The sequence below is a fragment of the Haemaphysalis longicornis genome, unplaced genomic scaffold (assembly GCF_048455015.1).
Source record: "Haemaphysalis longicornis isolate Haplotype H1 unplaced genomic scaffold, Haemaphysalis longicornis Haplotype H1 scaffold_8, whole genome shotgun sequence".
NCBI lineage: Eukaryota > Metazoa > Arthropoda > Arachnida > Ixodida > Ixodidae > Haemaphysalis > Haemaphysalis longicornis.
In genome coordinates, this window is record NW_027526445.1 from 186,945,200 (window position 1) to 187,088,787 (window position 143,588).

Sequence of the window (143,588 nt, forward strand, 5' to 3'; positions counted from 1 at the left end):
TTTAAAAGGTTGGATGGGGTAATTAAATGTCCCGCTGCGTCAACGGGTGAAGCCACTGCTTGCGAGGCACGGGGCGGGGAGGCACTCTGCCTTTTTGGCTTAAGCGGTATAGCGTCACTGCGCGCCATATAGTAGTATACGCCCTCCATTCTTGAGGCCGTTGGACAGTCTCTCTTCCCGGGCAGATGGACATTTATTTGCAAGTCTGGGAGTGGAACATATTGACGCGTACACCGAATACGCATTTGGGGTAGCTTTTGTGTTTAATCACGGTGCGAAAAAAAACTGTGGTTGATTCCCCTGTCATAGAAATCGGTAAAACACGAAAGTGAGCATGATTTGCGGGTCGGTGGCCGTCTTGTGGGTGTGCTTGGCGAGCGACGTCCTACTGGCGGGCCGCTTCAGCAAAGGTGTACTGGCATAATTTCCGTGACGGATATGACGTCAGCGAAATCTTGGTGTATCCCGGCATAATACACATTCGCGTTGAAATAGACAACCCGAAAGCGAACAGCCCTAAATATAGCATACTCTTTAGTGCTAAAGGTTGCTTTCCCGCAAGAAGACTCTGTGTGCGGGGGTGCACCCTTTACAGGCAGACTGCAATTTCGTGTTAAAAAAAAAAAGCAATGGCGCAGCTTGCAGTATTTATTTTATTTATTTATTCAAGATACCTTACAGGCCCACGGGGTGGGGCATAGAGTAAGGGGGAGCACATAACATCAACAGAGTAAGTTTACAAATTATATAACACCGGTGGGCAAGACTAACAACCAATATGAAGTCAACTGTATCAAGCAAATACACACGCCAACACACACACACACTCACAAAATCGAATCTGCGCGCGAGCCTCGAAACTTGAAGTCGCGGTAACAGAAATTTTGTTACATTTAGTGAAAAGTTAGTCAAAAATACACAGTATTTAGTCAAACAGCATTTAGTCAAAAATGAACAGGATCATACAGGACACGATAAGCCCATCAATGCCCTTTGAAATATCGGACACTTGCCGAAGGCGAGAAAAAATAACTAGTAAAAAATACAAACAGTCTAATTGTCAGCGAAAAGTTCAGAAGCAAAATAGTCAGACGCAAGGCGCCTAAAGGTTACACGGCATGACACAGATGCGATATGATCGGGAAGATCGTTCCAAAGGCGTATAGCACTTGGGAGGGCAGATGAGTTAAAAGCATGTGTGGTACCGTAAATGCGTGAAAAGCTGTAGTGGTTGAACAGTCGATGTGACGTGATCGATGGTCGTTGAAGATTAAACGGTGGCGTTGTCGACGCATAAATGTACTTATGGAAAAGGCATATAATTGCAATATAGCGACGGGTTTGCAATGGCTGGAGACAGCATTGGCGTTTAATTTGTGTGATGCTAGAATGCCGGTTATAATTTCGAGTTATGAAGCGAGCAGCTCGATTTTGGATGGATTCAATCATGTCAATTAAATATTTTTGAAATGGTGACCAAATGGACGAAGCGAATTCCAGTTGTGGAAGAACGAAAGTTTGATACGCTAGTTGGCGAACATATGATGGGGCATGCCGTAAATTTCGTCGTAAGTATCCAAGTGATCGAGATGCTTTTGCACAAATGGTTGAAATGTGGTCAGACCAAGACAAATCGGGAGTTAGAATGACACCTAGATATTTGTATGTCGACGTTCGCATTAGTGAGCTACCTTTTAACATGTAGGGGAAGTCGGAGTTATTATGTTTACGACTAAACTTCATTACTTTACATTTGTTTAAGTTTAGTGTCATTAGCCATGTTTCACACCAGCTGGACAGGAGATTAAGATCATTTTGAAGGGCAAAATGGTCATCACTGGAGGTTATTTCGCGATAGATAATGCAGTCATCAGCAAAGAGCCGCACACTACATGTGAAATTTTTTCTCAAGTCATTGATGGATATTAAAAAAAGTAACGGTCCTAGGACGCTGCCTTGCGGCACACCAGAAGTCACGTCAGAAAAGGGAGAAGAAAAGTTGTTGACAAATGTAAACTGTTGTCGAAGGGTGATGAAGTTGCGAAGCCAGATGGACATTGCAAGGACAGTGCAAGGCTGGAGGAACAGCATGGCGGCCCCTCTCCCTTCGTCGAAGACCCGGCTGTTGCACCTCACATGGATTTCCGAACGTGCCGCTGAAAGTTTTACTGGCAGGCCCGGATCGTTTAGTCCGCAGCCTTTGACATCCCTCCCAAAGTGGACCGCGTTAGCACGCGCTAAAATTTAGAACCCGCGGCACCCGGTTTCGCGAACTCGGCGTCTGTGGTCCCCACTTCAGGCGCGAACGCACGTGAACTGGCGAGGAGAAGAGCAGGCGAGAGATGGCGCCGTGAACGCTGGACAGTGTGTTCTCGAAGGTCGAGCTGAACGGCGCCGGACGCTCCTCGCGAGGCGTGCGCTATTTTTGTAGCGTGAGCTACACTGGCCGAGATTGAGCAGTTTCGCGTGGCTCCTGGAGAGCCACGCTGCGCATACGCGAGGAGCAGTGACGTCACACGGCGCACAGAACGTTGCTCGCTGCCCAACGTCTCTGACACACTCCACGCGCCCAGCGTCTTCGTCGACCTACGTTCCGGACGTGGCGGCCCGGTCCACTTGATGATCATGCGAGGGATGGCCGGGTGTGGAACCGATGGCTCGTGCGTCGCAGCAACACCGGCGTGCGCCTGTGGAACCAGCTTAGCTCTGGGGCGATTGGTGACACTACGCCGGAGCCGCTTGATAAATATACATCATGTCACATAATGCGTATACCGTGTGTGTGTCATTGAAGCATCAGTAAGCATGAAATCAAGCTAATCCTAGACAACCAGGAAAGCTAAGAATAACGAGCTGAACCTCAGCTCGCGCTACGTATATCCTGGCATAGCCGAGCTAAGCCACTGCTAATTTTTTTTCTTGGTATTTTTTAGATCACTTCACGAAGCGCACGCTCACGTGCGCGCGGTCTTTCGTCTTTTTATTTTCTTCTGGTAACGTGATACGGCGGAACTAAAAGCTTAAAAAGCTCTGCTGTTGAAACGAAGAGCGGCGGTGAAGGGGATCTTCGCCAAGAAGCGAGTTGGAGCCAGCAGCGCGCGCTGTAACCACGATGATTCGTTGCGCGACAAGCACTCCTTTTCATCGCCGTCTTGGCTGTGTATACCCCAACAGTGATCATTCACCGGTCGCCACCGGCACTGCGCGTTTTTCGTCGTCGCCACTTCGGACTTTGGCGTCACAGAGCACGTGAAAAGGTTGCTTAACTGCTCAGCATGAGTCAATGACGTTTTTCGACGCGTGGACGACAGACTTGCGGAGCAGCATTTGAGCGGGCGCAGTTGCATGGAAGCGCGGCGGACACACGGACACACGTGCGTCCGAGCGACCGGGTTTGCGACGCGGTGCGGCAAAATGTCTTTGCCGAAGCGGCGGACTCGTTTAGAACGAGATTGCGCTTAACGGGTAAAATATCATCTTCTTTTCCACACCTAGTCTTTTTGCAGTCGCTGCACGAATTTAAAAGCAGATTAAGTGCGAGAGACCACGGAAACGACTTGTGTCACGTTCATAATACTCTCAGTAAGGCACTTTTGCGCCGCGCGGAGTAACAGCCGGCTGCGGTGATGGGGCGCAGTGGAAGGGGGTCGTCTGGCAGCCGGACCCATTTTGAGCCGGAGACGCACGTGCAGACGCGTATGTGTTTAGGTACCATTTATTCGAGTGAGCTGAGGGCCCCGGGCGTCGGCCGCGCAGGTGCTGATCGTGTGGGGCGGCGAGTCCCCCGCGCCCTCGGCGTCCCGGCTCCTGCAGGGCGCGGGCCTGTCGTCGTCGGCCAGCGGCCGCGCGCCCGTGCACGTGGTGGTTCCGGCCCAGCGGGCCATCAGCGCCCGCTTCGCCCCGCATCCGCTGATCACCACGCACGCCGTGCTGGCCTTGGATGAGGACGTGGCGCTCACCGCCGAGGAGGTAAGGCTTTCCCTCCTAGCTCCGCTGTACTGCGGCAGAGCCAACATAATGGCCCTACTGCGAGGCCGGAAATGGGTTCGGTCTGGCATGCTACAAAAGCGCCACGAGGAAGTCGTTTGATTGTCTTGCCTCTAAAAAACGGTTCCCTGATATGGGTATTTAGGTTCGTGTTCATCCCCAGCTTTCTCGCCTCAAATGCTGGCGGTTCAGGAACCTTGTGAAAAAAAAAAAAAAAAGAATTGCACATAAGTGCTATTTTTTACAGAGCAAGGACTTGACTAGTGAGTGCTGTATAGAAGTGACGAGTTTTTGCGTAATTAATCGTCAAAAGTTACTGCCTATTTATTTGAAGGTGATAGTTTCTATGGCCCTGCAACCTGGTGGAGCTGTGCGCTAGACTTTAAAACTGCGCACAGTGCAAGCTTTTGCCTCTGGTATTAGCTGCGCAAAAATACTTTGCATTACGCTGGATAACTCCAGGGTAACCGGTTCCGCGTTGAGCCAGAAGATAAAGAGGCTGCCACCGCAGGGCCCAGAAAGTTCTCTTTTCAGGACGAGAGGACATCGAGTGGAGGAAAGTCAGACTTGCAGAATATTCTGTTGGATATTGTTGGAAGTTAATGGGAATCAGCCCGAAAAGCACGTGCGTATGATATGATGATGGTGCACTTGTGAAATATTTCGCGTCTTTCTGTTGTTATTCTGGTGAACATGGTTGGGTAATGTTTTTGGTCAAGTGGGCACCTCTGCGACTGGTATTTCCTGTTGCTCTTTTAGCTGTGTGTGGCTGTTGGCGCTGGGAGTGCAGTTGGAGCGAGGCCCATTTCTTAATCACCCTCTCCCTACGTGCGCAGATGGACTTTGGCTTCCGGGTGTGGCAGTCGTTTCCGGAGCGCATAGTGGGCTACCCGGCGCGCTCCCACTACTGGGACGACGCCAAGGCCGGCTGGGGCTACAGCTCCAAGTGGACCAACGAGTACTCCATGGTGCTCACGGGCGCGGCCTTCTACCACAGGTGGGGGTCGCCCACAGGCCGTGTGACGGCGGTGGCTGCCGTATTGTATTGTATTTATTTATTTATTTATTTATTTATTTATTTATTTATTTATTTATTTATGTATTTATTTATTTATATTTTTATTTATTTATTTATTTATTTATTTATTATACCTTACAAGCTCAATTAGAGCATTGAGTAAGGGGGGATACAATTTTCAAAGAGTAATAGGGTGGTCATCAATAACATGGAATACACAGAAAGTAACACACATCGTGGCAATGCATGTCTAGTCACTGACACTCAAACAAATGTTATAACGCGAAGGTTTGCCGATATGCAGAAAGCTTGAATAACAAGAAATTCAGGGTACTAGAAAGAAACACAGTAAAAACATTCGGAAGGCCAAGGTATAGAATTCAAGTGAGCAGCAACGGCAGTGCGACTGAGCGACAAAAACTGGGAGAACAATAACTTAGATACATCGGAGGTAAGCACAGTAAAAAAAAAAAAAATCGTAAGGGCCAGGTGTACAACATACACACGCATTTTCCAAACACACATATCACGACTGGGATTGCGCGCCCGAATGGACAAGTTTCTGTTGTACCGGGCTCTTTAATCATTAGGGAGGTGAGAAGGAGTGCATGCTAAGAGTAAGAAGGTCAGAGTGCTTGAAGGAGGCGGCATCGTCGTTTTGTCGCCGGGTCAGCTTGATAGATAAATCTGGATCTGGAATCGGCATCGTGTGAAGTCAGTGTTATCCTGTCTGAAGAAGTGTTTTCAGTCCAATGTTCCCTTCGCAGATACAGAGGTACTTCACCTGGATGGGACGTTTCCCCTGAAATGGTTGATTAACGCGGTGGGCTTTCTTTCACAACTTCGACGTCGCGCGAGAAAGCCAACCGAAAGGGGCATGCCCTGCGGTGGAGTGGAGCTTGGACGTTGCCTGTCGTGTGGCAGAGTCAACTTTTAGTGTTCTATTCGTAAATTTTGAATATTCAGAATCTTTTAATACTTCAGATGGCAAAACTGTGCAGCAAATCAAATTGAATAGCAAATACTCTTCACGCTGTATCCCGAGTTTTGAATGTTCCCGTATGTGAACAAATTATAATAAATAACTCGGGGAGCACAGTTGAGGGCAAAAGCAAAAAACAAGTTTTCATCAGTGGGCTGGAAATCGTTTTGGAGACAAGTCCAAAGAGATGGGCATAGTCTCACTGGCAGCGCGGGGCAGGAGGGGGTGGAAGTCTGCATGGGGGACGCCTTTGTCTTGCAGTGAACCTAAATAGGCTGGTGATGATGATGATTATTATTATTGTGGAAGCGTTCTCTGCAAGCGCTGTGCAAAACATACATCAGACTGCGGTGGAATTTCACGCATCGGGAACAGGGTTGGTTGCGAAGTTTCATGAGCCAGCTGCGAATGCACCAACTGCGGTGGAGCCGGTGTAGTCCACCGACAGAATGGCTCCTAGGGAAGGTAAAGTTCCCCGTTTTAAATTAGAGGGTGTTCTGTGGCAGGTACTACCACGACCTGTACAGCCAGTGGGTTCCCGAGAGCCTGCGGCAGACGGTGGACGCGGCGCACAACTGCGAGGACATCCTGATGAACTTCCTGGTGAGCCACGTGACGCGGCTTCCCCCGGTCAAGGTGACGCAGCGCAAGCAGTACCGCGACGCCTCAGCGGGCCAGTACCCGTCCCCGTGGAACGACCCCGACCACTTTGTGCAGCGCCAGGCCTGCATCAACGCCTTCGCCACCCACTGGGGGCACATGCCGCTCGTGCGCTCCTCCCTCCGCCTCGACCCCGTGCTCTTCCGGGACCCCGTGTCCAACCTGCGCAAGCGCTACCGCCGCATCGACCGCGTCGTCGGCGCCGGCCGCAGCTGAGAAGAGGGGAGAACCAAGCCGTCCCGCTGCCCATCTCCTCGGACTCGGATGTCGTCGTCGGGTGTGTGCGCTTGTGGGTGATCATCCGGGGCACGTGTCCCGTGTTGGGTGCTCTCATCCGCTGGGCATCTCCGCCTCTTCCTCCCTGCGAACCACCCGAGTAGTCACAGCCACTGGTCCCGGAAGTGTGCGTTCTAGTCCACACGAGCCCAAACGGGCCGCTCTGCATTACCCGCCTGTGTCGCAGGCAGACTCGCTGGGGACGAGGACAGTGCCGGCCATTCGGGGGTGTCCATCTGTTTGGGGGCCCTGTGGGCAAACATTGTCGGTGTGGGGGGTGTGGGGACTGTGCAATTCGTGCTTCGTGAGAGAAAGCCTCGTTACGCTTCGCCCTTTCAAAAAGGGGGCGAGTTGTGTTCGGTTCCGGTTGCTAAACACTCAAGTTCATATTGCATACACTCAGGTCTGGGCCATGCGCGCTTTTTCCTTGTCTGCCATCTATGTAAACCTTGTGTTGTTACCGATTTGTAGAGTTAGCGTGGCTGGGCACGACGATGTAAGCTCATGGGGAAACAGTTCATTGTATGCGAGTTGCTGCTTCTCATCCAAACAGTAAGTGTTTCTTGCACAATTTCTACAAAAAAGGCTGTTTACGTACGCAGAAAGCACTTCCATGAAGATATTGTAAAGCACTTCTCGGTCTCCTCCTTTCCTCTTTGGTTTCCGCCATGCTGTGACGAGGAGCATTGTCTGCGTGATACGTTCTGTGTCAAAACATGTTACTGTAGAAGAATAGGGTTGCTTAGATATTTTTCATGCATAGCCACAGGCTTTTGATTTTTTACTCATTTACTCATTTGTGCCCTGCATTTCTGTCTGCACAGGGTTAGACTACGTGAAGCCCTTACATGAGTGTATGCAATATCGGGAAATGGGGTGCCATGTTTTTTATTACGTGTGGTTTATTATATTTCTTTTGATATACCACACATTGGAGGACACTGAAATGGCGGGGGATAGTTTCTCCACGCCCAACACCATTGCCCTTGTTGCATTTAGTTGCTCTTTTGTTGAGTGTGCCGTTTTGTTCGTTCCAGTACTCGGAGATCCCAGCGGGGGTTATTTTAGTTGAGCTTTTACATTATAAGTAAGCAGAGGGTGATGTTTAAGTTTTTTCTTTCGTAGGCCTTTCGTAGCCTTTTGCTATTGGACCAACGCCGCTGGTGCTTGTTCTTGTTAACGTGGCCGGCACTCATTTGCTCAGCGCTTGGACCGTGAAACGGCTGTACAGAGTTTGTTTATATGCGGCCTTCTGATGGTTCGAGCTGTGCCCGCAGAGGTGGTGTGACTCTTTTGAGTGATCTGTTTAGCTTTTTGGAAGCTTCGGTTATTGCCATGTTTGCTTATGCCCTTACTTAATATTTTTGTTTGCTTGAAATGTTGCTTCCTTCCTGAGATGGGTAACGGAGCCTGCAGAGCCTCTCTCTCACTATGCTTCCACGGGCTGTTTTGTTTTGTGGCCTGCCGGAGCGATAGTAGGCGAGGGGGTGTGGCGACCTCGGAGCAGCCCACTTGTGATCCTCTAGATTGCTCAGATTGCTTGGAAAATGCTCTCGGAGGGCCGTTCCTGTCACTGCCAAAGACAACGAAGTTACTGACAGAAGATGCCTGAGGTTCCTGCGTTGGCCCCCGCTCTACATTGCGAGACAAGTGCGCTAGAGCGTTTTTTTTTTTTTGTTTGTTTGTTTGTTTCTGTTTAAACTTAAATGCTCATTCTGCCAGGAACTGGGCTCTCCCTTTTCACATGCCAACGCTTTGCCGAGCCAAGTTGAGCCATGTTTGGCTGATGGCAGGGCTCATCTTTCACATTGGAAATAAAAGGCCTCCAAAGCCAAGAGCAAGTCAAATTACAAAAAGGAGCTAGTTTTGGTGTAAATTACAATTCCCGAGTTTGTGGTGTTTTGAGCGCTTCGGCCGATTACTTGGTTAGAGAAGGAAAGAAATAGCACGTTCATGCTGATATTTAGTTACTCTTGCGGTAGTTGTTGGAACACATAAGAGACCTGGCTAACAGGCTGAGGGACTCGTAATTGGACGAAAAAGCACAGTTTGATCGAAGATATTTGCTGAACTTGCTAAACAGTTTTCCTCATTTTTGTGAGCAAAGAACCCCCGGGCCCAATTAATAACGCATTACTCCTACGGCGTCCTTGCCAACCCAAAAGTTGCATTAAGGAATGTTTTCAGAATTTTGTTCAGAGAGCTTAGGAGACGTGTTTGTAGTATGTTACAATACTTTAAGTGTGAATTCAGATACTATTGTATGCCTACGCTTGCATAGTCATAGTTGATTATTTTGTGCCAACATGAGTAGATAGCATTCGTAATTCTTGTTTGTTATATATGCGTTTAGTAGAGCTTATCCTTAAAGTTGTTGATGTTTTCTTTTTTTCTTTTTTTCTGTTCGTGTACATGTTTATGCTAGCTACAACTTCACAAGCAGCTTGCTTTGCACTTACTCTTAATATAAGTATGCAACCCTTAAGCAACTCTTACTTTTGCTTTAAGAAACACTAGCTTTGCTTTGTTTCAGCTTTAGCCTCCCCCTACCCGCCCTTTCGAGTCGTCATCTCTGCTGATTCACCTACTTAACATTCATGTCAGTGGTGTCTGCGGCTGAAACGAGTTTGGAAAAAGTGTGGCACGCAGCCATCGGGAATGTAGTGGCACGGTCCTTCTTCAATCTCTTCAGGAGCCATTCAAACCAGAAAGAAAGGAGGGTGGCATCTCTGTAAGCAATATGTGCTCTGCCATTATTTGATGCCCTAGTTCGTTGCACTATCTTGGGTTGGTGGTTTTCTGTTCTCTCGTGCACCAAACTCCCTGCACTGCCTTCATCACTCCAAGGGCTGACGAGAGGAAGAGAAAACCGAGAATTGGCCCCACAAGTGAAGGGATATTGAGCAGTAACAAATTATTAACATTCCTAAATTATAGGCACAAGGGCTGCACTGCTGGGCAGGAGAGAATGGTATCAGACGAATTCAACCGAGCGCGCCAGTGGTGCATTCACCATGTACAGTAGCGCCACCTTGTGGCACGAAACTAAACCGTGACCCAACCATAAAAGACTGCTTTTCAACCCTAATCACTGTCCAGAAACATTCCAGCATGGAAAATGCTGTTCCATAGCTGGAGCAAGTGACGGAGCTTGCCACGACACTGTGTGTCCAATGGACCTGGAGTACATGAAAGCACGTTAGGTTCGCTACCCCCCCCCCCACTTTCCCACCGCTGAAATGGTGCCTTAAACATCCTCAGGCAGCCTGCTTCATCAAAAGTCTGGGCATGACACATCCTCCTTTTGCATTGCAATCAGTGGACACCGAGTTGTTGTTCTGGGGCTCAGTGTGACAGGCTCCCTAAATTGATTACGAGAGACCGATAGAATCGACACATCGCTTCATACGTGAGTGGTCAGCTAAGTGCAACTCGTCTGCTCAGAGGACGCAGTAAATGGTTGGTTCTTGTCATACACCCCGGAGTGTGGTTGGATTAGATGGGTGCCTACTGACAAGCTAGCCGGGCACAGATGTTCGACGGTAGCGCAATAACTTGGCCACGTAAGGCTCAATAGTCATGTTTGAAAAACCTGTTCATGAGTTGCCGTGCATGCAGTTCTCAGTTGAGAACTGTTGTTGTATTGTCATCCTGCGATATTGCACATGACGGCTTCGTTGTCTATTATTGGCAGAATGCTCTCGGGCTTGCGTGTTGGCGTTCAGGTTGTGTTTGTTTGCACAGAAACCGAGGGTGGACGGCTTTTGTACATATGTGTGTGCGCTTATTGCAGGCTGTGCGTAGGGGCGTTCCCTTCGTCAGCACTGCGTAGGGACCTTTTTGTAGTTTCCTGCAGGCTGCAGACCTGTGGTGCTTGTCACCAGACGAAAACGAGAGCCCTCACGTTTGTCTTCCTGCGAAAGAAATGTGAAGGCTTTCTTGGGCAGCTCTCCTGTTACTCTTCTTCAGCTGCCTTTCCTGAGCGACTGACAAAAAAGGGGAAACCCTCCCGTCCACACCAGGCCAATGTCGTGACAATCTGTTGTCCCCCCTACAAGAACGGAATGCTCTCGTCTCTGATCTCTAGCTAGCTTTTACCCCGGGTTGTTTGTTTCCTTCATTGTCCTGCAGAGCACACTCCGGCCACCATGCTTGCACCGTTCTTTCACGACTTAAAGGTGCCAAGCGCGTTCCAATTGGCAGTCCACGGTGTGGAATGCAGCAGTTGTGGTGCGGCAGGGAACGTGTGAGGTCACTGTTCTCTTAATTGCAATAACTCACACCACGAGACCACGTCACCACCTGTCCCAACAGCAAGTTCCCCTACAGATGCTGCACTGATGGCTGTCACCAAAAAAGCGTGGGCAGTGATTTCTTTTTGAGCGGCTTGAGCCCTGTTGGACACTCCCCGTTCATCTTCCACTTCAGAAGGAAACTTTTATAATGCTGCAGCAAACACTTTTCCAAGCCTGGCTGTCTTGTTTCACCACCTTCTTTTGTCAGTTCAGTGTGGCCGCCACGATGAGACACTTGCTCTGACGAAGCGTTAGCTCCTCATGGGGGCAGTGAACGACTTTTGAGGGGGCTCTCGAACCTCGTGTGTCGTTTAATTCATGCACACTGAGTATCTGCTAGATTCTACTGTCTAGAGACAATCTAAAGAAACACGTTGGGCTTTCAGCACCCCGTCTTTCGCTTGTGCGGTAGCGGGGTGTCCCTGCATGTATTTACACGTGCAAAATGTTTAGCTTGTAGCTCCAGTGCACTCTACAGTAGTCTCACCAACAATGTGCTTTTCTTTTCCCTCACTCATTTTGTTTGGTCTCGGATGTCGCCGCCCTGAGTTCTTCAGCGACACATAATCACCGCCTTGGCGTTCAGCAATAATACCACCGATACATGCCAGATTGGGTATAACATTACACTCTACCTGAACACGTGCACCAAACTTTCTGCCCTTTTCGTTTGTTTTAAACAGCTAGTATAAGAGCAGTTTTCTTCCTTCATCTCGTTTCTCTACTGGAATTTCACTACCCTGCCAGTTTTTACATCTAACAGGTTCGCATCCGAGGACCTCCGAATTGAGGGCGTTGCAAATGTTGAATGTCATTCTTTTAACATTGTTCTGTGTTTCCTGGTTCCTTTTTGCTATGAACAAACGTTTCTTGCTCTCGTTCTTGCTTTTGTTGAAGAGTTGTTCAGACTTGCTGGTGCGGGGCACTTGGCGCCTGGTTTGAGAGTACTATCAGGTTCGCGGCCTAAGTCGAGTTTGTGTGACTGCTGCAACGCTTGCAGTGAGACAGAGTGCTTGAGTAGGAGTTAGGTAAAGTAATTTATCTCCCCAGAGTTTGTAGACCATGTGCGACACATACGTAGCAGCGCCATCTGCCACACGCATGAACAAATGCAGTGATGCTGCTCCATGCTTATATCTCTGCTTTTTTTTACAAATAAAGTTTATTACGAGCAACGCTTGAGCCCCGTGTGTCAATACTGTTACGTCCTCCCCATGTCCTCTTTGTCCTCTTGTAACAATTTTATGAGACAAGCGGACTTGCAACACGTGTGTTGATTTCTGTGCAAATAGCAACTTTTTCTTTCAAAGCACATAGTGGTTTTGTTCGAGTACTTTTGAAGCCAAGTGAGTGGTACTTTGTGACTACCAGTACGAAAACTGAAATTCAGAATTTATTGGATGAGCTGTGGACACCCATACTTAGGAAATTAAAGGAGCGCTGACACCAATTTTCGTCGTTAATATTATTGCACAGTTCGCTTCCTTCACTCAACAGAATACCCTGGCTGAAATATGAGCGGCCTGCGATGCGAAGAACATAGTTCAATTGGATCTCATTTATCGCGCCGACGGAGCAGCGCGCGGAGCGGCACTCAGCAAATGGACATCAGCGTGACATCACTCCAGGAGAGGAAAAAGTAGTGACGCGACAGCGCGTGTCAAAAACTCGTGACGTCACTTCATGCGTGCGGCCCCACGAGCAGCGAGTGGGCGCAACCCCTCTCAAGCGGGCGCCGGTGACGTCCGCACAAAGCGGTGAGGGCGCGCTGAAGTATTTGAAGTGCTGTTTCAGGTTGGCCAGACCATTAAGCATCGATAAAAGCAATAAAAGTGTAACATAAAATTTTCGTGTCAGTGCTCCTTTAAAACTAAGCCACACAAAGACTTTCAAGAGTTTTTTGTGACAAACCAAGTAGAGTGAGTGTAAATAGAATTCCTACTTAGCTGATCATTTCATGGCAGCTTCTATTTCTCAAGTTCAAGGATTGAGTTTAAGGGTAGCACAAAGTTCCAAAAAAAACATCCACCCAAAGTACCGTGATCTCAAGTGAAAAATACAGGATGGGGAAACTGTCGGGGCAGGAGAGAAAAACTACAAAAATGTGGCCGCACCGCCAACCAAAACTGCTGAGATATCAAGAAAAAATCCGGGATGGGCAAACTTTCATCTCAGTCGCGAAAAGGACAAATGAGTGACCACATCAACACATGAGTAGATGATTCGCGTTTATTTTGTTCACTCATCGAGGCTAAAGTCATCAATTTTAGGGGGTGGTTGATCTTTGGAGTCTTTTAGTAAATTGAATATTTCACCCCTAAAGGGGGCTGGGCGATGTTTTGGGGTAGGGCGTTCTCTTAGAACTTTACGGTAGTTACTGTTACTATTCTTATTACACATAATATGCCACTGATTGACATTTTTTTATTGGCTTGTTAATTCTATTATTCTTACAAACCATAATTACAACACTTCCCTTGAGCAAGAAAGGTTTAGCATGTGAATTATGAACTTCCATTTATTTGCTCGGGAGGAACCTTTGGGCACAGGAAACGGGCGTACAATGCACAAAAAATTTGGTCATGCCTCTAAAACCTCCAGGAAACATCTGCACCAAATCTGATGGTGAAACTAACTGAGTGCAATATTGAATGCCCGTTATTTTATCAGTAACATCTCGCATCTTGTGTTTCAGAGCTGAAAATGAGAGGATAAGTTCCGTCAAGTGCACTTTATGCCTAAATTTTGTGCGAGGTTCCAAGGTGAGTGTGCAATATGCCGCACAATAAATGTCCACAATGTTTGCCCTGTCATAGTCCAGAGTGTTGTTCACGCTAGTGCCATCCTGGCACAGAAAAGAGTTCGTGTTGGCACTCACTGAGTGCCAGGAAACCCATTGGCCATAGAGAAGTTTACCTTGCTACGATGTCGCAATCAGTAAGGCAGGTGCAAGGAGATGGCTCTACTAATGATTACTCCCAAACCCAGGATTTCAGCACGAAGTAGATCTGAAAGAGACCAAGAAGATTGCTAATTAAGAGACAAGCCATCGCCGTCCGCACATCTTCCTCGGCCTGATGACATCACAGGGGGCAAGCTAGTCTCGTTCGTCGGCGTCAAACAAACACGCTGCTGTCACCCTAAATGTGTATACTCGTGCATATTCTTGTCGTACATCTGCCCTCTATTCAGGGTTCCAGATGACTCCAATCACTGGCTCTTTGAACGCATACTTCGCGGGCTAGGGCAGTGACAGGACCTGGGTCTCTTGTACCACCCTCTCAACTGTGGAAACTGGACTTTTGAACAATGGGTCTGGCCCCTAATTAAACATTTTCCATCAAGTGTCCCTTACCATGGTATCCTGGTTATATCTAATAAGCATCTCTAAAAACGTTTCAGGACCTGGGCTCCTAGTGTTTCGCAGCTATATTTCATCCCCATCCCATTCCCCTGTGCCTCTGAAGGTCTGATGTAGGAACAAGAAGTAGTTGTCCTGCACAAGGGAAGTACTGTGCAAATATTTCAGAGCGTATTTATGAGCAACTTTACTTCAAAATTGTCACAAAGTCAGGGAAGACGCAAGGTTCTTGTATTTAGAAAAGTTTAGTGGAGTGAACTTGCACTTCAAAATAAACTGTCGGGAAAAGAAAATGTCGAGAAAGCAGTCGAACTGATTTACATACCCTGTTCTTGAAGCTGTTTGAGAATTTGTTTTTGCTCAAGTACAACAATGTCACTTCGTTTGCCAGATGAAATTTTGTGTATTTGTCTTAATAATTCGCTTGCATTGGTGGTTCAATTTTGGGCCATGTATTTGGTTTAAAACAATGAACAGTACATTGTATTTTCAGAACATGAAGTTGAAGGGATACTTTTTTTCTGTGTCTCCATAAGCACCCCAAAATGTCCCGTTACACCAAAATAAATGCGTCTTAGTATCTGCATTTTAGGCACCCAGCACATGCAGCCCAGTATATGTACTCCAGGATACCTTTTCAAGTATCTCTGCCCAGCCCTAAATCTGAGCATGAATGACTTGGAAAAAATGATGCGTGTTGCTTTGCTCAATACCAACTATGTGGGAATACTGGATTAATAATCAGGTCTCCTATTGTATACGTGGTATTCATTGAAAAGTTTAGCTGTCAATTTCTTTGCTTGACAACACTGAAATGGCCACGGACATGACCGAAGCGCCACGGCTTATGCCACTGCGGCTGCACGCCGAAGAATAAAAATAACACCGGCGTGCGTCGTCTGCTCCATTTCAACGCGATTCTCAACGGTGGTGTCAACAGAGTTGTCATTAATCGCACTCACATTGGAGTCGAGGCATTACTTTGCGTTCGGCGGGCTAGAGCTTGGAATGTCCAACCACGGCCCCTGCGATCAGCAGAGGCCGTGGTCCAACTCGTACCATGCGCTTAGCACAGACAAGTACCGCCATCCCGCGGAGTCCGACGTAACCAGTGACGGCGCATTTACGTGGTTGCCTGCATGCGTGGATCGCTATTGAATACAGGCTATAGATGATATTCACTGATAATTTTAGCTGTCAATTTATTTGCTTGGCAACCCTGGAAACGGCCACGGTCATAGCGCGGCTTGTGCCACTGCAGCCGCATGCCGCAGAAAAAAGAACACCGGTGTGCGTCGTCTGCTCCATTTCAACCCGATTCTCAACGGTGGTGTCAACAGAGTTGTCATTAATCGCACTCACATTGGAGTCGAGGCATTACTTTGCGTTCGGCGGGCTAGAGCCTGGAATGTCCAACACACATCATGTGCTTAGCACGGAGAAGTACCACCATCACACAGAGCCCGACATAACCAGTGACGGCGCACTCACATGGTTGCCTGCATGCGTGACTTGCCTGCGAATACAACCTATAGAAACAATGGGACAAGTTGGGAGTATGTACATGCTCTCTCCTTATGCAGTCACAGAGATTATTTACCAGCGTCATCCTGGCAGCAAATTTAAAAGCGCAGCCGCTATATTCCGTTTTTGCGTGTATATCAGTGCCGACTGCTGGGGACATGCACTGTTTTCAACTTCTTTGTGGCACTCCCGGAACAGGAAGGTTGATGCTGGTTCTCTCAGCACCAGGTATTGAGGAACTTTTGGGAGGCTTCCAGCAGCCTGACGTCCATTAACAAAAGAGTCTTAGTACTGGGCACTTGATACGCTATCATCACACTTGATGTGCGGTGGCTGATTTTATTGTTGCTACAAGGTGAGATTTTGTTCCTGTGTGGGTACAAGCGTGGCACTTCCCGTGTGCACCCAGCGCCATCTATTGTATCGCTTAGAACATTCCTCCCAATCTTTTAAAACAGCAACTCTGTTGTTCGGCTTCATTAGCCCAAGGGTAGAAATGTGGGTTTGGGAGCAAAATGTCTTGGGTTCTAGCCCCAGCAGTGTCACATTTTGTCGCAAGACTCGTGATTTCTTTTTTTACGGTAAAATGTTCTCATAGCGCAATTCTGCGCACTTCTTTCATCTATAAGGGTGGCTTTGTATTTTTCAGGTCAATTTAGAGGTGGAGCGCTGCATATCAATGCGTTAAATTGACCTTTTTCATCGCACGGGAGTGCCGAGTTTGTACATAATCATTCCCCCCCTCTTCCCTATGTGTGCCACCTCATACCCGTCACAGACTCACAGGCACCCGAAATTTGCGAAATCCAATCGGCTACGCCGCTATGCCAAGGAAATGAAAGTGCATGCATTGTGGCTGTGTCAAATATATGGCCTTGTTTTATTAAAGCGAAGCTTTCTATGCTTCACTGATGTCGTACGATGCCGCGCCCAAATGAACTGCAGGAAAGCCAACTTTACACGGTGAGTTTCACAAAACGATGATGATGATAAGCGACGGCACATCAACCGCCTCACACACACAAAAAAGAGCCCCGTGACCCCCATCCTGTGGTCGGAATTTGCCTTGGGTCCCTCACGTTCTGAAGCCGACGTCTATCTGTCTGCGCCATTCTGAAAATGTCGAAGTAGTTGGATTTTGGACTTGTCCCTCGCGTTCTGAAGCCGACGTCTATCTGTCTGCGCCATTCTGAAAATGTCGAAGTAGTTGGATTTTGGACTTTGACTCAGGTTGCATGGGCGCGAGAGAAAGATTCGCGTTTTAACCATCTAGTGCTGTCATGAAATGTGATCAAAGCTCAGGCTCAGATAACTATGTCATAGAACCCGTACTCTGTACGCTTCCTTTGTATATGGATAATCCTTCAGAAGTTTCAACCGCAACCCTTCAGTATTAAATCAATTTTAATCTTTGCGCGCATGCTTATAAAGCTCATTTACGCCATCGAGAAAGCTCATGACATCATCTGTGCCTCGCCCCAGACGGCCGTCAGGCTCCTGTGACGTATCCAGGCGGTTTGGCGCTGGTTCGCGCTTTTCCACCTTGTGCATCACGTCAGAGTTTTTGGGGCTGACGTCACGTGCGATTGCGGCCGGTCGGGCCGGTCTGGCGCATGCGCACCCGGACCGGTTGGGATGCGACGAGGACAGTGACGTCAAGTAGGCCTTCCTGTCATGGCGGTTGCCTCGGTGTTTGGTTCACCGAAACCGAAACTGGCACAAATAAATGAAGCTGTAAGCATTTATTTACGTTGCTTTGGACAATCTACCGTGACATTCTATGATTAATGGGCTCGCAGGCACACATAGCCGCGAAAAAAAAAAAACAGATTTTAAATGCAGAGCATTTCAGTAACTCACGATGTCACCCGCGTTGACGTCCGTCGTAGTGCGCACCGTCGTTGTCCGCACCCCTCCCCCTACACTATATAAAAAAAATACTATCCGGCGCCTGGTTTCGATCCCTCGACCCTGCGGGCGGAACGCAATGTACATGGTGCTCTACCCACTGCGCCACAAAGCCGACACAGAATGGGAGGCTACGAACGCGCCTTATATCCTCGACTCATTCAAACTACGTCAAGAAGCTGCTGATACAACGCATTCACTACCACCAACTCCCCAAACACTAAACGTTAACGCAACACACCCACCCCCTATGCGACGCATTTACTCGAGTCCCCCTCGCGGGGAGATGGGACCGCCAAAAACAACGCGTTGTGGACTGCGCAGTAAGGTGCCGGCACGTGCCTCTTCTCATTTTAAATTCCTTTCAGCAAAGGGCTTTGATTATTCTGTATATGTAATGCTTAGCGCATGCAATTAAAGTTTGGCAGCGTCTCCTGCCACGCGCGTGGCAGCAGCCACGCCCCCCTGGCAACGGCTGCTGCCACGCGTGACGTCATAATGACGTCATAACATTAATAATTGTCATTATTTTGTGTAGTGTAGTCCGAAATACACATTTTTTTTTATTTGCAGTACAAAATAACGCACCATTGAACTGCTAAAACTTTTCTAAACAAACAATTTTTGTTCTTGCGGGAGCAGCCGGCGATGCTGCTGCTGCTGCCAGCTGCCGTATCGCGCACATGGAGTCGCGTATCCGAAAGCGTGACGAAGCTCCGATTTTCTCGGGCCGACAACGTAGATAAACCGGAGTTCATATTGTTAGAAGCACTATCTGAAAACGTGAGAAAGTTGCTTGTGATTATGTATTGCGTGGGGACCCAGCCAGCCTTTCCAGACCGCAGCAAAATAGCCGCTCTCGAGTAATGTTGACCTGTGGCCGCTTGGTTATGCTTGGTGTACGCCGATGGTACCTGCGTACAGTTTCAGCGTACGTGAGACGACATCGCACAGCCGACTGGCCTCGTTCGAACAAGCTACGTTCCACACAAGAAAAGACACCGTCCGAGCGTAATTCTGTGAACCTTCCGACGCATGTCGGCGCGGCGGCATCTGCTATCAACAGTTTGCACCACGGCAAGTCCAGAATGCTTAAATGGGCGACCTGAAATCGCGGTGTGTGTTCTCGAAATGAAGACAACTTAGCAGCGCCAAAAGATAATCAGAATGTACAGTGCCGAGGACGAAGGGTAGTGGCGGCAACCGTTTTTTACTAGGCACATGTGCGCATTACAATTACAGACAATTGCGCCGAGAATAGGAAAGGCAATCTTTGGTGTCCCCACACATGTACCACGTACGTACCACTACAGTAGATCTCCTCTTCTGAAATATTAGCAAGGAAAACTCGAAAATCGGGAAGTTCTTATTTTCTAGTGGGCGAAATTGTAGCTTAAAATTTGTTTTACACCCACGATACGTTTTATGAGCAGAAAAGTCTTGTGAGCATGCGCCACAAGGATCATAATTGCGTGATATTCAGCGCTTAAAAAGATTTCCTAGTAGAAACCAAATATTTCGTAGTAGGATACATGATTCTACAACAGTTTAGGACCTGCGACCTTCAAAAGGTAGACTAGCTAGACGCTTCATCTCATAGCCACTGCACTGGTATAACTTTCACGTCTCACTGTACCGTGGTGTACGCTATGTTGGCCAGACTTGACTGAGTCCCTCATGCAAAGGAAGTTAATTCAGGACACACACCCAGACGATAGGGTCAGAGAAGAGGCTGTAGAGACGGCAATAGGAAGGGTATACGCTTGGCCGGCCATCATGTCTAATACACCTACATGCACTCCAGCATATGAAAACCTATGCACAGGCTCAATAAGCAACGTCAAAGAGAATCTTAAGATGTGCCTGGAACGTGAAAGCATCTACGGATTGTTTGTGTAAACAGGTATAAGCAGCGAGCATGCTGCAAATGTAATTGATAGGCAAACGTCAAGGCTATCATGGGGCGAATTTAACAAAAAGAAATGGTGCAAAAGATCCCAATTTCAAACTACATTGATGTTATATGTGCATGCACTATAAACACAGTCATCAGTATGTTAACTGTACGTAAACACTCAAGTGATATGATCAAACGGAACTAGAGGCCCCACTGCAATCGCCCAGTTATGTTTCTTTGCAGTGGAATAGGTCGGTATCTGTTAATCGCACAAACAAGATTCTCTGATGGCATGGAGAAATAGCTGGAAAGTGGCTATGGAGCTCCAGCTGCTTTACACATTTTCTGTAATACCAGTTATTTGTTTGAAGTTTGCAATAAAATTGATCTCATTTGTTAGTCTTTTTAATTAATGAACAAAACTTTTCATGGCCACAAAACAGTGGTCGATAAACAAATGCTCACTTTCTTTGGTGGCTTGTAACAATTCACTAGAATTTCACATGGCCAACCCAAGGAATCCATGGCTCGTACACTGCAGGGTAGTGCTAGTCTCCAAAAACATTTGCCAGGACGACTGGAAACTAGTGCGGCCCACAGGCTCCATAGGTGGAAACCAGTAGCCCACCCACAGTGCCATAAAACAGCTAATGAATGGAGTGAGTCTCTGCTAAATATTAAGCAGGTTCAAAGGGTAGGTTCGCATTGATAGATTTTGTGCCATCGTTCACTGTGCGTAGATTAACTATTTAACGGGCACAATAGTCATTTTTGTTATTTCGGACAGTTGAAGGGTTGCCTAAATGTTCTTTAACAAAACAAAAAGTGAAAGCTCTCAGGGATTTTACAAACATTGTTTAGCCTCTCCAGCAATTGTCCCAGCCTGAAGGAACTCAGCTGATAGTTGGTGCCGACTGTCGTCCTCGCTTGCTAGCTCCCTGACCAAGCACATGAATGCAGTGACTATGAAAGATGGTGACCAAAGTGAGAAGAGAAGGTGGATCCCGTACAACAGCCCTTGATCATCTAAACACCAGAAAAAAGCGCCGATGACTCACAGGCCACGACTAGGGCGTTAAAATACCTTTTGACATACATTTACAGGGCATTTACAACCTTTTATCAAAAAAATCTTGATTACACACAGTCCCTCCATGGAAGGGGTTTGTTTTTGACAAGGTCGTTGAAATTTGTTATTAGTGACAACATAAACTCATCATTGGTCCCTTTCATTCAGCACACTTACGGGCTTAGTTTTAAAAACCCTGCTGTTTCTATTTCACGTATAAATGAACTGCTTATGCAATATTCTCTTATTTACCTATGTTCGAAGTAAACTGTGTTATACCGTAAAATGTGATGTGCCGAGTGCATGCAGGTGTAACATTCTTCAATGGGACATGCAGAACATGAAGCTCAGTGCTGATAAACTTAAATCAGGGAAAATAAAGCTTCCCATGTTGCTTCTTTATTTTTGTAACTATTCTCTCTACCAAATACCTTGGTGGTAAACTCAACTAAGCTCACCTTTTCCCTAGGCCTTTATAATTGTTTTGCTCTGCAATTATACATTCTCAGCTGGCGCATGCCTGCTGAATTCAGGCCCCAACCACGCTTTACTATTTCTCAATTGCAGCTGTATGAAATGTTGCTCTTTAGGTTTTGCCAATGATTTCCAACAGGCCATTTAATTGGTGTCAGAACCATTTTATACCTTTAATTGCTATTTATAGCAAACAGTATTATATCATTTTTCATAACACATTTTGTTGTAACCTCATTCAATGATTTTGTTACCCCGCCAGCCTGGTTCATAAATCTTTGCGTGAACATGCCCGTCTTGCAGCTAATCTGCATTAACAGACACCACACATTTTGGCTTTCCAGCGTAGCTTTGGTGTCCGCAAAAAGGAATCTTTTTCTTGGCTCCTCTGCAGCGCTTTGTAGAAAAAGATCACTTGCTGGTTTGGCTTTCTCGCAGGGCTCTAGTGTAGTGCAAGAGAGTATCGCTTGCTTATTCCTTTTTTGTTGAGGTTTTAATGCTGTGCATCTTCCAGAAGAACCCTGGCATTTTGTTTAGAAATGGAACTTCACAGCACAAACAGTGCAGAGAAAGTAGAGCTACTCACTTTTTGCATAGACACGGAAGTTTGGCAGATCACTTGTCATTGACAAGCAAGTGTTTGATTTCTGGCTTAAGGTGCAACGCTGGGATAGTTTACTAGCTGGGGGGAAAAAACACAGCACTGATAAACGGTACTGAAGTACTAGGAAAGGTGCCGTGATCAACATGGTTTCCATGTGTTGGCAGCTTTTTGGTCCAGTGTTTTTCATGAATATTTGCCAGGGGGCCTTAACATGGCCTGCTTTGGTGTAACAAAAATGTCAACAGTGAAGCACTTATCAATGCTCACATGCTGCTCATTGATACCAGAGCAAAAGTACGTTCAGCAGTCATTTTATTGTTAAAGCCACCCGTGATCCATACACCTTCCAGCTGTACTGCAACTTTCACAAACACCGACAGACATTCACATCTACGCACGTGGCCTTGGCTCCAGTTCTTGCACAAGGAATTAAGTACTCTTGGGAGTGGGCAATGTCACGCTCGACACCAACCATTACCCCGAAGTTGTACTTGATGAACTATTTTTTACGCCTGTTGGCTTAAAGGATTGTTTAGGTGCCCGTTTTGTGGAAGAAAAAGAAACAGCTAATGGGCACACAACACACAACCCGTGAATGTGTTTTCTAGCAGCTGGCTTCTGACGAGACTTGCATCATTGTTGGGACATTTTATAAAACCCCTTACCACTAAGTAAATTCACTTGAGCAATTTTCCAAAACAGTTTACACAGTGCGGAGTTAAAAAGCAATAGAATGTGAAACGTCCCCTCACAATTGGAAACTCTTCCTGTTCACTACCCCAAAGGCTTTGACAGTAGACGCTTAAGCACGCTTCACCAGTTGCGAATACAAACATTAGTGTCAAGCTGAACTCCGCAGAGTGCTTGGGATGGGCATATAGATGTCACAGCCACTTGGAATTTGTGCAAAGACTGCAAGCCTCCGAGATAAGCTCTCATCATCATTAGCCCATCCTGCTGAGAGTGAATGAAAGTATTGTGCCTGGTTATGTTCAATTCCAACCAAGCCAAACACAAGAGTAAAGAAGGAACGAGCCTATCAAAATACATACTCAAAGCAGATGCAGGAGGAAGTTCTGTTGCCTAACCAGGTTAGAGGAGGCGAAAGGTACTGGAGCGAAGGAAAGGGAAATAAGAGCCAAGCAGTAATTTTAAGCCTTGCCTATCATTTCATTAAGACTTCCTAAGTTGAAAGCACAATGGTACTAAGCAACAAATCTGAGCATAGATGAACAATAATTGAATTGTCACTTGTTAAACCTTATGCACACCAGACTTTTAAAGGACTATTAGCAGAAGTTCCAAACTTGGCTCACACGGCGATCTTATCGGCTGCACTTCTCCCATGCTTGCACAGTTGGAGCTTGAGCCTCCTTGCACAAGAAGCCAGCCAGTCAGCGAATGGTTTCAGTGGTATCTTGAATAGATATATCTTTGGACGGGCAGTTGGGCTCCACCCACGGAAGTGCAACTGCGCTCCCTGCACGGATTCTGCAGCGCTACGTGCACAGATCGTTTCTGTGGAATAGTCAGGATACATTTCTCGGCGACAGTACTACTGCCCCGGGGGAAAAATTGCAGAAGCTACATGCGAGATCGGATTGCGTTCGATGATGCCGTGCGCTACCTGACGACACTCGATTCGTGCACACGCTGACACTACGTCGCTCGCTACGGCGCGACGCGATGGAAAATACTGATCCCTACGTTTTATAATTGAGCCACCACTCCAGAATCAGAACACAAGGCTTGGCATGGAAGAAGCGAGGCACAAGTAGACAACAAATGCAGGCGCGTAAAGCAAATAGCACGCGAACTGCAAAACAACGTGAAGCTTACAAAATATTAAACGACCACAGTACAGTTCTAGGAGCATGTAAAAAGCGGGGCGAAGCAGCGTGCAGAAAACAATGCGTTAGGCTTACCAAGACGTGCAACAGCAAGTTCACAAAAAATACCCAATCTAAATAATTACAAGCACACCTCCCAACAAGAAAAAAGCGCCGCGAGGCAGCCGCTGTACAGGGAGATAAGGACGTAACGATGCGTCAGGCCTGCCATTCGAACCACGGGCGGAGAACATCGGGACACAAGACGCGAACACCCGGCTGCCGTCGTCAACACAAAAAAGTGGCATGATTTAATGACGTTTGTTTTGTGACGTCACAGGAAGTCACGTGATTACTTTAGCTTGACGTCACTTCTGCGTGGCAGCAGCTGTTGCCAGGGGGGCGCAGCTCGTGCCACGCGCGTGGCAGGAGACTTAACCTAAGTCTCCTGCCACGCGCGTGGCACGAGCTACGCCCCCCTGGCAACAGCTGCTGCCACGCAGAAGTGACGTCAAGCTAAAATAATCACGTGACTTCCTGTGACGTCACAAAACGTCATGTTTACGTTATTTGTTCATGCCGCTTTCTTGCGACGACGGCAGCCGGGTGTTTACGTCTTGTGTCCCGATGTTCTCCGCCCGTGGTTCGAATGGCAGGCCTGACGCATCGTTACTTCCCTATCTCCCTGTACAGCGGCTGCTTCGCGGCGCGTTTTTCTTGTTGGGAGATGTGCTTGTAATTATTTAGATTGGGTATTTTTTGAACTTGCTGTTGCACGTCTTGGTAAGCCTAACGAATTGTTTTCTGCACGCTGCTTCGCCCCGCTTTTTACATGCTGCTAGAACTGTCGTGTTGTCGTTTAATATTTTGTAAGCTTCACGTTGTCTTGCAGTTCGTGTGCTATCGGCTTTACGCGCCTGCATTCGTTGTCTACTTGTGCCTCGCTTCTTCCATGCCAAGCCTTGTGTGCTATTCTCACTATTTTCCATCGCGTCGCGCTGTGGCTAACGAGGTAGCTGTCTTTGATGACATGCCAACGCTAGCGACGTAGTGTCAGCGTGTGCACGAATCGAGTGTCGTCAGGTAGCGCACGGAACCATCGAACGCAATCCGACCTCGCATGTAGCTTCTGCAATTTTTCCCCCGGGGCAGTAGTACTATCGCCGAGAAATGTATCCAGCTGACTATTCTGCAGAAACGATCTGTGCACGCGGCGGTGCAGAATCCGTGCAGGGAGCGCAGCTTCACTTCCGTGGGGGGAGCCCAACTGCCCGTCCAAAGATATCTACTCAAGATACCACTGAAACCATTCGCTGACTGGCTGGCTTCTTGTGCAAGGAGGCTCAAGCTCCAACTGTGAAAGCATGGGAGAAGTGCAGCCGATAAGATCGCCGTGTGAGCCAAGTTTGGAACTTCTGCTAATAGTCCTTTAAAAGTATGGTGTGCATAAGGTTAACAAGTGACAGTTCAGTTATTGTTCATCTATGCTCAGATTTGTTGCTTAGAGTACCATTGTGCTTTCAACTTAGGAAGTCTTAATGAAATGATAGGCAAGGCTTAAAATTACTGCTTGGCTTTTATTTTCCTTCCCTTCGCTCCAGTACCTTTCGCCTACTCTAACCTGGTTAGGCAACAGAACTTCCTCCTGCATCTGCTTTGAGTATGTATTTTGATAGGCTCGTTCCTTCTTTACTCTTGTGTTTGGCTTGGTTGGAATTGAACATAACCAGCCACAATACTTTCATTCACTCTCAGCAGGATGGGCTAATGATGATGAGAGCTTATCTCGGAGGCTTGCAGTCTATGCACAAATTCCAAGTGGCTGTGACATCTATATGCCCATCCCAAGCACTCTGCGGAGTTCATCTTGACACTAATGCTTGTATTCACAACTGGTGAAGCGTGCTTAAGCGTCTACTGTCCAAGCCTTTGGGGTAGTGGACAGGAAGAGTTTCCAATTGTGAGGGGACGTTTCACATTCTATTGCTTTTTAACTCCGCACTGTGTAAACTGTTTTGGAAAATTGCTCAAGTGAATTTACTTAGTGCTAAGGGGCATTATAAAATGGCCCACATTTCGTTCACAACGATGCAAGTCTCGTCAGAAGCCAGCTGCTAGAAAACACATTCACAGGTTGTGTGTTGTGTGCCCATTAGCTGTTTCTTTTTCTTCCATAAAACGGGCACTTAAACAACCCTTTAAGCCAACAGGCTTAAAAAATAGTTTATCAAGTACAACTTCGGGGTAAAGGTTGGTGTCGAGCGTGGCATTTCCCACTCCCGAGAGTACTTCTTAAAGGCCAACTGCACTCAAAATTTTGACCTCTTGAAAACCCTATTTTCTCATAGTCTGCTTAAAAAGGAACCAACAGGCCAAACACAACAGCTGAAATACGCGCGTGGGCGCCGCACACGGCCAGCAAAAATCGGCGATTTTGAAACCGAAACCGAGGAGAGCGTGGCCACTGCAGTGACGTTGCAGCCGTCCAGCGAGCGGCCGGACGGTCACCAGCTCGGGCGAATGTCTGCGCGCAAGCTCCACGCGCGCATGGAGCAGCGAATGGGTGAAGCGGGCGCAGCAGAGCTCGACCGGTTCTCCAGCTTCGTGGCTGGCCGGAGGAAGAATCCCCTGTCGGCTGGAACGTCACAGGCGCGTCGTGGCTGTTTACCCGATCCGCCGGCAGGTGCAGCGTGCTCTGCGGCGGAGCTTTTTTAAACGCTTCTAACTGATTAACGAGGCGTTTCACGGGGCTACCACTTGTTTCCCAGCTGATTTGGGGGTACTTAGTACGCATTAAAAATAAAATTGGTCGAGGTGAAATTTGAGTGCAGTTGGCCTTTAATACCTTGTGCAAGAACTGGAGCCAAGGCCACGTGCGTAGGTGTGAATGTCTGTCGGTGTTTGTGAAAGTTGCAGTACAGCTGGAAGGTGTATGGATCATGGGTGGCTTTAACAATAAAATGACTGCTGAACGTACTTTTGCTCTGGTATCAATGAGCAGCATGTGAGCATTGATAAGTGCTTCACTGTTGACATTTTTGTTACACAAAAGCAGGCCATGTTAAGGCCCCCTGGCAAATATTCATGAAAAACACTGGACCAAAAAGCTGCCAACACATAGAAACCATGTTGGTCACGGCACCTTTCCAGTACTTCAGTACCGTTTATCACCGCTGTGTTTTTCCCCCCCAACTAGTAAACTATCCCAGCGTTGCACCTTAAGCCAGAAATCAAACGCTTGTCAATGACAAGTGATCAGCCAAACTTCCATGTCTATGCAAAAAGTGAGTAGCTCTACTTTCTGTGCACTGTTTGTGCTGTGAAGCGCCATTTCTAAACAAAATGCCAGGGTTCTTCTGGAAGATGCAGCATTAAAACCTCAACAAAAAAGGAATAAGCAAGCGATACTCTCTTGCACTACACTAGAGTCCTGCGGGAAAGCCAAACCAGCAAGTGATCTTTTTCTACAAAGCGGTGCAGACGAGCCAAGAAAAAGATTCCTTTTTGCGGACACCAAAGCTACGCTGGAAAGCCAAAATGTGTGGTGTCTGTTACTGCAGATTAGCTGCAAGATGGGCATGTTCATGCAAAGATTTATGAACCAGGCTGGCGGGGTAACAAAATCATTGAATGAGGTTACAACAAAATGTGTTATGAAAAATGATATAATACTGTTTGCTATAAATAGCAATTAAAGGTATAAAATAGTTTTGACACTAGTGAAGTGGCCTGTTGGAAATCATTGGCAAAACCTAAAGAGCAACATTTCATACAGCTGCAAATGTGAAATAGTAAAGCGTGGTTGGGGCCTGAATTCAGCAGGCATGCACCAGCTGAGAATGTATAATTGCAGAGCAAAACAATGATAAAGGCCTAGGGAAAAGGTGAGCTTAGTTGAGTTACCACCAAGGTATTTGGTAGAGAGAATAGTTACAAAAATAAAGAAGCAACATGGGAAGCTTTATTTTCCCTGATTTAAGTTTATCAGCACTGAGCTTCATGTTCTGCATGTCCCATTGAAGAATGTCACACCTGCATGCACTCGGCACATCACATTTTATGGTATAACACAGTTTACTTCGAACATAGGTAAATACGAGAATATTGCATAAGCAGTTCATTTATATGTGAAATAGAAACAGCAGGGTTTTTAAAACGAAGCCCGTAAGTGTGCTGAATGAAAGGGACCAATGATGAGTTTATGTTGTTACTAATAACAAATTTCAACGACCTTGTCTGAAACAAACCTTTCTATGGAGGGACTGTGTGTAATCATAAGATTTTTTTTTATAAAAGGTTGTAAATGCCCTGTAAATGTATGCCAAAAGGTATTTTAACGTCCTAGTCGTGGCCTGTGAGTCATCGGCGTTTTTTCCTGGTGTTTAGATGATCAAGGGCTGTTGTACGGGATCCGCCTTCTCTTCTCACTTTGGTCACCATCTTTCTTAGTCACTGCATTCATGTGCTTGGTCAGGGAGCTAGCAAGCGAGGACGACAGTCGGCACCAACTATCAGCCGAGTTCCTTCAGGCTGGGACAATTGCTGGAGAAGCTAAACAATGTTCTTAAAATCCCTAACTGAAAGCTTTCACTTTTTGTTTTGTTAAAGAACATTTAGGCAACCCTTCAAGAACTGTCCGAAATAACAAAAATGACTATTCTGCCCGTTAAATAGTTAACCTACGCACAGTGAACGATGGCATAAAATCTATCAATGCGAACCTACCCTTTGAACCTGCCTAATATTTAGCAGAGACTCGCTCCATTCATTAGCTGTTTTATGGCACTGTGTGGGTGGGCTACTGGTTTCCACCTATGGAGCGTGTGGGCCGCGCTAGTTTCCAGTCTTCCTGTCAGTGTACGAGCCATGTATTCCTTGGGTTGGCCATGTGAAATTCTAGTGAATCGTTACAAGCCACCAAAGAAAGTGAGCATTTGTTTATCGACCACTGTTTTGTGGCCACGAAAAGTTTTGTTCATTAAAAGGACTAACAAATGACATCAATTTTATTGCAAACTTCAAACAAATAACAGTATTACAGAAAATGTGTAAAGCAGCTGGAGCTCCATAGCCACTTTCCAGCTATTTCTCCATGCCATCAGAGAATCTTGTTTGTGCGACTAACAGATACCGACCTATTCTACTGCAAAGAAACATAACTGGGCGATTGTAGTGGGGCCTCTAGTTCCGTTTGATCATATCACTTGAGTGTTAACGTACAGTTAACATACTGATGACTGTGTTTATAGTGCATGCACATATAACATCAGTGTAGTTTGAAATTGGGATCTTTTTCACCATTTATTTTTGTTAAATTCACCCCATGACAGCCTTGACGTTTGCCTATCAATTACATTTGCAGCATGCTCGCTGCTTATACCTGTCTACACAAACAATCCGTAGATGCTTTCACGTTCCAGGCACATCTTAAGATTAGATTCTCTTTGACGTTGCTCATTGAGCCTGTGCAGAACCCATAGGTTTTCATATGCTGGAGTGCATGTAGGTGTATTAGACATGATGGCCGGCCAAGCGTACACCCTTCCTATTACCGTCTGTACAGCCTCTTCTCTGACCCTATTGTCTGGGTGTCCTGAATTAACTTCCTTTGCATGAGGGACTCAGTCAAGTCTGGCCAACATAGCGTACACCACGGTACAGTGAGACGTGAAAGTTATACCAGTGCAGTGGCTATGCGATGAAGCGTCTAGCTAGTCTACCTTTTGAAGGTCGCAGGTCCTAAACTGTCGTAGAATCATGTATTCTACTACGAAATCTTTGGTTTCTACTAGGAAATCTTTTTAAGCGCTGAATATCACGCAATTATGATTCTTGTGGCGCATGCTCGCAAGACTTTTCTGCTCATAAAACGTATCGTGGGTGTAAAACAAATTTTAAGCTACAATTTCGCCCACTAGAAAATAAGAACTTCCCGACTTTCGGAAGTTTTCCTTGCGAATATATATTACCACGTATGTACCACTGTAGTGGTACATACGTGGTACATGTGTGGGGACACCAAAGATTACCTTTCCTATTCTTGGCGCAATTGTCTGTAATTGTAATGCGCACATGTGCCTAGTAAAAAACAGTTGCCGCCACTACCCTTCATCCTCGGCACTGTACATTCCGATTATCTTTTGGCGCTGCCAAGTTGTCTTCACTTCGAGAACACACACCGCGATTTCAGGTCGTGGTGCAAACTTGCCGTGGTGCAAACTGTTGATAGCAGATGCCGCCGCGCCGACATGCGTCGGAAGGTTCACAGAATTACGCTCGGACGGTGACTTTTCTTGTGTGGAACGTAGCTTGTTCGAACGGGGCCAGTCGGCTGTGCGACGTCGTCTCACGTACGCTGAAACTGTACGCAGGTACCATCGGCGTACACCAAGCATAACCAAGCGGTCACGGGTCAACATTACTCGAGAGCGGCTATTTTGCTGCGGTCTGGAAAGGCTGGCTGGGTCCCCACGCAATACATAATCGCAAGCAACTTTCTCACGTTTTCAGATAGTGCTTCTAACAATATGAACTTCGGTTTATCTACGTTGTCGGCCCGAGAAAATCGGAGCTTCGTCACGCTTTCGGATACGCGACTCCATGTACGCGATACGGCAGCTGGCAGCAGCAGCAGCATCGCCGGCTGCTCCCGCAAGAACAAAAATTGTTTGTTTAGAAAAGTTTTAGCAGTTCAATGGTGCGTTATTTTGTACCACAAATAAAAAAAATGTGTATTTCGGACTACACTACACAAAATATTAACAATTATTAATGTTATGACGTCATTATGACGTCACGCGTGGCAGCAGCCGTTGCCAGGGGGGCGTGGCTGGTGCCACGCGCGTGGCAGAAGACGCTGCCGGAGACTTAACCTTTATAAAATAAACGAACATATTTAAGTGAAGTTTAAGGGCAGATTAAACCTATGAATTTGCAAAATTTAAATAAAATACTGGATTAAGTTGAGGTTTTGAGGGTGCGTGTCACGTGCCTTGAGTTTTCTCGCTGTTTCTCGTTTTGCCGTGTCCGGCGGATTCGTTCAAATTATTTTGTAACCGATGTAACGCCTCCTTGTCATAGTGACGCTTTGCATGACTTGACGCGATTCCCTTTTGTGTGACACGGCTGTTCTGCATTGACAAACGCTACGGTCTTGAGAGAGACAGCATTAGGTAAGCACGAAGTATTCTAATCTTTGTGGTATGTCGCCGAAAAGGCAACTGCCCGGCACCCTTCTGACCAGCGCATAGCTGTGTGCCTGTTGCTCTTTTTTGAAGTTATGGCCATTTTGCCTAACGTAAACTGTATATTGCGTGTGCGCGAAAACTTCACGCACTAGAAAGCTTATTGCGTTTACGAAGCCAAATGTAACGGCGTTTAACTCTGTGGTATCGTGTTTACTTTTTCTTTCGTAGGGCGCCATGGCAGCAACGGCCTCGAAGCTCTCCTTGGTCGCCCAATTCGATGATTTCTGCCGGATGCTCACGGACGACACCACGAATGAAGGTTTGGCACGCTTCCTGATTAGTGTTTAGCTTCGATATTGTCGGAACAATTCTATTTCAAACATTTACGGGGTCGTTTTCTATTCGGGTGGGGAACGGCGAGCAGAGCCCTTGGTGAGAGAAAGCAGGGAGGGCGGCCAAGCGCACAATACAGGAAGATCAGCGAGCTTTTACCGCGTTAGCGTACGGAGCTCACACCGCCGGGTTTTGGTTCGTACGGTCGAGTCCTAAAACGAACATCATGAAGATGCAGAGTAGAACGCACCAGCAATGTGTGTCGGCCAATGGTTTACCCCTGTATTTTTTGTTTCTTGCTTGCGCCGCGTAGGGGGACGTAGGTAGGGCTGGACAGTGTCGTAATACTAGGATATCGCGAGAGTACCTTAGAGGTACTTCTGAGCTTCGGTATTTCTGCTTCGAGATACATTTGAAAAATGTGTTTGTATCTCATTAATGAAATGCTTTTGTGGTGTACTGAATATATCGGGATACTCTTGCAAGTATGGGCATCTCGTCACATTTATTTTGCATGGAACAAAGGACACACACTTTTTCTTAAGTAGGAGTCTTATTTACGCTGACATCGCTGTAGCTGCCATGTTGGACAGCTGTGGGCATGGTGAAAGGCTGTGAACAGATCTGGTGCTCTTAACTTGAGCATCAGTGCTGACGTCGTGTGCAAGCTATGTGTGCCCTCTCATTTTTGCAGAACCTGGCTCCCTTCCTTTGGCCACCAGTTTTAGGTCAACCAGGCATCGATGAGGCAGCCGCATAGGTCTATGTCACTGAAAAAGTAACGTGTAGCTTCGTACGGTCACAAAAAGAAGTGGGGTGATTTGCTTAAGGGTGCACAGATGGGGCACATGTTTCCGGACAGGTTTGGCAAAACAGTGGAAATCGATGGGTTTGCGCTCAAGCCTTCGTGTATGGTACGCCCGGGCATAGGCAAGGGTAATTGGGTTCCCTTGAACTGCGTATTTGACAGGAATTGGTGAGTTAGACGTGTACAAAAATGTTCCAACACCACTTATTACGTGTTGTTGGCTAGGTGAGGCAACTTGGAAAGAAAGTATTTCAAGTGATATCAAGTTGGCAAGGCTAACGCAATGCCCCGTGTGGGCATTGGTCCCAAGAAAGAATGAACGGTGATGCACCGGTACATTTTTCACCGGGTGTCCCCTCTTGCTTGGATTTTCCCGTTGCGGTCAAAGCCACAGCAGATGCTGCAATCTGGCACCCGAGTTTGTGGAAACCATTTCCTTGTGTCTCGTATCAGCCTGCTTGGTGACATTTTCTGCGTGCTGCTGAGCGTGGGAAGAATTTTTCTTGTTGTGTCGTCCTGCTAGCAAAACAAGAAGTGGGTGTCCAGCCCAAAGGCAAATATTTTGAGATATGCAAAAGTAACTTTACATCATCAATGTTGTTGCAAAGTCAGGAAACATTCAAGGTTTCTGTATTATAGAGAAGTTTGTCTCACAATAATGTAATTTCCCTATGTGCCAAGTTAAATTGTGCATTTCTCTTGATTCAATTGTACCAGTGATTCAGTTTCGTGACATGTATCTGAATTCAAATACGATGCTTGCGTAAAAATGTATTTTCAGAGCACGAAGTGGCTGAAACGAAAAAAAGTACTTTAGTGTTTGTAGTCATATCATTCATCTCTATTTTGAAGTTCTTTTTGGGTACGCAGAAGTGTCTGTATTTTAGGCATCAACATGAGTAATGAAACATTCATATTCCTGGATTCTTTTTGAACTGTATGCCCATCTCTGGATGTGGGTATGTGGCAGCTTGACGCTAGGCCAAACATGAATGCTTGAGGTCCGATGGTGCCAATTGGCACCTACAGCTTGAAGTGCTATGAGTTTGACATTGCTTGGCTTGTCGTTAGGCCTAGTGTTAGCCTAATTAGGGCCACAGCGCATAACCACGGTGTGTATGCTCTACGCTTACATCGGCTTTTTTGTTTCTTGCGAGCCCCAAAGCTTGCCTAATGTCACCCACAGAGCGGTTAGGGAAGTCTCATTGTTACAGCAGTACACGACGCTAACGTGTCCAACCACCTGCATAGCATAGGCTGGCTCCTTATATTTTTCTTAAGGGGGGACACTGGTCTTAAAACAATTTCTTTTAATTTTCAAGCAATCTTTGTGAAACTTGTCAGTCTTGCTGCTTTTCTCCCACCGATTTCAGATATGCCATTATTTTCTCAGTAGGTCAATTAGTTCCCAAGATAATTAGCAGTAATTAGCCATTTTTAGTCAAGCAATAGACAAAACAGTGTTGGCCATAAAACTGTAATCTTTATATTTTCCAATACTATGAACCCTGGTGAGTGCAATAACCGAAGCAGTTCTTCGATCCATCGCTTGGAACTAATTTTACAGCTCATTAAACTTTGGTGTTTGAAATGGGCACTCAAAATGGCTCCTTGCCACTGGTGCTACCAAAGTTTAATGAGCTGTAAAATTAGTTCCAAGCGATGGATCGAAGAACTGCTTCGATTATTGCACTCACCAGGGTTCATAGTATTGGAAAATATAAAGATTACAGTTTTATGGCCAACACTGTTTTGTCTATTGCTTGACTAAAAATGGCTAATTACTGCTAATTATCTTGGGAACTAATTGACCTACTGAGAAAATAATGGCATATCTGAAATCGGTGGGAGAAAAGCAGCAAGACTGACAAGTTTCACAAAGTTTACTAGAAAATTAGAAGAGGCTGTTTTAAGACCAGTGTCCCCCCTTAATGCCTTTTGACTAGCGCTGGTGGCAGAGCGGTGTCTTGCAGCTATCCTAGACTTCATTGGCCACAAGTGGATTAACAGGCATGCCTGAGATTACTTCGGAATAGGCTGGGAGGGTCTTGACAACTGACACTAGGCTACAGGGGGTTCAGCAATGCATTTTTCACAGAGCTGGCATGCTTTGCAGGCCTTATCCCACAGGAGTATGCTCCTCACTGCACTGAAGGCGCCGTTCGGCCATGTGTCCCTAGAAGGAAACCTAGGAGCAGTGGGCACAGAATGTATCGGGCTTGCTGGCAAAAGTGCTATTGTTGGCTCTCCCAAGTAATCGTGAATAATGGTGCCTAAAGTCTCTGGCAATTTTCTTTCTTTAGTGTAAACTGGGCACTGAGCTCAGTACTGGACACGTGGCTCAACCTTTCGTAGGGCCATATGGGTCAGCTGTTTGCGCTCTTTTTTGGTAGCAGACAGGACTGTCAGTAGAAGTAACATCACCAGCTGTGAAGGGATACTGGCAAACTCCACTCAAGCATCATTGCAGTCTTCATCTGTGCTGCTCAGTGCAAATTAGATTTCGTTGGGTACTGAAAAAAAAAATGGCCAGCTGTGCCTATTTCTGCTCCAGTGGGGTAGCGCTGTTTTCTCTGCTTGAAGTGTGTTCCCCGTGAGGCTGTTGATGGAAATTGTTTTTCCCTTGCAGAGCTGTTCTTGGACTTTGTGCACAACCAGGAGGATTGTCGCAAGCGCTGGCACGCTCTCGACCTTGAGAATGTGGAGCTTAGGAAGCAGGTCACGGCCCTGACTGACGCCAACCTGGAGCTGGAGAGGAAGCTGGCCTACACAAAGTTAGCATCCCCTTGGCGAGGTCACTCGCTCCTCAAGCAGTGTACAAAGCCCACAGTCTGTTCAGGACCTGCCGTATTTACTCGAATCCTAGACCCCCGAAATTCAGAAGGTCAGAAAGTGAAACTTACCTTGAATGTAAGCCGAATGAAAAAAGGCCCTGGACTGTGACTAGAACATGCACTTTATTTTTAGAGCGCCATCTATTGAAGTTTGTTTGAAGTAAACAAAATACTTCAGTGTAGCTTTACTGCGGTAGTGCGGAAGCTCTTGGTTTAGCGTGTACGAGCGTAGTTCGTCTTCAGTGGGAGCGGTACAAACCATGTAGATGAGCTCAGCTTGTCTATGGTAGGGAAAGGGTTAACGGTGAGCAAAACGTTTGGGGTTTTGCAATGACATGGGGTGATCATGGTCCTTCGATGGAAGCAGCATTGCTTCATTGTGCGGCTGTGAAGTTGAAAAAGCAGATGATTCGTTGTCTTATATTTTTTTTTTTAGGTTGACAAACACAGTTACTGTCTGATGTCTGTGTGGCAGTACACGAAAGAAAACCTTGCTGTGGTGTTCCAGGGAAATGTGTGCATAGAGATAATTTTTAGAGAAGCCACTGTACCTCTTGGGCACATGTGGTCCTCTGCTTTTGTTAGGCAATTCATTTGTCTTTGGACAGCTAGCTTGTTGCTGCTGCAGGAGTGGTTTAAGGAAAAGGTGATAAAAAAATCCAAATAAAGCACACAGATGTTAATTGTTGCTGACAGAAAAAAAGAAATTTATTACCCTCACTGAAGTGGCTGGTTTCTAGTAGCTGAAATATGGCTGCACATGTATTGGTGTTCAGCTTTGGTAAAGAAGCACCATTCAGAAATGATCCTCCTGTCTTCTCTTTTCTTTTTAGAGATGTTTTACAGAAAGAGCTCATTCGGAGGGAGAAGTGCGAACAAGAGAAGCTCTCGAAGGTGAGTTGCCAAAAAAAAAAAAAAGCAAAAAACGGACGCGCAGACACACGTGCTGTGGCAACGCTCAGTTCTCCTGCTTATCCTCTCTGACCTTTTCAGGAACGCCAGCTTGAGTTGATCCGACAGTTCATCATGAACGACACTGAGCTTCGAGAGGAGACCCTGACTTTCCTCAAGCAGGTTGACGATGGGCAGCACAGCGAGGTCAAAAAGTGAGTGAGGGAAATCCTCGGAAAAGTGCAATTGTTCGGGCTGTGTGTGTGGGGGGGCTCCTTCATTTGGCTGCAGAGCTTGGTTAACCCTTTCTACATTACACCTTCTTTAAGGGGACAACTAACCGCTTTTTGCGGAGTGCGTGTTCTTCAGCTCATATGAAAGCCAGCGTTTTATACAGGGGGGCGACAAGGAATATCTAAATAAATTAGAGGAAGTAGTTTTAATTTGGCACTAAGCTTTCTAAAGTCTTAAAGGTAGTGTCATGCAGTGTCTAAACCATTTGTATGCAAAGAGCTCGGTTGGTTTCAAAGCGTGATTCAGAAACCACCTAAAGGAATAGGAAAGACTACACTTTATTACCGTTTGAGCTGGGGACAAGTTTTTAAAGACCCTTTTTTATCTCGAGTTGCAGTCAAAAATATATTGCTGCGCGGCTCACACGTTTTGGCAGCATACTTACGGCTGGTAAATCTAAAAATTCCGCTTTCAAATGTTCTAGGTCCCCATCAGGAAAGCGGTTTTGGTTCAACCCTTTCATTTAGGATAGAGAGCATATACTTTATAAAAATTGGTTAGATGTACCCTAAAGGGACCCTGCAACACTCTGTGCAGTGCAAGTAAACCTGCGTCACGTTTAGATTACACTGCCAAGAATACCTGAGCCAAATATTACATGTGCACGTGAAGCGGTAAGCGCGCAAATCGCTGTGAAAGACGCGGAAAAACCAACCGCGCTCTCTTCAGTTCTCCTCATTATGCATGCCGGGCATGGCCTAAACGGCATCATTTGGGCCATGGCTGTCGCTAGTCAACTTTGCGGCTTATTTCTTGCATTTCCTGTGACGATCCGCCGTCGTCTGTGCTGTGTACCAACCTCATCTATGCCTGGACCTGTATGCATAGTTTTGGTGTTTCTTTTGTGTTTTGAGTGCGCGCAGATTTGAGGGACGAACTCAATACTTCCCTTTCAACGAGACCACTCGACAACAAGCGTTTATTGCTTCAAAAACGCCCTACCAGCCTGAGCGCGCGCTTGAAAGCAGGCAGCCATGCCTGATTTTTTGTGCCACCAGACCGGAAATAGACCACTCCATGTTGCGGAGAAAAGGAGAGAACTCCCCAACATGTGCTATATCTAAGACTGCCAAAGAGAATGCCGTGAGCCGTCCCCCTCTCCGGGAGAGAGCACGCAGCTCTCGTCGCGTTGTTCGCGGTCGAGTTGAGAGGGAACTGTGACACACTTGTGTCACACTTGCGGTCGAGTTGAGAGGGAACTGGGAAGTGTGTCACACTTGTGTCACACTTAAAAGTGGATCTCGTGCACCTGGGAGCACTACCACATGGAACGTGGCAAGTGTTGAAAAGTGATGTGGGTGCATTCAAAGCATGCATGGGAATGTACAGCTTGGTCTTTGCGGTGTCTCTGGGAAGCATTCGTGGTATATTTGAAATTTGTGAATACTGTTGCTGCTTTTAGCAGAGCGAGGCATTAACAGGTGGTACTAAGCTTGCTAGTTATTTATTTGGGAAAATTTGGTGGAGTTACTAGTACTGTGTATTTTAAAAATTATGGCATAGTGGTGGGTGATTCTGACCAGATTGAATGGCCCAACCAGTTTACTATTCTGTCGCAGCGGTTAAAAGTAGGGGCAAGACACACCTGCCTGCTGCCGTGCCATGCACCCAGGTTGGGCTGCCTGTTTATTGCCCCGCCTGCGTTTGGAAGCCATGATTAGCATCACTCTTGGTGCGTGCTTGTGGGAAGAAGCAAATGATGAAAGGCAAGGTGCTGCCATGTAGCAGCGTCTTCCCTTTTAGACGGAGGCTGTATAAGCAATCAATGCAGGATGTGGGGTGGGAAGAAACGGATGGTCCTGGCTACACAAGGGTGACAGATTGGGCAGTGCACAAAGGCATTGTTGAGGGACTAGGGTTCCGTGAGGAGGCAGGTGGGTTGGCTGGGATGAAAGTGAGCCTCAAGTGGTCTGTCTATTAAAACAACTGTGTCACGGCCTCAAATGCGAATGGTCAATGTCTTGTTGCACTGTGAAATAATGGCACGAAGGCTGGGGGTTGGAATGGATGCGGGCCACTGCCGACGTGAATGCAATTATTTGCTGTTTGCATTGATGGCTGTAATGCTGTCTTTTCTGTTAGGTGCCTCAAGTTCACTTTCGTCAATGCCAGTATGCTGGCACCCTTATGGGACTTTCTCCATTCCTTCTCCACCAGGCAGGCCTGTTGAACGTAATTAGAACAAAAGGTGTCTGGACTAAGCGAGATTGGGTGCGTGCCGCAGGACGTTAGGGGAAAAGGGGGGCCACGTGCAGGTCTGTTCATTGCCCGCGTGCCGAACCCTGTCCTTCCAGGCTGCACACCATTGAGGAGTCCGTGGGCTCGGTGCTGTCGCCCTCTGATGTGAGCGATGAGGACGAGTACCGTCGCCGCAGGAGCTCCCGGTCCCGTGGCAAGCGTCGCTCAAGCAGGGGACACCCGGCAGAGCCCACTTCGCCACACCGGAAGAAGTGCAAGGTGGGGGAGACGCGGCTGCTGCATTGCAGTCCATTTCTTTTTGCTAGTGTTGTCTGTGCAGTGGGGACACGCACGCGTTTGTGGCAGAGTGCTTTTTCTGTTTATTGCGAAAACCATGGAGGCAAGACAGCTGAGGTGAGGCGTCTGGCCATCCGGCACATTCTGAGAGGTGCGGCGGAAGTCTCGCTACTTATCACACCTTTAGGAGCTCTGCAGCAAAGGCGGCGAAAGGCCAGCCGTCTGAGGCTTCCTGTCACGATGTGGCCCAACTTGGTACCCAGAGGTCATAAAGTGCGTACGAGGCGAATGTGCACGAAACACCGAAATGAGAGACCTCCTAAGATGGCATTTCTGGCTTCACAGAAAGCCTGGTCAGGACAGATTGGACACACAGAAACAAAATATTTTATTCACGAGGACTGCAAGACAATGAAACAAGACAAGTAACTGAACACCAAGCCAAAATGTTCGCAAGAAGTTCGCAGAATATAGTCAGATTTAGTGCACTCCCTGTATCAGGGTGTCTAGCGACCGGGAAAACAGGGAAAGTCAGGAAATTTTGAGCCACCGGGAAAAGTCAGAAAATTAACAGGAAATTTTTCAATAAAGTAGTATCAGTCAGGGAAAATTACTTCGGGGCCTGCCCACACAGTTTTAGAATAGGGGAAACCAGTGTTGGAGGCCTCAAGAAGTTACCGAACGCAACACGCTCGCGCGCGACGAAAGCGTGAACCGCATGCACAGTTTTCTGGTTTTTCTGCAAGCGAAAACGCACCGCACGCCTGAGGCGCGCTGACACCATCGCGGAAACCACCCGCAGGGTGCGTGCCGAGTGGCAGGCGCCGGCAACATGGCGGCAGCACTGGCCACGGAGTAGTGCGGTAGCTTCAACGACTGCTTCTAACTGCTCTTTAAAATGCTATTCAAGGCATAAATGCTCTTGCTTGTGCAAAAATGGAGCCACCGCGCACGAATCGCGTGCAGAAACTCTCCGTGCGGTTCACGCAACTCGCCATAGAGTTAATACTACTGCAGCTCGCAGCTGGCTTAGGTTGCTGGGTGCACGTGCGCAGAGGGATGATGTAGGTGGTACCCAAATCGCACGCACAACGCGCTTTTTTTCCAGCGAATTTTAAAAGGCAGCGCTTTTTAGGGGCGATTCTTGAAGGAACTTCTTTCCTATGACATCAGGCGGCAGAATCACATAATCAAAAAGGAACATGACATGGTTTAGCGTGAACCGCATGGGGCGTTTTCTGCTCTCGAAAACGCGCCGCGCTTGTTCCAGGCACGCTATGGGCGCGCTGACGCTGCCGTGGAACCACCCGCACGCTGCGCGCGGGGCTGCCGGCAGCGGCTTGGACCGCGAAGTCGCAAAGTGTTGACGGGAGCTCGAGCGACCGCTTTTGAGCGCTATCTAAAATGCCGCCGAAGGCAGGCACGAAGTTGCTTGTGAGGTAAAGGAGTTTATAATGTGGGCGAAAACGGTACTATAAAACATCATCCGCGCCGCTAGTGAAAGCGCCCATGCAATACCTGCCGGGGTGGTAAGCCTAAACATCTCTGGAGACTGGCGGAGCCAGCCGGCTGTCTCGAGAGGTTCGAAACTGCCACCATGAGGCGCGCGGCTCCCTATTGCCGCAAGTTGTCAGGCTCCTCCCACTGCCGCGCGCGACGCGCATCATTTTCTGAGCGAGGCAGAAGCTGCCGCGCGCACGAATCGTCGGCGCGGGCGTCAAAAAATTGCACGCGCAACGCCTACACACCCGAATCGCGTAAAAAAACGCGCCATGCGGTTCACGTTGCGTGTTGATCCAGGACAATCAAGAAAAAAAGCAAAAGGTGCTGGCTGAAGCACAACTTCAAGCTTCTGTCCCGCAAGATAAAATGATCTCTCTGAAGCTGTAACTGAAGGCAAGCAAACCTCAAACTGAAGTTAAAGTGCATTTTGAGAATTAGGGCACTTACATACAACAAATGTGTTTTTCCTTATGATAGAATGTGTTTTGTATATGCTTTTTATGTGCTTCACGGACCATTTCCACAGAATGGCGCCTGTTGTATAGGTCAGGGAATTTCGCTTAAAATGGTCATGGAAAACATGCAGGGGTTAGACAGCTGCGCATATTGCGCATTTTTGATACAATTCCATTTTCCTGCGCCAAGCTGCTCCAAAAGCACGAAAATGGCGAAAATTGCGCCAAACTGCTCCAGAAGAGCTTCAACGGCACGGATTTTGATGCTCATGTCAGTTTCGGCGGGGACGAAAGCCTCCCGCATCCCGGTCACCGCTTTTATCGTCGGTCAATCACAAACACAGAAATGGCACAAATAGAAAGACTGAAACGAAGCAAGCGATAGCTTCTAAAACTCGATTCGCTTTCCGTCCGGGTTCGTTGAAATGGCCTTCTCGATTAGGCATCGCTGTGGCAACAAACACGGCCGCCGCCTGATCTGGCTGCTACCAACGCGCTCAGTGCGCATCGCCGATATTTTCCCTGGTTTATGTTACGCTACCAGCTGGGTTCCAGTCTATTCGTTCTATCTGTTGTGGCTCTGAACAGTGACGTTAACGCGGGGATATGGTTTGAGATTGGTGCTAGATTACGGGAAGTTGCGCGGCTCGAAAAAAAGTTCATTGAAATGTGGGCCCTACGACTTCGGCGTGGTTTGTCCATGAGTTGCGGAACGCGGTGCGCGCGTCTATAATCGGGTTCGTGAAGTGTTTTTTTTTTTTTTTTTGGCTCGTTGTGGTGTTATAAAATGCTGAGGTGTTGATGTGCTTCGAAGCGCGATCGCGAGCCTCGGGGATGGAACGGTCGACACGAAAGTTGCGGGCTGTGCTGCGGCTCCGCGACCTGTTCAGGCAGCGCCCAATAGCTGCAGGACTACACGGTTGCCATAGAACATAACACTTGATGTATGCAAAGTGAAATTTAATGCCAAAATCTAGGTGGCTAAACAGTAACGCTACTCAAATGACCATAGGGTGAACCTGCGCCCCGGGGACTGGAACGGGTAGGCTGGTTGGGCTATGCGACCGTTAGCTCGAAGTGGCTCAACTGTTGCCGTGACTACAGTCGTTCGTACAACGCAGCTTGGGATTACAAAAAATAATAATTTTAGCATTAAAACGGCAAAAAAACGCCACAATTACGGAGCCCTTAAATTTGATAAGAGTTTTAGCAGTCCGTCTGTTCCGTCGTGTACGTAGCTACCGTGCTGACCGGGACTCGACTGGGCACTTGGGCATTCGTAGCGGTAGGGGGATTAGTTCCGCGGGCCTGCCTTCGCCTTGTCCGTGCCTCCTCGCCCTTCCGCGCGCGCAGGCGCAGACTGGTCCCGGCAACCCGGTAACAAAGTAACCAACAGAACAGACGGACTGCTAAAACTTTGTAATGTTAATGGCAGTTTTGTTGTCAGTGTTGCGTGCAGCCGCAACACAATATCACGAGTTAGGAAAAAGGTACTGCAGTTAGTACTTTGTGATACTCTTAAAAACTCTTTCAGGTAAGGCTGTTTCAGTGTTCTGTGTATTCAAAACTGATTGAAATGTGCACTTGACCCTGCAAATTGCTGAAATAATGATTTTTTAAGCTCACAAGACGATGTGTTAAATGTCCCTAACTGCTCCAAATCAAGATTCTCCTGCTCCAAAATCGAAATTTTGCTGCTCCGAAAACTGCTCCCAAATCTGTTTGGGCTGTCTCACCCCTGAACATGGAAAAGTCAGGGAAATGGAATTAGGCAATTTGCTAGACACCTTGTGTATATAGGCTGTAGCTGCTATACTCGGGTACAACTTAAAATAGAAGTTGCCGGCATGCCTGGTCACTGCAGCCGGATGTTACTCTGCGCAGCGCCAGTGGTGCGTTACTGGGAATATTTTGAGCGTGGCATGAGCCATTTTCGTGATTTTTTGGACTTAATATGCTTATAAACCACTGCAGCGACGATAGACAAGCTACGTGAGGAAAGGCAGACAATATCACGCATTCAAGCAATTTCCTTTCAAAAACGCGCCCGTCAACATCCGGGTCCGTCGCTTTGGCGGAGTGATACTGTACATGAGCTGTTGCCGTTCTTAACTTGTTCCCGAGTATAGGAGCCAACGGTGCTTAGCCCTGGGTGCATGCAGGGACCATTGCCAATGCAGCAGCAGCAGCAGCTTCTTATTATACTTATCAATGCTGAGAATATCAAATGCATGAAAACAGTTGTCCCCACTGTGACCATTTTCCTGCGCTACATTTTCTGACGTAAATCTCGAGCATTGAAATGTGGGATTCTAAGTTATTCTAAAACAAACACTGAGGCAGGGGCATGTAAATGTGAAATAAAGGTATGTGCAAACTTTTGTGGATCGTGTGGTTTTTAGAAAGCGCCAACCTTAGCTACCAAATGTAAAATAGGATGCCTCAGCTTAGGTGGTGAGCTTTGTTTTACTTTTGATTTTGTTGGGATGTTTACCCTTGGGTGAGGCAATTATCTTCTCTTGTTTGAATGCACGTGTATTTTCCATGCCTGCTTTCAGGCGGCAGTGCCTTCAGAGAAAGCTTTGCGAGTGTTGGCATAGAAGGGCTGGAGGGACTTGATCACCAACTTTACCCGCGTGCCACTGTACTAACATGGTGCTAAAATGACCCTTGTCTGATTGGCTTTTGCCCTTTGTGACAAAAGTGAAGGGCAGTAAGAACAGGCTTTGAGGAAGGTGGTGGCAGTCGAACGAAATTGAACTTAGTGCCCCAGCTTACTCTGGTCACTTTGTGATGTGCAGTCAGTCACGAAAAAATGGAACGGAAATGGGAAAGAGAAGTGCCAGCTTTGAGGGGAGACACTCGTCTTGAGGACCGCAAATTTGCCAGAATATCAATTCTATGCAATCAAACCACAAAAGTATAGAATTTCTTTTTGCTGACAAGATTTTATGCAGTTGGTTTTACAAAAACATTGGTAATTAATGACCTGACATTTATGAAGTTTACAGCCTTTGCAGAAACACTGCTAAAAAACTGCTGTGGTATAGTTGCACTCCCTGGTCCTTCTAAAGCACAAAGGGATAAAAGCTATACGAGTATTTCAGAGGTAAATAATGAAAAAAATTGCCAGAAACAGAGCAGCATACCTCGAAACTTACGCCCCATAGACGAAAACTGACTGCATTTTTGTGCTCGGGGTGTAAATGTGTAAATCTCAAGCATATAGGTTGAAAAATAACAAAAATGTCTCCAAGACGAGTGTCCCCCCTTAATTATTTCTGAGCAAATAAAGCCTTGTCGGCCATCAAAACCACCGTCAGAGACGCAACTATGACTTGGGTGCTCCCAACAGCAGTCCTTTGCCATCTTTGCCAGGTTCGGAAACGTTCTCTGAATGCAGTGAGTTTTGTTGCAGATATGAGTGATCATTTGGTGTCGTACAAGCTTTGAAGCTAGAAGCTTCATGGGCCGAAAGGTGTTTGCTGCACTTAGTTGCAGTCCCCCTCCACCGTGTGAGTGCTGCTAACCCAGTGGACGGGGGTGTTGCAGGCACAGGATGACACTGATGCAAGCTGCGCAAGCGTGGTTGCCACCACCACGCTCACCGTTACCGATGGCAAGGACATCGTGGCCACCTCACGGGTGTACACTCAGCCTACTGCACCTCCAATGCCTGCCTACACACCTGTGCAGACTCCTGTGCAGACTCCCGTGCAAACTCCGGTGCAGACTCCAGTGCAAACACCTGGACGCACCGCCAAATATGGCAGCGGTAAGTTGGGCATGACACGGCAGGCAGCTCGCTAGTTGGTGCGCACTCCTTTAACTGGCACGTGAGTGGTGCAGGGTGTTGAACCGAAACAATATCAAAGCAGGTTCAGGGGGCTCCATTGCATTGAAGGCACCACAAAAGTCTGCTATTAACATTCAATCGAAACAATTTTCACCCAAAATTTCATCTGTTGTAGCCAATAGTCTGCTTTATGGGAGGAGTGGATTCCACTAAAAATGCATGGGGACCAAATTAACCAACAGAAATGGTCTGTTGCAACCGGAAATCCATTGTTGCTGGATCCGCTGTAACAAGCGTAGGCTGTATTGTGTACACATCCACAAGTTTTGAGCCCAAATTTGCAGTTCCGGATTTATTGTCGCTCACTTGTGTCATTGTCAAGACTTGAAGCTGAAGGTGTGTCATCTTGTGGTAGCATTGGTACGCTGCTTTTTTTTTTTCATTCGGCACCACTCAGCAGCAGAATCAAACACTACTGCATTCTCTATGCCTTCATTTGGGAGGCAGTGAGAATTGCTTGATTTGGGACTTTCATGAGGGGAAGCAGTGCGTAGGTGGGGTGGAATTGAGTGCATTGCTCGTGTTGGACTTTGTGGAAGGACAGGAACTGGCTGATGGTGTATTCTCGACCGCTCCTGGAGCCGGCCACAAAACATGTGCTAGCTGTTCTTTATTTCGTGCATCATTTCTGTCCGCCTGTTGTTGGTTCCCCTGTCGGCGCCCACTCATGGTTGAAAAAGCATGGGTGCCTTGTGCACTACACCAGCAAGGGCAGAACTGAATGTTCGGTGAGAAATTTCCCTAGCAGCCGAGCCAGCCATGTCCGCTGACAAGGGGGTGTGCCATTTCACGGGACTTGCTCATGTCCCAAGGCCAGTGACGCTCACTCTTCCCAGCTAGTGCAGATTGGGGTGTTACATCACGGAGCCTGAATCAGTTATAAAGAGGCCTAGCGTGCGTGCACATTTGCCCAGCGGAATAAGTCAGCCTCCAGGAATACGACTGAGCAAGCGGCCGCTTTGTCCAGTTGTGGGCCAGCCCTTTTCGCTTCGTGTCGCCTGATTGTTGTGACCGGAATGGTGCTCCCTCTGTTTGCGCCACAGGGTCGGCGCCGACCACCCCCGTGTGCCAGCGGCGCAGCGCCCCCTCGGAGGGCGAGTTCTCCCCACTGACGCCGTCGCGCAGGAGCAACTCGGCGGGCCGGCTCATGTCCAAGCAGCACGCCTTTGTCTCCAAGACCATGATGAAGACGGAGACGTGCAACCCGTGCGGCAAGCGCATCCTCTTCTACAAGTCGGCCCTCAAGTGCAACTGCTGCCGCTCCGTCTGCCACCCCGAGTGCAGGGACAAGGTGGGTGGTGGGGTGCAGTTGACAAACCCGGCCAGGGCCATCTGCCGATTTGCTTGGAACAATTTTTTGAGCCACTACTAATACTGCCCCGCTGTTTGGCCTTGGTAGCCCAGGGGTGCAGCCGTGGACTTTTCAGCTAACAACCTCCGTTCGAGCCCGAGGGGGTCGAATTTTTTTCAAAGACAGGACGTTTTTTTACATGAACGTATTCCCTTAGGCCAATTCTGTGCACTCGGAAATAAGGATCCCTAGTCAAAATCTTTCAGCTTGTTTTAACTGGGATCAACTGGTCCAATTGGGGAATTACCGTATTTACACGATTGTAAGTCGACTCCAATGTAGGTCGACCCCCAAAAAATGGCACCTCTCAAAAAAAAAAAAAAAAACAACAAAAAAAAAATGCCAGCGCCGCTTAGAAAATCGTATCACAAAGAGAAGCTTTTCCGTCGACCCACACGGCGGCTCCACAAGAGTGGTGCGCTCGCGGTATGCGCGGTATTTGTTAAAAAAGAAAAGCTTTTGTATAGGCACCCGGAATAACCATGCGCCGTGGGTTGAGCGGGAAAAAACATTCGCTGCGAGATGACAACCATCGAAGCAACCGGCAGCAGCCACTGCCGCCACTGCCGCGCGATACCAAAACAAACATGGCGGCTGACGGAAGCGGCCGCTCGCGAGTTCTTTTGAGCGACTAACCTCCCACCATCGCGTTCGGAAGTGTACTGAACAATCTGATATGATTTGGGCTACGTTAGCGCCGCGCATTGAATCAAGGGATTTGCTAATACTCATTTTGTTTATTAGAGACGAATAAAACGCTTCTTGACGCGTTTTTGCACGCGATTCGTGCGCGGCTACGCCCGCGTCAACGATTCCGCGCGCGCGCGGCAGCTTCTACTGGTTTTACCATAGAGAAATAGTATATTACGCGTGACGAGCGCGGCAGTGGGAGAAGCCTGACAAAGAGCGGGGAGGCGCCCTCTTCATGCCGGCAGTTTGAAAGCGCTCGGGAGTCGGGACAGCTGGCGGGCGCCGCCGGAGATGTTTAGGCTTACCACGGTGGCGGCGCGGATGATGCTAGTGTCGTTTTCGACCACATTTCTCCTTTCCTGCTCAAACGCCTTTGTTTGTGCCTTCAGTGATATCTTAAAGTGCGGTTAGAAGCGGTCGCTAAAGCTACGCGCACCTCTTCGCGGCTGGTGACGCCGCCATGTTGCCGCCGCCGATCGCGTAGCGCGCGCGGGTGGCATTCGCGGCAGTGTCAGCGCGGCGCATTTTCGCGAGCACAAAACGCCCCATGCGGTTCACGATTTAGACCATAACCATGGGAAAGAGGGTGCAAAGCTGTCCCCAACTCGAAGCACCCCCGATTTCTCGTTTCTCTTGCCGTTACTAGCGGTAGACGGTTCCATTTCGATTCTAAGTCGACCCCCAAACATTGGATTGTCATATTTGAAAAAAAGGGTCGACCTACAATCGTGTAAATACGGTAACCCAAAAGAATATTCTTTTGGATTGATTTCGTCTACCAACATGTTTATTATTTCTGCGATTCTTCTGGTATGCCACAAGAAAGGGGCAAAATGGGGCGAGTCTAGGTGTCCAGGTTTGTCGAATACGCACGCATCCAGGTAGGACAGCCAAGATGGAGGAGGGGCATACTCCTTAGACGTTCCGTGAGCAGAGAATGGTCGCAACAGTGTATTTTTTTCATTTCTGCAGGTTGCCGAGTTCCGTGTCACTGAGGCCTTGTTTCCTTTCCTGGTTTCACCTCCTTGTTTTGTACTGTAGTGGACAATACGTGGTTGTTCAAGATTTCTCTCGTTTCAGTCGGAACAGAAGAATGTTAGAGAGGAGCCTTCTGCCAACAGTTCTTTCTGGTTTTCGGTGGGGTCCACTTAAAATGGTGCTGGCAAAACCTGAACATTTTTTGTTGTTACTTATTACCGGTATACCTGTACTGCAAATTAACGCAGAAATGAATCGTGTATAGAAAAATGTTTGGTTGCAGGGCTGATACAAAGATAGATAAATCTCAAGTAATGCTAAATAAACGTGCTGGAAGCAGCAAGTGGATGAATCTTGCTACCTTGGGCAGTTGTCAGTGCTGGTCCCAACCATGAAAAGGCGGTCCAATGCAGAATAGGTTGGGATGCTCTTGGCAAACGCTCTCAAATAATGAATAGGTAGGCTACCTCCACCATTAACCCTTTGAGGGTCAAATTTTTTTGCCAAATGTGACCCCCAGGGTTGATTTCTTTTATTGATGATCTAACTTCTTCGGACGAATATGTTTCGAAAAAAAATTGTCATAATTTTTTTAAGGGTGGCCATAAAGTGACAAAAAAATCGTTTGTATTGTTACATACACGTGGATTATATATGATTAACCCAAGAAAAATTCCCCCAAAAATTTGCTGGCGCAAGAAGCGGGCGCGAGAAGCAGAAGTGCTTAAAGGACGAAACCGAAACTAGTTGCTGCACGCCTGCGCGTGACCGGATGCGCAAGCGATAGCCGGCGCAAAGCTGTAGAGCATAAAAAAAGAGAGCCATCAGTGCAAGAAAGAAATTTCACATACCTTCGCAGTGTGGCAGCACATTCCAAGCGAGAGAAATGATCGTAAAAGGTGCGTTTTTTAAGCATTCAAGTGATTGCATGCTTGTACGTCATTGACCCTGAAAGGCTTAGAAAAAGAGGTAAACAGTCTATGTGTTTGTCCGTTTGTGTCCAACTACAGGACGAAGTCACCTCGCACATTCCTCCAACCTTTCCCATCTTGTGATGGTGTGCAAATGGGTTTATTACACTGCGCGGATTTCCCATTAACCAGGTTGATGGCATGAGTGTGATCCGTTGTTTAGTAGCCTTTCTTAACCACACAGGTAACGCATTTGGGGCTTGGATTTAACCATTACCTTGGTAAACAATGTGAAAGCTGAGGGGTCCAATTCCTATGCTCACTGGCATTGCCTCTCTTTAGGCAGCGTAGCGATTTTGTTTCCGCGGAGGCGAAAAGCGAAAACGCCCAAGTGTTGAGATTTCGGTGCATGTGTGGAAATTAATCCGGGGGAGCCATCCACTGCGGCGGGCCTCATAGTCCAGAAGTAGCTCTGTCGTTTTAAGCTCCACAATCAATCAATTGGGTGTCCTTCTTCCTGCCAGGTGCCCCTGCCCTGTGTGGCAGTGTCGCAGACCCCTACTCCGGGAAGAGCTGCCCGGCGGGGGACCATCACCGACCACGCCCCCTCCATGCCTCCCATGGTGCCCGCCCTGGTGGTGCACTGCATTCAGGAGGTGGAGCGCCGGGGCCTGAACGACGTGGGGCTGTACCGGTGAGTGGCTGGCGAGTGTTAGGTACATCTGGGTCCTTAGTAGTGGGCAGAAGCTCAAAGAAGATCGGACAGTAGAAGTGCGACCAGCTTGGTCGCGCTCAGAAAGACTGGCAAGCACAGAATGTGTGCAGCAGTGTGGACTAAAGCGGCCAGTGCCCACTGTGGCCCACTCAAAACACACACTGTATCGGCTGGTGTGAAAACCGGTCTAACTAGAGCACCACACTGAGACGGGAGTGTAGTGAAGGGGCATTAAAAGAGAGCGAGACTGTTGTGGTGTTTCCATGGTGGTGACTGGTGGGACACTGCTGTTGGCCTCTTGTGCCCCCAAATGAGTTGGCTTCTGCGGAATCGTAAATGTGTTGTTTCTGTGTTCTGAGGGGTTACCTGATCACCTGAGTGGCCGAGTAGAGGGAGTTCAGTGTTTTCTACGCTTGCTAGCTCTGTCCCCTGTGTGAGCTGGTTGCTAAGAGTGGCTGCACCTTGTTCTGTGCCCAGGGTGCCCGGTGGAGCACGGGAGGTGCACGACATCAGGGAGCAGTTCCAGCGAGGGAAGGGTGTGCCAAACCTGGTGGGTGGCACGTGGCTGCTTCCTCCTCTTCTTCTTTCTTTTGCCGCAGTTTGTTGTTTTACTGGGCCAGGGACGATGTTAACCGCTTATTCACATTTCAGTCCCAGGTGGACATACATGCCATATGCAGCGTCCTCAAGGACTTCCTGCGCTCGCTGTGCGAGACTCTCATCACCAAGTCTCTCTGGCACGTATTCGTCAAGGCAGCGGGTGAGTGTGCTGCACGAGCAACTCTCTCTCTCTCTCTCTACAAGCTTTGCCTTGTTGTGTAGGCCAGTCTGTTGAGGAAGACAACAAAGAGGCAGCTCGCTCAGCCATAGCTCGCTCCCTGGGCTTGTGAGTTGGGCCCTGATTTGCGCGAAAAACGGGCAATTGGCTTTCTGGCTCTCTCTCTACATCGCTTTTGTGACATAGTCTTTATATCGGAGTGGGTGCTCCAAGTTTTAACTAATTTTCTGCTGTTTGTGTGTCAACATGGGAGCACTACATTTTGGGCCCAAGTAACCCTTCTCCTTAGTTACTCTTGAATGGTGCTCCAAAGCAGACCACATTTCTGGACCTTGCGAAATTGGGCTCTTGGCAGGTTCACTTTGTGAACTGTAGAAAATGTTGGCTTTGATGGCAGGAAACAGGCACCGCACAATCTGTTACTGACTAGAAAAAAACAAAACTGGTTGAGTTTCTTTTCCTAAGGAGCTGGTGAAACGTATAATATAAGCAATGGGCACATACGTACGCACAGGAGCGCACACACATTTGTCAATCCACTCGTGAAGGCACAGTCCCACTTGCAACTCAGGCAAAGAGCGCAACATGTGTCACACGATGAGGAGGGAGGTGTTCACATTTGCAACAAGTGATGATGTGATTGCATTTAGCAGAGCTTTCCCTGTACTTTCCTTGGTACACTCAAAGAAAAATATGTTACACTAGCGTGGCAAGGACAGGTATAAATCACTCTAGAACACATGCTACAGTGGAACCTCAATAATGCGACTTTCTGGGGACCCCGCGAAAGTGCCGTACGATCTGGGTAAATGCTGGCCTAGTAGACGGTCTCCTGCATGAGATAAGGCCAACATGGTCGAGCAAATTGACTGGAGAAAAGGCAAGAGTGCGGAACTGTCAAGGCCTATCGAAGCGAACGATGGCACAAGGCAACGATGCAAAAAAGTCTGCAAAGAAAGGAGTGGACTGACCGTGACTTTGAAAGACACTGATAAGCAGAGAGCAGAGGTAGAGGGGGAGAGAGGGTCATGAAAGAAACTGGGATCGAGCGGACAGAAAAAGCGGGTGTTCGGTCATCGCCATGGGGTTGCGTCGCATAGGTTTTCGCGTTCATTGGCTTGATGGGAGCTTCATATTCGCAGTCCGCATTGCCACCTGGACTGTGACTTTTAGCGGTTGGCGCATTGGCGCGGTTACAAACCGGAATGGCGTGGTCGAAGTGGACCATGGTTGTTGTCGTGCCAGGGCAGTCGTGATGACAAAGTTGAAAGAGAAAGAAGAAAACTTTGTACAAGTATTTACATTTTGATCTGAGAGAGCAGGCAGTGTGCTGCTGCGTGCGCGAGGTTAAACGGGTAGGGTCCGTTCCCTTTTTCCCTTCCTCTCTGCTGTGGTCAGGGAACGCACCAATCCCAGAATCCCTGGTGCTGGTAGTGACGCCCACACACACATGCACACTGAGAGGCACGCTTCTCTGTTGCACAGGTGAGCGTTCCACTGAGGCAATCCACCTCGTTTCGAAGCCCCCTTTGTCCTTTCGATGTTGAAGCGCCGGGAAGACGTCTGCGTCCCCTTCTTGTAATCTTTGTCGGGTGGCTCGTTGAAGACATCTCCAGCGTCGTCAGACACGCCACAAGGGGCGTGACAATGATGCGAGGCACACCACCAAAGCTTGCTGTGCGAGGCACCGAGCGATGCTTTTGTCAGCCCCTCCGCTGGCTGGTTGATGCTTGAGGGGCCGTAAGGTCGTTGAAAGGGGTGTTGCCCAACGGCTGCATAGTTCGCCGCAGTGTCACTGTGCGCAACCAGGTCGTCAAACGTAGATGAGGGAAGGCACCTGGCAGGCTTTGATGCTCGACCCGAGAACTATTGAAGACTGGTTTCACAACAGTGTTCTGCTGCCGCACAGGGCTGTCCCATGGGCCAGTGGGCCCATGGGACAGCCATGGGCCCATGGGTTAGTGCCCGCATGCTTGCTTGCGTCTGTTCAGCAAGTGGTCTTGCCCACTCGCAGACCTTTGCACGTAAAGCAGCGTCAAATAGGGGTTCAGAATAAAGGTCGGGACGAAGTGGTGAAGTGGTGTAAAAGATGGGGAAAGTGCTGGTTTATCCCCGCAAGGGTTCGTCATATGAATCGGACCGCATGCACCCCAGCGTTGTATAGTTGGGGTTTTTAATGTATTGTTTCTACAGGGAGTTTGCCGGGACCGCAGTGGTCATAAGGAATGGGTCGTCGTAAGACCAGGGGACGTATCAGTGAGGTTCCACTGTACTAACCTGGAACAGTGCCAAAAGCATTGTGCGGGTTGCGGGAGGAGCTGAAAATAATGAACTTGAGCAGACTCTTTCCAACGTATTATTGCCAGAGGAAATATACACGCTTGCTGTCACGCTACAACACTCGCATCCCGGCCCGCAAAGTTCGCTTCTTTTCACATGCGCAGAAGTTCTGACGCCTTTGAAATCCAGGGTACTACCGTATAAACCGGAATATAGGTCGAGTTTTTTTCCAAAAAAATCCGCACAAAAGTCACCCCCCGTCTTATATAGCGGTCATTGACAGAATGTAAATCGTTGTCTGGCAATAATGTGCAAGCGTAGTCCGTCGCCTCCGTCGCCAATCGCCATTCGTGTCGGACTGCTCTCTCGCTCTATCAGGCCTTTATTTGATTTCGCTTTTGTCTAGTTTTTCGTCTTTTACTCGTCTATTACGCATGCGTGCGTACATTTCTGTACGTCTCTGTTCCGAGATGAGTGGCGGCAGTCGACGCCAGTTCACCGCGGCGTTTAAGCTGACGGCGATTGAGTCACCAAGCAGAATGGGAATGTGGCGGCGCAACGCCAGTTAGGCGTTTCAGAGAAAAGTGTGCGGTACTGGCGGAGCCAGAAAGCTAAGCTGTGCGCGTGCAACCCCCGAAACCGATCGTTCTGTGGACGTCAAGCGGTGCACCCCGAGTTGGAGAACAAAGTGGCGGACTTCGTCCGGGAACTTCGCTCACGATCGCTCCGGAGGCCATGCGCGGACCGGCTCCGCGAACTGTACAATGAGTGGATAGCCGGCGACAACCAAAAGACCTATACGGGCCGGTTGCGACCGTGTCAAGCTGGGTGTCCTTCTCTGGGCAGTCGCTGCCTGACGACATGGTTACACGAGCGTTCAGAAAGTGCTCCATCAGCAACGCGCCTGATGGCATGGAAGATGACAGTGCGAAGCAGTCATCCTCGGACGACTCTGAGAGCTCGGACGAGTGACTTCGGCAGGCATAGTGAGTGGCAGTGACGGACGGGCGTCGAAAATAAATATAGACATTGTGAGTGCGCTTCTGTGCCGAATTATTTTTTTTGTCAACTTTTCCCACCTCAAGGTAGGGGGTCGACCTATATACCGGGTCGACCTATAATCCGGTTTATACGGTAACTACTTGCCAATAGAGGAATGAAAACGCTGCAAGTCAGCCTACTGTCCCACTATCCATCTAGCTATATGCGGAGATTACTTGCTTTTACAATTCAAACACACTTCTGAGCACTGATGAGTTTCGTGCTGTTTGTTTATTCGTGCATGTGTACACTGAAGCCCCTCGCCAAAGAACTAAAGTGCATGGGAAATTGTTTCCCACACCATTTGCAATGCTGAATATAAAGAAACATTTCGTTTCCGGCTGCGTCAGCGGACTCTGCGGCCATCATTGGCTGACTTGTTTGCGATGCCGTCGCGTGACGAGGGAATTCGGTTCGAGAGCTATCGACAGCCACCTCGTCACGTTGCAGTGTCGCGCAACGTGGCGAGTCTCAAAGTAGTGCCTCAAGTGAGGGGAGGGTGTGGCACGCCCTTGTGAGCCTTGAAGGGCCGGTATTGCACTACGCCACAGGGACAGTGGCGCATCATTTCTCCTCTCTGCTCGCAGCAGGATCAAACCCTCTCCTTGCCGCTGCTTCCTATGAGTAGCAACACCGTGTCCCACTCTTCCTTCTGCGTCACCCATGATGGTGAAGATGATGTACACTCATGAACTTCTTTTTTGTCTTGGTACGGAGCATGCATTGCATCCTGTGTAAGGGATGGTGTCGGAAAAAGTACCAGTTTATTTCGTGGGTGGTAGCCTCAGATCATGGCACAAACCCATGCGAAAGGTTGGCCGAGAAGCTGCCTGCCAAAACAGGCTGACCGCATGCGCAGTTGTCTGTCTCTTTTCTTCGGCTATGTTCTTATAAACACTGGCTGTTCCCTGGTGTACATGACAGGTTCTACATACTGGTGGTCTTTCCACAGCAGGCGGTGTAGTGTGAAGCAGGGTCGGAAGGGGAGGAGGGTGGTGCGAAGGGCAGGAAGGGGTTGAGCGTCCACCGTGGTGGCCGTGCAGAGCTGCCGAGGGACGACCGGACGCCCAGCCTGTGGCAGGCGGTGAACGAGCTTCCTCCGGCCAACCGGGACACCCTGGCCGCGCTGGTGCTGCACCTGCAGACGGTGGCCTCCAGCCCCCAGGTCAAGATGCCCGTCAGCAACCTGGCGCGCGTCTTTGGGCCCACCGTGGTGGGCTACTCCCTCAACGACGCTACCTTAGTCCCCAACCTGCAGGCCGAGACACGCATGCAGGCACAGGTGAGGCAGAGGCAGAGGCAGTCTGGCCGGCCACTCTTCGAGCGGCAGGCTCTTCGAAAGATCCCGTACAGTTTCATACTAATATGGACTACCAGGAAATCTGGCGCTGAAATCGTGTGCCATTGAGGGTGCCACGGTAGCTGCTGGAAGCGTTCCTTGCCTACTTGGATTGGCTAGCCACGTGGCTTCTTTTTGCTCCTGAAGCCAAAAAATCAACAACAAAGGATAACATTTCTTGTTTGTCTCGTAACAACTTTCCAAATAATTCTTGCTAAATAAATCTCTTGGAGCTTCATTTTTATAATAATTAAACAACTTTAAATGTTCATTTATGATAGCATCTTATTTTTTTGCAGCCACAGGCAACCTTTGAGCTTGTTGATGGGCCATGTTAGAAATAAATAGAACGTTCTTACCCAGTACATGAAGGCATGCTTGCTGAAGTGCGGCTCACCGAGGCACTAGTATCAGAAGGCAAAAAACGGCACGGAAGACGAGAAAAGACAAACACGGGCGCTGACAAACAGGACGATGTGTTAATGACCGTCTTCGTGAACACGCTAACAACATCAAATCCGGTACCGGTAGTAACCTTGCCACACACGTTGCTTCGTGCGTGAACATGCCCCCATGTGAGCCGTTGTTTGAGCATTCTCATGTTCTTAAGCACTACGGTGACCAAAGAACATGCGAGATCTTTGAAGCTTTTTCTATGCACGAGCGTGCGGGTGCATGCGTCAGCAAACCGTCTGTCGACTTGTTGCCAAAGGAGATTGCATATCTAAAATCTTAAAAAGCAGCGCCCGTGTTTGTCTTTTCTTGTCTTCCGTGCCATTTTTTGCGCTGTTTTTTGCCTTCAATATGAACCAACTAGCCAGTCTTCACACTTTCATACTAGTATCAGATTTACCTCAATTATAGTATATTAGTATGAAGCTCTGTTTGAGCCAATGCACCTGGTTTGAAGTTGACTTTGTGTCTGCCAGGTCTGCTTTGGCTTATCTCAAGATGGGGGGGGCTGCTGACGAACGGACCAGGCTGCTCTGTCGGGCGGTCTTCACATAGCTGGGTTGCGCAGTTCTTGGCTGATAGTGTACCCTATGGTGCACGTTGTAGATGGGCACAAAAAGCAGGAAACACGAAGTCTCCGCTTCACTATTTCGAGGCACTGACAACCGCAATGTTTTGAGCATATGCTTGCTATACTCGGTGACAACTTAAGAACGGCACCGGAAGTTGCCGCTGTGCCTTATCACCGTAGGTGGATGTTTCTCTGCGCGGCGCAAGTAAGGCGTTACTGGGAATATTTTGATTATGGCGTGAGCCGATCCCGTGATTTTTTGGACTTAATATGCGTATAAACGACTCCAGTGACGACAAACAAGCTGCGTGAGACAAGGCAGACGATATCACGCATTCATAGCAAACCCCTTTCAAAACGCACGCGCACTGACGTCACGGGTCCGGCGCTTTGGCGGAGTGATACACTACATGAGGTGGTGCCGTTCTTGAGTTGTAACCGAGTATAATGCATATAAATGCTGGCATTTTATATAGGCAAGAGCGCAACAGAAGTTTTTTAGTTCAACTAAGAGAAATCGTTTTGATTTGGCACTGAAAGCGAACATTTGAAGGTGATGGTGTTGAGCACCCAAACTTCTCTTTGGGTCATCACACCGGAGAACCTTTCAGCCAGCTCAGTTTTAGGGAAGTGTGCCGAAATATAACACCAATCCCTTCACTGCTTGCTACACTTACTTGTGGGAATAGTGATTTTCACTTTTTACATGAATACAAAGCAAATAATGATTACGTTTGTGTAGTTGCAAACCGGAGCAAACACTTATAGCATCTTCGATTAACCGCACCGGTGCACACCGGTGCGCCTTTTCATCCTCGATAAACCGCACCGGTGTGCACCGTCCGTCCTCGATAAACCGGGGCGCACCGCCGCGCACCGAGAGAGTCGACGGTGCGCCGGGGTGCCATCCCAAGATGCATCGCGGACGATGCCGGCGAAGGGGCTTCCTCTGCCGTCTGCTGCAGCGACGGCGCATCGCCGCACTTGTTTCAAGGCGGAAGGAGCTGTGTATTGTTGCTGACAAGGATGGCGTGCTTGTGAATTCATCGGGTAACGATGCGACAGGCTCCTAACGGGCGGTAACAACAGCCAGAAATTGTAAATGAGGACGCAAACTTCGTGTACTTCAGAGACGGCTGCATGCATTGCCAGACAGTTAGGGATTGACATTTGTTTCGTTCGATCGAATTATCATGAACTGTCACCGAAGTGCCTAGACGATGAAGACCTACTTGTTTTGCTGTAACGGAAGGGCGGAACAAAACGCACTCGCATTATGGCTCAAACAAAGATGAGAAGCAGCTTGTATGTAGCTGTTTAGTGGAAGCGGTGGCGGTACGTTGTTCCGCATGTGTGACGGATTTAAGTTGTGCGTACATATAATCATTGGCCTTCAATAATTACCACTTTCTAATAGCGCTGTGTCTCATTACAGTGCTGTATTGTTACTTGTGAACGTTTTTATGAGTTGATTTCTTAGATTAAGAGATGGCGCCTGGGTAGAACCGCCCCGTTTGTCCTCGATCAACGCTCCGTGCCGATGCGCACCGTCGTGGGGCACCGTGCACCGCACCGGTTTTGGGGGCAACCCCGGTGCATGTTTATCGAGGATGCTATTACTGATTCCCACGAAAAAAAACAAATTGACAATGTCTCAACTGCACTGGAGTAGATAACCTGTAGAATAATAAGACGGACCCGCCATGGTGGCCCAGTAACTTTGAATTTTGAATTTTTTAAAGAAAAATTAGTCATTGAAGAGGGTTTACAAAATTTTGTCTAGTTATAAAACAAACAGGAGCCATCCTGCTGCTTGTAGCTTTATTGATGGTATCAATTTTATATGGGAGCAACTTTCATCTTGTGAAGTGACCTCAAGCACAAATATTTCAGTATTAGAGTAATGACAGTAGAACTATGACCCTCTGAGTTAAAGAAAAAAATGCAAATGACAGTTTTATGAATGTTCATGTCAGTTCTTGGAAGAAAACTTGGCCTGTGGGGAAACGAAAGGCGCAAGAATATTGCCTGATTTATAAAACCTTGCACGCATGCCCTCATGGTGTTTTGGCATTATCCCCCACTGCTCAGACCTCTGCTCACAGGTCTCTGTACAACTAATGCACCAACTTCATGTTGAAAGACTCTCTAATGTCCCTGCACACAATAATTCTAAATACAGGTTCTGCAGAACGTATTTCATGTCTAATATAAATGTAAAAACCACTTGGGGCAAGTGTGTCATGATGAACCTTGCTTTGCGAGTGCTGCAATGTTTTGGAGCAGGGGACTGAACAAGTTTTCTGTTTTCATGTTAGATACAGTGGAATCTCGGTGATACGAATTCGGTTGATACGAATTTCGTTGTGATACGAATTTTCAAAATTCCCCGGCCAAAATGCATTGTACGCAATGTAAAAAAATTCGGATGATCCGTTCGCATTTATCACCCGGTGCGGGTGATACGAACACGCGAGCCGCGAGCAGATGACTGCGGCGTGGACGGGAGGCGGGAGTGTTTGTGCGGCCGTGTGGCCTTGGTCGCACGCAGGCACAAAATCATTAAGCGTGAACTGCATGGAGCGTTTTCTGCTCACGAAAACGCGCCGCGCACGCCACAGGCGCGCTGACGCCACCGCGAATACCACCCGCATGCGGCGCGCGGCGCGGTAAGCCGCGGCAACATGGCGGCGTCAACGGCCGCGAAGTAGGGCGGGTGGCTCGACCGACCGCTTCTGACCGCTCTTTAAAGAACAAAAGAAGTTGCTTATGAAGTAAGGGAGCTGATGAGTCCGAAAACGACACTGTAGAGCATCGTCCGCGCGGCTAGGGAAAGCGCCTACCAAATATCCGCCACCGTGGTAAGCCTAAACATCTCCGGCGGAGCCAGCGGGCTGTCCGGAGCGCTTTCAAACTGCCGCCATGAAGAGCGTGCCTCCCCATTGGCGCAAGTCGGCAGGCTCCTCCCACTGTCGCGCGTCATTTTAAAGAACGCGCGCGCAAACGCCGACGCGCCCGGATGGCATGCGGTTCAGGCTTGAGTTCGTGTGCGCGCGTCGCGTCGGCGATGAGCGCGCGTTCTTTTGACGCCCGCGCTGACGATTCAGCCCGGCACCCAGGCGCCAGCCTCTGCCTCGGTTACCGCTAACTGCATTGGGAGGAGCCTCACGACTTGCGCCAATAGGGAGACGCGCGCCTCATTGTGATTGCGGCAATTTCGGAGCGCTAGCAGCAGCTGGCTGGGCCACCTCCGCGGTGGATATTTGGCGTAGATGACATTTTATAGTGCTTCTCCCATACTGTCAGCTCCTTTCCCGCATGAGCAATTTAATTTACACATTGAGCTCCGTTTTAACAAAAGGTTCGAAGCGGTTGCTGAAGCTACCTGCACCTCTTCGCGGCAAGAGCCGACGCCATATTGCCGCCGCCTGTCGCATGCGCAGCACATTTCCATTTTTTCTCGTTTTCTGATGATACGAATTTTCGGGTGATACGAATATTTTTGCCGCCCCTTGAGATTCGTATGACCGAGATTCCACTGTATATGAAAAAAAAGGAACATTATTGTTTTAGGGAAAATCAACTTTGCACATCAGTTGATCGGAAAATCGCAAAGCATGTCAGTAGGCAACTGCGCTTTGTTGTCTAGAGAGTGTTGGCTGGGGCAGCGTAGGCACAATGTAGTTGAAGGGCTGCACAAGCACTCCACTGTTGCCCCCCCTGGGGCAGTGTAGGAAAGAAGGCCTGTCCCGCTGTTCGACGAAGCTTGATTGATTGATTGATTGATTGTAGAGTTTAACACACCGACACAACGCAGGCGATGAGGCGCGCTGTAGTGGAGGGGATCTTTAATGTGCACCGAAATCTCGGACACGGGCGTTTTTGCTTTGCGCCTCCATCAGAAAAGCGGTCGCTGCGGCCGAGAATCGAACCCCCATTCTCCTGCTCAGGAGCACGCCTTAGCCATGTTGGAGGAAGCCGTTGCATGTTCGCTGCGGTCAATCCCATGCGCTGTGCTGCTGCTGCGTTGTCTGTTCCTCGACTGGCCGTTCCACATTGCACACTGGCCAGCACTGTATTCCGATAGAGGCCCAAGGGGCATGGAGGCCGCCATAACTGGGCGCACCATTAGAGAGCACATTTGGGGGAACCCTCGGTCACTTTCTGCACCTGTATGGCTGCAATCCGCTGCATGCTATGCCTTCGAGCCCAGGTGCAGTGGCAGCCAAAGAAGTGAACACGGAGGACTGCATGCCCGCTTCCCTTTGATTTTGTGGCTGACATTGCCACAGGCTAGACCAGTGCGGTTCCCTGCACTAGCTGCAGGAGGTGAAAAGACACGGATAGGTCCCCGTGGCTTCTTTGCTGTTTATGAAATTTCAGCGGTGAAAGCATTTGTGCTGACTTTCTTATGTGTGCTCATTTGTTGTACACACTATGGGTGAAAGGAGGCATTTGTCTCAGCCATTTTCCCAGCCAACTAGGGTGCATGCTGTCATGTTATCGGTTCCCCTGATAGACACCACTCTCGTCAGTGTCCTTCATGAAGAAGAGCCCTGCTCCCAGTTTGAGCATGCAGTGCTATTAGCCTGTTTTTCGAAAAGAGACTAATAGGTATCTTGGCCCACTTTTGGCACGCCCCCTTCAAGCTACCTAACCTGGCTCGTGTGGCAAAACGAGATCTCCAAGCAGCCAGCAGGCCCGTCTCATTCAGCCACCTCTTTTGGGACTGAAAAGGCTTACAGTAACGGCACGGTTGTAAAAGGGCTATTCCTACACCCATCAGCCACATTTTTGTTAATGGTACTGTACTTCCAGTACGGACAAATGAAAAAAGTTCACAGAAATATCAATGTGCAGGTTACAAATAGGCCATACACACGCTACACACTCATATCTTCGAAACGGAGCCCCACCACCAGCCCGTGAGAAGTGCGGACAATGGCTTTCAGTTCTCCATGTGTTGGTTGAATGTTCGGCTTACCGTTATGCAAGGACACGACACTTCCCTGAACTATACCCTTACATCCATCATTGTTTTTATCCAATCAGCCTCCATCAGAAGTGACTGCCTTTTAGCCAGCCTTGCTGACATTGGATTTTTAGCTCTCATCTCATATTACGTGTGACATCAGGGCAATGCGATGCCAGTGAGGATGGCTGGGAGCAGTTTCACCACACGTTCCGGGGGCCTCACTGCCATTGCTGAAGCTAGGGGCATGCCATCAGGCCCGCAGCTCTGTTACACTGAATCACTGCCATTGCCACCTCTCGTTTAGTCATCTTCGTTTTTTAGGTTAATGGTTATTAACACCCATATATACACTATTTTTACCAAATACATCACAATCATCACCATTGTATTTAATTTACAGACATGACTAAAAAAAAAGCACATTGTCTTGGTGCTGTTTGGCCTCAGACGCGCTTGTGCCAGTAAACACACACATACTACTGATGGTACCATATACTGTATTTCGCTGCAGTCAAAGTGAACCCTGGAAAGTCGCGAATGTAGGCATGCGTTCCCCCACCCCCATTGGTGTTGTTTCGAGTGAAGTTGAGCTTCGGCTTCCTGATTAGTGTTCACACTTTGTGTTCCCCCTCTTTGTGACCCTGCCTTACCTGGATGAACCCTCCTGTTTCCAGGTGATGGAGGCTCTGCTGAACCTGCCGGCAGATTACTGGTCGCAGCTCCTGAACTGGGACAGTGATGACAGCATCCACACCCCAGAACTGAAGCCCGGTAAGTGAGTGATCCTCATCCGCGCTGGTTTTCCCCTTTCTGTATTACTTAGTGCGTAAGGCATGGGAGGCGATTTAAATACTGAAAGCCACTCTGCACTTTATGCACTCTGGCGTGCGTTACGTAAAACCCTCGTGTTTTATGCGAAACTCTTTTCTGTTCTCTCGCCTAGACAGCTTTGCATGTACTCGCACTCGTAGAAAACAGAGCTAGACCGGCGCACTGATATTATGGTTGGAGCTCAAACTTTCTTTTAAAAAAGAATATGAATTTAGAGGGGCTGTCTCAATGACAGGTTGGTCTTCACACTTCACATTGAAAAAGTATTTGGAGGTGGTTATGCCACCTTGTCAAAGTGCTGTTTTTTTTTTATTATTATTATTATTTTATATACATTATATACATTTAAAAAAAATCTCTAGTCTCTGCACATTACAGCGCAAGTTCATGTCTACCTTTTATGCTGTAAAGGCAGCATTGCCTTTACAGTAGTATTTTAAACCTAGTCAATTTCAGCAAGTGTTTTCTATTTTCCCCTGCCGAGTCGGAATTCTGGCTGCAAGCGCGAGCAGCACACAGTTGCTTTGAGTCATCACAGTGGTCCCCAATGGTTCTCGTAAATGATGCCCCATCGCAGCACACACATGCACTTTTTGTCCGTTTAACATGGCTGCTCATGGTCTGCTTTTTCAACTGGTGATTTTCTCCTTAGCACAAGTACTGTGACTGCAGAAGCAGATAGCATCGCAAGTGCCGCACAAGTGCAAACACTGGGGCTCCTACAGGGGGACTCCTTGAGGGGCTTGGTTCTGTCCTCAGGGAAGCCTCACAGTCACTCGAGTTCCGCGGAAAATTAGGCACAAAATTTTGGTTTAGAAGTATGTTTGGGGAATGAAAGCGCCGGAACACAGTCACAATAAACCGCAAACGGCGACACAGACCGCCCAATGCTGTGAGCCGAGGAGTCCGTAAGCGAGTGTAGTGCCTACAAACTGTGCAAGGTACTGGCGCCGCTTTGTCCTTCGTTCATTTCCCCTCGCGCTTGTTAAGTTTCATCGTTCAAGTTTCATCGTTCATCGTTCAGGTGAAGTATTTGTGGGTCGCTACGAGCCTTGTGCGTGCGTTTTCTCCACGCCCGTGAACGCGATTGCGCGCGGATGGCGGCTTCTGCCTCAGCTGGAAAAACGACTTGCGCCAATGGCGAGGTGCACACCGCATGGCGGAAGCTTCGAAGCGCTCGGGCACGGCCAGCTTAGGGATGCCAGAGACGATTAGGCCTAGCACCGTGGAGGATATATGATGGGCGCTTTCCTAAGCGGCACGAATGACGTTTTACAGGGCAGTTTTCACCCACATTATCAGCTTCTTTCCTGCATGAACAACTTCGCTTGCCCCATTTTATTACGTTTTAGCGAGTGGTTAGAAGTGGTCGCTGGAGCTACCCGCACCACGCGGGTAGTTGCCGCGGCTACATTAGCGCGCCTGTGGCTTGCGCGGCACATTTTTGCATGCAGAAAACGCAGCATGCAGTTTACGCTGATGTGTGCGTACACGATTGAGCTCCGACGGCACATTGCGCTTCTTTTTTTCAGCAAAGAGTTCTATTCTGGCAATCGTAAGTAGTCTGAGCTACCTGCACCAGCTTCGCTTGACGGCTGCCGCATCATGCGGGTGGTACCCGTAACGATGTCAGTGCGCCAGCCGTGTATGCGCGTCTCGTTTTCGCTTGCAGGTACCGCTTCGCGCGGTTGATCCTTCATTTTAACTGCAAATTTCAGTGTAGCAGAACTGCAATGTAACGAAGTCAATTACGAATTTTACCAACTCTGTTACATCGAGGTTTAACTGTATTTACACAGTGTAAAAGTGCACAGTGCTAGGATACACGAGGAGAACAAGAAACATTTAATAGAATGTTTAAGCACAAGGAGATTAAGCACTATACTCGGGGACAACTTTCTGTGGCAATGGCTTTGTGTTACTGCGCCAAAGTAGTTCCCGACAAACTGGTTTCGGTTTTGGTATCGCAGATACTACGCCTTTGCTACAGTTCATTTCTTCGCATGAGCTCCCTGGTTGAGTGTGCTGAACCACAATCACTGAGCATGCTGGCATATTGGCTTCTCCTTCCCCAGGCTACATTTGTTTGTAAACACAAGCCAATGCTTTGACTGGACAGCTCAGACTGACTGTGGACTACACCGCCCAACTCCGTGTCGTTCAGAAGTGAAGTGAATTTTGTCAGCGCTGCAGTTTTGACAGCATGCACTGATATGTAAACTCTTGTGGAGCTGGGAACTGGGCAGCACCATGGGCGTTGCGTAGCGTGCTTACATTGCGCGAACGCGGTATACCAAAAGAGCAGCACGCACAAACAACGGCGCCAAGTCAAATCCCATTTGGATCACGTTGACTGTGTTGAAAGGTGGAACTGTCGTACCACTGCACTCTTGTCTTTCCTGTGACTTTATGTGGTCTTAAGGTTGCCAAGCGAAGCCTTTTACGGTTTGGGGACTTAAGGGTGCCACTCAGAACCTCTGCCTTGAGCCGTGTGACAGTACACTTGTACGCTCGGTTACGCCGGCAAGCCGGCTAACCGAAAAAAATGTCGAATTGATGGAGTCCTGGTTGTGTCACTCTCAATTGGGTGTACACGTTGCAGGCAACTTGCTTTGTTTGTTTTGACAGCTTTTGCTTCTCAAGCTTCTCGAAACTATTTGCAAATGAATTGAAGCTGCTGTCAACAAGGTCGCTTTTTTTTTTTTTCCCCTTTTCCAACAGCCGACTCCGCGACCAAAAAAACCCGAAAATCTAAAAGATAGTGCTCTCGTTTCACATATTCTGACTGACAATTTGACGGCATTATCAATCCAAGGCTGAAAAATAACCACTACTTACGTTTGAATTGCCTAGGTTACAGCCAGCCAATTATTTCTCTTGAACGTACTTGCAGATGCACAGCGAAACGGCGTGGTTTGACTCCGTAGCCTCGACTGCATTGCCTCCGGAAATTGTCGCCGGGTGTAGTCTAGTATCTTTCAAGAGGGGCGATAAAATCAGTTGGATATTGCTTTAATTAGTTTTGGAGAACATTTGTGCTTATACATTAGGAACACGAAAATCTTACCATATACTTGATTTTATCGCCTTAAAACCAGTTATGGAGCATACTGGCAGCAAATTTTACCTTCGAAATTTGACATATGTCCAGTCTAGCTCTTGAGTTTATTTATGATTGTTCAATTTGTTGGTAGAATGAGCCTGTCATAAAAGAAAGTTTGATTTCACAAGGTATAGAGTTCCGTGCGCATACACCCCGAAATGTTGCAGTCATTCTCTGTAAGTGGCAGAAACTTTGGACAAAATAAAATTCTCATTGCTGAGAACCAAGTTTTATTGTAACTAGTAAAACATTTGCGGTGGGGAGAGACAAAACTTGAGTGCCAATTTAAAAGTGCCAAGGAATGGAGCGCATAATTGCGCCAAATGATTGACAAGGTCGATAAAAACAGCACCGAAAAGGCTTTTTCAACTTGACCAGTAAGGGAAGTGGAAGGTTAGTCAAAAATCAAATTGATTAATAGGCAATTGGTTAAATTTAATTAAGGCTGAAGTCTTGTATGTTAAACCTTTCAGAATATTCTACTGGGAAATGGTAAAACGCACAGAAGCTGGTAGTTGATACACTCGCAATCACGTTGACTGCACTCTTCTACCTTTGAGTGACTCAGGAAATGCACTGCTCTCACTACTGGGGAAATGTTTGAGTTGTAAGAAATGCTGTCGTGTTCAGTGCCACCCTTTTGCCGCAGGACCCCAGAGTGAGCTGCTTGGCCCCATTTACACGTCCTCTGGTGGCCCATTTGGTAGCAGCGGTGGGGGCAAGAAGACCACCCGGCCCACCCCAAAGAGGTAATGTACATTGTGCCGGTCACTGTTTGTCTGGACGTAAAATGGGGTGTGCAGAGGATGCAGGGCCTTGTAGATGCATGGCGGGAATGACCGCAATGAAATAGTGACGCCAGTGGGCAGGAGCAACAGGCGGCCAGTGGCGCTGTTCAAGTGAGCAGGCGTGACCACTGAGAGGGTTAGGGTGCGAAGCATGGCTAGCATGGTGTGTGAGGGGGTATGCAAGAAACGCTGGTCTCGTCAAGTCGGAGGAAGGCGTATTGTGCAAAATTGTATTGTGTTGTATTGTATTGGTTCATGGTGTCTGTCACAGTAGGAAAACCATGGTAAGACGAGGCGATGAGGGGGCTTGCAGAAGGCTCTTGGAAGGCACGTACAAGAAACGTGCGAGCATGATAGTCCTTTATGAAGAGGGTGAAAGGGCTCCTTATAGAGACGGGCTTCAAACAAGGGGGCATTATCGTTATTGGTGGTCCGTCTGGAGGGGCTATTTAGAAGGGCTGATTGGGGAGAAGTCAGCATACGAGGGGGTGTGGAAGATTTGAGCCATTTGATATTTTTGCAGACGACACCATCGTGTTCAGTGAGGCCAGAGAAAACCTGCAAAGAACGGTTCAGTTACAGCATTCGAAAAGCTTTGTGGTAATGTTTGAGATGAGTAGAAGTCAAAAGCGATACTATGAAACAAACATGCCTCAGCTTATCTGGAAATGAATTTTCACAAGTTGGCTATGGGAGTTGTATATAGCAGGATGTGCTTCCACCAGTGGCATCGTCGGCTTGGAATGCAGAAACCCCGCTGGATGTAGCAAACTTGGCATTTTTGCGGGCGTGTGGCTGTGGTGCGGGCTGGAACTGCATATGTGTGGTGTGTGTAACAAAATGTGCAGACGTGTAGGAGGACTACAGATGTTCGAGTTCACACAGGGAGCTGTCGCTCTCCTTGAATCAGTGCAAGGGTTGTGCTAACTTTGCACTGTTTTTTTTTTTCTTTCCTTTGGTTACAACTTACAACACATGGCAGTTACTTGTTTCACAGAATTTGGAGTCTGTTTTTTTATTATTACGTATTATTATTATTATTAATATTATTATTGTTGTTGTTGTAACTAGTAGGTACTACTTTGAACTCTGAATGTGTGCAACATCATTGTACAAATGGACACTAGTTTGGCAGTGTCTCCCAGCAGCAGCCTGTCGATGGAAAGAGAGCTTTGGCTTCAGTGGCAGCAAAGAGATGCTCCTCAGATGGCATATCAGTTGAGAAAAGAAAAACTGCCACGATTGTCCGTTATTTGCGGAAACAATTTTTGAGAGTAATTTTCTAACAACCTACGTCTGCAACTTTTCAGTGCCACACTGGGATCAAGACGCGCCAACTTCTTTTCTTCTCCCACCATGAAATGACCGGGCAGTGCTGCCAAATTCTTCAGGGATTTTTATAAACCTTTGACTATGGCTGTGCAAAGCCAGTAAAGTCCTCTTTTATTCTTTGGTACACGTCCTATCACGAGTTCCTTCCCTCATTCCAATAAAGTCCTCTTATTTTTTGCTGCTTGTCCTTTCATAATCTTCTTTCCTAGCTCAGCTGCAGCTTTTCCAAACTAATTGTTTGCGAAGCAAAAGTTGAAGTGCTAAAACCATGCTTGAGCATGACATGCAGACAAAAATGACAAAGAACTATTTTTAGTGAAATGAAGTTTCTTGTTAGAGGCACCGATTTGGCAGTACCCAGTGATGTCAGGGTGGGCCAACATACCAACGGGTGTAAAACTTATCGAGTAACTTATTACTTGTCATAAGTAGTTTGTTCACTGTAAAGTTGTAAGCAATTGGGGATTTCCTCCTCCTGTGAGTACATGGGCTCCTACTGTAGGCATGTAGTTACAGTGGAATCTCGATGATACGATTCTGGGTGATACCAATTTCTGAAAAGTCCCGGCGAAATTGCATTGCTAGCAATGGGAAAAATTTCGGCTGTTCCGAACGGACCTGCGCGGCCCGGCGGATGATACGAACGAGCAAGTGACGGCTCTCTCTCCCCTCTTTGTCGCTCTTTCTCAGAAACGGCCAGGCTGTTGTTTTCTGCTTGCTGACACCGCCGCGAAACCCTGCACGCTTCTCGCGGCGTGGCCGGCTGCAGCCGCGCAGTGGCGTGGCCGCTCGAGTGACCGCTCCTAACCGCTCTTTAAAATCCCGCTCAAAGCAGACGCTAAGTAGCTTGTGCGGTAAAGGAGCTGATTATGCATGCGAAAACGGTACTATAAAACATCATCCACGGCGCTAGTGGAAGCGCCCATGAAATATCTGCCGGGGTGCTAAGCCTAACCATCTCCGGCGGAGCCAAGCCGGCTGTCTCGAGCGCTTCGCAAGTCGTCAGGCTCCTCCATGGTGCCGTGCGCGTCGTGTGTCATTTTCTGGTTGAGGTACGAGCTACCGCGGGCGCAAAATCGTCGATACAGACGTGAAAATACAGTGCGCGCAAAGCCGAGGTGCGCGAATGGCGTGCAAAAACGCACCATGTGGTTCACGCTTGACTTGCGGCATGTAGCGAGCTTGGGCACTGCGAGTGAGGTGACGAGCGCGAAGCGTTACGCGCTCCAGAAAGGACCGCTTTGCGACGGGGGGGGGGGGGGGTAAAAAAATGCAGAAGAAAATCACGAATTTTTTCAGGCGAAAGTAAGAAAAGAAATACACGAAAACTTTTTTCAGCGCTACATTTTTTGGTCTGTATTGGTTCATACGAATTTCGGATGATACGAATATTTTTCGCGGTCCCGTGAGATTCGTATCATCGAGATTTTACTGTATATGTAGGAAACGGCTGTATTAGAACAAACCCAAATCCAGTCGTGCAATGTTGGTTAGAAAGGGAAGAGTCGGATTTTTCGATGCTATGTCTGCAATGCAATATGCATCGCATGAGGTGTGAGGATGAGTTGCTACCTACGTTGAGCTCCAGTGTGGACATTGGTTGTCACGGAGAGCTGAAACCATAGCTAGCCAGCCCCGGCTAATAACGGCACCACGAAAGTAGAGTTCACTGCAGTCGTGTGGGCATCGTGACAGGTTCAGCGCACTGACGAGGCGAACACGGGCTTTGAGCTGAGCCAAAATGAACAACAGGCTTCTGTAGTCGAGCAGTACAAGTGTTCACACAATTACAAAATCCACCCAAATGTTGTGCTTGGTGACCTGCAGCTAGTGGAGCCAGGAGACCACATGTGGTTGTCAGTGAAGTAGGCTTGCAAGACCTCTCCCCGACGTCAGATCTGAGGGTTATTGGCCCACACAGCAGGTGGCATGTCACTGCATGGGTTTAAACTGTTTCCCACAGTTCTATGCTAAGGACACCTTACCAGTGTGCAGGAGGGAGAAGCTGAATGCGGTGGCCAATAAAAGACCGTGCATTTCAGTGGCTCCAAAATGTAATTTAATCGCTGCCAGTGATGCCGTGGGCATTGGCGGATCCAGAGGAGGGGTCCTGGATGTCCTGACCCTGCCTTAATTTTTGAATCGATACCCCCAAGAAGATTTTTCTACGACCTCAGGTAGTTGATTTTTTCCTAGTTGTATTCTTGGTTTTACAAAATTTTTGGTGAATAAAAAGGCTATGTCCCTCGTCCTCGTCATCATCATCATTACTGATAGAAGCTGACCCCCCCCCCTCCTTTCATAAAAAACCTGGATCCGTCCCTGGCCACGTGTCAGAGGCGTTTAGGTAATTTATTGAAGCAGGTGGGCTGGTTTTGGCCCCTAAGCCTTCCTAGGGAATTCTCAGTGACCAGAAAATGCAAGCTGCCAGCACCTCAGCAAATTCACAACGCAAGCAGTTATCAATTCGTGAAACTGATTTTTTGAACAGCGAAAGCCTTGTGTGGCTCACTGAGCGGAAAAGCCGGTGTCCAGCGTCTGTAACACAAAAAAGTATAAAGGGCCCATCTCCCCGCGAGGGGGACTCTAGTAAATGCGTCGCATAGGGGGTGGGTGTATTGCGTTAACGTTTAGTGTTTGGGGAGTTGGTGGTAGTGAATGCGTTGTATCAGCAGCTTCTTGATGTAGTTTGTATGAGTCAAGGATATAAGGCGCGTTCGTAGCCTTTCATTCTGTGTCGGTTTTGTGGCGCAGTGGGAAGAGCATGTACCTCGCGTTCCGCCCACAGGTAGTGAATGCGTTGTATCAGCAGCTTCTTGACGTAGTTTGAATGAGTCAAGGATATAAGGTGCGTTCGTAGCCTTCCATTCTGTGTCGGCTTTGTGGCGCAGTGGGTAGAGCACCATGTACCTTGCGTTCCGCCCGCAGGGTCGTGGGATTGAAACCAGGCGCCGGTAAGTATTATTTTTTTATATAGTGTAGGGGGAGGGGTGCGGACCTGTTGTTGAGAGCGAGGAGGGTAGCGTGAGGGCGCACCTGGAACAACTGTTGCGGACGCCGAGGCACGCCGACAACGCCGGGTGACATCGTGAGTTAAAGAAATGCTCTGCATTTAAAACATCTACTTCAGAGACTTTCAACCGGGCGAACTTGAACTCTGCAGTAGCGAGAGGTGGCGGTCCACGCACCACAGATGAAGGCAGCGGACCAACAAGCAGCAAATTTCACCATCGTCATCAGCTCTCCCATTACATACCGGCAGCAGGAACGAGCAAAGCTGCAATGTTTACTGTGACGCAGATCAACGCCACTTGAACGGTGCATTCCATTCCATTTGCGGCTACCGTGGCTTGTGTTGGGGAGACCGGGGATGTGTGGTAGCTTTTCTTGGCTCAAATAAGGGAGCTTTGGTAGCATCGTTTGTAGTACTAGCATAAATGGCCTCGCCTCCAAGATCAGTGTGTAAGAAACAAGCTTTATCACTGCCCAAATTTCTCAAATGCGGCGAAAACAAACCACACCCGACAACATTCGTTGGCAACCTAGGTTAGTATATATTGAAATAGGTCATAGTTTCTTACAGAATACACTATAGAGGAATCTGGCGCTAGCGTCTATGCGGCTCACATCAAGGTCGTCTGTGAAAACAAACCACGCCCGACAACATTCGTTGGCAACCTAGGTTAGTATATATTGAAATAGGTCATAGTTTCTTACAGAATACACTAGAGAGGAATCTGGCGCTAGAGTCTATGCGGCTCACATCAAGGTCGTCTGTGTCGTCATGGACCGCCATTATACATCGCGCTCGCCTTAGTTTCATCATTGGCTTGGATTAAAACTTTAAAGGGGTCATGAAATACCTTCCGCCGATGCATGGATGTACATGTAACCAAATAAGACAATGTATTAGCAATCTCCTCCCGCAAGAATTTTGTTAAAGCGATGAGTATTAGCTGAGAAATCGTAAATCAAAAACCGCGCATTATTGTCGCGCCGCGTTTCCTCCTCTTTTCAACTGTTGACGGCGCGCGAGCACTCCCTCCCATGATGCTGCGCTAGTCAGCGGTGACGTACTTCCGCATTACGCTCCTCCGACTGCCGTCTGCTACGGGCAAGCTTTGTTGACACCATGAATTCCGCACTCCGCTCAAGGATGGATAAGCGAACGAGAAATCTGGCCGCATGTGTGCGGTGGCCTGGCCTTGCCCTTTCGCGGTGTGCGTTGCTGCAGTGCAGCACGTGACTTTTAATCGGCGGCGAACTCGCAGCCGCTGGGGAGGATCTTGCGCTCGGTCTCTTTCATGCACCGCGCACTGTTTATCAAAAAAGCGCCGTATCAGAGATGTGGCCCCGCTGGTGCCGGGTCTTATTTTGCGGTGGTGGTTAATTCCTGCCGGCGCCATGTGAAAAAGACATTTTAAACCGATAAAGAACCCGTGCACAAAACGCTTCAATCATGTGACCAGTTCAGCATGGGGCGACGCGTGGTGGAGAGCGGCAACGTTGGCAAAACATGCGCCGGCGCGGCTCTGAGCTTTCTAGCGCTGGAGCAAGCGCCTTTCTTTGACGATCTCAAACATCGGTTGCCTTGGCAACAAGGCACAAACCGCCCCAGAGGTCAGTTATGGTTGCGTGATCCCGGTTCAGCTCGGGGCCCCACCTCGCGACATGTGGGCACTGCAGACGTACCACTCACTCTCATTAGGAAGTGTGAGATGCGTTTGGCATTACAGGAGGCGATGGTGTGTGTGTGTTGTGGACGCCTTTGTTTCGCGATGAAATGCGACGTTGTGCTTCTGCGGGTGGATAGTGCTTCCCATGGTCTGGATTATCTTTCTCGAGCGACGTACGACTCAACTTCGCATGGGGTATGTGCAGTGTGCGTGGCTAAAAGCCATCTCGGCTTGCGCGCCAGAGTTAAGTGACTTGCTGTTCGTCCCCGCAAACCGCGCGCGACGTGAGTGCCGAATTTACGACGGGCAGGAGGAGGCAACCCATCGTCTGTCAATCGCGGTTCAGACTTGCAACGCATGTTGTGACGTTGTGTTCGTTTGAAACGCATCTCTGGATTGTTTTGAAGTGGAAAAAAATGTATCCGTCAAACCCGGGCATTCGCCTCAGGGTGTTCTCTGCGATTGCACGAAAGAAGTGTCACGGGGCTTCAACGCTTTCTTTATGGAACGTACTCCGGTAAGAGAATATCCATGTCGTGTTATGGCCGTGTTGCATTCAATACGAAAGGTTAAGCGTTTGTTTACACTTGTTTCGTTTGTCGTAAAATGTCCAAGCACTCCGGCACTACGCTGGCAGATCAGCCAGCTAGTCGACGCTGAGCAGACGACTCATCTCTTTGCCGGAAGTGCGTGAGAAAGCCGCCCAATAGCAGGATGTCTAGCGCATGACGAACATCGGGGAATCGATGATGTAGACATGTGAAGATGGCGGCGTCCAAAAACACGAAGGAAAGGGTGAGAAAAAAGCGACAAACTTTGCAACAAAAGTGTGAGCTTTCCGCTGCGCGTAAAAGAGTAATACTTGGCCCAGATGACCTTGGCGACCCAATCTATTGATTGTGCTACTTCATTTAGTGTGCTCAAAATGCCTTTCAGGGCCCCTTTAAGTGGCTGCAAATTTAAACGAAGTGCCACAAAAAGTGTAAAATAAAAACAGGCTGTTTTAAAACTAACGAAAAAAGAAGTAAAGCGTATTTTGCCGAAACGGTCGTGCCTGCTATTTTGCAGGCCGAGGTTGCAGTTATGAACAATGTTAATATTTGGGGAGGAAACTCATTAGAGACTAATTTTATTAATTTTACCATTATCTCTAATACGTTGTTTGAAGAGTTTCGAAAGTTTTTTGAGCATGCCTATGAAAGGCAGCGTCTAGTTCCCCTCGCAGTGGCTGCTGCCACGCATGACGTCATGAAGACGTCATAACATTAATAATTGTCATTATTTTGTGTAGTGTAGTCCAAAATACACATTTTTTTTTATTTGCAGTACAAAATAACGCACCATTGAACTGCTAAAACTTTTCTAAACAAACAATTTTTGTTCTTGCGGGAGCAGCCGGCGATGCTGCTGCCAGCTGCCGTATCGCGTACATGGAGTCTCGTATCCGAAAGCGGGACGAGGCTCCGATTTTCTCAGGCCGACAACGTAGATAAACCGGAGTTCATATTGTTTTAAGCATCACCAGTTCAAAAAGACAATGTTGATACTTCCTTCCTTTTCTTATTTTTTCACAACGGTTTGCATTTGTTCCTTCAGTTTACGCCTCTGATGTTTCGTCACTCTGTGAGTGCTCATAGCTGAACCTTAAAGGGGCACTGACACAAAAATTTGCATCTTGTTTTTTTTTTTTTTTGTTGCGATAAGTAGTTAGTGACCTACTTATCAACTGTAGAAACCTCATTTGCTTCAGCGTGCGACGGTTAGTTAATTAGAGGCATTTTAGATGCGGCCAGTCGCAGTTTCGGTTTCAGCGGGTGCCGTGAACCGATGGATTTTGTGTGAACAAAGCTGACCACTGACCATCGGAGCAATATCACAGAGCCGAGCTGCCGTAGCACTGTCGAATCCGCACCGCCGGCAGTTTCTGCGAATGCCCCCACGTACTGATCTCATGAGCCGCTTAATTAAAAAGCGACCGTGGACGTGACGCAGGCGCTGCGAGTGCAAATGCTACTGCGGCTAAAGAACGACGTGCGACGCTCGAGACATGCACGCTGGAAGCAGCTGGCCGGTCTGCCTACAGGTCCGCCTACAGATTCATTCCGCTAGCACTGCGGCGGATATTCGATTGCCGCTCTCGTAAGCGTGCAGATGACAATTTTTAATGCAACCCGCCATCGCATCATTAACTCCTTTCTCATATAAGCTGCCATGGTTGGAACTTGGGTACAATTTCGTGCAGCGGTAACAAGCTATCACTCGAGCTACCTGCGCCGGCCTGGGCCACTTCTCGGCCGTGGCCGCCGCCTGCACAGCGACCGTGCGGCTCACTGAGTGGGCCTTTAGTGTCTCCGGTGCGTTTTCTCGTCCAATGACAATAAAAAGTAATAGAAACAGAGTGCCTGGAATCGCTGTAGAACTTTGGTCGCGGCCAGCTGCCCAATGAGCTGACGAAATCACAGCGCCTCTGCCGCAAACGATCGGGTCGTTTGTTCTCGAGAGCAGAAGCTCCGCCCTCCAGCCCTCCAATTGAAGCAACGAGCCGGGCGAGCCGGCGAAAAAAGCCGGCAGTGCGGAAGCGGCAAACACAAACTCATGACGTATTTGGATGTTGTTTGTTTACAAAATATCCGTGGAATGTCAATTGCGCGTGGTCCTCTGCTGGCTGCTCGGTTGCATTTCACACACTTTAAAATTGACTTTAAATATGTTCTAGGCTGTATTCGCCGCTGATATTTTGCAGATGATGTATATGTATTCACACCAATCTATCTCCGAAGTTATCTCGCCTCCAAAATTTTGTGTCAGTACCCCTTTAAGATTGCCTGTACAAGAAGCATACAAGACAAGCCCTGGACGTCAACTGTTGTTTACCGACAGAAGGCACTACCACATAAGGAAATCACACGAGAGACGCACACACAGCGTGTTTTAAATATACATACCAATGGCAATACATTGCAACTGTCACATCGCAATTGTCACTCTCCAAGATGAGAGTGCAAGGTGGCGGTGTCTTTTCTTTATGTCAGTCTGCAAATTGGCAGCGTATCTTTAAACAGGCACTCCAGTGCAGTTGCTTTAGACCCACCCACAATCACACTAGCGCGGAGTCACTGTCCTCTCCTCCTGGTCGTGCCTGTGCGCCGTTCCGCTCGTGCATCTCCCGCTGGTAGCGGTATTTGAAGACCTCGGGGCAGAAGCGGCACCGGAAGGCCTTCTCGCCCGTGTGAGTGCGCAAGTGGGTGACCAGGTTGGTCCTCTGGGCGAAATCCCTGGGGCACAGGTGGCACTGGTAGGGACGGTCGCCTGTGTGGAGGCGAAGGTGGTCGTCCAGGTTGTTTTTCTGCGCGAATGCCTTGCTGCAGTGGCTGCACCGGTGGGGGCGTTCGCCCGTGTGTGTGCGCCGGTGCTTCTTCAGCTGGCCGTGGTACCGTGTCACGTAGCTGCACTGCTGGCAGTGCAGCAGCCGACACAGGGAGAAAGAAGAGGAACCTGCACAAGGGAAGGAGGGGAAGCACTGAGGGTCCTCACAATGGGAAACACAGTGTCAGTGCACCAACAGTGGGGCTTTAAACGCCAACTCAACTCTTTCACCTCGGCCAAATTTACTTTTCACAAACCATAAGTACCTCCGAAACAAGCGGCACATGACTAGAAACCTTGTGAAATGCATTGGTAATTAACTAGAAAAGTTTAAAATTGCTTAATCGCCGACGACGCTGCACTTGCTGGCGGATCGCGCACACCACCATGAAGTGCAAGTGACAGACAAGCCGGTCAGGTGCTGGTGCCTCCGTCCGACCAGAAGAAGCAGTCGAGCTCCACCTGGGTGCACTTCTCCTAGGGCTGCCGCAAGGGCGACAGGTTTGCTCCAGTCAGCCGAGAAAAGAGAATTAGTCTAGGTCCTATTTGTGGCTGCATTACTAACTGCCCTCCACGTGAATTATTGATAATTTAGAAACTACAGTTTCACTTTATGCATTAAGCAGACAGAAGAACAGAAAACCCTGTACATTAACTATGGCAACCCCATCAACTACCAAAATGGCACCACACTTTTTTGCTGTCTGTTTTCATGCTGTGCCAGCTATCAAAACTGGCGTTTTTCTTGTTTGTTAGAATGGGCCTGGAAGCCAAAACCGGTTTTTCTGGCTGCTACCTTTCAAGCCCAAACTTCAAATGGTCGTAACTTCTGCTACAGACCAGATAGAACGATAATGTTAGTCTTATTGCACTCTTTGATTTGTGCACAGTTCACTGGTTCCCTGTTTAACTGCATCCCTCCAGCAGTTTTTTTACAAAGGCTGTCAAAAAATTGAATATAAAAATCCAAACAAATTTGAATATAATCATTTTACTCAAAAACAAATTTTATATCTACAATCAGAATGAAAAACTGCATGTGCCCTCTAATTTTCATCATCATAACTGCAAAAATAAACTTTTTTGGTTTAAGACCAGTGAGCCCCCTTAATATGAAAGCATCAGTCATTTCGTTATGTCTAAAACCTGGTGTCGTCGTGATGAAGAGATGGCACACAGCACGGCTGACGGATGATTCAGACACACACAAAAGAAAGGCCGGCATCTCGGAGAATACCAAAAGGTGAACGAATGCCCACATTGACGGCATATTTCTCGCCAAAGCTCCCACAAACAGAGTAATGTAATTCAGTTAAAATTCTCAAACTGACGCCATATTTCTCGCCAAAGCTCCCACAAACAGAGTAATGTAATTCAGTTAAAATTCTCAAACTGACGCCATATTTCTCGGCAAAGCTTCCGCGAACAGAGTAATGCAATTCAGCTGAAAAGAAAATTGAGTAAACATAGATGTGGCTGAGAATCCATCCCGGAGCTTCTGAAACGTGAAACAAGAAGGCATTCTCAACGCCGCAGCAGCCCAATGGCTCCAGGTGTACCCACTGAATGTGTTGCGGCTTTTGACTTGCAGGGGTGAGACAGCTGCGCATATTGCGCAGATTTGATACAAATTTGTTTTCCTGCGCCTGGCTGCTCCAAAAGCTTGAAAATTGGTAAAATTGCGCCAAACTGCTCCAAAACAGTCTGAGAGCGAACGATTTTAATGCTCCCATCAGTTTCAGTGGGGAAAAATGCTTACTGGCCGCATAATTTTCTAGCACCCCCAAAGTAAAATTGACTGATTGATCATTCAATAAAAAACCCGCATAAAATAATCCCCGAAATAGTTTTTTCGGAAGTCACAATGTCGGGTTGCACATGTTATATTCTGTGCGTTTTTAAAGCTTTCCCATCTTAAATCATTGCAAAGTCCTGTATAAAAATACTTATGTTTACTGAGGCGACAAAACTTCTTCAAGTTTCTGAGCGCCGTATCTCCGGAACGACATTACGTACGTATGCCAGCGTATGCGTATGGTCCCTAGATATTTCTAGGGACCATAGTATGCGGGGCGCCGCCATAAACTTTTCTTTCCCCCATGGCCGCCATCTTGGTATTGTGAAGATGGGAAAACATGGCCAGCGGGCGAAGCAGTTGCTCGTAGTTAAGGCTAGTTCGCTCTAGGTTAGGCAGACCGCTCTTCGCAGATTTCTACCGTGCTTTTGGTTATGGGGGTGGCTAGGTTTACTTTTAGTTGTTTGATCTGTTACGGGAAGTTGCGCCACTCGAAAGGTGGAGTTCATAAAAAACAACGCGGTGCCCGATAATCGCCGCGTTTCGTGTGAGGCGCGGTGTGCGCTTGAAGTGAAATTTCGGACTCATCGCGTTGTTGTAAAACGCGGAGTTATTGCTGCCTTTGACAGCGAGCTTGCGAGCTGCGAGAATGGGACGGTCAACACTTCAAAAGGGGCGGCGCAGGCTACATCGCCGCAAAATGTTCAAGCACTGTCCGATAGCGGGACGGGCTCTTATTGCACGCTAGTAATAATGGTTCATCTATCTGAAGTGAAATTTAATGCCAATAAGAAAACTCCCACCTCCCCTCGCGGGAACCCCTGTGTAGATGCGACGCATAGGCGGAGCGGTGAAGGGACCGCGTTTTATAGCGCACATAACGTTGAGGGGACTGCGTAAGCCGGTCCCAGTCGATGACGACGTTGGCGTACTTGTAAAGCGGCGTGGACTCTAGGTGTTTGAGCCAAGCGTGGATGTTGCTTCGCCGGAGAACGGCACTCCGGTTATATGCGCAGCGCGCCCGAAGGAGAGAAAACCGCGGAAGAGAGAGTACTGCACATGCGCCAGCCCCAGCGCGTCTGCCGCGGCTATGACGCCGCACAATCCAACACAATCCACTTTAATCCAATCCAAGCCAATCGAATCGAATCGAATCCAATGCCCCTCGCGAGAGAGTGTTCGCTATCGGAGAGGAGAGGGGGTGAGCGGCGGAGAGCGCAGCTGGCGCGGCGAGGAGAATGGGGGAGGGGTGGACAACGCCGACGACGACGCCGGAGGGACAAGGCGAGTGAATGAGATGCTCTGCATCTAAAAGGGAGATGGCTAAACATATCAACGTTACTCAAATTACGATCGATCGTAGTGAACGTGCTTTAGTGTTTGAAATAGGAAAGCTGGCGGGGTGCGACGACTGTCACCGATCGCTTTGCACAACTTTTGCCGTGGCTCTACACCTGTGCATCAAGCCGAGTCTGGGATTACAAAAATAATTTCGGCATTCCCGTGGTAATAAAAATGCCTTACGATTGCTTAGTTTTTCAATTCGATATTTTCAACGGAACTCCATGCTGTCTATACATAGAGCCTAAGAATTTAAAAATGGTTTGTAAATAGGTAGTGCATTTGGTACCTCGTGATACTCTGGTAGAAAAACTTTATTAGAAGGCTGTTTCAGTGTTATATACGTTCAAAACCGATTAACGAGTGCTCTTTCCCCCCCAAGTTGCCAAAAATTTGATTTTTGGGCACCTAAGGTGACATTATAAATGTCGTTAACGGCTCCAAACCAAGGTTCTTCTGCTCCGAAATAGAGATTTCGCTGCTCCAAAAACTGCTCCCAAACTTGATTCAGGTGTCTCACCCCTGAACTTGGGAACACACATTAAAGGCACGCACAAAGGCCTACCCTTGCAGCTCAGGAATGCTAATTACAGAACTAACAATCAAGCAATAATGCATAATGCATGTTTATGCAAAATGCCTGCTGTTTTAGTGTTCGACAACAGTGTCACCATGTGGCATTACTGAAACCTGCCTTTATATGGCACTGTTCTATCAGATGGAGGCAAGCAGCGCATTTATAGGCAAAGAGAAAGACACAATGGGAAATTGATAATGAGCGGACATGTTCGGCCATGGCACATTAATGCGTTCGCATTCACTGCATCATTAGGTGTCCCTGTAGTTTTATTTTTTGCACTGCATGTTAAACACGCTAGTACTCTGAGGGCTTGCCAGAGAGTCATGGTGGACAATGTCAGCATTTCGGCAGGTAGGATGGTACGAGGAAAGAAGCACTTTAGAATGCACATAAATCACTCATAAAAGCTTAAAACCTAGCTTAAAAATTCAGAACAGATAATGCTTACAACTGACACACGTGGCCCTTTAGGCGATAACAAATTGATTGATTGATTGTAGCGTTTAACGCGCCGACGCAATGCAGGCGATAAGGCGTGCTGTAGTGGAGGGCTCCGGATTAATTTTGACCACCTGGGGATCTTTATCGTGCGCCGAAATCTCGTACACACGGGCGTTTTTGCTTTTCGCCTCCATCAGAAAAGCAGCCGCCGCGGCCGGGAATCGAACCCGCGACCTCGTGCTCAGCAGCGATAACAAATTAGAGACCAGCAGCTGGCTTATATATAGCTATGCAACAGCACATGCGGATGAAATTGCTTGACAATAAATTATATCACGGAAAAAATCTTCATTGACATTCTTCCAACACCACCCAAGTGGTACATTTATATGTGCACTTGCTAACAACAGAGCACGTCAGACAACTGGAAGACGATAGAGACAGTGGCATTGAATGACAACTGGAGGGCACTGAACAAGGATGACCAACAACGGGAAACAACACAGCAATTTGCAGCAAATGACCGACCAACTCAAGCACTGATGAATGTAGCAGCAATGACACATGCAGCCCGCTTTGGGGTAACCAAACATTGCTAAAACCGCCACTCGTAACCGAACAACAAAGTTCCCAGCACGGCCTTCTCTCTGGGTTGAACAGCTTGCACGTCCCTTCTTACCAGATGGTACAGCTAAGCTCGCGCACTTGGTAGGACTAGAGGGGACCGCGGGGAGGAGACGATCTAACTGCAAGGTCGTGCATAACCAATTTGAAGATTACAGCCATGTCAGAATTCAGACGGTGGGCCTTTTCAGCACGATTTTCATCCCAGCAGCTCAGTGGTTCGCTGGCGGGACTGATGCCTACAAATATGAAGCATGATACACCAAGATTCTTCAGTTTTGCAAAGCCACAAATCTTATTCTCGAAGCCGCCGTGCGGTCCAGGGGTGCTTTCACGACGGCTCGAACGTTCGCAACAAGCAGCTTGATACGGAATTGGCATGTGGAGTGCTTTAGTCTTCGAGCTTGACGGTCAACTGATTGTTGAGACCTGATAAGAGAGCACACTGTTCCGGAGAGCACAGTAGCTTTTTCCTGCTGCCAGCTCGGAAACGATACTGGAGCGATCGCCAGTAAGTTGACATGCCAGACAGGTCATTACGTTTGTTTCACTCTTACCAGCATCTCGCTGACGGCAGTTTCGTTTGCACTGTCGCGTTATGAAGTGCGTATGTCGCAACCAAGGCGTTAAAATGAACCCCGTAGAAGTTTACCTTGTGGAAAACGCCAGCAACGAAGAAAGCGCAAGTGAGCCACGGCGACTTGAATGATTATGAGCGCATGTAGGCCCCATTTTCCCAGAGTAATCATCAGCATACAGAAAGAGAGACATTGAACGTGCAGTAATAAGTTCTCCGAGGTTACTGACGCCTTCAGCAAAAAGTGCGCACGTGAGAGCCCTCATGCGCGCAGCTTCGAGCACACAGGACTGTCGGCACATACACAGCCGCGAGCGGAAACAACCGGTGCGCGTCCAAAATTCGGTTATACAACTGCCGCTACGTTTGTTGTTTTCGTGTTCACAGTAAGTGAAACCTGGAATGAAACAAGCGTTGCAGCAGTCGGCCGGCATTGACAGGCGGTAATCCGTTCAAACTGCACGTCCCGCCAGTGCAAAGCCGCGCAAGCGTGCGACTCGTAATGTCCTTGGTCATCCCGTCAGCGAACGCCACACCAAAGATTCCTTCAATGGTTTTGAAAGACTGGTGCACAAAAAAAGAAATTGGAATCTACTTATCAAATTGTCAAAATAAGCGGTCTGCAGTCTCGGGCTCGCTGGGCACTGCCATCATTGATGCCATCTTGGTACGACTTTGCCAGTGTGCAAAGCCAGAGGATATAAAAAGTTTTTGACGCAAAAAGCAACCTTGCTTAAAACATGTCATGCTTTCTTTTCAGTACACGCTTCCATAACAAAAAAGGAATATTTTGGCTGGGCCAGGCACTTGTTCTCCGGTTTTCCCCGCGACGTTTACATTTTCGTTTGTTTACATGATGGTGGGTGAATTCCTTCGATGAAGGGCAAGTCCATAGTATGCATGGAGGAAAAAAATGATAGTATGCCCGATAGCATCCATGATAGTATGACCCTGAGTCGAGACTCGGGCTTGTCCACCGTTCCTGAACGTCAGGTTGTTCGGAGGCGTACTGAGGCACCGAGTAGCAGGTTTCGCTTCGCAACCGGTGATGTGGATACACGTTCTAAACAGAGAGAATATCGTATTTTCAGCAAGATAGTCTTAGCATTAACGACTGCACTATTTGGCTTGTTTTTCTTTCTTTCTTTCCTCCACGCCTAGCCACTCGACCACGACTTTGGCTAGTTTCGGTTCCGTCCGCAACGCGTCTGATGATGATTGTGGCAGGATGCCCCTAGGGATTGGCCAACCGAAGAATCCATCACAAGGTAGCTTCGCGTTCAACCACCGTCGTCATCTTCCTACTGAAGAAGGAGGAGAAGAAGACAAAGCTGCGAAGAGGAGGGCGTGTACGTTGCTCTCAGCCGGTGCACCAACGTCAACAACCTTTACCTCACCAATGCTGCCGGAGACTACTGATTCTACCACAGAGACGACAACATCGACAAGAACATGATGGACGAGTTTCGGTGCCTCGAGAACCACCACCTACTCACCGTAACACAACAGTACTTGCGTGCCTTTGCCACCGGTGTGGACCCGGACGCGGAATTCCCTCTGGCGCTACTAAACACCAGATCACTCAACATAACGGCAACACGATGGAACCACACGGAACCCCCATGATGCTTCGCATCCTCATCAGGGTTCCCCATGGGAAGATGGTGTAAGTTTTTTCCCTCCTGGACTCCTTCGGCCTTGCCGAAAACCGCCTCCCGAAGTGTTCCGCGCTGCGGTCTCTCGGTTTCTGATGAGCTTAGTCTGGCTGTGTACTACAAAAGAAGTAACTGTTCTCTCGGAAGTCGCTCAGCATTTTATTGCCGCTATTGCAGTTTGCGATTTATCTGAAAGGGGCCTTGATATCTAAGAAGAAATGTATAGTAAAATGTACGCCCTGTGATTTTGAGTGGTGGCTAAAATATCTAGGACAGCGTTTTAAATGAATTTTCGCGTAGCAGTGGCTGTCAAGTGTGCCATGCCAATCACGCAAATTCAATGCAGCACGAATGATACTTCCTCAGAGCCATGCACAATAACTGCGTGCTTTCAATTATGATAGACATCCGCACGTGTATGCTTCATAATTAAAAATAATCGATCTGCAGACCAACTTTTTCCCCCGATCACTCCATGACACCGGAACCGAACCCCGAACACCGTGCTGCCGTAAGGATCGCGGATGGTCATGTCACCCTGCCACCTCTTGCAAGCTTGATGATCACAGTCTACTATGAAGATGCTGCTCCAGACATCGAAGCTACCGTAGAGAGTGACCAAAGGTTACTTCTCGATCGCGGTGTCTCCGTCACACGATGCATCGCGTGCTTTAAGCAACGCCAATCCCATGTTTTGGTCACTAATTTCACCGAGGAGTACCAGCATTTAAACAAGGAGCTGCAATTGCGTTCCTCGAAGGAACGCAAGAAGCAAGTGACGTGATGGCGGTCGCCGACTTTCAACGCACATCCGAAGATACCTTCAAGCTTCCGGATCCCTTCCCAGCGCTACCAGAAGAAAAAATCAAAACATCCCCCTCGCGAGGGGCACGATCAAATGCAGAGCATTTCCGCGGGGGGCGTGCCTGCAAGTCTTATGGATTACGTATTGGTTGTTGTTGTTGTAATTGTTGTCTTCCAGCGTAGACATTGTCGATGAAGTCGATGGTGAAACGTGCCGTGAACCCCCTGCCGCGGCTATTACGCAACGTGGAGAGGCTACGACGCAACGTGGCGCGGCTATGACGCAACACAATCCAACACAATCCACTTTAATCCAACCCAATCCAAATCCAATCCAAGCCAAGCCAATCGAATCGAATCCAATCCAATGCCCTTCGCGAGAGAGTGTTATAGCGCTGAAATTGCGCCACCACATGAACGCGAACCGAACGCGGCGAGAGAGGGTGTTGCGAGTGGAGAGAAGGCAAGGAGGACGCGGGGGAGAGGGCGCACCTGTGGCCGACGGTTGAATGAGTCAAGGATATAAGGCGCGTGCGTAACCTTCCATTCTGTGTCGGCTCCGTGGAGCAGTCGGTAAAGTGCCGTGTACCTTGCGTTCCGCCCGCAGAGTCGTGGGATCGAAACCTGGCGCCGGAAGGTATTATTTCTTTATATAGTGTAGGGTGCGGACTACGTAGTGATGCGGACTACGGACGCCAACGCGGGTGACATCGTGAGTTACTAAAATGCTCTGCATTTAAAAAAAACAATCAAATGGTTCCTCCTGTTGAAGCTAACGAAAAATACTGGATAAATTAGAAAGTTTTCTATTCAGATTTGAATTACACGTTTTATGGTTATACTGTGTTAGCATTAAGAACTTTTCGATTTTTCTTCATCACTCTGCTTGGTTTTATTAAAAGCTTTTTAGCAAGAGCTTTCCTCCTCCTCCTTACAGTTGTTCATTTTGTAAAGGACATAAGCATAAGTGGCAAGAGAGCATAAGAACGCACCTCAAAATAAATCAGCGCCGTTGCTTCTTGATCCACCATTTTCCCTAATCGTAGGACACACTCTCAAACGCTCTCGAAAAACGGCGTGTCTGCCCAGTTTACTGAATCTGCAGCCAGGCGGCGCAGCATGCGTCGGAGGCTGTGTGCTCCACTTTTCGTATTTCTTTCAATCCCCCCTGTACGTACAATAGTGTACATTCAATATCTCAATCATGGGTGTCGGCATGCAGGGTGCAAATGGGGCACTTGCCCTCCCCCTCATTTGCCCCCCTCAAAACAAAATCCTGCCAACGCCCATGACCTCGCTCTGTTGAGTGGGGAAAAGAAACTTTATGAAAATAAAAGACCTCAGCTTTGTTTATTCAAATCCTCAACTTTGCAGCTAAGCCTAGTTGTTTCCTGTTTGCGGCAAGTGTAACTGAAAATCCAAGCTCACACACCTGAATATCTCTTCTTGGTGGTAATTTCTGTCTGCACTTCGACGCTCGTGAACTTGGTCCTCAAGTTAGTCTGTGAAGGCTTGAACATAAATGGCACCACGCACTGCGTTTGGGAATCTCGTTTTCCGGCCGAAAGTGACGGCCGAGTTCTGCAGGTTCCACAGTCGGCCGAGGAGAGCGATCCCATCCGTGTACCTGGGAACAGAAACGCGACAAAGGCAGCGATTGTGGAGTATTATTTATATCACATTCGCTGTACTATTCACTGAGTGTAATCTCTTTGTCTCTGCATCCTCATTTAAGAGATGTACAGTTAGTACATTCAAGGGTGGAAGCAGGCTTAAAGGAGACATGAACATAATACAACTTTGTTCACAATATACAACAAAACCATACGTAAACAAAAATACAACAAAATACAACTAGCCTGTGGTAAATCACTCAGTTCCATCCCAGCCATGAAAGACGTTTTCCTTAACAAAAAAATGCAACAATATTAAAAAAACTTTCAAAGTTTGTACTACAGTGATATAATGTGGGCACGAATGATATAATATGGACCAGCACTAAAAACATTTACAGTGAAAGCTCGTTAATTCGAACTTCAATATTTGAAATTCTGGGTAATTTGAACTGTACTAAATTTGGCCCAGCCAAGCCCCCAAGAAGCCTCTGTATAAAATGTCTGTTACTCCGAATGCAAGTGGTTCTTGCTACAGGTAATTCGAACTATGCGCCACCACACTGCCAGCTTGGCACCTCACAAACAGCCAAAGAAATGCACTCGCTGCCTGAACATGAAGCAATGCCACCTACAGTACAGCCTGTAAAAGACTTGTCTATAACACAGCGTTCGTACTCTCAGCCCTATCCTGCCCCGCCCCGCCGGAGCGGGATTTGAATAAAACTACTGCGGAATTCTGAAGTCTTAGCCATTCGCTTTTGCCTCCGACATGTTTGGAACGAGTATGTTTCGGCAGTTTTCGGATGCAGCTGGTTGAAGTTGAAATCGCTGTTATAGACAAGCGTTTTACCGGCTGTACATGCAAAAGAACAGAAAAAGAAGGTAAAATCCATTAAAAACAAACTGAAACCCCCATGGTGCATGTTATGGAAGACGTATTCTTTGCAGACTACGTCGCTGCGGACGCGAGCGCAGTGTTGTGTGGTTCTTTGGCATATGAAGACATCTCTCAGAAGTCGGAAGCACAGAGGCTGTCTCTACAAGTGACAACACGGAGGAAGAGGACAAAGCACCGCTGCGGCCATCCACACAGCAGTGATGGCCTGACGGAATGCCGGTTGTCTTTTGTTCAGTTTTGAAGGCGGCGAAGAGGTGGGCTTCCACTACATTCGCTCGTTGAAGCAAAAAGTGCTGGCTGACTTCTTGAAAGACGAAAGGCAGACTGCAACCACAAAGCTTTTCAAGAACCAAATTGTCGACACGCCTACTGCCTCCCCATCCCAGGGTACTGTTCCTATCCATTTGTTCGAACTTTCATGAATTTGAACTGAGATGGCGTCCGCTTGCGATTTAAATTAACGAGTTTTTACTGCATCTGTGCGTTAAGGGGGGGCACTGGACTTAAAACAACCTCTTTTAATTTTCAAGTAAACTTTGTGAAACTTGTCAGTCTTGCTCCTTTTTCCCCCATGATTTCAAACATGCCCTTATTTTTCCAGTTGGTCAATTAGTTCCCAAGATAATTAGAGATAATTAGCCATTTTTGGTCAAACAACAGAAAAACAGCGTTGGCCATAAAACTGCAATCTTTATTTTCCACTACTATGAACCCTGGTGAATGCTGTAATCGAAGCAGTTTTTTTATGCATCTTTAGGGGCTAATTTTACAGCTCATTAAACTTTGGTGTTTTAAATGGGCATTCGAAATGGTTCCTTGCCACCAAAGTTTAATGAGCTGTTAAACTTAGTTTAATAGCTGTTAAAAAATTAGTGGCAATTTTTATTTATTACACTTACAGAAAAAACTACAATGTAAATTCTTTTGACAACTTTGATGCGCTGGGGAGTTGGTACGTGGGTGTTTGTATTGAATCTGTGTTCTCACAGTAATTCAGAGCACAAGGGTTATTTGATCCCCCCCCCCCAAACATCGATATAAAATTGGCACAGGTGGGTTATTGCTCCACGCCACACGCGCACGCAGAAAATACAGCACAAGTATCATAACCCATTTGTTATGAAGTGGATGCCGCACTAAGCTCTAGCATCTTGAACAGCGCCACCCTTCTAATTCACTTAGCCCTGCGTTTTCCAACCACTGGTCACTCCAGACTGGTCGGATATCATGTCTCAATTGTACCCTCATAGCCATCATTAGCTACCACCCTCATGTGGCTGACGCTGAACATCTTTATATTATCTACGGTGCAACGTAACAGCTGACAACATCCAGAAAAAAGCTGTGTCTTGCTAAATTTGGTGGCGCACACTGCAGCGCAGTTTTGGAACAGAACGGCGTAGAAAATGTGATTGGTGCTAAACGGTGCAAGTGGCACACTGCTTCCACACCAGTACACGCCTGTCTATCTTACTGTCTATCTTACTGAACAGCCATGGCCTGCCATCTGCCTGTTGTCCAGTCAGATGTAGAGTTCTTATAGATGTCCACACTATGTTTGATTTGATTGATTGTAGGGTTTAACGTTCCGATGCAACGCAGGCAATGAGGCATGCTGTACTGGAGGGCTCCGGATTAATTTTGACCACCTGAGGATCTTTAATGTGCGTCGAAATCTCAAACACACGGGCGCTTTTGCGTTTCGCCTCCATCAGAAAAGCGGCCGCCGCGGCCGGGAATCAAACCCGCGACCTCGTGCTCAGCAGCACAACGCTTTAGCCACTGAGCCACCGCGGCGGGTGCAAAACTATGTTTAATAAACGAGATGACAATGTGCCCAGGATCAGGAAAATGGCTTATAAATTTTGTGCCATCATATAAGAGGGCAGAAACAAACAAGAGCCAAATAAACAGCTCCCAACAGCTCTGGAAAACCTCTAAACCCCAAGAAAATTCAGCATATAGTAGTTCCAAGATCGTATTGACAGTACAGTGGTTAAAAATGTTTTGCAATGCTTTCATACAGCACTCTGATGACGAGAAGTATCAGATGACACCCAAGGCTTAAAAGAAGTCTGTATTGTTTGTGAAACCAACAAGTTAAGCCTACACACCTGCATTTATTTCCCTTGTAACTCGCGTCTGCACTTCGATGTTTTTGAACACAATCTTCAACGATGCCTGTGAAGATTTGAACATCAGTGGCACCACACACTGTGTTTGTGAGTCGCATTTTTGAACAGAAGCTGATGGCCAAGTTTTGCTTCTCGCACACTCTGCAGCAGAAGCAGATTTCGCTGGCAAATCTGGAACGAGAAGCACAAAAAAATGCCATGAAGCACAAAGTTGAAGGAACAGCAAGAATTACCGCAGATCGTGCAATGTTCAGCTTATTAATAAGGCTGAGTAATCTCCTGGCAGCCGTGAGAATTACCTCTGGGAAATTCTCACGGCAGTTTGTTAAAAGGTGGCTGGCCTAAAATTCACTGAATAGAATTAGCTCCCAACATAACCTAACATAACCTAACCTCACCGAACCTAACGTAACCTAACCGAACGTATCATAACCTACCCGAATCCAGCCCAACTGCAGCAAACCTAACCTAACCCAGCCCAACGACACAAAACACAACCTATATTACACCTGATCCAACCCATTCTAGAAGCCATGTGTGTCGATCTCTTGATATAGTAATAAACAGAATAAAAAAAAAAGCAAAATCATGATGAGCAAAAACTTCAAAAATTTTGAAAACTTTGGGGAAAAAAAAAAAAAAAACTTCATCAATACCAGACTCGAACTTAGGCCTTCGTGTAAAAGCAAGTACCATACCACAGCGCCACAGGAGAAGCTGTAGGAACGAGATTTTTGGGAATATTTGTACCACAGTATCTCAGTGTGGCAGGTTTAGCTAATCAGATGCGACTGCCGTGAGAAATTTGTGATGGTAATTCTCACGGTTGCCGTGATAACAAACACTACCTATTAATAATATATCACCAAGGTGTAACGAGAGGCGGTCAGAATGGTGCTAAACAGTAAGTTAAAATGCAATGCGAAAATTTGCTTTCGATTCAACAGTGCCAGAAAATTGCACAGCTTCACAGTCAATCCAACAACGCTGTGATGATAAAGGTATCCCGTGGGAATGTTTCAATGGCACTGAAACAACGATCTGAAAACTCTGTTTCCAAATCCTCTCATGTGATACTGGCCGTGACTTTGAATCCTCCCGGCAATTCTGATGGAGGCGAAAAGCAAGAACGCGCGTGTGTGCAAGATTTCGGCGCACGTTAAAGATTCCCAGGTGGTCAAAATTAATCCGTAGCCCTTCACTGCGGCGTGCCTTATCAAACCCCACAATCAATCAATCAATCCTTCCGGCAAGGAAGGACAACCCCGATCTCAGCACCGCCACAGCCAGCTGCACTTCCCGTAGTTCAGTCTAATAATATGCAATAGTGAACCTTCTCATTCTCTTTCCTGGCTTTGCAGGTGGTAACTCCGCAGCAACATTGTCCTGTATTCGCTGAAAACGAGTTGAAATTTTCATTGCTTTTTTTTTTCGGAAGAGAATGCACGATCGTGCATAGTGTAGGTTCGCACTGTCCAATAATGTTTGCGTGCTTCTTTCCCACCAGCGACAGGAGAGAGGGCTCCCCAGGTCGGCACAACGCAAACGAGCGGCACGATGAGGCGGATACATGCGTTTTTTTACAAGGTTCACCCACGTCTTGTAATGGGAGCCTAACAAGGTAGATAAAAGAAAGATAAATCATGATGGATAACAAACCAATGCTAATTGGTATCAATGAAGCCCACTGATGGCGAGGAAACATCTCAAGGACAATGCATCCCCTTACTGGAAATGCATTCTCCATGACGCATGCTCCATGATGACACAACAAGCAAAGAATGCGGGTTAAAAACCTTGCAATGAAACTGCAAGATTTCAACTGCCAGTAAATGGAGTTATATTCGGAACATGCTGCTAACCGCATAGTCTGATGACTGTGCTAGTTCTTCCGCTATGTTCATAACGTGTTTCAGGAACTCTTTAATCATTTACATATTATTTCTTAGAACTTCAGAGTTAACAGGGTCTAACTGAATAAGAAAGTGCCAGACATGCCACTGGTTTTTGTCATTCTTACCACTGAAGTCAGCAGACAGTCCAATTTTTGGTCACACCTTAGAGGCGTGCTGGCTGGGAAATTAGCGTAGCTGCAGAAGATAAGAACCCCAATTGAATCTTAGCCCAGTATCAGGTCGGCTTACCTGCACAATACTAAAGCTGCACGCACAAAATGAGAGCTAAAACAATACGCACACACATGACAACCTGAATGGACGAAAGAAACATCACTTGGAGGTTTCAAAAATTCTTATCGTCTCACTCCTAACATCACCACTCCATTCCAGCTGAAATTCTTATTTGTGCCACTTCACAAACTTGGAAAAGTTATACTCGTAGAGTGGCCCCAAAACTTTGCTTTGGTCACGGAGCAGAAACACGGCAGGAGGGGAAACAGTGCTTGCTTTGGTGGTCAGGTGGCATCACAAGCACTTGGCCAAGCCTAAGCTAGCGGCATCTGTAATGTGGGAAGAAGCTGCACAGCCTTCCAACGAATTGTGGCTGCTATAATTTCGTTCATCAGGTGCCGCTAGCCCCTCCTTCACTGTCACAGCTACGAAGCCCGGTAATCTGTGTTGGTTTTCCATTGTGACATTTTCAGGTCGCTCTCCCGCGCCAGTCGCAATGGACCGTTTCCCCTACTGTATATTCTTGCCGCATGGCTCCCTATAAATAGTAGGTGCTAAAATAGACATCCTCACCATTAAATGCTTTGGCAAATGCACTGAACATCCTGCTGCCAACACCGTGATTTGTTGGAAACGGGCGCTTGGAGTGTTCACCGGTTGAAGAGTTCACCAAGCGTGTTGACGTCAAGCCGGGGTCGCTTCGTGGCCCAGCAACTTCTCGTCTTTGATGCTCCCGGCCCACTGCCAGGAACGATCTGCGTGAATGGATGGATGTGGTCACTAAAAGGAAAAGACTGCACGAAGGGATGTTCCGTCTCTCCGATGAGAGAAGGTCTCCTCATCAAGCACTGGGAAGAGAATCGGCAGCAGTGAGCAAGAATCAGTCAAGAAAAAGTTTGCACCAAAAGAAAATAACCAGAGCAATGAGAAGATGGGTTCAGTGTGGCTGAGATAGTCGTGCACGACACAACACACACATGCATCTAGCATTCTACTGCGACATTCACGGCGGTCCCGGCCACTTCAAACTTCTTGGACCAAGCAAGATCTGGATCACTTGTCCAAGCAGTATGACACTCACCCTTTTGTGGCACGCACGCTCCTCTTTTGCTCTTTGCTTTCTACTACAGGCATCAACTGCTTTTTTGTCTTGACAATTTCAGATTCACTGGACGTCACTCTACTTCTACTTTTCTTTAGCTTGATTACAGGTTATTTGAAAGACACACTCTAATTAATCATTCCTCTTCTCCCTACTGTGGTTGTCTTTGCAATGCGTTTGGGCTAATACTGCAATTCGAGGACTGCCCTCAAATTGGAGGTCTCGGAAAATGCACGGGAATGCGCGATAAAAAAAAAATCGAGCACCGCTTCATGTCTATTAGACAGTTCGCAGTTCGTCCGGGACTAATGATTGATATCTGAAGATGAACACTTTAACAGTCAATATACCCACAACATAACACTTGTTGCTTGCAACCATCGCTGCTTCAGTTGCTTGCGACTGTTAAGCGCTAACCACATGGAGCGATTTTGCAAGCGACTTGGGGAGCGACGCGACTAGCGATGAACTACTTTTCGCCGCGGACAAAGCCGCTCATCAAAGCGCTCGGTTCTGGGTCGCCAGAAACAGTCGCTCGCCTCCCGGAAGTGGCCTCAGCGACTAGGCAATAGGAGAGCCCCTACTTCAGCACGCAACCTCCGGTTTTGGAAGAGAACAGGAGGGGAGATTTGGCGCGCGCGCAAAATCCGTGCAGACAGTGTTTGCGATGGAGTGGCAAAGAAAGCTTTGCGTGGCAAAGAAAGCTTTGCGTGGCAAAGCTTGTGTACATGCTGAAGCAGAAGCAAGTAGGCTCCCGCACACACTGGGTGAGACCCGTGTGGCAAAAACAACGTCAAGAAAGCGAATTCTTCACGGCGTTCATGTTGGAGCCGAGAGACGAGGCGCAGAAGGAAAAGCGCGCGCTATGCATACCCAAACCAGTTTTAGAGATGCAATGAAGTGCAAAAAGCTAGGTACAATGGCGAAATACTTTTTAGTCATGTTTTTATGACAAATGAACAAAAAAAAATGTTTGTAAACAACCAGCGTACAAAGCGCGTTACTATGCGCAGTGCGGCAATCGCCGTCCTCAGTCGCTCGAGCTGTGTGGTTGCTTCGGCGAGCGACTTCGAGGAGGATCTCCAACCTCTTCCTTTTCCCACCGGGCACAAAATAAAATTGTTCTCTCTCTCTTCGGATCATAGTCGAGTCGCTTGTCGCGTCGCTGGAAAAATCGTTCCATGTGGTTAGCCCTTTACAGTGCGCCACCAATGAGCCGGAACTGATTAAAAAATCTCAACTCGTAATCGAGGGAATTTGTGGCAGCACAGCAAAGACGCTGATCTTGCCCGACTCCTTAATAAGAGCCATACCAGACGTTATAATCGCACTGAACAAAGTAAAATCAGCAAGGTCCCCCTTCTTCAGAAACTTGAGGTTCAGCCTAATGTGCCGGCATAGAGTTAATACTACTGACTCTAGAGCAAAAGCTGCCCGGCCAGCCCGTGCATTGAAACCGTGCTACACCCGGGCGCTGACATGATGCCACCCTCACAGCGTTGCCCGCTGCCTTTTTGCCTACTAGAGTTGGCGGCAGTAGTCGGTATTCACCTAGTAACCAACGCATTCCATCATGGCAGCCACGCAGCCACCGTTGCTGTGAGTGCGCCGTGAAAACTTTGCTGTGCAGAAACATTGTGTGAAGTTTTTCACGTGGTAGGTAGCGAACTTTTGTGCCATGCTGCCGCGTTAGGTGCAGTTTTGTATTCTACGCAACTGAGAAGGGTAGCGCCTAGATTAGCGGGTACTTCGTACGCTCGGAGAGGTAGCTTTTGCGGGTGCGTCAGGGGAGTTCGGTCGTCGCTTCGGAGTTGAGCGGACGTGTTTTTTCGTGTTCCTGTGCTTCGGAGGGGCTTCATTTCGGCGGCCCGTTGCGCGCGCGGGCCGTTGGACGTCGCCTGGCTTTCGCTTTGCTTGTGTGGGCGGTCGAGTGCCAGCTCCGTACCCGTCTCCAAAGCGGTCGGGACCGCCGCAGACTTTGCTCTTCGTCGCACCATGCTCGCGTCCGCGCTTCACGGTTCCCTTCGAGGTTTCTCGTCTCCCGGACGCAGCATTACGCCAGCCAACAGTGTTCGTGGTGTGTTGTGTGCGACGGAATCGACCACAGTGGAACTACTCTTCTCTACTCTTTCCTCACCTTTCTAATCTTTACTTTTCTTTCTCCTATCCTATTTCACCAACTATTCCCGCTTCCGGACTGTGTTAAATGCAGGTGAGCTCCCATGAGAGCTTAACAATATCCCCAGTCCAGTTATTTTCCTGCTTCCTTTAAAAAGAAATCACTTCCCCCTGATTGCTTTTTTCCCGATTTTTTTTCCTGGTGGCTTCCCCTGTATTCGCGCATGCGCTGTTTCTGTATATATCATTTTGTGTGTGCTAAAAGAGTTCAGTTGATATGCAGCGCTAGTCCTGTGTAGTCTTTTCTTTGTTGTCCCGTCTGTACAGGGCTATTTTAACATGTTTCACACGCCTCCCCCCCCCACCCCTGTATGCGTCAGCTGATTGTTTTCGCAATCTATTGAGGTGCTCTTTACAACTACTTGCTTTTCTAGCGAATGGAAGTTCGAACTGGACAACACTTCCAAGAAATGCATGTAAATGGATATCGTATTTGTGACTGCACTTTATCCTAAACAAACATGCTTTCTGTGCCTGTTCCTGTGCCTGTCTACGAGGCCCCTGCAGCACGTGTGTCAACTTTTTTCTCCAGTTGAAATGCTTTTAGGTGGTGGCCCTTGCATTAGCTTAGATTCAATAACCTTGAAATACCCAAGCCTAATATTACTTGGTTATGTGCATCAAGAAACTCTCGAGATTTTCTGTTTTTCTAGGTACGCTTAGAGGATTTGTCATTGATTGTATGCTTGGGACGTCACACAAGGTACATGATTAATGTTGTCAGGTTACATTAGGTCGCAATAATTCTATTTAATAGCAGCTTAAACAAAAAAAAACCAGAGACTAGAAGATATCATGTAGAACGCGCATTTCCATTCTGGGTTTGTGGAACTATAGCTTTCAGTACTTCCAACTACAAAGAAAGTAGTGCAAGTGTTCATTAGTCGCTGCAGGGCTCTTTACCTTTTAAAATTTCATGCCCCCTCTTCCAGAATAAAGAAAGAGAAAAATTGTGTGAGGAACTAACTATTTCCAGCAAAGCTATGGCAGGTTTAAAGCCAATAAACACACAGGGTTAAAAGCCAAAAAACCTTTTTGAAGAAAAAACAGTTTCATGATAAAAAACCTAAGCACTGGAGAAGAGGAGAAGAACGAAATAAACAAATACAAGCAGAGGCAGCATAAAAGAGCAAAAAATTAACAATTCAAATGCAATTCTACGAGGCAGTCACGAAAGCTTCCACAAAGGAGCAGACACTTCAGGAGAAATTTTAAAAAATTAGAAATTATGTACCCTATTTACATTATGTACACAGAAAATCAGACATATTTCAGTGGTTTTAGACAAGATGGAGCTGAAGTATCCAAATCAGTTCTTGCCTTGAAGAAGCAGATTGCAGTGATTAAGAGAGAAAAACAGTCACAGGTGCTGTAGGGGTGTTACCAGCATGCAGCATCCTTCGTTTGCCCATTTTGACATTTTGCCCGCTTCTTTTATGCCTATCTTTTTTTCGCCCATGGTGCTGTCTTTGTACTGGCCATTTCCTCGCCATGTTTTTTTTTTCTCCCGAATTTTTTATCCTTTATTTTATGCCAGTCCTTTCCTTTCAAGTTTACTGTTCCCATTTCCACATGTAGCACAGCCAGCTGGACAGTTCTTCTTCTTCTTTCCTTGGTTAACCTCCCTAGCTTTCTTCTACAGTTTCTTCCTTTCTTTGAAGTCGCACATTAGGTCATCTTAGCCGTGCCCTTACTATCACAAACTTCCCTAGAGGTCTGATGGTATTACTGGTGGTGAAATAAAATTTGTTGGATAAGAATTGCTTGTACATATGACCCTCTTGCTTTTTCTGTGTTTATTTTTGCTTCTGATACATGGACTGATGGCATTAGAATGGCCCATTATTTTTGATGAAAATAAGAATGCTGATGACCACAATCTGAATGAGCATTAGCCAGAACTTTCATAATCAACTACAGCATTACTGGAACCCAGCTTCGGTAATGCAACTTCGTCATCATCCTTGTTGCTGTGAGCACGCTAAAATGGAAGCGTGGAAATTCTACAAGGTCTGGTGTGCACCTTTGTGGCCACCGGTTTGATGTTGGCATAAATGAGAAGGCTGTGCTACACATATCGAATTCCTTCGTTCTATCGCGTATCGCATTCGCATATCGCATTCCTTCCTTTTATCTAGTGTATGCAGCTGAAGAACGTCTCCAGATGGCACTGGCTGAACCGATACGTGCAGATGTAACTGTCGCAAATTGAGAGTTCAATTTATTGTCCGCTTTCTTAATGACTGCCACATGCAATGGACATTAAGTGTCTGAATACTCTATATCTCGAAACAGGCGCGGAAAGACGTAGACTAAGAAGAGAAATACACAGGACGACACAGGAAGAAGCGCGTCGTCCTGTGTATTTCTCTTCTTAGTCTACGTCTTTCCGCGCCTGTTTTCGAGATGAATCAGCACCAACTCGCCCAACTTGCCACCCTGTTGAATACTCTATATTAGCGATTGATAGTCTCATGCTAGGCAGTCTGATTCACCTGCTATAGTTATGTTTGGCAGCTGTTTCAAAATTAACCACTATGATTGAACTAATGAGCGGCAATAACAATTTATAGGTGCACTCAAATTAATTTACTTTTCAAGAGAGACGTATATCCTTCGTCGACTTCGCCTTGCACAAAATACATGACGGTCCCATCGCGACCCAAGAAAGTGCATATGTGTGTTACCTCAACATACTTCGTAGGCGGTTTCTGTTGACAGACAGATTTCCGGCCGAACCCGCAGGCATTTCAGGCAAAACCGCCTCTAGGCGGGGTGGTCCTGATAATTGGGCTTGAACAGAAGTGGCCGTTTCCGTTCATTGGCGAAGGCACCCAGGGAAGGACAGAATAATTTTTCTTAACGCCCTACCACACGGGTGCCCATCTCACATGAACGAAGTTTACTCCTCCTCCACCTCCTCTGTGCAGGTATATACATGGGCCATATGAGAGCAGAAGTGCAAGTATATGTAGTTAAACAACGTCGCTGATCCACCGAATTTAAGAAATGTGTCATGCAAAGCATCAAAAAGGTGTCCTTGAAGATAGGTGGCGGCGGCTTTATTCCGTATCGTCGGCAGTCTTCGCAAGCTTGTCTTCGCAAGCAACGAAGTGACACATCAGACACTAAGGCGTGTTAGAGTGAACCTTTGTAAATTAGCCCCACACGACTGACGCTCCTCACAATATACCGAAACTGAATTTGGCGCCTCATCCCGACGTCTTCTTTTTGTTTGTAATTTCATTTATTTTTGTTCGTCAAGCATGAATATTTCAAGAAAACTAATAAAAAGCATACAACCTCGTAACTAAACTCAGTTATCGCCATAAAAGTTGCCTAATTTTAGCTTAGGGCCCTAAATTTGTGCCTCATTTTCAAGAAAAATTGTTAGCCATATCTTCAACTACTGATCTGGCAACTACAGCGTGGCATCATGGCGGCATCCGTGTTTAGACACATTTTTGAGCCAGCTTTACCCGCCTGTGTGCCGGCCATGCTCCAGCTTGCATAGAGTTTCATACTAATGAAACTAGAGGGGACACTGGCGCTGCAATCGTTCAACCCCCATGGAGCTGATTGTGTGACGTAGACTCGTGATTTTCGAACTTGGCTTAACTTGAGGCTTGACGATTGTTATATGTACTAGGCTTCGTACTTTTCCGCTCCGTCAGTTTCGGTTTCGGCGTCGAAAGCGTCGGTGGGTCATTCCGGGGCAGAATTGCTGTTGGCGTTTGATTCCAGCGGCTGCAGTGCGCAAATACTGCACGGCTGGAATGAATGGATACGGGAAGCACTCCGCGCCGGGTAGTGCGTTCCATCCTAGCCACGTTCATGACTACGCTTGCGATTTTAACGTCACGAGCACGGTAGCGCCGAAGACAAATAAAAATCTTTTATCAGCAGTAAGTATGTGTGCACAGCCGGTGATTTTTTTTTTTTAATGTTGCGGGAGCGTCCACCAGCGGGTGGGTCGGCACCTTATCGTGGGAGAAAGCGGCGAAACAAGTGAGGGTAGGCCGCTTGCATAGGACGATTCCGCCAGTGCAACCGTCGTCTGCTAGGCTGTTCCCGCAAGCACAACACAGCCGACACCGTCCCTTTCCGTTGCTAATCAGCTGCGTGTATTCACCGGTGTAACCAAGGCTCACGCGCAATCGCTGTGACCGCCCGCAACCATGGACGCATATGGGGTGTTTGAAGCTGAAGGTAAAAACAATGTAATTAAATGAATACTCTGTATATGCAGTGCAGTATCAGACAGGGGAAGAAAACGTACCTCTGCAACGGTAGAATGGCTTTACCTATTGCAACAGAACGTGGCCAAATGATTGCCTGGGGCCTACCAGTACTTTTGGGCCATAAACTATGGCTTACATAGCTATGTGCAGTCGGTAAATCGCTTGTCTATAACAGCGATTTCAACTTCAACCAGCTACATCCGAAAACTGCCGAAACATACTCGTTCCAAACATGTCGGAGGCAAAAGTTAAGGGCTAAGACTTCAGAATTCCGCAGTAGTTTTATTGAAATCCCCCACCGGCGGGGCAGGATAGGGCTGAGTACGAAAGCTGTGTTATAGACAAGCCTTTTACCGGTTGTACTGGTGAAGCCATATGAGGCGATCACCGGCATGCATGCTTGCTATTCAATGAAGTCGCTGTGATTCTACATTGGTCACAGTGCTCCCCATCCAGTGGCAGGTGTTGCTGTAGCAACTGTTTGCGTTAGTGGAACCCTGGCTCAGCGCCTGGAGACAGGCATATTGAGCACAGAGAAAAAGTTGGCGACTGCACTAAGCGAGTACTGTGTGAATTTATTGTGCCAACAGCAAAGTGCAGAATTCCGTTTCACTCATTTATAAAAAAGCCCTCACCACAGTCATACTTTGTAACACTAATAAAAAAAGCACAGCATTGCTTAGTACATCAAAAGCAAGAGTGCAAGCTTACCTTGAGGAAGTTGTTTTGAACTTTTGAAGGCTGGTAAACAGCAAACATGCAAACTATGCAGCGAAAATGAGTGAAGACATAAGCATGTCGCATCAATGTATTTATTGTCCCATCCAAGAGCCAGCATTGCTTAATACAACAAAAGCAAGAGTGCAAGCTTACCTTGAGGAAGTTGTTTTGAAATTTTGAAGGCTGGTGAACAGCAAACATGCAAACTATGCAGTGAAAATGAGTGAAGGCATAAGCATGTCGCATCAATGTATTTATTGTCCCATCCAAGAGCCAATGTGAACATATTGGTACCAGGATTTAGTTTGTAGCTACCTACCAGCATTGCCATTTTCGCAACCAGCATACTGATGTACGCAGGCTGCTTTATGCAGGAATCAACAAAATGGTTACTGTAAGTGGTGAACAAATACGACGTTAGGTTACGGTAAAAAGATTGCTTGAAAGGAACCCTAGAAAAGCTTAGCTAGAAAAAAAAAAACCCTAGAGCAGAAGTGTTTCGATCAGCATCTGCCAGCACAGTAGAAGCAGGGCAACAATATCTGATCAACGAACAAAACAAGGGTCTTAAAACAGCGTACACTCGGCATGACAATATACAGCCACAGTGAACAGCAGTGGGTGGATACAATCTGCAACTTGATAACAGCCAGAAGTAGGTGAGGCAGCCTTCTACCCCACTGATCAGAACCTTTTGAGCCATACTGACAGTGCAAGATGGGAAAGAGCAGCTTAACATTTTTCAATCCATTGTTTGGGCAGACATCAATGGTGCATAAACAAAAAACTGCAGCCACAACGTATAATGTAAGTTTTAACTGACATTCACGTGGTGAAAGCTGATCCCCTACGTCACACCTTCATGAATATGTTGCTGGAGGAGGTGGCGGCGTCACAAAAAAGTTTGTGAAAGGTGCACAATAGAACCTGGCTTCAATAGAGGTTTACATGGGCAGTGAGGACGTGCCAGCTCTCTCACAGTCATTGGCACCACACACAGTCCTCCTCAGCAGGGTCCCTCAAGTGAATACCACTTTGGAACACAGTGGGCTAAAATACCACGCAGAATACTTCCACTTCATTCTTTCAGTTCAATAAGCACGTACACAAGTCTTCAAATGGCTGCTCATGGTAGTTAAATGAAGTTGGTTTCATGCTGTGCCAAGGCTATCGCAAATGAAGCCACTGCTATAAGTCACATTTATGCATACAATGGATGGTTTTGAACAACTAATTTTTTTGCACCCGAGAAAAATAGTTCGAATCTTGAGTGCCTAACAAGCAAGATTCAAAGAACATCTTCCATGCACTACAAGGCACTTTCCTCACCACTTGTTTTTCTCTTTATTGTGCAGCTGAATGTACAGGATTGTTTTTACTATTTACATATCGTAGGCTGCAATCAACCTCTCCCCAAGCCCTTTTGCTTTTTCAACAGTGGCCCTTGCTAGTATTTTTGTGTTTTTGGCAGCTTGGCGGCATGCCTGCCTTGTCTTGTGCTGCTGATGATCCATCCAATGACCCTGACTTGGAAACTGGTTGCATGCCTGGTGCAGCTTCTTGTGTTGCCTGCTGGTCTGCTCCTTGCACTGCTGACACAGCTGGGACCTGTATCGAAATGGATGGCATCATTGAAGGTTTTGCAAGGCTTTTGTACAGATATTTAGAGCACAAGTATGTACTCTTAAAATCCAGCACACCAGCATGCTTATTTACAAAAAGGGTTCCAGCAACATAACATATTCAATGACTCTGGCTTTCTCATAAAAACACACAGTTACGATCAGCTGCGCGCTGCCGTGTTGACACTGAAGTCATTACTTAAACCAAAGAGAAGGCACATACAATAAACTCACAGGACGCCAACAATGTTTTCAGAGGTCGTGCTTTAACAAGACATGACTTTAGCAGTTGGATTATTCAAGACTGAACAACCACACAAAATGAGTAAATGTTTTGAACTTATTGTGGAACAGCTACGGAACAACGAATGCATGAAGGCAGCTTGTGTATTATGGAAATGGTACCCCAGAGGCACTATTTAGTTGCTATTTAGGCAAGCACCGTCTGATCAGCAACATTTACGCTGTTTGACACCTTCGCACGTAATTTCAAACTGTTCCTGCGCTTCGGCACGCTTGTATAGAGGCACTGGAAAAAATAGAGAGCCTTCAATTTCACACGCGTACCTGGTTATATCTGGGCGTGAGACCTCGGTTAGACAGGTGATGATTGGTACTTGTGGGCGTGTAATGTACACACACGGTGCTTAGATATATCAGTGCGCGTTATTGGTCATCTAATAGAAACATTCTACACGGGAATTTTCACAAAATTAGGAACTCCCGTAAAATGCAGCCCACTGCTCCAGAACGCCCTGCATGCCTGCCGCTCTTAGCAAGACGAGGCCGTCTTCTGGAAGGTTAACACGAATGAAGTACGAGAATTTTTTCGCTGTGTGGCCTGATAAGATACCCTGTTTCCTACGTTTGTCGCTCTCAACATATAAAATTAACATTTGCTCACAGAAACAGCTCTACAGTGCGTCAAGACATCAAGAATACACGAATAGTACAACAAAGAAAGAACCCGATTAACCATCCGGTCAATAAAACATCGTCTGCGTGTTAGCGACGAACAGAGGTGATATGGTCGAGTTCCGTGGTCGAGTTGGCCGTTATGGCTTGTTTAAGGCACCAAAGCAAACGATCAGCTGTTACTCAGCGTCCTTTCACGATTTTGTCAGCATGCCGACCGCACGTCGGGTAAGGCGACAACAATTACACTTATGAGTGGAAATGAACAACAACCGTGTATACTTACTTGGGGTTATATGACGCGTCGCTCCGCTACTCGTAGTCTTCCAGAACGAAATTTAACGCTGTGCAGCGGCCCTTCAGCAGACACATGCCACCGATGCCACCGCTGACCATGACCGCCGACTCGCAAGCAAAAAAAAAAAAAAAACGAGAAAAAATACGCTTCGCCGCCGAATCACCGGCTCCGCTAAACTCAGCCGCGTATGCCGTTCACAAATCACTTTCCCTCTTATAAAAGAGTACTTCTAAACCTTAATTAAAACTTAACGTATAGTACAAGTTGTTTATGCGACTAATAATTTATACTGTAATAAACATTAGTTGTAGCTTTTCAATTTAAAAAAGATATTTCGAGTCAAGTCAAGATGTTGGCATAGTCAAGCCAAGTTCGAAAATCACACGTCTATCTGGCATGGCCGCCCTCATGGGGGTTGAAGCAGACGATCAACGGCTCGCATAGACACTAGCGCCAGTGTCCCCTCTAGTGTATATTAGTATGAAACTCTATGCCAGCTTGCCGCTCTATACCACTCTAACGCTCTAACCATCTCAGTGGTCACATTTTCTCGCTTTGGCTGCGATATTGGCAGTCAGTCGCTTCATGTTTTGCTCACCAGTATTGGCACTTCGTCTCCGTCATCCCCATTTGGTCACGCGCGCACTGTCTTCAATCACGATTCTACAAAGCGTTCTACCCGTGCCACACGTACGCAAAAATGACATTAACTGCTAATAAAAACCGAATGACATTATTTGGCTCATAATATTTGGCTGGTTTGTGCTGCACGCCAAAAAGCGAAGGCATTAAATGTGTTAGGCATGATGGTGATAATGACCAAAAAGAGAAATGCGCTCATATTTTAGAAATTTTTTATGGAAAGAAAAACGTCTTAAAAGGGTTCAAAATGTTTTTTTTTGTGAAAGAAAACGTTGTGAGAAATAGTTGTTTTAACGAATGGCGTTAGCCGCTTCTAGTTGCTAGTAACGACTTGAGCGGATGCCGTCGCCTGCCACCCGTAGCCAAATCCAGCGCGGTAGTTTTTAACTATCCTTCTAGTACACTCTATTTTTAACATAGTTTTTAATACTGTTTTCCACATGGTTTTCCACATGAAGTTTACCGTTCTTCGTCTTTCTCTGATAGTTGTCGTGATGTGATCTTCGTGCTAGGCAGCAAACAGAAAAAGGGAAGAAAAGATGCAGAAATGGCGCCCGTGTGTAGTCGGCCGCTGGCATCGAGAAGGTCGTCTGCTGACGTTCCCGGCGCGCAGCTTGTAGCTGCACTTCTAACCTACTTCTAACCATACCACGGCATGGGGTTGCGGGTGTTCGTTTTCCCTCTAAGAAAGAGGAAAGTAGCTCTCATGGCGAGATCGTTGAAGAGCTGAGGCATGGCGATGAGGGCACGGCACGCAAGGTCCTCGAAATGTAGAAGGTTGCAGCAAGGACGGGCGTCAAAATATTCCTCGCTCGGCGTGGTGGAGTGTCAAAGGTGCTCCTCGCGCCACCATGACGAGCGTTGAAGGTAGTTCCCGATTTGTCGAGACTGCTGGCCATACATTGGGCGTGGATCGTGGGGACGGAACACACGAAGCCCAAGCATGGCCGTAGCCAGAAATGTTTTTCGGGGGGGGGGGGGGGGGTTATGGATTTTGGGAAGGGGGTAGTTTTGCTCAAAGCAGCAGTAAGTATTGCTTACGTGCTGCCTGGAAAAGATTTCGGGAGGGGTTTGAACCCCCAAACCCCCCCTCAGGGTACGGCCCTGAGCCCAAGCATACGGTAGGGACCGGCACTACACATGATCAGCTTCACCACGCTGGCAGCAGAGCGGACGATTGTCAACCGTCCTCAACAAATCCATTGTTCAGGTTCCACAGGGCTACTGCCTGGATGGCTCGTAACTATGATTTCCAACTCGCTCACATCGCGTCGTCCTCACGTCCGCTCCAGCATGTATGCAACTAATGTTGGCTTCTAATGGTAACATAACCCGCGCAGGTGACGGTGTTGGTATTGACTGTATTGGTGACACCACGGACCGCGAGCCCCCCTACTCACGCTATTGTCTACCGTGGCTGCGAGTTTTAAGGTGAAGAGCAAAAACCTAAAAACGCTGGCAGTCGGAGCCCAGGTCAAGCACCGGCAGTTGGGCTCCCTGTCTGTTTACCAGGCAGGGAGCTCCGGAACCTCTTCAGCTATCAGGGTAAAGCTAACGAAGAAAGTACTCCCGTCGGCTGCTTTTATACTATAGCATATGGTATTTTTTAAACCCAAACCCAAACACGATCGATCCCTGAAAAAGGGCTGCACCGAATAAACATTTCCTCCACTTCCTAGTATATCTGTTTCCAAACCTGGCAACTACTCACGTTTCGTTTTCATTAAGTCTCTTGAAAAAGAAAAGCCTGTCACGTCACAATACGTGTTCGTCGTTACCAAATGTCTTAAATGTCTAATCGGACCGTCATACAAAGACAAGAAACAACGAACCGGTGAAGGTTTAGTAGAAGTCCCCACCGAGCTTCAGGCCACCAAACTTCTTAGCCAAAACTGCATTGCCACTCTGGTAACCAACGTGACGCCCCACCGCAGCCTGAACAGCTCGCAGGGCGTGATCTCCGAGCCAGATCTGGCAAACGAGACGGAAACCGATCTTCTAGAATGCCTGTGAAATCAGGGTGTGACAGCAGTAAGGCGGATTTTCATAAGACGAGATGACAAGGAAAACCTACCTAACACATCACCCTGTCATTCGAACGTCCAACTCCTCCAGATCATATTAACGCAAGATTCATCCAGGCTCCGTCCGAGCGTATATCCCGAATCAGCGGCGCTGTTACAAGTTCCAGCGGTACGGGCACGGTACCAACTCATGTCGGGGCCAACTAACATGTGCAAAGTGCGCACAAGGTCATCCCAGCGATAACTGCCCCTCCAATCAATTGCTTTGCGTGAACTGCCAAGGACCGCACGGCGCGTATTCGCGAGAAGGCGAGAGATTCAAACTCGAAAAGAAAATCGCAAACATCAAAGTCACCGAAAACATCACCTTCTGCAGATACGCGAAGAGGGGTTCGCCAACACCACCTAGACTTGGTTCGCCTCTTTCTTCCTCGGGGGGGAGGGGGGAGTACGCCGGCGCAGCTTGCCCAGGTGTGGAGCGGCGTCTGGTTTCCACAGGGACTCAGTTCAGCGAGACTGCCCTGGTCCAGCATGGTTGCCTCAGGCAGTCCAACCCGTCACCACAGCGCTTGCTGAGCCAGCAACAGCTGTGGTGGCAACAGCCACTGTTGGGACCGATGCCATTCCGGCCCCTGTTTCGTCGCCCTCCCTGCTTCCACTGGAAGCTGCGGAGGAGACGGACACGGGGGTCCCGCATCGTCTCCCAGCCGCGCGGCACCGCTCGTGCCACTAGTGGCGCACCCGACACCTTCGGCGGTAGTGGCTCAAAAAAAAAGGGCACACGAATGGGTGCCAAGTCCAGGGGGCCTGGTCCATTTGTTCAACCTCCTTTTGTTCAAAAGGGCAAAGGACCCGCCGTTCTGGCGCAGTGGCTAAGGCGTTGTGCTGCTGAGCACGAGGACGCAAGTTTGATTCCCGGCCGCGGCGGCCGCTTTTCTGATGGAGGCGAAAAGCAAAAACGCCGGTGTGTACGAGATTTAGGCACACGTTAAAGACCCCCAGGGGGTCAAAATTACTCCGTAGCCCTCCACTACGGCGCGCGTCATCGCCTGCGTTACATCGGCGCGTTAAAACCTACAGTCATTTAATCAAAAGGGCAACGGCGTTCAGAAAACGTGTGCGCCATGAAGCAAAACTAGATAATTGGCGTTCATTCATAACATCAATGAACTCTTACATAGAAGCACGAAAAGTATGGACACGAATACACCAACTCAAAGGACAACAAACACAACCTGCCCTGATAAGTACAACAGAGGACACACTGGAAGACCAGGCTAAAACACCCGCACAGCACTTCCAACACGTGTCCAGTTCAGCACACTACAGGAACACTTTCATTAAACACACAAAATCGACTGAAAATAAGTCTACTTGATAACGACAAGTCAACCGCCTCTTATAACGCCGAATTTTCACTTCATGACCTGAGGGCCGCTCTAAGCACTTGTAAACCCTCAGCTCCAGGCCGAGACACACATATATGAAACAGCACCTACACTCAGACATGTGCGTGCACCTTCTAACATTCCTCCACTTAACAAGATATGGCTTTCGGGGCACCTTAACTCTTGGAGGGAGCCTAGAGTTGTAGCTTTCCTGAGAGAGGGTAAGGACCGTTCTTTTCCCGCTAGATATCGACCCTTTGCCCGGACGAGCTGCCTGTGGAAGCTTTTCGAGAAGACGATTGTACTTTCTGGAGTGCAATGGTCTTCTCGAGAGCTGCCAGGCAGGCTTCAGGGCGAGGCGCTCCACCAACGATTTACTTGTTACACTGGAATCCTACATAAAAATGCCTTCATTCACAAACAGTTCTACATTACAATCTTCTTTGATATGCACTCTAAGAACTCGAGGAGTGCTGGGCACTCTGTCTAGGAGTAAAAACTTTTGTCCCATATTTCACTCCCTTTGGAAGCATTGGGCGACTCTTCCGAGGAGTAGCGCGTGGCGGCCGAACGAGAGGCGAAACACTCCCCGTGGGATTTATTTGCTGCTTTCGAAGCGGAGTACTTGAACCCTGTGTGGGAATTGCAATGCCATCTCCAAGGCAGCGTTCCGTCACTCCCTTTAGGCGTGAATAAGCTCTATTGGCGGCGTTCCCGGCTACTGCAGACGGGTACTACAGTCGAACACGGATATATCGAACACGGGTATATCGAATTATTGTCTATATCGAACTCATAAATTATCCCCTTGAAAATTCTGTGTAAAAATATAGGAATTCGTACTTCTATATCGAACCGCATTTTTTCCGACATTGGTTATATTGAACGCCGCGCTAGCTGGAAGGTGCTCTTCGGCGGTTGCTGCACCCCCGATTGAGGTTGAGGAGGATATAGAGGAATGCGCGGGCATGGCGAAGGCTGGCTCGCAAAACTAATCCCCCCTACCGGAACGAATTTGCGCTTGCCCAGTCGGGCCCCGCTACCGGCCGCCGTAGCGTTAGCGGACGGAGCCCGGTATGCTAAATCTCTCTAGGCACACAAGCCCGGACGCTCGGAAAATGTGACAGTGCGAGGTAGGGATGCCCCGACTGCGCACGTCCTTTTTTTTTTTTTTTTTTTTTTTTTTTTGCGGCTGCGTACGTTTTCCGGCTTGCCGAAAAAGAGTTTTGTTTTCTCTCTCTCTGGGTCTGTCTTCCCCCGATGTCGTCTCGGGAAAGGGAAGAGGGAACGAAGGCGCTGGCGGCCTCCTCCTTCTTTTGCATTTTGCTGCTGTTGCTGCTTTTGGCGAGTTGTCCCGCACCTTTCGGAGATCACTGTTTCTCTCGGAGATGACCATCGCGAGCGCTTGGAATTGTTACCTTCAAAGTTCTTGTGGTACGTGCGCGCTGTTCTTCTTTTGCGTGCGTGTTGTGCGTGGTGTGCGAAGGCGCAGCGTACTGCTGGAATTTTCTAGTTGTGCAGCCTCGAGAAGATCGAGACCAGCGTCTTTAATTTCATTTCCAGGACGAAGAAGCAGGCGATTTTTTTTTCACGGAAATAAAGCGTCCTGTTGCGTCCTGAGTGCGGAATTAGTTGTCATTCTTGAATGCGACGATCGGCAAGTGACCGTCCGCCATAGGTGAGGTCTCAGAGCCCATATTTTTTATATCAAATTTTTCATATATCGAACTATTTCGCGATCCCCTTGGAGTTCGATATATCCGTGTTCGACTGTACTACTCTCTCTTGGAAAGCATCTCGTTACGCCGCAAGAGCATTCTGCTATTCCCCGCGAGGCAGCGTGCTTTCGCTCCGCCTGCTACTAGACCCCCCCCCCCCCCCCCTTCCCCACGATGGTACTATAGGCAGTTACAAGCAAACAAAACAGGACAAGCTATTTTGAAACATGGAAAAGAAGAAAAAACAAGCTCAGACTTTATTTTTCAAAATACCACAACAATCGGTTCATTCTGCAATTTAACACAAAATGCAATTTATTGGGAATTAAAATATCACGGCATAAAAACGGTTCCTACTCGACATTCACACAGGAGACGTAACGCCTATTTAGGATACATCCAAGAAAAATTCACAAATAAAAATACAGCAAAGCAATTGAAAACACTGAAATACAAATGTAAGGGTCGGCTGATCCCGTCATTATTACCCTAATTTCATGCCCAGGCAGGCAACAGGGCAACGGCCTCGCGGGCGTAGAGTCCCCCCCCCCCACTTGTGCGCCGTGTTTCGGCCTTGCGTGCCAGATGGAGGCAATCGAGGGAGCTGCTAGGTGGATGACCGCGCTTTGTATTTCGCGCGGCGGATGCAGTGTGCGGCCGGGCCGAAGCTAGCGCTAGGTTGAGGCGTCGGATATCGTTGTGCACGTGCGTTTGGTTTGAGTGGCGCGTATGGTTGCGCGCCCTTGGACGAAGGGCCCGCAACAGTGCAGGTGCGTGGGAACGCGGTCGGAGCGAGCGCGACCTCCTCCCCCGGATGCGAGGTTTCTTGGATTGCAAGCATGCGCTCATCGGACAGACCGGATTGAGTTGTGGCTCGTCTCTGACGGGGTGCCGCGGGCACATAGCGACCAATGGCCTCAATGTATCCTCTTTGTAACCAACTGTAAAAAGTGTAAATACAAGTTTTCGTTTCGTCTCAACGGGTCGTCGCCTTCATCACAGCCGCAGCGCTGCACTAAACGCAGCGCAGGGCTGGCAGGAACTCCAAGGGTCACCAACGCCCGCCTCGCAAGGAGGCGAATTGGAGAAGAACGAGACATTACTACAAACATTAAATTATGACGATAAAAATTACATTAACATCCACAAATAAAAAGGTACTGGCATTAGCACGAAAAGCGTCAGTAGAAATACAGCAGTGGGAGAATAGTTAACAGTATTAACATAAAACAAAATGACCTTAGTACATCAGTGAGTGCTTCACATGGACTGGAAAAGCCAGCTCTTATTTAGCACACATAAAAAATATTTACAAATAAATTTTTCGAAAGAAAAATCTGGGACTAAAACAATTCAGCGTGGATTACTATTAACGCATTACAAGGTGCAATCAACACAAAGATACAAAGCCATTGACACGGCAACTTTGCAAAGGCTAAGGCAAAGGCCTACGGCACGGCCTGGCGATACGGCATCTTTAGTGACCTGAAGTCATTCGGTGTGTTGGGCAACATGCTTAACACCCTTTCTAGCTACATGTATTAATGAACTTTCCGTGTAATAACTGGGCACTTTCCAGTGTACATCTTTGTACATCTTTAGGAAAACGGCGTGCCTCAAGGCGGTGTTTTGAGCTCCACAAGATGAAATCGCTCCGTAACGCATTGCCAGCAACCATTTCCTGCTCATTTTATGCTGATGATGTTCAAATATTTTTTATATCGTGTGATATGTCAATCTATGAGCGTCAACTCAAGCTCGGCGTTAACAAACTGGCCGGCTGGGCGGACACAAACTCTTTTAAAATGCACCCTGAAAAAAGTACTTGCGATGTGTGGACCCGTGTGCGCTGTATCCATCTGGACCCTGACACTGCTATAAACGGCGCGCCGATTCCTGTTCAAAAGGAGCACAAGTTTTAAGGCCTATTCGATAACAAACTAACATTTCTTCCACATCTGAAAAAGCTTAAGCAAAAATGCCTAAAAAACTATGAACATTCCTAACGTTCTCTCACACCAATCCTACGGTGCAGACAAACAGCTCATCCTGCGTCTTTGTACTCCGTTGGTAGGACCTCACTTGGTCTACGGCAACGAAAACGACACTAAAAATGCTTAACCGCATTTGTGGCTTCAGTTTGCTTGTGGCGCCTTTCGCACGAGCCCTGTTGAAAGCCTCTATGCGGACTGTCACAAATGGTCCCTATATCAACAGAAGATATACACTGAATTGTTGTATGCCTCTAAAATCATGTCTATGACAAATCATCCTTTTAATTCGACCATTCATGATGCATCCTCCCAGCAGCTCTTTTTCAACCGTCCATCTATTTTCATGCCGTGCCCTCACAGAGTGACACCAGAAGCTTCTGAGCTAGGACTGCCATTGTCACACATCCACAATACACCCATGATTGATGTTATTGAACCATGGCAACTGCGGGCTGTTTGTTGTGACCTGTCCTTCTTGCAATTCGAGAAAAACATAGTCTTGTCCAGGTGAGGACGAATTCCGTCTTTACTCACAACATGCCTGAACACTTTGATGGATGCGCTCGCGAATCGTATTTTTTCGTATTTAGTTAAGTCCGGTGTTGGCAAGACACCATAGGACTTCATCTAAGCGCTTTGAATTAATGGTCGTCAAAAATAGAGAAAAGGCAACAACATCGTCGAGGTAACAGATCAAGGTTCTCCATTTAAGGCCACGAAGGACTGTATCAATCATTCGATCGAATGTGGCTGGGGCGTTGCACAGCCCGAATGGCCTCACGTTGAATTCGTAAAGACCATCGGTGTGGCGAAAGCTGTTTCATTTCTTGGTGCGGTTCGTGAATGCGAACCTGCCAACACTCACAGCGAAGGTCCAGGCTCGAGAAGTATTCGGAACCTTGCAAAGTGTCCAGGGCATCATCAATGCGAGGCATTGAATAGACGTCATGGCGTATTATTTTGATCAGTGCCATATACTCTACGGAGAATCGTACGGAACCGTCTTTTTTCGGCACTGAAACCACAAACGAAGACCACAGACTCGATGAAGGACGATTGATATTTATCTTGAGCATGTCATTGACGTTATCCTGTATTATTTTCTGGACAAACGAAGACACTGCATGGACGGCGGCGAACAAGACAAGATCCATCTGTGTCGATGCGGGGTGCCGCTGCAGATGTCTTCCCCAGGACAGAAGAGTACGCGTCAAAAGAACCGCGGCCAGAAGGTCGGTGGCGGTGTTTAAAGCAGAAGATTGAGCCGGCGACTGCCAAGCGTGTTCATGGACCCTATTCTCGACTGCATAAATTCCCCATGTTTTTGCCTAAGCATAACGTAAGCAATCAGTGACGTAATACACGGATATGTGTGACGACATGGAGTAAAATTTGGCGCTTAGCTTATCAAGACCACAACTAAGCTATCAAATATTGCGCATAAAAAACATAAAAACACTTGGAATGCATTACAAAAATTAGGACGGCAGCTAAGCTTAGCAAGGGAAGCACATTTCTTCAGGTTAAAATTGGCGTCAACACCATAAGGCGATCAAGCAACGCTGATCCAAAAGCGAGCAAAAGGCGGGGGATAAGCTAAAGAACATCACAAAATCTTTTTACCGTATCTATTTATTTGTTTCAATCGCTTTTAGTATCGTAGTTGAGCTCTGCTTCAATGCAAGCTGTGTTGAGTTGTCACCTTCCCGGCCGCCACCGCCGCCACGCTCTCGTCTGCTGCTATGTTAGACGTTTATGGCGTGATCAAAGAAAACTAACGGCCGTGGCCATCGGTTGTATGACTCGCTAAGGACAGCGAAACGCCACGCCTGATAACGGCGGGGAGTACCGATGCCGCCGATTCATTCACCAGTCAAGCTCGGACTCAACCAGGGCTGTAATGAATAAAAGTCCGATTTCTTTGTTTTTTCTGTTGAATTCGATCACGAGACCCTCCAGCTTACTAGAAGTGTGCACAGATGCCATTCGTTGGGTTCTTTGTAATGGAGAAGCTTGTACTGCCCTCTTATGTTGGTGTTACGCCAAATAAATTATTGCCATACCTAAAAACAAAATACGGCCCGTCATTTGCATGCTCCGTGATCGTTGACGTGGAAACTGTCAAAACCGTCATTTCTTTCGTCAGAAAACAGCTTTAAACCACGCGTCATGCGAAACTGTGCCTGCTGCACATTCACGGGGATTTTACAGCGCCGAAGGTCGGGGAAATATTTTTGCCTATTTCACGGCGGCAGCAGCCGCCGTTTGCAAGCTGTTACGTCACATCACATCACTTTCCAGCAAGATGAAGTTGCCAATACGTGACGTGAGCGTTCCCGCCAACTATTTAAATTACGCCACGTCTTCTCAGCCAATCACAGAGAGGGGGTGCCATACAAGCCGTTTTGTTGTTTAGTAGCAAAGACAGGCCTACACTGTGATGTCCGCTGCATTTGCGAGAGGCATTTGTCCTGCAGTGGACCTAGTGGGCTGTCGTTGGTGGGGTTGAAGGAAAATCATTTAGCCTACGCCTATTTTTATAAGGTGTTAGGCACGATCATCATTAGATCCAGTGTGTTTTTCGGGAGCGTAGATGTCGCTTCTAGTTCCCGGCAACATTTCTCGGCAAAGTTATTCGGAGAGAGAAACAGAGAGAGAGAGAGAGAGAGAGAGAGAGAGAGAGAGAGAGAGAGAGAAAATACACTATGTATTGAGCAACAGCTGATGTTGGGGCGCACGCCCGGTGGAGGGCCTCGTGTTGGAGGTGCGCTTGGGCTTCGCTAGCCGTCGCGGCCTTCACCACCAGTCAGCACTCGGATGCGAGATTGGTCTGCTGTCCCGCTCACTGCCCATACAACAACTTCGCCAGAGGGTGATTATCCTAGTGGCGGCCATTTTCTGTTCCTCTTGGCTCCTGAGTAGGTAGACGTGATGAAAACGTTTTATTGAGCTGGAATGAAGTTACCTGAGCCCATCCTCTCTTGCGGGGGGCGTCCTCAGTCCAGGAGGCCCTGGGCACGTGCGGCCAGTTGTGCCCGGGATATCAGCTCTTGTTGGTCACCCAGGTCACCGCTAGCCAACTGGCCCTCCCACTGCTCAGGGGTTGGGTTGGGAATGGGGAGTAGAGTTGGGGTTAGGTGGCACTGCCACACCATGTGGTATAGGGTGCATGGGGATTGGCAGTGTTTGCATTTTGGAGAGTACTGTGCAGGATAAATGGCATGAAGGCGTGTGCCATGGGGAAATGTGTTGGTTTGCAGCCGCCGTAAGAGGCATTCGTCAGTCTTGGGAAGGTTCGGATGGGGTGGAGAGAAGTGCTGGCGTTGTCGGCGTAAATACGCCAGGATGTCAGCGTAGCGGAGGGGTATGGGCGGAGAAGCAGTTGGGTCATCAGCTTCCGAGGGTGCCTGGGGTATGAGGGCGCGGGCAGAGGCGTGGGCCGCCTCATTCCCAGGGAGAGCCGTGTGACCCGGTGTCCACACGATGCGGATATCGGGAATTGGCGTCAATCGTTGGGAAAGAATGCGGAGGGCAATGGCCGAGATTCGTCCAGCTTGGTAGTGGCGGCAAGCGGTCTGGGAGTCTGTAAGATCGGTTTGGGCGGCCAAGGCGATTGTAATTTCTGCTCCTGTTGTTATGTTGTTGGTAAGGGTGGTAGCTGAGTTGACAAGATGTTCCATGAATTCGACGACGGCCGACGTGTGGGCTGAGTCAGAGGAGTATGGAGAGGCATCCAGGTATCGAGTGTCGTCCCGAGATCCGTACCTGACGTAGAGGTAAGCAGCCCGCGCCTTGCGGCGGCCCTGGTTATACGTTGGATGCATATGGCGTGGTATAGGGGAGACAGTGATGTGACGGCGGATAGCTGGTAGAATGCTTTGAAGAGCATGTTCCGGTGGGGGAGTGGATAGCCGAGACGACTTAATATTGAGCGACTGGTGGTTGTCAGGAGGAGGTGTTCTTTTTGGCTGGTGAGGTGCTCCTCGATGAGCTCCTCAAGAGTGTTGTGAACCCTGAGTTGTTGGAAACGGATTGTTGACGGGGTGATGGCTAGCCCAAGTGCCATTTTGTAACTTATCAGTATGAGGTCGTTTAATGTATTGCGTTCCGCAATTTTTAGTGCGATATACGGCATGCCGTACGGTGCAGTACGGTGGTTTGTAGTTGGATAAGAGTTGCGTGGCCAGCCCCGTCTTGTTGAATTTGAAGTCCCAGTACCCGAAGAACGGTCACCTTGGGAACGGGTTTATCCTGTATGGTGAGTGAGGGTTCAGGAGGTGGAGACAGTCATCTGCCACGAGAGCGGGCGCGGAGAACGAGTAGAGACGATTTTTCCGGGGCGCAAGTAAGTCCGCAGGTTGTCAAATACGTGAAAGTGGCATCGATAGCTTGTTGGAGTGAGTCTTCGTGGTCGCCTACTCATCCACCGGTAGTCCAGATGGTGAGGTCATCGGCGTAGAGTGCGTAGTGAATGCGAGAGAATCAAGAGCTGGTGGTAACCCGAGAAGTGCGATATTGAAGAGGAGTGGTGAAGATGGAGATGGTGATGGAGATGGTGATAAGTGGAGAAGATGGGCATCCGTGACCGGGTTTTCGGAGGTAAGAGGGAGAGTTTTGCTGTGTCGTGGTACGGTTCCTTGAATTTGAGAGACCCATTGATCAAGGTCCGTGATGGTGGTGGGGAGCGGATTAGGATCTTCGCGAAAGGCTTTCCAGTCGGTAAGGGTGGCTTGTCCAATGCGCGTTTTCGCTTTACGTTGAGGGAGAGTCACTTGGATGATTTGGTGGTCGCTTCCCAGGGTGTCGTCGAGGTGTTCCCAGATGAGGCGGGGGATGTTGCGTGAGAAGGTGAGGTCAGGGCTTGTATCACGGGTGACGGTGCTTTCCGTCTGTCCGAAGAGTATCCGCATGTGGTGGGGGGGGGGGGGGGGACATTGAAGTCCCCTCAAATTAGAAGGGTGCCTCTGAGAGTGACAGAGGGCACGTTGGACGAGGTGGTCGAGCTCGCGAAGCGAGTGATTCTCGGGGGGGGGGGGGGGGGGGGGGCTGTACACGTTCAGCACAAATATACTAGGCGTGGTAGGTGAAGTAGGAATAATTTCGATAAATGTATGGCCAATTTGGGAGTGAATGCCGATAATATGCGCGGTGAGATGGCGTACCACCAAGATTGCCGTGCGAGGAGAGGCTGGCGAGACGTATGTTTCGTAGTCTCGTGACAGGGGCTGCTGAGTAGGGATACGCGTCATGTTAATGGTGCGGACTTTATGAGTATCATCATCATCGTCACTAGCCACGAATATCGCGTGGCGCACGTGGCCTATCAATGCGCGTTCCTTTTTAGGCCCAGAAATTTCCCAGCCACGACGCCGACCGAAGCAAGCAGCCCACCGCAAATCCACCCTCCCGGCCGGACCCCCGAAGGGACGCCATGGCCGTTGAGCAGTGCATCAAAGCCCCCCAAGCCCGGCAAGGTCGATCCCCCGCTGGACGACTCGGGAGGTTAAGCTGGCAGTGCGCGGTTGCAAAGAGGATGCCCCCGGCCATCCCGGAGGTTAGTCTCTTGCCTCGCCACGTTGTGTCTAAGCGTCGTTCCCTCGCCGTCAAAGCCAGGGCCGCGGCCAGGCGGTCCACCCGTACAAGGTCCCGCTCCACATCCCACAGGGCCATATCTCGGGAGGGCAAAGCTGCCGTCATGGCTAAGATCCCGAGGGTCAGGACGCCCGAGCCCAGAAGAGTAGGCAGCCGTGCTTCTACACGCAAAACGCGCAAGTCCGCGGCTGGGCGTTCGCGCTCGGCATCCCACGGCCTCGCCGTCTTGCACGGGAAGCCCTAAGCCGAAGGCCGCGTGAATGCGAAGTCGAGGTCGCAATGAAAGGTGCCACACGAGCGCGAGGATAAGTACAAGTATGCCGGAAAGGAAAGTGCAAGGCAGCGGGCAACCGTCGCTCTCGCAGTCTCTCTGGAACATTTTGACGACTGCTCCCGTGCCGCTCAGTTCTTCGGAACATTGCGAACCCAATATAAACGCTTTAATTTTTCCTACCAAATGAAACGTTTTTCTTAGTAATGAAAAGAATATGACGCCTCCCTTTTTTAGGGGCGAAGCTCCTCTTGCTCGGGGCAAGTCCCTCGGCGCGCCGTGTCCACTAGTTCTCGAGGCGACAGCTAGAGGCGCAGCTGTGCAATAGTTCATAGGTCATGATGTGTGGGCGGAATGTTTCACGGTTTTACCGATAAGCATCGGAGCTTCGCCCCACTCATCATCATTCACTTCGTGGAGATGCCTAACAGTGAAACAAAAAAGAAAGTATAAATAGAAATGCTTGAGTCATAGTGTTAAGGCACAACCATTCAATGTTGGCGTCCTAGTGATTGCCCATATACTGCGGAGAGAGTGGTTTCTGGTTGGTCAGGGACGGGGCGGCAAAGGTTGCTCGCTGTGCATCATCTTTGTTGGTGCCCCTGAGTGACGCTCACTCGCACAGCACCAGCCGCCAACTCATGAATATTGTAAATATAGTTATTTCTACGCCTTCTTGCTATAACGGTATATCGGATAGCATTGTTAATTTTCTCTGCCAGCAACGTGCTTTTCGCAAACAATAATTGATTAAGATTGACTAGTTCTAGAATATTCAACAAAGCTCGTTTAAAACAATGCTGGAAATGTATAGGTTGTATTCACTGGTGAGGCACGCATGGAGGCAACTGTGTGAGCGACTGGTTACACCGTGCTCCGTGGTATGGTGGTACTTGTCCGTACTAAGCACATGATGTGTGTTGGACGTTCCAAACTCTACCCCACCGATCGCAAAGTAATGCCTCTACTCCATTGTGGGTGGTAATAATATCTCTGTTGACACCACCGTTGAGAATCCGGTTGAAACGGAGCAGACGACGCATGCAGGTACTTTTTTTTTCTGCGGCGTGCGGGCACAGATGCACATACCTCGCCATGTTCGTGGTGCTTTGGCCATTTCCTTGGCCTTTCCACTATTGCCAAGCGAAGAAATCGACAGCTAAGTTTTTCAGTGAATACCTTCTACAGGTTATCACGATGACCTGGCATGAGTAAGACAAAAACATGTACCCCTCCATCTAATGATGACGACGGTTAAACACGAAGGTTTCTTGTGATGGATACTTTGTTTGGTCAATCCCACACTCCGAGTATGTGCTACTGTGGATGTATGCACTGTTGTTCTTGAATAACCGCAGCGACCCTCGGGTACGGACTCCGCATAGGCTTAACTTTGGGGTTGGGGTCTACGGCGTGAATCTGTACCTGGTCCTTGGGCCCTTGGGGTACAGTGAGTACGTGTTTAAGCAGAAGGCGGTTCAAGGTGATAAGCCTGAAAAGGTGACGTTAGGCCTAACGTTCTAAACCTCAAAATGCGACGTTATTCCTTAGGTACTCTGACCAATAGCCGAAACGGCATACAGAGCAATGTAATTCTCATCTTATGTCGCGCTGTGGGTAACCGATGTGGACGGTCACCTGAGAACATGATGTTATGCCCATATACGTAACGCTGTCACACGCCTGCGTCGCATCCTCCCTCTGCTGCACTTCAACATTTAGCGAAGGGGTCCTAGCGGAGCTGTCGCAAACTTCGAAGCGAAGCGTTTGTTATTCGCACTTCACCAATGATGATCATCTTTGTCAGAGAAAATTGGCTTTCTTGCAATGCGTTTTTGTGTACGGACAGGATCAGTCGGTGGCTGAGAGCTTTGATTTAATAAGCCATCACAACATCATCAACATCATTGAGGCATCCACCGCTGGAACGCTTGTCTCGTGAAACTCATGCCCGTCGAACTGAAACCTCGTGACCAATGGTGATGATGCTTTCAACCTGTAACACCAGCCAACGCTCCAAAACGAACTCGAAAAGCGCATTGGCATTCTGAATATGGGGATGTGCGACGCTACTATAATTCATTTTTCGCACTTGCGTTTGGGGGCTGCAGCCAGTTTACCGAGCGAGCGAAGCAACTTTATTGAAAATGCCTGCAGAACGATTAGCCCTCCCATGTAAGGAAGGCGTCACCGTGACGCGGCCATGACGTCTTCCCGGCTGTTGGCGCCTCTACTCCGGCCGCGGCCTCACTACTCCCTTTGGTCGACTGCGCCTGCCCCTGTTTTGGGGTGGCAGCCTCCCTCCGGTTTCGCTCGGTTGTTGCCTTTCGAGGGCCGCCTAGATCTGCTGGACGGCCTGGGCTTGGACTTCTTGATCGTAGCAACGCATTGCGGCCTCGAGAAGCGGTGGGATCGTTGTCATCGTTGTAGCTTGCTGCGGGTTCTTGGCACAGTCCCAAAGGATGTGAGCCGCAGTGGCTCTCTCCTTTCGGCACACACAACAAAGGTCACTTACATAAACACTCGGACATATGTGCTTCAGCAGAACCGGGGTGAGTAACGACCCTGTCTGTAGTTGTCGATATATTACTGCTTCCTCACGGGTCAAGCCCGGATGAGGTGGTGGCATAGTCCTTCTATCTAGTCTGTACCACTTCACGATTTCATTGTAAGAGGTCATCCTGTCCTTGGTTTCCCACCACCACGTCGGGTCGACGGCAGTAGCAGCGGCACGGTTGGTTAGTCCTCGCGCCGCCGCGTTCGCCGTCTCGTTGTGGTTTTCGTTGCCGCGATCCGAGACATCACAGCCCATGTGCGCCGGAAACCACTTAATCACAACACACCTACTTTCACTCGCGAGATCGACCGCACGCAATACACGTGCGGCTTCACCACACACACTTCCTCTGGCGTAGTTTTTCACTGCCGTCCTAGAATCACAGAGCACAGTCGTGCACTCGGGGTCGGCGATGGCTAGGGCAATGGCCACTTCTTCTGCTCGATGCGCCGCTCGAGTCCGCACACTCGCCGCCGTCCGTGTAGCACCGGTCGCTGCCCCTACAACTGCTGCGGCGAATGCTCTTCTGCCGTCTGGATACTCTGCCGCATCCACAAACACAGCACCCCTGTCTTTGGCATGGAGATCGATGAGCGCCTTGGCCCTCGCCGCCCGCCGCTCCTTGTTGAACTCGGGGTTCATATTTCTTGGCACAGGACATACCCGCAACCGTCTGCTAATTGCTTCTGGTACATGCACGTCTGTATTCTCGGGTCCCCCTTCCTTTGGCTCCATGCCTAGGTCACGCAGCACTTGCTTGCCCGTTACCAACCATCCATTGGTTGGGAGGCCACAGTGTTTTGTCGTGCTGCTTAGCACTGAAAATATGCTTCTTTACAGCGAAGCTGTATGTGGCTAGGTTCCGGAAAAAAATGTAACCTTGGATGATAACAATATTATAGCCGGATATATATAAAGGTAAAGACAACGAAGACCAATAGTGGCCCATGTTTTTTCCATCCAGCTTGAACGGCTTCCGGAGCGCCATTTTGGCTTGTGTCATCATCATCTGTGTATGCGCACATCCCCTGTTGCCCATTTATGCGTGTACGAGCGGGAAAGGCGGGGGAGGTATGCGGGCGTGCATGTGCAGCCAGGCTTCATGCTTTCTATGGCTCAGGTGTTCCCTGCTTGGGCGGGTGAGCTGTGCTCTGCCGTCTACAGGTAATGACCCCCTCTACGGCGGCCCTAGGCACTTTCTACATTACATGTTTAATCGTCCATATATATTGCCCTCCCTGAACGGCGTTGCATACAGGAGTACCCTGTGCCTGGGTCAATAATGTCCAGTGTGCACCCTTCCCTACTCATTTAATTTTGAAACTATAAACAATAACATCCCCCATGACACGCCCGTTGTGCTGGTGAGAGATTTCAACGTGGACACCTCACGGCCCGATGCGACCTGACCGCTGCCCCCGTGGTCGTGGTTAAGCGCTCTTCTGAGGTTATCAGCTTAGGGAAACATGGAAGGGCTGCAGTTTTATTCCAGCAGACAATAATATCGGTCCGTTTCACGGCGTCTTTGTGACGCATGCTGGATGATTTTATTTAGGAGCGACGGGCATTTGTAATTTGTATTGAAACTGTGACTGATATATTTATTCCTGATAGCGGATGAAGTAAAACTCTCTCTCGTTATACAGTCGCCTCCACAGTCGAATTCGAGATAATTTTGGAGCACGATCGCATCCGTCATTTCTTCTCCCGTAAAAACCCACGTGTTGACAGCGGACGGGAATTACGAAACGTTTACATATTGTTATGTGGAAGCAGACCAGAGAGGAAGTATGGAATACGTAAGTGTATTTACATAGTGCTGCCGCAGAGCAATGCGATCTGTTTACAAGCGGCCATTATCGCTCGAGCCATGAGTCCGTGCCATCCACTCTTTCGTCATCGTTAGTGATGGGTCCCCTGCAGCTCTGCGCCAACGTCCACTTGCTCTTCGCGTGACAATATGTACAGCGAACAAACTAGCCATGACAAGTAAATTAAACTCTGCGTGAATATAGGGTAGCATCAGTGGCCCATTGCGAACTGATTTTGTACAGGATATCTGCTGTAGTTTCAGATCAGAAATTTCGCGACAAAGTTTGCTTCGCCACAAAGCATGTTCTGCTGACGTACACGAAAAACTTTCCCTGGGTCGAGCGATATACATCTTCACTGTAAAATCGTTACGCCATGTTTGATACATAACAGGTGCTAGCAGACGACGTAGAACACTTCAGCAGCAACAATTACGAAACCGAAACCTCTGATCATGAAGGTAACTTTTACATTTGCGTAAAACATCCGCAAAGTTTGTTTATAAATGTTGTTCTAATTTTCAAACTAACGCAGTTTAAAGTTAAATTCTTAAAACGAATTGTGAATGAAAAACAAAATCGATTGGCTATAGGGTGAGTGTCACGTGCCTCGCATAGCGCGCTGTCACCCGCGAGCGGCGGATTCGTCCGAGTGACTGGCGGGCAGCCGATGTGACGCCCCTTTTCACTTGATGACGCCGTATTGTCTGTGCTGCGTTGACGTGCTTCGTTCTTAGTGCTGACAGTAACAGGTAAGTGCGAAGTATTTTAATGCTTGTTGCTTAAGAGTGGGGTGCACCCTTCTGTCACCGCTCAGCTGTTTCTTATGCTGTCTCTTTTTTAGCAAAAAGCGGATATTATCAATCTTCCGGTTAAAAAATACTTCTCACGTATAAAAATGTTCCGCACTCCGCAAATTTAAGTCTACAAAGCCGAATGTAACGTTTTCTAAGCCTGGGATGTCTTGGTGGCTTGTCCCCACATGTTCACTACTAACGCACATATATCAGAGTCGGTTTCGATTCCCAGCTGTAACTGCCGCTTTTGTGGTGGAGGCGAAAAGTGTGTTCGAGATTTCGGCGAACGTTACAGATCCCCAGGTGGCTAAAATTAACACGATGCCCTCCACCACAGCGCGCCTCATCGCCTGCATTGCGTCGGCGCGTTAAACGCTATAATCAATAAAATGAACAACGAAGTCGGTGTCATTCGAGGCATACGCTATTGAGTTCGCAATGGTTTAATTCTTCATGCAGGCCATGATGGAAGCGACGCCCCCGAAGCTCTCCTTGGTCGCCCAGTTCGACTGTCTATGCCGGAAGCTGAGGGACGACACGCAAGGTGAAGGTTCGTGCGATTAGAGTAACGGCCTGGGTAGAACTGTTACTACTGATTTACTTGCATCCATTACAACGTTAGCATCTACGCCCACATAGGACCAAGAGTTCTGCTGGTTAGCAAACTACCTTTGCTGTTTCACGGAAGTGTGTCTATTCTCCTCTTAACTTCCGAAATTCCCCCGGAACTCGTTTTCTATTGGCTAGGCATGCCACACGGAGCTTCGTTGGGTAATTATTCTGCGAAGACTCACTCCTGCGGCTGTTTCTGTGGTGCTCTGGTATTGTGCCTGCTTTCAAACCGTAGAAGCCATTACAGTGCTGAAAAATTGACATATGTTACCGTGGCCTAGTGGACAGAAGAGAACTTGGAGTGGAATTTCTTGTCAATAAAAGCATATCTGGCAACATGAACGAATACTATAGAATTAACGAAATGGTATCCGGCCTTGTAATTAGGCTTAAGAGGTACAAGGGGGATCGAAAGATATACGAACGGAGCACACAACCTCCTACGCATGCCGCACCGTCTCGCTGCACTGTCAGGAAACTGCGCGCATGCGTAGTTCTTTCAGTGTTTGAGAGTATGGCCTACTGCTAAGGGAAATGCTTGATAAAGAAGCGACACCCGTAATTTATTTTGAAGCGGCTTTTATTGCTCCGTCGCCACTGAGCGTATGCATTCGGGAGCCAAGCTCGAAGAAGGCTGATATTGCAGCTAGCATGATGCCCTTCGACGACCATCCTGCTCAATGGCGACGCAGCGTGAAAAGGCGCGTCAAAATAACCGACTTGCGTCGTTTCTTGATCAAGCATTTCCCATAAATCTAGGCCACACTCTCAAACACTCTCGAAGTGCGCATGCACGCAGTTTACGGACTTCGCTGACAGATGGTGCAGCATGCGCCGGAGGATGTGCGGTACGTTGATCGCATTTAATTCCCCTACACAAATCTAGGTGGTTCAGGGCTACGCGCCTACATCCAGCAATGACGACCACCTAGTTGAACGCTTCCATCGGAACAATAGGCAATGACTACAGTAAAGACACAGTATATAGTAGTTATGGGAGTATACGTACTGATGGGCAGTTGGAAACTATGGTGTAGGCTGCATACTATAGGAATAACAGAGGGGGCTTAGTAAAGTTCGCAGAACGGAATAAACTGCGCATCATGAACACCTTCTTCAGCAAACGGGATAGCCGGAAGTGGACGGGGAGGAGCCCGAATGGGGAGCATAAAAATGAGCTAGACTTCATGCTATGCGATGACCCTGGAATCGTGGAGGTTGTGGAAGTGCTCGGAAAGGTGAGGTGTAGTGACCACCTTATGGTGAGATCTCGGATTAGGCTAGATTTGAGGAGGGACAAAAACAAGCTAGAACGAAAGGAGCCGATGAATGAGCTAACATTAAGACGGAAAGTTGATGAATTCAGGATAGCGCTGCAGAACTGCACTCTAACCTAGGGAGAAGAGTTTACGACACAGGAAGCGAGCGACAATCTTACACGCATTATCACGGAGTGCGCAACAGATTTCGGAGGTAAGATCGCTAGACAGGATACTCGTAAACTCTCTCAGGAGACGAAGCGGCAAATTAGGAGGAAGCGGGAAGCGGCAAAATTAGGAAGCGGCAAAATTAGGAAGCGGCAAAGCATAACAACCTTTACCTCAGATGACATATAATAGAACTAGCGGAGCTTCAGACGTTAATCAATAGCATAAGACAGCTGACATACGGAAGTATAATATTGAGAGGATTGAGCATGGTGTAAATAACGGAGGCTGCCTGAAATTAGTGAAGTTGCGCCTGGGCATGGGGAAAAATTACATGTGTGCACTTAAAAACAAGCAAGGCAATGTCATCACAAATAGGGATAAAACACAAATAGGGATAGCAGCCGAATAGCTCTATAGAGATCTGCATAGTAGCCGCTACAAGCAGGATAATGCTGAACGAGGAAGCAGTTCAGAGGAGGTAGACATTTCACCAGTAACGATCAATCTTTCCAGTGTAACTCACAGAATGTTTACAAGAGGTATTTGGAACTTTGGATTGGGAACAGGTTGGCGTAAGGGTTCATGGATAATACTTTAGTAAGCTCAGACTTGCTGATGACGTTGCCTTTCTTAGTAAATCGGGGGAATAATCTCAAAGAATGATTACCGCTCTGGATGAGCAGAGTAGAATTGTGGGCCTGAAAATTAATATGCCGAAAAGTAATGCTCAATAACCTTGGGACAGCACAACGGTTTGAGATAAGTGCTACGCGAATATATCGATAGATATATTCGAGTCAGAGATCATTCGAAGGATAATAATAGGGTGGAGTGCATACGGCAGGCATTCTCAGATTATGAATGGCAGCCACGCGAATATATCGATAGATATATTGGCGTAGCACTTAGGTCAAGTTGTGACCCCGGATCCTAACTGAGTCAGAGATCATTCGAAGGATAATAATAGGGTGGAGTGCATACGGCAGGCATTCTCAGATTATGAATGGCAGCCCACCATTGTCCCTGAAGAAGAAAGTGTATGACGGCTGCATCTTACCGGTACTCAACTACGGGCAAAAACTTGGAGGCTCACTAAGAGGGTTCAACTAAAATTGAAAACGACCCAGCGAGCAATGGAAGGGAAGGTGATAGGTGTAAGGTTAAAGGACAAGGAGAGAGCGGAGTGAGTGAGGGGACAAACGCGGGCTAAGGACGTATTAGTAGAAATTGAGAAGAAGAAATGGACGTGGGCAGGGCCTGTAATGTGAAGGCAAGATAACCATGGTAGTCATTAAGGGTAACAGGATGGATCCCTAGAGAAGGCAAGCGTTGCAGGGGGTGGCAGAAAGTTAAATGGGCAGATGAGATCAGGGAGTTTGCGGGGATAAACTGGTCGCAGGGAGCACAGGACCGCGACATTTGGATATCTATGGGGGAGGCCTTTGCCCTGCAGTGAGTGTAGACAGGCTGCTTATGATCAGACCGGGAAACCCAGGTTCGAATCCTGCGTGGAGAATTTTTATGGGTGAAGCACTTTAGGAGCTGGGGGCTGTCGGCCTCTCCTGTCGACCGTCTCATGTAGTTACGGTACTAAAACGCCGGCAGACTCGTTTTCCAACGCCTCGCACTAGGTTTCATCTCCATGGGCAAGAACGCGCACTAAACAATCCCGGGCCATCTCCACTAACGTGAAACCTGGGGAGGGGCGAAGCATGCAGTGTGTAAGTGTATTCTTGGCACCTTGGCGTTTTTGCCGCCAGAAATGAAACCCTAGGGGCGTAGAGGTATACAGCTTTTCCATAAAATTATCTTAATTGTCTTTGAAGCACGAAGTGCTCCAGCGCGAGATATTTTATAGTATGCGTTACGTTCTAGCGCGAGGCGTAAGCGAGTTTCCCGGTGTTTTAGTACTGAGACTACATAATCGAACGACGACGGCAGGAGATGCCAACAACCCCAGCCCCCAAGGTTCTTCGCCACCGTTACATTCGTTCTGCGACGCCTACTTCTTAGCATGCTGCGTCGTGTGACACGAACACTTACGGCCAGTCTGTCTCTCATTTAATAGCCTAATTCCGGTTAAACGCAATAGGCAGTGCCACCGCCTCAGCAAGCGTGCGATTGCTCCTCCTACCGACGCTTCTTCGGCGTCCAATCAGCACGCGCCGTGTGGCAAGAGAAAGACTTACAATCTTTGAGTACACTGATACACTGCATGCTTTGCCCCTCCCCGGGTTCCGCGTTAGTGAAGATGGCCCGAGATTCTTCATTTGTTTCCAAAATTTTAAAAGTTTGTGTTCATCCGATTTTTGTTATCGATTTTCTTCTTCTGGTTGTTCCTACAAAAAAATAAAAAATAAACACGCGACCGAAGCTCATGACTTCAGGGTGGAAAAATTGAGTTGTTATGTTACGTTTGGTTGGGCTGCGTTACTCTGTGTAGGGTAGGTTACGTTAGGTTATGTTAGTCGCTGAGCCCAAAAACGCGGGTTGTATTCCCGGCCGCAGCTGCCGTTTTTCTGGAGGCAAAAACGCCCGTGTGCGCGATATTTAGTCGCACGTTAAAGATCCCCAGGAGGTCAAAATTAATCAGGAGTCCTCCACTACGGCGGGACTGATCGCGTCTGTAGCGTCGGCGCGATAAACATCATGATCAATCAGGTTATATTATTAAAAGTTACGTTACTTCGGTGAGGTTAGGTTATGTTATGTTACCTTTCCTGATGGAGGCGGAAAGCAAAAATGCCCGTGTGTTCAAAATTTCGACTCACGTTAAAGGGACCATGAAGAGAAAATACAACTTCGTTTTATTTGAAAGAACTAGGATTCAGTATCTCACTCAGTTCCATTAGAGTCACAAAAGATATTTTTTAACGAAAAAAAAGCAAGAAGCATTTTAAAACTTTCAAATTTTGCGCCACAGTGACGTGTTATGAGCAAGAATGACGTCATACGGGCAAACAATAAAATATAATTTTCAGTGCGTTAACTGCACGTTAGCATTCAAGTGTTGCGGTCAAATGGAACTAGAGGCCCCATTACAGACGTCCAGTCGTGTGTCGTCACGACAGGTCAGTTAGGCGGCCGCAAATCGCACAAAAAAGGTTCCGTGACGTCATAGAAAAGTTGCGGGAAATTGGCTAGGGGGTCGCGACTGCTTCACACGTTTTCTTTAATATCTCCGTTATTTGTTCGAAGATTGCGATGATATTGGTATCACTGTTACCGGGACTAAGCAGTCTTTCTAATAAAGCCAACTTGTATTTTGTCTTCATGGCTCCTTTAAAGATCCCCGGGTGGTCAAGATTAATCCGGAGCCATCCACTACGGCGCGACTCATAGGCTGTTTAATAAGCCCTTTAAAGGGGCCCTGAAAGGCGTTTTGAGCACACTAAATTGACTAGCGCAATCGTTAGATTGGGTCGTCAACATCATCTGTGCCAAGTATTACTCTTTTACGCGCAGCGGAAAGCTCACACTTTTGTTGTAAAGTTTGTCGCTTTTTTCTCACCCTTTCCTTCGTGTTTTTGGACGCCGCCATCTTCACATGTCTACATCATCGATTCCCAGATGTTCGTCATGAGCTAGACATCCTGCTATTGGGCGGCTTTTTCACGCACTTCCGGCAAAGAGATGAGTCGTCTGCTCAGCGTCGGCTCGCCGGCTGATCTGCCAGCGGAGTGCTTGGACATTTTACGACAAACGAAACAAGTGTAAACAAACGCTTAACCGTTTGTATTGAATGCAACAGGGCCATAACACGACATGAATATTCTCTTACTTGAGTACGTTCCATAAAGAAAGCGTTGAAGCCCCGTGGCACTTCTTACTTGCAATCGCAGAGAACGCCCTGAGCCGAATGCCCGGGTTTGACGCATACATCTTATTCAACTTCCAAACAATCCAGAGATGCGTTTCGAACGAATGCGTTTCGAACGAACACAACGTCACAACATGCGTTGCAAGTCCGAACCGCGATTGACAGACGATGGGTTGCCTCCTCCTGCCCCTCGTAAATTCGGCACTCACCTCGCGCGCGGTTTGCGGGGACGAACAGCAAGTCACTTAACTCTGGCGCACAAGCCGAGATGGATTTTAGCCACGCACACTGCACATACGCCATGCGAGGTTGAGTCGTACGCCGCTTGAGAAAGATAATCCAGACCATGGGGAGCACTATCCACCCGCAGAAGCACAACGTCGCATTTCATCGCGAAACAAAGGCGTCCACAACACACACACACACCATCGCCTCCTTTAATGCCAAACGCATCTCGCACTTCCAAATGGGAGTGAGTAGTATGCCTGCAGTGCCCATATGCCGCGAGGTGGGGCCCCAAGCTGAACCGGGATCACGCAACCGTAACTGACTTCTAGAGCGGTTTGTGCCTTGTTTCTAGGGCAACCGATGTTTGATATTGTCAAAGAAATGGTGCTCGCTCCAGCGCTAGAAAGCTCAGAGCCGCGGAGGAGCATGTTTTGCCAACGTTGCCGCTCTCCACCACGCGTCGCCCCAAGCTGAACTGGCGTTTTGTGCACGGGTTCTGTATCGGTTTAAAATGTCTTTTTCACATGCCGCCGCCAGGAATTACCACCGCCACAAAATAAGACCCGGCACCAGCGGGGCCACATCTGATACGGCGCTTTTTGGATAAACAGTGCGCTGTGCATCCAAGGGAGCGAGCGCAGGATCCTCCCCGTGCGGCTGCGAGTTCGCCGCCGATAGAGTCGCGTGCCGCCGATAGCAAAGTTCTGCAGCAACGTACACCGTGAAAGGGCAAGGCCAGGCCGCCGCACACATGCGGCCAGATTTTTCGTTCGCTTTTCCAGCCTTGAGCGGAGAGCGGGATTCATGGTGTCAACAAAGCTTGCCCGTAGCAGACGGCTGTTTGAGCAGCGCAATAGCGGAAGTACGTCACCGCCGAGGAGCGCAGCATCATGGGAGGGAAGGCTCTCTCGCCGTCAACAGCGGAGAGTAAGTTGAAAGGAGGAGGAAACGCGGCGCGACGATAATACGCGGTTTTTGATTTACGATTTCTCAGCTAATACTCATCGCTTCAACAAAATTCTTGCGGGAGGAGATTGCTAATACATTGCTTTATTTGGTTACATGTACATCCACGCATCGGCGGAAGGTATTCCAGGACCCCTTTAAACCTGATAATGAATCAGTGAAGCAGTCAATGTCAGGTTACATTAGACTGCATTGGGCTAAATCTCGCTCTTGGCGCTTGGTTATTTTATAAGAACCCCTTCTATTCGTAGGCGCGAGTTTTAGTGCAACCGGCGTTACCACTCGCCTTATTGAAGGGATATTCCGGGCTGTGCACCTACAGTAAAAGCTCGTCAGTTCAAACCCCACCGGGACGCCATCTATGTTCGAAAAAATAAAAGTGAACCATGACAACAGTACAGTGCACTGGAGAAGCGGCAGGGCATGTCAATATTTTACTGCTTTAAAAAAATGGGGCTATAATACACCCACAACGAGTGCTCATGCGATGGCATTTATTCACAAACCATACTCTGGCAGCCATTACCTGGGTTTCGCAGGGGTGGCGTCCGCGTAACCGAGTGACTGAACCCAGCACTAACGGCAGAAAGAAAACGTAGAGGAGTGTCTGGCAGAGGGTGAGGAGGAAGGGGACACACGGGGCTATGGTGTCATCTCTCTCATTGCCTCTCCCTCACTCTTTTTGTATGCGTCGCCGCCAAGGAATATGTACCCTCCCGGCCATCCTCCTCCCCAGGAGCTGTTCCGTTCGCCGCTAATCCAGACCACGTGAACGCCATTATCATACATTATGCGGTTTGCATCTCACACGAAAGCATTAAATTAGCGCTGGTGGCAGACCCACCGCTGTACTCGTTGAGTACACCGTCTGTCTCCCTGGCTTCTTGTGTGGGCGTTGCTTAGTCGGTAAGATGACGCGCTGCCGCTCAGTTTCTCTAATCGGGTCGAGGTTCGATTCCTGGCAGGGCCAGTGATTTTAGATGCAACGCATCTCATTCACCCGCCTTGTCCCTGCATCCGGCGTTGTCGTCGTCGGCGTCCGCCCCTCCCCCATTCTCCTCGCCGCGCCAGCTGCGCTCTCCGGCCGCTCACCCCTCTCCTCTCCGATAGCGAACACTCTCTCGCGAGGGGCATTGGATTGGCTTGGATTGGATTGGATTAGATTGGATTTGGATTGGATTAAAGTGGATTGTTTTGGATTGTGTTGCGTCATAGCCGCGGCAGACGAGCACTGCACGGGCCTGATTTTAAGGCCCGAGCCCGGCCCGAGCCCGCTTCGCGAAGCCCGACCCGGGCCCGTAACACCTAGCCCGAGCCCAGTCCGGGCCCGGGCATTCATAAGTGAGCCTGGCCCGAGCCCAGCCTGGGCCCGCCATCTCAAGCCCGGGCCCGGCCCGGCCCGGTAATTTATTTTTTGGCCTAGGGAGGGCCCGCGCGTGTGTGACCAGGCCCGGTCTTTGACGCTAAAGAAAGTTTGTTTATTATATTCCGGGCGATCAGACGGAGCATCTAGTCTGTACAAGCACGTCATGAACTGAAACGCAAATAATAAGGATTTAAAAGTGCACATAGTTTAGCTTGCACCGTCTGCAGTTCACGCAACATCGGCGTAATAATAGCTCGTATTCTTAGACGAGAGACATCATCACCTTTGATGACTAGACTCTTGGCAACTTCACGTGGTTGTCTCGGCAACAAGTTGGTATTGCTGACATTTTTCGATCCGCATTTGAACCAACGAGTATGTACGCGCGTTGAAGTACTTCACATGCAGTGGTCGTTAAGCGGTGGTGTTTCTCTGGCATGCGTATTTGATTCCGGGCCACGGCAGCCGCATTTTGATTGGTGCGATATCTAAAACACACGTGTACATACATAGACATAGGTGCACAGCTCCAGAATGTCTGAATTAAGTCCTTCCCCTCTTGGGCATTCCTTGTAATCGTATCTTTGGTATGTTATACAACAAAATAGAAAATCTTGATGCTGTACTAGAAATGCCATTAAAATTGCAGTATAGTGACCATCAGACCTAGCAAAACACGTTTTTAAAATAATGCGTACAACTAACAGCAAGAAGCGCGCAAAAATAAACTAAGAATATTCATTTTGATGCTCTTTTCTACACTTCACGTCGGACCTATTAACGGCCGTGCCTATGAATTCAAGCCCGAGCCCGGCCCGGGTCGACGGCGTCGAGCCCGAGCCCGGCCCAGGCCCGCGGCATTGAGCCCGGGCCCGGCCCGGGCCCGCTAATAATCGACTTCGGGCGTCCCGGCCCGGCCCGCGGGCCGGGTCGGGCCCGGGCTTTCGGGCCGGCCCGGGCCCGTGTAGTGCTCTAGACGCACTTGCGCCGCTCCGCTCCATCGTTCCAGCGCGTTCCTCCGCTGTCCAACGCTGCAACGTGAACCCCCTATGCGTCGCATCTACACAGGGGTTCCCGTGAAGGGAGGTGGGAGTTTTTCTTTCGCCTGGCATTTTCTGCTGACGTGGACACGAAAATTTTCTTATCTGGTAAAATTATGCTGCTCGCAGTAAAACCTCCTGATTGCGGCGTGCCTTTTGACCCTAAAGGCGACATTCAGCACTTTTTGATCAAAAAACAAATGTAACGAAGACCCTCATCAATCGTCGATTTTTTTGAAAACTCAAATAGAGACGGGCGTCATTTGATCCAGCCATGACTTCTGAGCGGGCGATTGTACTATGCTTCCATCCTAGTACTGGCTGTCATGATTGGCAGAAACAGGTTCAGCGCTTCTGACCTGAGATATGACCTGTCAGAACACAGACTACCGTGTCCTCATCGACGTAGTTCGCACAAAGTGTCTTCTAAAGCATCCTCCATGCGGTATTTTGATTAGCTTTACCCTATCCTGCCTTCTACGTTCTACGAAGCTTTGTATGCTAGCACAGGGTGCGTTCTCGTGGCCGTGTGCCAGGTGCCAAGGGCGCCGGTGCGGTGGCGCGTAGTTGGAATTATCCGTAGCGGAGCCTACCCGGGTTTAAATTTACGGGCTTCTTTATACGTAGATTGCTATAAAGGCTTGGCCGGAGCAAATCGTGCAGTTCAAAGTGCCGATAAATTCAAATTATTGAAGGTCGAATTAACTGGCTTTCACTGTAGCGGGTAACTGAAGGACAATGTGTGCACAATATATCTGGTTTGCCTGCAAAGGTAAAGCGTTGTGTTGCTTGGAATTCTTGCATGTTTCCTTTCTTTAGTTAGGGCAGTTTCGTAAACAAAACAGGGCCTGAGCTCAGCAGGGATGTATAGCTGTTTTCTTTTGTCGGAGGCGCAATGCGTTGGCGAATTTCTTGCAACATTTGCTTTTCCTTGGTACGGCCAAAAAGTATTCGCAGAATACACACTGCGATGTGCGAAAGCTCGTATTGTACCGGGAGGCTGGAAAACTCCTCTTTGAAGACATTCTACTCTTCACTGTGTTTGCGTAGTGATTTGATATTCTGCAGATGTGTTTTTTTGCCGCAGACTCCTGAACGGTGATGTGCAGTCGCGCCTATATATTTCCCGCTGCACAATGTGCTTTGCCAATCCTCTTTTTTTGAACTGTTATAAAATTGTACACAATGAGGCTATCGATCTGGAAACGATGGTTGGTGTTGCCCTTGAATACGTTACCAGCGCAAAAGACACGAACTAAGAAAAAAGCAGGTAGGACAATTGCTCTGCTTCAACCGACAATTTTTACTTGGGACAAGTAACACAAGACGAGGCTAATATTAAAAAAGATGTCGATGTGACCCAGCATTTGATGCCACCCGTGTTTTAGGGAGCAGGCACGACCAAATAAATGAGAGGTTTGTGAGACCCTTTATATTCACAGGATGGAAAATGTGTGCGTGCCTTCCATCGCTCTTTGAGATGAAAAGCTATGCTGCCTTCATGGGCGCATGCGCGAGACGCAGCTCTGCGTACATGGGGTTGTACGCTACTATCACAGTACATGGTATTTTTTTTTCAATAGTAGCCTCGTCTTGTTAATGCTATGTGCTACGTGCCCCAAATAAAAATTGTCAATTTATGCCCAGTGATGGTCCTGTCTGCTTCTTTCTTCTTTTGATGGTAATGTGTATTCACGGACAACACCAACAAGCCCAAATTTCAGTCCTATCGGTTGTTGCCCTTTTGCCTTGCAGAGCTGTTCCTGGACTTCGTGCCAAACCAGGAGGCATGTCGACAGCACTGGCACGCTGCTGAACTTGAAAAGGCTGAGCTCAGGAGGCAAGTTGCAGCGCTTCAGGAAGCCAACACGGAACTCTCAAGGAATCTGGCGCACATTAAGTGAGGGTTCCCTTCTCCGTATCGTTATGAGTTGTGAGCAGAGGTCGCGGTCTGTTCCGGGCATTCCTTTAGTCCTACCTGTACTCTCCTTCATTCTGTAAGATTCACCCACCAGGCCTATCTCATTTATATTGGCATTTCGCTGCATTAAGGCGTGTAATTGAAATTGTTCTTTAAAGGAGCCATGAAGAGAAAACAAAAGTTTGTTTTATTCGAAAGATTAGGTGTTTCATAGTACCCCAAGCGCTTTCCCGGAAGCAAATGATGCTTTATTCACTAAGAAATACGGCAATTTAAGCCAAAATTTTAAATCTCCCGCTAAAATTGCACATTCCGTGACGTGAACAATGGCGTCATACGAGCCGGTCCATGAAACAGATACTTAGTATGTCGACTCCATATAGCACCCACACGCGGGAGTCGACCGAGACGGCGGCCATTTTAAAAATACTAGTAAAACCTAGTGCACCCGCAGCCCTAGTCATGGAATCGCCTGATCCGGAGAACAAAACTCTAGCCGAGGAACTCGGGCTTGCATTTAACAACCTCACACCACTTGAACGCTCAATGCTTCTAAGTGCACGAGCGGCAAGAGTTGTGGGATACGCGGTGGACGGGAAAGCGATCATTCCGCGATAACCATAACAGACGAACGCCCTGCCGTCGGCACCGCTGCCTCGTCAGCCCCGTCGCGACGGACGAATACAGACTGGTACGTATGTGCCGTATTTTTATTACGGTTAATAATAGTTCAATTTCAGTAGCAGTATCGCTTATGCCAGTTGGCCGGGGTCGTGTATGGAAAGCCGTTCGCGCGAGCTCTCTGCTTCGACCAGAAAGATACGGCATTTTTCCCCCCCAAGGTCAGAGACGGCGATTTGACGAAGTCGGCGACGAGCGCCAGCATGTCCCAGGAGTGAGCTAACGTAAGGGTCCCTACCGTAATCACTTCCTCAGAAATGAAGAGAACCCGCCGCGGTGGCTCAGTGGCTAAGGCGTTGCGCTGCTGAACACGAAGTCGCGGGTTCGATTCCCGGCCGCGGCGGCCGCTTTTCTGATGGAGGCGAAAAGCAAAAACGCCCGTGTGTACGAGATTTCGGCGCACGTTAAAGATCCCCAGGTGGTCAAAATTAATCCGGAGCCCTCCACTACGGCGCGCCTCATCGCCTGCGTTGCGTCGGCTCGTTAAACCCTACAATCAATCAATCAAATGAAGCGAGCACACTCGTACTTCCTTTAGCTCTTTCTCCTCCGTTTCCTAAGTTCACAAAACGTATCCACTTGCTTCGCCGAGGTTCGTCGTTGGGCAGCACATGAAAGGAAATCTCCTCACCGGCGGGGATGTCGGACTCCCTCGACGATTTGCCCGTACTACATGGGCATTTCAAAACGCAGCAACGAAATTTCATAGTAAAGTACTCGAACAAACTGACGTTTTAAGTGGTTGTAAACTGGAAACGAGCTCGTAACGACAGCAGCAAGCCCAACACCATTCGAAACTTCTGCGACGACTGGCACTATCTCGTCGCTTCTTGCTGTTCCTTACTCCCCTCGTTTCTATTTTTACCTTTGCTGGTTGGCGATATGACGGCCAACCTCCTGTCAAGGGATTAAGATACCAAGCAAGGTCGCGGCTGTACGTGCTGGAACGGTTCGTTGGCCGCTAAGAGACTCGAACCCGAAAATTCGTCTGCGCGACGGCGAGATGTCGAGCTCGGCCGGCGGTAGTTTCGTAGGCATTGGCGCACACGCTTGCGTGTTCGTTCGGAACTTCAACCGTTTACTCCACCGTTCTTTGTCATAAAAAGAATGTGCAGTATGTTTCACGGGCATTTAGCTCGCTATGCAAACTGTAAGCCCTGCCAACATGCGTTTGCTTTTACCGGCCTCCGCCAATCGCAGAGCATTCTCAAGTGACATCATAGGTTCTGTTGCGGAAAATGAGCTGGTGGGTCGCATGGTCATTTCCTTTTTTCCTAATTATGTAGCTTATTTGAGCGAAGTTTGCGTTATAAGTGGTGTCGTTATGGTTCTAACGAGGCAATCTTTTGAATGAACCAAACTTGTGTTTTCTCTTCATGGCTCCTTTAACCTTAAAAGTGGGGGGGGGGGGGGGGGGCAGCGAAAGAAACTGTCCTTTTTTGTGTATCCTTGTGGCTAGAACAGGCTTTGTTTCATCATCATATCTACGCCCACTGCAGGACGAAGACCTCTCCCGTAGATATTCAATTATCCCGGTCATGTGTCAACTTCGACCAATTTATCCCCCCAAACTTCTGTAAAGGAATCTAGATTACAGTCGGTAAAACGCTTGTCTATAACAGCGATTTCAACTTCAACCGGCTACATCCGAAAACTGCCGAAACATACTCGTTCTACACATGTCGGAGGCCAAAGCGAAGGGCTAAGACTTCAGAATTCCGCAGTAGTTTTATTCAAATCCCGCACCGGCGGGGCAGGATAGGGCTGAGAGTACGGAAGCTGTGTTATAGACAAGCCTTTTACCGGCTGTACTGTTATTAATGACACACATCTGCCCTTGACTATCGTAGGTAATGAGATACTAAGAGTTGGGTGGCATATTATTTTGGACAAGCTACCCGCCGCGGTGGCTCAGTGGCTAAGACGTTCTGATGCTGAGCACGAGGTCGCGGGTTCGATTTCCGGCCGCAGCGGCCGTTTTTCTGGTGGAGGGGAAAAGCAAAAACATCCCCCTCGCGAGGGGCACGATCAAATGCAGAGCATTTCCGCAGGGGGCGTGCCTGCAAGTCGTATGGATTACGTATTGGTTGTTGTTGTTGTAATTGTCTTCCAGCGTAGACATTGTTGATGAAGTCGATGGTGAAACGTGAAACGTGCCGTGAACCCCCTGCCGCGGCTATGACGCAACGTGGCGCGGCTATGACGCAACACAATCCAACACAACCCACTTTAATCCAATCCAATCCAAACCAATCCAAGCCAAGCCAATCCAATCCAATCCAATCCAATGCCCCTCGTGAGAGTGTTATAGCGCCGAAATCGCGCCACCACATGAACGCGTGATGACGTCACGATCACGCCACAGATGTTAGCGCGACCGGAGAACGACATATGTGGTTTAAGCGCGAACCGACCGCGGCGAGAGAGCGCGATGCGAGCGCCCCCACCTGTTCTTGCGCGCGAACCCACTGTTGCTCAGCGCGAACCCAACGCGGCGAGAGAGGGTGTTGCGCACGTCCCCACCTGTTGTGCGCCCGAACCGAACGCGACCAGAGAGGGCGTTGCGAGCGGAGAAAAGGCGAGGAGGACGCGGGGGAGAGGGCGCACCTATGGCTGACGGTTGAATGAGTCAAAGATATAAGGCGCGTCCGTAACCTTCTATGCTGTGTCGGCTTTGTGGCGTAGTGCGTAGAGCAGCATGCACCTTGCGTTCCGCCCGCAGAGTCGTGGGATCGAAGTCTGGCGCCGGTAAGTATTATTTTTTTATATAGTGTAGGGGGAGCGATGTGGACTACGGACGCCAACGCGGGTGACATCGTGAGTTACTGAAATGATCTGCATTTAAAACGCCCGTGTGTATATGAGATTTCGTAGCACGTTAAAGATCCCCAGGTTGTCAAAAAATTCCCTCGCACTTCCCCGAGGGGGAGAGTGTGTAAGTGCGAATGCACGGTTGTTGATTGCGCGATTACGGTGGATATCGTGATCTTGGAGTGGAGAGGAGGCGCCCAACACCCGCAGTCACTGAGCGGAGAGAGGAGGAGGAGAGTAGCGCCCGCCGTTACGGCGAGGGCTACACGAGCGCCCTCACGCGTCGGACTCGGAATGCGGAGCGCCCGCTTCGCGAGCGAGAGCTCTCCCGCCCGAAGTGGAGAGGAGGCGCCCAACACCCGCAGTCACCGAGCGGAGAGAGGAGGAGGAGAGTAGCGCGCGCCCATCTCCCCCCGTTGCTAGGGAAGACGAGGAGGAAGACGAGGAGCGCGCGCACCCGCAGCTGTTGCTATGCGGACGACGGCGGCGGACGATTCAGGCTCGGTTAAGAAGTGCATTCGCACTTAAAATAATCCAGAGCCCTCCACTACGGCGCGCCTCATCGCCTGCGTTTCGTCGGCGCGTTAAACCCTACAATCAATCAATTTTGGTCAAGCTGGTTGTCGGCGTGCCGTGTAATGTCATATCCTAAGAGCCGGGAGGACTTCAAAGCTTTTCTGTTTGTACGGGAAACTGACTGTTTTTGCATTAGTCGAGAATCACGGTTACTGCACTTTTTGCTTTTTATTTTCTTGCAGGTTATTTGGTATGACAGTTGCAAGTAACTGCCATTCCACAGAGTGCATAATTAGATCTATTCTTTACAGTTTTAGAAACTAGCAGCTTTGTCAACCACCTCTCAGAAGAAAAGATTTCGAACGCACGACGGGAAAAACCAGGACAGGCGCTTCCCGTGTCTGTCCATCACATCATAGTGCTGAATATTGGCGTTCTTGGAGTGTTGATCCTCGAGTGCAGACTAGCGGGAATTCAGTAACCTTGATATTTCGCCCGTTCAAATCTGCATTGGGTAGTTATGTAACAGCAACTTCACAACAAAGCCTCGAATGCAATGACTGTTGCGGGTCAGTTGATGCGCATGTATCGAAGTGCGTATCCAAGGTTTCGTCGAGTCGCGGCTGATTTTTTTTTTAATTTGAGGTCGGTGTTTCATTAGTGAAAACTATTTTGGTGGCAAGAATAAGTTTACTGAATTGTACTTTTGTGTCTTTCCAGCGCTGCATCAGGATCGAAGAAGCGCCCTTTCTCTTCCCCACCTTTCAAATGACCGGCCAGTGTGGCGAAGACTTCATTAATTTTTATAAATTCTTAACCACAGCTCAACAGAGCCAGTAAATTTATTTTATTACTGGACACGTGTTTCTTGTGAAGCTTCGTTCCGTCTTTCAAATAAAGTGATTTTATTATTCAGTACCTGTTATTTTGGAAGCTACTTTACGTGTTTTTATTTCGGTACTTTAAGTGATTTTATTAGTCGTTCAAAGATCCTTATAAGCTTCGTTCTGTATTTCCAATATACTTCTTTTGCTGCATGTTTCTCCAGAATCTTCATTCTGTGTTTGCCCACTTCAGGTGTGCCCGTCTCCAAAAGAAACGGTTCAAAATTTCGGAGGGCGAAGATGATCTTTGAGTGGTTTCTGCATGGTTAGAGCAGAGCAGGAGACGGGACGGAAGGGTCAAGGCCATTTTCAGCGAAATTCCTTTTTGTGAGAGGGACACTGAGGTGTTTGTAGCTGCCTTGGGAAATTTAAACCAAAGATAAAATGCGCACCAATATACCCTGCGAAGGTGGCTGGAAAGCGAAGCTGTAAACGACGCCCACAATGATTAACCATGCGACGTCACTTGAAATCACACACGTGGCTCTACAAAGAGTGAAACCAGGGACAAGTGAAATTCAGTTAACCACATCCTTTATTACTTCAAAGCGATATTCTTTGCTAAGGGTTAAATCAATGTATGATCCATGAAAGGTGGTTGCATCAGTTGTATTGGTGAAGCACATGAGTGGAAACTTTAAACTATAAACGTAAAGCAAGCTCAAACCCGGTGTTAGACCGTCTCACTGCTCCTCAATCTCTGACGGAGGCGACGGGATCGGGGGAAGATACGAAGTGAGATTCCATGCGTTGGTGTGAGCTGCCTTTTTTCACTAACTCCTAGCGCTTGCGCAAGGCACGCCGCCGCCGCGCGAAGCCTCCACGAGAGGTTATTACAAGCCCACTCTTTAAATATATCCTGCCCTCCTTTTGCTGTACTTTCCAATAAAGCCCACCGGCGTCTGCCCAGCCCTCCTCCACGGGACGGCACTTCACAGGGCATTATCTGAAGACCGGGATCCCGCAGTTGAGGAGGAGATTGCATTGAGGTGCGATGTTTGCGACCATGTGAACGACCCCGTCACCACCCACAGAATGTTGACCAATTATGTTTCGGTACAGTCCCTCCCCCACAATATTCGCTGTAACAATAAAACGGTCCTTACACCATGCAATAGTACGGCAGAACCAACCTCCTTGGGTAGAACAGCCGTTTCGACCGCGCCCATCGAACTAGTGGTGCTAACTGTTCGGCACACTGCTGAAAGAAAGCACGTTATGTAACTTAATGTGTCAGTCTGCGGGCAACTTTGGGAACCCTGGGTAGGTCCGAGGGGCAACCTTGCATGGTTGACTGTACAAGGCACTAAGGACGCCCGGTAGCCTCGGCGTGTAGGTCGACCAGAAGAGACGGCTGGCGTTGAGGTGCACCACTTTTTTTCTTTTATTTTACCAAGTCGCACTATCTGGTGTAAACGCCCGCCCTTCTCTGCACCTGCAGACATAGCCAGAACAACATTTTTAAACGCGGAGCGTTTCTTAGTCGCACGATGTCCCTCGACCGTCGGCGGTGGCGTCCACACGCTCACTGCGAATGCGCGTCGCGGCGAGGCGCAGGTGCGCGTCTCTCCCCCGTACCCTCCTCGCTCTCAACAACAGGTGCAGCGTTGTTGTCCGTCCGCACCCCTCCCCCTACACTATATAAAAAAATAATAGTTATCAGCGCCTGGTTTCGATCCCACGACCCTGTGGGCGGAACGCGAGGTACATGGTGCTCTTCCCATTGCGCCACAAAAGCGACAGAGAATCAAAGGCTACGAACGCGCCTTATATCATTGACTCATTCAAACTACGTCAAGAAGCTGCTGATACACGACAGCAGTTGCATCGATCTCGTCTTCACCAGTTGCTGCAACGCACGACCACTGCTTAAAGACCCCTTAACAGTACACTTTAGCGACCACAAAGCCGTCGTTCTCAGCGTCCAATACAACAACAACAGCAACAAATAAATAAATAACGACTTACAACAACCTACTCCTTGCCTTCACTTCTTGCGTCACAAAAAAAGAAAAATTGGGCACGGGCCATCTCTCCACGAGGGGGGACTCGAGTCGCAAAATCACGAAAGTAATAATATATGAAAGAAATAATAATAATTAATAGTAATAAGCAATAATAGTTAACACATTCACTACCACCCCACCACCACCCCCCAAACACTAACGTTAACGCAATACACCCACCCCCTACGCGGCGCATTTACTCGAGTACCCCCTCGTGGGGAGATGGGCCCAATTTTTGTCTCCCGCCGTTGGATTTGAAGCAGGGTCTCGTTTCAGGGAGCCTCCTGCTCACCGCTTTGTGAACGCCGCCAGTGGGCAAACCATGCCCCCTTCGCCGGGCCACTTAAGTCTGCTTACTCGCTTTGAAGTCCAAAGCCTTGCAATACTTGTGAGCCACGTGTCTACTGCTACATCGCAATTGTACCTTTTCCCCTCACTTTTCCCTCTTGTTTCTGCAATTACTACAACCTGTTTCTTTTCTTGCCACATTCTCTGGACATCCCTTTTTGACTCTATTCCGTCGTCTTACTGTGCCAATTGCGTCAAGAAGCAGACCGGCTCACGCCCCAGCATGTAAGCTCTACATACTTGTCGTGGCGTATAGAATCGTCACGTGGCACGGACTTTGTTGTAGCTTTTAAGCTTCCATTTCTTAGTTTTCTGAATTTTATGGAGCGAGAACGTCGCCCTTCAAAAGTCCGTATTCTTAGCTATCATGTGCGAAGGGCAATCCCCATGCACCGGGAACCCCTGAAAACAGAACGAAGAACCGAAATTTAAAGGCCGCGCCAAGAATGAAAATATCCACGAGCGCCGCGGCGGAGCCCGCCACAGCATCATGACTAAATATGATAGCAAAATGGGGAACCAATCCGAAAACTCCGCGCAGGAGCCAAGTGGCGTTGCGTCCAAATATGGCAGTGAAAAGGGAGAGAGCCTATCAGAGTAAGCCGCGATGGAGGCCGGAGGGTATATAAACGAGGAGCACAAGGGGAAGATAGAAACAAGGAACCGGGAGGCGGAAGGAGCACGTGATCTTCAAGGAACGAGCCAGGGGAAAGCGGGCAGGGCACCGACTACGCCAGTCATGCCTGGGCAGGAGCGGGCCGACCTTGCATGGTCTGCGACATCCTAGTCGCACTTTATCCTGCATTTTGGTGGCCCCAGCGGCTCACGGTGGGGTAATAGGTGGACAGGCTCGGTCGGCCCCGCAAAGCTACGTTCGGAATCCTCCTTTGTACCTCCAGCGGCAGCGGCTACCACGAGGGTAGTCGCCGAGCAACCACTTCGGGACGCGCGGTGCCAACACCGTCCAGACAAAGACCGCGCGCAGCGACGCCAGCCCCAACACGAGACGAGTACGGCTAACACCGTGTCGCGGCCACGCAACGGGTGCGACACGTCAGCGTCGACGGCCGGGGTAGGCCAGTCCATTTGGGACACATGTCGTAGGTCCGGTGTGACGGCCCGCCCTTCTCTGCACCTGCGGACATAGTGAGAAGAAAATTTACGCCCACTGTTGAATTTCAAGCAGAGTCAGTTGAATTTCAAGCAGAGTCAGTACTCTGGACATATGAATAATTAGGATAGAGGCCGTTTGGGTGGAAACTTTATGGCAGTGACTCTTGGCGTGGGTTTGCATAGTACTTTGGGACATTTAATTCGCTGCCCATTGTTGATCAACTGTGTGCTGTTTATTGCTTGAGTGATTTGCTTTAGGGGTTTTTTCGAGTGTGTAGAATAAACCTGTGTTTTGTTAAACCCGCCGATAGCTCTCCCGCGTCCATTTCTCTGAGCTGATCGCGACACATCATTATCACGTGACCCTAGCCAATTGCCGAAGTGCTGCGCGAATGTGTTTACTGTTTTAACCGTGGCAGAATAAACACGTAAAACGATTTTCTTTGCCGGTTTGTTCTTTCCCGTACCCAAAAGCTGGTTTATTCACGTTTCCGCAATTTTATGTTCCACGTTCAGTTTTCTTTGTTCACTCGTCGTCTGGAATCCTCGCTGTCAGTATAGGGCAAATGCCATTCAAACAGCAATAGGGTGAGATTCAAAAAGACTTATTAGCTGCCTTGGTTGATGTCGTGCGTATATTTGGTCATAAATAATTCACACAATATTTTTGCGCGCAGTGTGCTGCTATAAGATATCGTAATCAAGAATGGAAATTGGTATTGGTCATTAGAAAACACGAGCGACAAAAGAAGGAATGTCGGATGTGCCTAAAATACCACGCAGTGAAGACAGCACATTCATCAGTAGACCTTAATTTGGGCGCAAATTGGTTGTTATTGTGACAACGTGGACATTATAAATGCCATTGTGTATATTATCTCTATTGTATTTGTAAAATAATAATTTGTCTTAGAGAGAGAGAGAACAGTCTTTAATGAAAACTGGCGACGTCAGCTCAGCTAAGATGCCTGGCTTGCTACGCCAGATGGATGCGATGACGATGATAATTATAATGATGAAGAGGAATAAATATGATTTTAACTAATTACAAAGTCTGATCAAGACTTGTGTCTTTTAGGTATGCCAATAAGGCTTTCGTTGCACGAGCGACACGTTTGGAAGAGTTCCAAGGACCTAATACGTCCCTCAGTTCTAGTTTTGCAGACAGCGGCCGGCCCAGGGACACTGCGAGAGACACTCTTTGTGTAGTAAAGCGCACACAGTCACATATTAGGTGTTGGAGGTCTTCACGCGCACCACACTGTGGGCACAGAGGCGAGGAGGACTGATTGATTTTGTAGCAGTAGTATCGCGTGTAGGCGACGTTCAACCGCATGCGGTGCAGTACTGCTTCATCATGCTTGGATAGTCCCGGTGGCATCTTAACATTACAATGCGGGTCGATGGAGTAGAGGGGCGCGTGATGGCGGGATGCGTCTGCCCAAAGCGATCGCTGCATGCTCCATGCCACACTAGATGCAAGGGCTGAAGCATCTTTGCGAGAAAATGGCACCGGTATTTTTGATCCGCGTTGGTCATGCGCTTTGGATGCTGCAACGTCCGCCTTCACATTTCCAGTTATCCCGCAATGGGCAGGGAGCCACTGAAGTGCTATTTGATGGTGTCTTATACATTAAACATACATAATATACAAAAATCTGAGGGAAGTCGCTACCACAGTACGTGGGGAACCGGGCGGTTAGGGTTCCTTTCTCGCGCTCTACACGCTCCAGGAACTAAATGATGCAACATGTCTTTAATGATTATGCAAGTACGTGCAAAGGCCTACATCGGAGGGGGGGGGATTGAGGAAAATCGAAAAAGTGTCTTTTTGTAGTACCTTCGAAAATTTGTGTGTTCATTTTTTCTTCAATCTTGCGTTCCCGTTGCATCTTAACCGCACATTACACAATTATAACACTTGGTGCCTTTGTTTAAAACTACCAGGAGCACACGTGCGTAAACATGGAATGTTGTAATTGAAGTGCTTTTTGTAATATTTACAATCAAAGTTCGAAGATATGCGCTGTGAGGCGAATTTGACATTTTAGTGAAACCTTTCATCATTGAAAGCAGCTAATCTTTTTTGATAAATGTTCGCCAGGCGCAAATTGAGCATAACATTTGCGAATTGCCCCTCCTGAATCGTATAATAGCTAGACGTCGCTAAAGTTGGCCGAGGCTCATGGGCATGCAGAGGCGGGGGTCCACCTTTCCGCGTTCTATACTATTTCCATAAGACAATAATTTTTCCAAGAAAAACATTACCGGATCCTGACATTAGAACACTCAAGGAATGATACAAAAAATTTTGAAGCGTATTTAAGCGGTCGATCAGCCACACTTTGCTCGACCTTATCTGAAAAAAAAACCATGATGATTGACCACTTAATTTAGCCTCTGCGTTTGTTCATATGGTGAGCTCAAAACACCTTTACGGTCCCTTCTTAAAAACACAAGAAACACGCACCTAGGTGTCCACCTCAAAGCAATCTGGGGGTTTTCCTTCAAACGAACGGTAAAGCGTACAATGCGGTCGTACTGAAAGCGAAAAGAACTCAATCGACATCTCTTCGGAAGGCTTGCAGACTTAGTAATTTATCAACAATCCAGTTCTTTTTTCAACCTTACCCGTTTGGGCAGTCCGAGCTAAACGCCGTGAGAGTTTCGGTGGATAGCAGACGCGCTTTTCACAGCGTTAGCTGTGAGCAAGTCACATTTAGCGGCAGCCCGTAAAAGTGCTATAAAAACACTGCCAAAACCCCTGGAAATTTCTGGAGCCCGTAAAGCACGTTTTTTTTTTTTTTCATATCTTTAAACATTTCGGCGAACCTAACCACAGTGCCGTTAACATGACGAGTTTTCTGCGACGCGCGTAAGCCGGTGGCGCCAAAGTCGGCAAGTTTTCTGCGGATCATGTAGCGGTAACCTGCGGGAGCACCAGCGTGAGCAATCTTCTTTCTTCGACGCGGTAAAACGTCGAGAAAGGCGTGGGGCGCTTCTGTGGGCACTTGAAGAACTGCTGGCGATTTATTGTACGCGCAACAGGGGCTTGCAGAGCTCTCGACGTCGCCGCTTCGCCGGAGAACCGAGCCCTAAGCTCTTATGCGCTAGTGTCCAGCCGAAACGTGCCCGGCGTAAGAATCTCGACACGAGTTTTATGCTGAACCCCCGCCCATCTGAAACGTGGAGTCCAAGGCGGACAACCGAACCTTTACGAGTGGGTCGCAAGCATTGTTGGGCCCCAGGTGTCGCCCTGCGAGGGCGGAAAGTAGCTCCTGGGCATTCACTTCACTCGGCAGCAGTCGTTCAACCCTTTCAGGTTGGTCTTTCGCACCCGCGTCTGCAACGTGGATGGCGGAGCGAATATTCAAAAGAGCGCCTCAAAATACTCAAAAGAGCGAATATTCAAAAGGTCTGTATATTCAAACGAGCGCCTGGAGGCCGCCTCTCAGCGTTTCCAAGGTGATTTTTTTATATCTCATCGCTGCTCACTGGCTGCGACCCAAGAGATCCGGTCTCAGCCACAATTGCCTTCCAGTACCTCATGGACAGGGAGGAGCACGGGCGCATTGCGCGGTAAACCTACCGCTACATTAACGAAAGAGGAAGGAAGTGTCGAACGAGAGGCTCCAAGAAAGTGCCTCGGGTGCAGCCCCCATCAGTCATTTTGTGATCTTTTCTTGTACAGGGCTTTAAGCCTCGCCCGGCTGATTGAGCTGTAAGACGGAAGAAGGAAAGACCAGTACTATCTGCACCAATGAGGAACGTTATGATTTTGTTACCATCTGTTACTAAAGTCCAGCCCAGCATCTCCTGAGCTGGCTTGAAGTTCTTCGTGAAGGGAATCATCTTTCCCACAATAAGCATGGAGGCGTCTGTGGGAAGGTTTGGCTTGCTTCTCCGAGCTGGTGTCCTGTCTAAGTCCACAGCTGAAGGTCGGTTTCCAGCTCACAGTATTCGGGTGGAGACGAAATAAGGTAACGCCAACACCACAAGAGGACAGGGGCTCAAGCTGCAGCCAGACAGGTTTGTTTTTCTTTGAGCCTGTGCTGTGCTGCCTGCATGCGTGGCACTAGATCTCTCACTGCCATAGACTTAGCGAACACATGTATTAGGACTTGTTTCAGCGTGTTCCTCCGTAAAGTACCGTAAGTAGGATGAACGCGAAAAACGTAAAGCTTGAATACATGACTTTCTCAGATGTGCACCCTTCGAGAATCACAAAAAAAGCGCGCCAACCCACCCTCTGAAGGTAACTGGCAAGCGAAGCTGTAAACGACACCCACAACGATTACCCATGCAACGTCACTTGAATTCCCACACGAGGACCTACAAAGAGTGAAACCAGAGACAAGTAAAATGCCCTTGACCACACCGTTTATTACTTTCTTTACCAGGGTAAATCAATGCATTATTCATGAATGGTAATTGGTTGAGTTGTATTGGAGAAACTCATGAGTGCAAACTCTTTTTTATGTAAAATAAAGGAAGCTCAAACCTGGTGTTAGATGATCTCACTTCTCCCTCATATCGGCCGCAGCCGACGGAGGCGACGGGATCGGCGGAGACACTGAGGGGAAGGGAGATGTCATGCGTTGGTGGGAGCTTTTTTAATTTTTACTAATTTTACTAACTCATACCACATGCGCAAGGCGCGCACATGGCCGCTACATGAGCCGT

General features: G+C 48.2%; 3 protein-coding genes and 1 long non-coding RNA gene across 8 annotated transcripts in view; 3 read left to right on the top strand and 1 right to left on the bottom strand.

Annotated features, from left to right (window-relative positions):
• Ttv (exostosin glycosyltransferase 1 ttv) overlaps positions 1-7,007 on the top strand; it is a 157,228-nt gene extending 150,221 nt beyond the window's left edge. The window contains exons 5-7 of the mRNA XM_077681185.1: positions 3,757-3,969; positions 4,824-4,984; positions 6,494-7,007. Of these exons, the coding sequence (XP_077537311.1) occupies positions 3,757-3,969; positions 4,824-4,984; positions 6,494-6,863 (744 nt within the window). The 3' untranslated portion in view covers positions 6,864-7,007. The remainder of the gene's footprint in view (positions 1-3,756; positions 3,970-4,823; positions 4,985-6,493) is intronic.
• Positions 7,008-30,895: 23,888 nt separating this feature from the next.
• Positions 30,896-66,833, top strand: LOC144149556 (rac GTPase-activating protein 1-like). Its single transcript, XM_077681186.1, has 15 exons — positions 30,896-31,056; positions 31,300-31,390; positions 34,842-34,986; positions 35,880-35,940; positions 36,040-36,152; positions 38,526-38,688; positions 44,217-44,439; positions 45,564-45,811; positions 48,975-49,144; positions 49,643-49,715; positions 49,817-49,925; positions 54,308-54,546; positions 61,277-61,373; positions 65,186-65,285; positions 66,635-66,833. Exons 2-15 carry the CDS (start codon positions 31,306-31,308, stop codon positions 66,687-66,689), a joined length of 1,881 nt encoding a protein of 626 aa, XP_077537312.1. The 5' UTR covers positions 30,896-31,056; positions 31,300-31,305; the 3' UTR covers positions 66,690-66,833.
• A 5,812-nt stretch (positions 66,834-72,645) lies between these two features.
• On the bottom strand, positions 72,646-101,106 carry LOC144149557 (uncharacterized). Of its 4 annotated transcripts, none has more exons than XM_077681191.1 (6): positions 100,968-101,106; positions 89,867-90,048; positions 89,185-89,254; positions 87,144-87,335; positions 84,052-84,142; positions 72,646-74,827 (listed from the first exon to the last, which is right to left on the bottom strand). In XM_077681191.1, the coding sequence occupies exons 4-6, from the start codon at positions 87,147-87,149 to the stop codon at positions 74,430-74,432; spliced, it is 495 nt and encodes a 164-aa protein (XP_077537317.1). In that variant the 5' UTR covers positions 87,150-87,335; positions 89,185-89,254; positions 89,867-90,048; positions 100,968-101,106; the 3' UTR covers positions 72,646-74,429. The 4 variants fall into 4 exon arrangements, with proteins under 4 accessions (XP_077537317.1, XP_077537316.1, XP_077537315.1 ...); XM_077681189.1 differs by having other exon boundaries at positions 72,657-74,827; positions 83,948-84,142; XM_077681188.1 differs by lacking the exon at positions 89,185-89,254 and having other exon boundaries at positions 72,661-74,827; positions 83,948-84,142.
• A 17,883-nt stretch (positions 101,107-118,989) lies between these two features.
• Positions 118,990-135,472, top strand: LOC144148925 (uncharacterized). Of its 2 annotated transcripts, none has more exons than XR_013318107.1 (4): positions 118,990-119,118; positions 119,623-119,713; positions 130,381-130,525; positions 135,275-135,472. It is a non-coding gene; the product is annotated as an uncharacterized LOC144148925 (long non-coding RNA). The 2 variants fall into 2 exon arrangements; XR_013318108.1 differs by having other exon boundaries at positions 119,623-119,707.
• Positions 135,473-143,588: the final 8,116 nt, after the last annotated feature.

What these genes read in the sequence shown, in the direction of transcription:
- LOC144149556 (XM_077681186.1), top strand. Translation starts at nt 31,306, where the DNA reads ATGGCAGCAACGGCCTCGAAGCTCTCCTTGGTCGCCCAATTCGATGAT. An exon ending in AGGAAGCTGGCCTACACAAA is followed by an intron (nt 34,987 to 35,879) that starts GTTAGCATCCCC and finishes TTTTCTTTTTAG; the next exon opens with AGATGTTTTACAGAAAGAGC. An exon ending in AACAAGAGAAGCTCTCGAAG is followed by an intron (nt 35,941 to 36,039) that starts GTGAGTTGCCAA and finishes TGACCTTTTCAG; the next exon opens with GAACGCCAGCTTGAGTTGAT.
- LOC144149557 (XM_077681188.1), bottom strand. Translation starts at nt 89,897, where the DNA reads ATGTTCAGTGCATTTGCCAAAGCATTTAATG. An exon ending in TACAAGGGAAATAAATGCAG is followed by an intron (nt 84,143 to 87,143) that starts GTGTGTAGGCTT and finishes TTCTGTTCCCAG; the next exon opens with GTACACGGATGGGATCGCTC. An exon ending in CACCAAGAAGAGATATTCAG is followed by an intron (nt 74,828 to 83,947) that starts GTGTGTGAGCTT and finishes TCCCTTGTGCAG; the next exon opens with GTTCCTCTTCTTTCTCCCTG.